At 48.0% G+C, this 144,179-nt stretch overlaps 2 protein-coding genes across 4 annotated transcripts; both read left to right on the top strand.

Moving 5' to 3' along the window:
• The first annotated feature begins 19,898 nt into the window (after window positions 1-19,898).
• Window positions 19,899-27,610, top strand: LOC147109535 (acyl-coenzyme A thioesterase 1-like). Of its 2 annotated transcripts, none has more exons than XM_086003574.1 (3): window positions 19,899-20,700; window positions 22,764-22,966; window positions 25,669-26,311. In XM_086003574.1, exons 1-3 carry the CDS (start codon window positions 20,100-20,102, stop codon window positions 26,236-26,238), a joined length of 1,374 nt encoding a protein of 457 aa, XP_085859700.1. In that variant the 5' UTR covers window positions 19,899-20,099; the 3' UTR covers window positions 26,239-26,311. The 2 variants fall into 2 exon arrangements, with proteins under 2 accessions (XP_085859700.1, XP_085859699.1); XM_086003573.1 differs by lacking the exon at window positions 25,669-26,311 and adding an exon at window positions 26,318-27,610 and having other exon boundaries at window positions 19,902-20,700.
• Window positions 27,611-31,422: 3,812 nt separating this feature from the next.
• LOC147109536 (acyl-coenzyme A amino acid N-acyltransferase 1-like) lies at window positions 31,423-81,580 on the top strand. Of its 2 annotated transcripts, none has more exons than XM_086003572.1 (3): window positions 31,423-32,242; window positions 34,778-34,980; window positions 81,179-81,580. In XM_086003572.1, exons 1-3 carry the CDS (start codon window positions 31,597-31,599, stop codon window positions 81,482-81,484), a joined length of 1,155 nt encoding a protein of 384 aa, XP_085859698.1. In that variant the 5' UTR covers window positions 31,423-31,596; the 3' UTR covers window positions 81,485-81,580. The 2 variants fall into 2 exon arrangements, with proteins under 2 accessions (XP_085859698.1, XP_085859697.1); XM_086003571.1 differs by lacking the exon at window positions 81,179-81,580 and adding an exon at window positions 44,463-46,831 and having other exon boundaries at window positions 31,498-32,242.
• Window positions 81,581-144,179: the final 62,599 nt, after the last annotated feature.

Genomic DNA, 144,179 nt, shown 5'->3' on the forward strand with positions numbered 1-144,179 from the left:
TCTTTACTATTCGAAGGTCCGGGCGAATCTGCCCCAGCAATCATGCCACAACACTTATATACTGGTGTGGTCACTATCGGTATTACAGTATACAGAAGCCAAACAAATAGTGCCACCCGAAAGTAGTCCTCTTAAAGGTGAACGGTTACATTCAATAGTTCCCTTAAAGGTAGACGGGTACATACACTACAATCCTCCCTTTTTAGCTTATTACTTACTAAGTCCATAGTGAACATACATTCTAACATATATACAGGTTTATGTAAGACAGTTCATAGATTCAGTCTTTCCGGGGGTTTCCGGATTCTGTCAGGATAACGCCGCAGTGGTGTCGTCATTTCAGGCGGGCTAGGAGGTGCTTCTGGCAAGGTCGATTCGGCTTGAAAAGCCGTGTCAGGTTCACCTGACTCCAGTATCACTAGATCGGAAGTAGGTGTTCTGGGTATCTCAGTTTCAACATTACCCGGGTAAGGTGGTGAAGTCGGTTGCCCATTTGTGGCGGACCCTATGATTTGGTCAACATAGCGCCTTATTATATTGTCTCCAATGTCCACGGTGTACATCAATGGCCCCAGCCTTTTCCCAATAGTTCCAGGCTGCCATTTCTCAGTACGGTAGTCCCGGGCCAAAACTCGTTGACCGATCTGGAAAGATCTAGTGACCCTGTCGTTCATGCCCTGGAATTGCCGGTTCTCTACGTCTCTTCTGACGTTTGGTTTTAGTAAATCCAGCCGACATCTTAGGCGTCTATTACAGAACATCATTGCGGGAGTTTCATTTGTGACCGCATGTGTCGCATTTCGGTATGCCAACAAAAAGCTATCCACCTTATGTTGCAGACTTATATTTTCATTACTCATGGCCTTTACGGCCTTCTTGAAGGTCTGGACAAACCTTTCAGCCAATCCATTGGAGGCGGGATGGTATGGGGCTGACGTGTAATGTTTAACCCCATTGCTCTTTAAGAATTTCTTGAATTCTTCGGACACAAATTGTGGTCCATTATCAGAACAGATCTGTTCCAGCAGGCCATTCCGAGCAAACATAGTCCTTAACACTGCGATGGTTTTTTCCGTCGTGGTGGTGGTCATCTTAATTACTTCCGGCCACTTGGAGTGGGCATCCACCGCTATTAGAAACATCGAGTCCATAAATGGACCAGCAAAGTCGATGTGTACTCTTTGCCAAGGCGATGAGGGCCACTCCCATGGATGCAGAGGAGCCTGGGGTGGCGCGTTCTGAACCCTCTGACATCCTAGGCAGTTCTTCGTGATCTCCTCTATGTCTCCATCAATGCCTGGCCACCACACAAACGCTCTTGCTAGATTCTTCATCTTTACTCCCCCCAGATGTCCTTCGTGCAGCTCCTTTAGCACCTTCTTTTGGAGTTTGGGTGGAATCACCACTCTAGATCCACACATCAGGGTTCCTCGACACACTGACAGTTGTTCTTTCCTCTGTGCAAATGCTTGCAGTGTTGGTTCGCTCTGTGCTGGCCATCCCTCCACCGTTACATCATAGACTCGTGAAAGAGTCGGGTCATTCCTTGTCTCATTCTCAATCATTGAGTTTGTTATCGGTAGACACTCCACTATGGATGAGTGGAACAACTCTACTGGGTCCACTATACTCGCTTCTTCTACCATCGGCAATGGCAAGCGTGACAACCCATCAGCATTTCCATGCTGTTTAGACCTTTTGTACTCAATTTCGTATTGGTGTGCCCCAAGTAACACGGACCACCTTTGTAACCTTTGTGCTGTCATGGTGGAAACGGCCTTATTTGGGTTGAATATGGACACCAACGGCAGGTGGTCTGTCAGCAATGTGAACTTTTTACATTGTAGGTAATGGTAGAATTTCTTCACGCCCCACACAAGACTGAGGGCCTCCCTATCTATTTGGGCATAATTTCGCTCCGCAGGTGTCAATGATCGGGACGCGAAAGCCACTGGCCTTTCCGAGCCATTTGGTAGCCTGTGCGAGAGTACTGCCCCAATTCCGTACGGGGAAGCATCGCAAGCTAGATGAAGGGGTAATGCTGGGTTGAAATGAGCCAACACTTCTTCAGAGGTAATCAACTCCTTGCTTCTGCGAAAAGCCTTTTTGCATTCTTCACTCCACTTCCATGGTGTTTCTTTCCGCAACAGGTCATTCAGCGGATGCAGTACCGTGGATAAATTTGGCAGAAACTTGTGATAGTAATTAATCAACCCCAAGAATGATCTTAACTGTGATACGTTTCCTGGAGCGGGGGCCTTCACGACCGCTTCTATCTTTTCGGGTGACTTATGCAGTCCCTCTCGGTCAATGACATGACCGCAGTATGAGATCCGTTTTTGGAAGAACTCACACTTCTTGCGATTAACCCGAAGGCCATACTCCTTCAACCTGGTGAGTACCAGTTTCAAATTCGTGAGGTGTTCTTCCTCATCTTTTCCCGTGATTAAAATGTCATCTAAGTAGCACTGTGTGCTTGGAATTCCTTGTAACACCTGTTCCATGGCCCTCTGCCAAATTGCTGGCACCGAAGCTACCCCAAAGACCAGTCTATTGTAGCGATACAAGCCTCTGTGAGTGTTGATGGTGAGGTACTGGCGTGACTCTTCCTCGACCTCCATCTGTAGATATGCTTGAGCCAGATCTATTTTCGTGAAATGTTTCCCTCCAGCCAACGAAGCAAAGATATCTTCAATCCGCGGAAGCGGGTATTGTACCGTGTGAAGCACCGGATTCACAGTAATCTTGAAATCTCCGCAGATACGGACCTTCCCCGGTCCCCCTGGCTTATTACTCGGTGAGGACTTCATGACGGGAACAATGGGCGTGGCCCACTCACTCCAGTCCACTTTTGACAGAACCCCTGATCGTTCAAGTTCTTCCAGTTCTGCCTCCACAGCTGGTCGTATTGCGTAAGGTACCGATCTGGCCTTAAAAAACTTTGGGCTTGCATTTTCTGCAATCTTAACCTTTGCTTTAATACCTCGCAGTGTTCCCAGTCCTTGCTGGAATACCTCCTTAGCTTCGTCCAATATTCTGGACAACCGTTCAGGTTTGACATCCTCTTTTTCGGAATCCACCGTCATGGTGTTTAGTGACTGCCAGTCCAATTTTATTTTTCGGATCCACTCCCGTCCCAGAAGTGGTGGTCCTCCCTCAGGCAATACATACAGGTCCAACCGGTGATGATCTTTATCCTTGTATCTCACCTTGACTTCTATCATTCCGATGGGGAATACTTTGTGCCCCGTGTATGTCTGTAGTACTAGTTCCGTATCCCGTAGTGGAATATGCTTGAAAAATTTCTTATAGTCATGCTTATTCATGACCGTCAACGCCGATCCAGTGTCCACTTCCATTTTTACTTGGACCTTTGCAATCTGTAGCATTATCCAGATAGTTTGTCGGTCAGCTTCATTGCCCACGTTGTGAATTCTCAGACTGTCCAGTCCTTTGCATTTGGAGTGTGAGACCGACTTCTGTTCCCTCAGACTCTTCTTAGTCACCTCTTGTACCTTTCCGTACCATTTTTGTGGTGACTTCTTATTGTTGTACGTTGCTCCTGACCGGCATACCTTAGCTATGTGCCCGATCTTGCCACATTTCCTGCATTCTTGGTTTTTAACCCAGCATTGATTCTGGTCGTGTGTTGTCTTCCCACAACGGTAGCATTTTGTTGTGCTCGAAGTAATTTGGTCCACCCCTAGTGCCGCCGCCTTTAGCTGCATTTCCGCCGTTCCTTTCGCTGCGGCTTCGTGCGATGCAGCTATGAGGACAGCCCTGTCCAGTGTGAGGTCATTTTCTTCCAGTAGTCGCTTCTGCGTTCCTTCTTTGGACAATCCGCATACGAACTTGTCCCGCAGTGCCTCTGTCAGATTCCCTCCAAACTGGCAGTATTTCGCTATCCTACGCAGTTCGATCAAGTATTCCGCATTGCTTTCGTCTTTCCTCTGCGTTCTTGCGTAGAATTTGAATCGTTCAGCCAGCATCAACGGTGTGGGGTTCAAGTGATCCTTCAGCACTGCTACAATATCATCGAAAGTCTGATCTGCCGGTTTAGCTGGTGAGAGAAGATTCTTCAACACCCCGAATGTTTTCGCACCCATCATGTTAAGTAAGGTTAAAGCTTTTTCCTCCTTAGCTATTTTGTTAGCCTTACAATGTATCTCAATACGTTCTACGTACGTGGCCCAGTCTTCTATCTCCGAATTGAACTCGTTGATGTCCGCCCGCTTAGGCATCTTTCTTTCCTTGGGTACAACACAAGTATTTCTTCAAGTATTCTTATTTATTTGTTTATTTCTAAGATGGCGGTTTTCCCGCGAAAATGGCGGTTTCCCGCTCTTTCCTTCTCGCCCCGCCCACTTCAATCGTCTTCTCCGCCTAATGGCGGCTTCCCGCGTTTCTTCCCTGGTGGAAGGGGTACGCTTTCCCCACAGCGGACAGGTTCAGCCACTGGGCTGGCTTCCGCACAGCTCCCCTTACTCGGCTCTGTCTTTTCCTCCCGCCCGCACGGTTCTACCGGCGCTGGGTACACCCCGTTAACGGAGGACAGTTCAGCCGCTGGATTGGCTCTCGCGCAGTCTCTCTCCCCTTGCTCGGCTCTGTCTCTCTCTCCCACCCGCACGGTTCCTGTTCGCCTCCCAGCCCTCTCGCAGACCGGTGTTTCCCTCCCCGGCTGCGGCTGGGTTTCTCTTCCCGCGCCTACTCCCAGTCTCAGCGCTTCATGGCTGCGGCGCTGCCCGGCTTTTCCCGCCGATCGCGGTCCGGCTGTCACCCGACGCCGTTGGACCCGACTTCTGACCGGCTCAGCTCCCCCTCGACTGAGGTCGAGTGCTCTGCCCTTATCCTCCAGATATTCTCTACACCTTCCTCTACTCACAGTCTCCGCGGCCGCCTTGTTTCCTGCTGATCGGCTCACTCCGCACCGTGGTAGAAGGGTAGTCAGTGCCTGTTGTAGATGGAAGCTTTTGTTGCTAAAGTCTTCCACCTTTCTCCTGCTGCAGCCTCGTGTTTTCTTCCAGCAGCACGACGAGGGCGGTTGCCTCTCTTCGACGCTCTTCTTGCTTTGGTAGTCTTGCCGCAGGGCACGATCGGACTCGTCGCCACTGTAAAGTCTGTGGGTTGTGCAGTTAATAAATACACAGACTTCAGAAGTAACAAACAAACAAACAGGTCTTTACTATTCGAAAGTCCGGGCGAATCTGCCCCAGCAATCATGCCACAACACTTATATACTGGTGTGGTCACTGTCGGTATTACAGTATACAGAAGCCAAACAAATAGTGCCACCCGAAAGTAGTCCTCTTAAAGGTGAACGGTTACATATACTACATAAGGAGTCACTGCAAGAAATGGCAATATCCCAGTCTGGGGATATGGAAACCACCATCAAGAAAATACTGCTAGATGTGTTTTGGAGCGTGGTTAGCAGCCTTAAACTACTCTCACCAGTAGCATCTGCAATTGCTCAGATTGAAGGAGATGACGCTGTCTTGTCAGATGTTCGCAGGCTTTTTGCTGATTTAAAAGAACAAATCAGCATTGCCCTACCCACATCCCTGCTGCTTAAAGCAGAGAAGGCAATTGTTCAATTCATACAGACGCATCAAGAATTTTGTGTCAAGCCGATTCATGCTGCAGCATACATGCTGGACCCAAAGCATGTTGGGAGACCAATACTTTCTGGAGAACAGATCAACAGCGCTTACAGTGTGATTTCTACCCTCTCACACCACCTCAATTTGGACGTGGGCAAAGTTCTGGTAAGTCTGGCAAAGTTCTCTACCAAGCAAGGTCTTTGGAATGGGGACGGGATATGGGAATCATGCAAGCATATCAGTACACATACCTGGTGGAAGGGACTTTGTGTATCGGAGGCCCTGTCACCCATTGCATCAGTGATTTTCCAAATCCCACCTTCATCAGCGGCCTCTGAACGAAACTGGTCACTTTTTGGGAATACGCATACAAAGGTGCGCAACAGGCTGACTAACAAGAGTGGAGAAACTGGTGGCTATCCGGGTGAACCTACAATTTATTGAGCCAGATACAGAAGTGTCCACCACACAGCTAGACAGTGACACAGAGGAGGAAATGGACACGTCAGAGCCAGAGTCAGAGAATCAGGAGGAGCAATGATGAGTAGAAGACACAGAAGACTCATGAGTAGAAGACTCAAAGGGACAAAATAAGGATAAAATTACAGGCTAAATAAGCTGACGCTTTTTATTTTATTTTAGATGGGTCTTTTTTGTGGGGGTTCAATAAAGTTCAAAATTATAACCTAAATAAAGTTTTGAAAGCCTGTTTTTATTTGTATGGAACAGTATGTCTATTTTGATGACAAATATAAGGGTCAGAGACAAAAACCATCAGTGTGCAAAAAAACTCAAAATTCCCATAAATTCCCAAGGAAAATTTCCTCTTTTAAAAATTCCTGGAATTTTGCAACCCTACTCTCACCTCACCTCTGGAATTCAGCTCCTTTGTCCATGTTTGGACAAAGGCTGTAATGAGATCGGGAGCCGAGTGGTCTTGGCGGAACCCAAACTGGGCATCAGTGAGCAGGTTATAGATGAGTAAGTGCCGCTTGATAGCACTGTCAATTACACCTTCCATCACTTTACTGATGATTGAGAGTAGACTGATGGGGTGGTAATTGGCCTGATTGGATTTGTCCTGCTTTTTGTGGACAGGACATACCTGGGCAGTTTTTCACATTGTCGGATAGATGCCAGTGTTGTAGCTGTACTGGAACAGCTTGGCTAGAGGCACGGATAGTTCTAGAGCACAAGTCTTCAGCACGATAGCCAGGATGTTGTCGGGGCCCATAGCCTTTGCTGCATTCAGTGCGCTCAGCCGTTTCTTGATATCACGTGGAGTGAATCGAATTGGCTGAAGACTGGCTTCTGTGATGGTGGGGACCTTGGGAGTAGGCCGATATGGATCATCGACTAGGCACTTCTGGCTGAAGATGGTTGCAAACGCTTCTGCTTTGGCTTTTGCACTCACGTATTGGGCTCCATCATCATTTGTTTTTAGTATACTTCTTTGTAGCGGTTTGGTACAACTGAGTGGCTTGCTAGGCCTTTTCAGAGGGTAGTTAAGAGTCAACCACATTGCTGTGGGTTTGGAGTCACGTAAAGGCCAGACTGGGTAAGGACAGCAGATTTCCTTCCCTAAATGATATTAGTGAACCAGATGGGTTTTTACAACAAAACGGTAGTTTCATGGTCACCATTACTGACACTAGCTTTTCTTTCCAGATTTATTTAATTAACTGAATTTAAATTCCGGATATTAGTCCAGGCCTCTGGATTACGAGTCCAGTAACATAACCACTATGCTACTGTATACAAGATAGTAAATGGTATGGAAAAGATAAAATATTACTTTATATTAAATTGTTGGAGTAGGACAAGGAGACCAGTAAAACCTAACTTTAGGACTGATATTTGGAAGTTATTCTTCATGCAGAGAGTAATCAACACTTAGGATGGAATTATCAGGAGAATGATTATGGCAAAAGTCCTAGTTAAAAAACATAGGAACAACAGTAGGCCATTCAGCCTCTTGAGCCTGTTCTGCCATTCAATTAGATCATGGCTGATCTCTATCTTAACTCCATTTACCTGTCTTGGTTTCACATCCCTTAATATCCTTGCCTAACAGAAACCTATCAATCTCAATTTTGATAAGATATAATAAACAACTAGATACAATAATGGGAGACTGTAGGGTGTTTCTAGATAGATTAACTAACATGGGCCAAATCGTCTTCCTCATCAATAATTATCTTGTGAACACTGAGCCGCACGGCAGCTCACCAAATGCTCCCCACTCACCCTGACACTACCTCTTGTTTTCTACCCTTCAGCCAGTTTCTTATCCACCCATGTTTCGCCCTGAATTCACAGAGCTCCGAGCTTAACTAATAATCTTTTGTGTGGAACTTTATTTAATGCCTTTTATAAGTCATAAGTACACAGGTTTACCAGTCAACTTGGATTGTCACTTCCTCAAAGAAATCAAATAGGTTGGTCAGGCAGGATACTCCCCGTTTAAAGCAGCGGTGACTACTGTTTACTACGCTGTTATTACTGTACAGATAATCCTTAAATTTACTCCCAATAATCAATTTCATTATTTTAATACTAATGGCTCTGTAGTTGTTTGTGTCTGTTTTCTCACCCTTTTTGAATATGTGCACCACGTTAGCATGTTGCCAATCTACTGCTACCTCACAAGTATCCATTGATTCCCTCACAATGATTGTCACTGCTTCACAGAGCCCCTCACTACTCTCTCTCAACACGCTAGGATAAATAGCATGTAACCTTACTATTGTCCTCTTCACAACTTCCTCAGTGGTCACTCAAAATTAATTGCTGTAATCTAGTGTCTGGAGTCATACGTAGCACAAAGGAAGAAGGTTGTGGTTGTTGGAGACCAATCGTCTCAGTCCCAGGCAATATTGCCTCTAATTTTTTTTGTATGCAGTCCCTTTAAATTTGCTGGTATCTTCCAGTGGAGCAGCTTGTTAGCAGCCTGCACGGAACCTCCCGATTAGTGTGCAGCCGTGCACATTGGCCCCAGGACACAGGTGCAGGAGTCACCAAGGCTTCTTCAACAGCACCTCCCAATCCTGCAACCTCTACCACCTAGAAGGACAAGGGCAGCAGGCGCATGGGAACACCACCGCCTCTCAAGTTTCCCTCCAAGTCACACACTATACTGACATGGAAATATATCGCTGGGTCAAAATCCTGGAACTCCCTGCCTAACACCTTCACCACTCGGACTGCAGCAGTTCGAGAAGGCAGCTCACCACCACCTTCTCAAGGGCAATTAGGGATGGGCAATAAATGCTGGTCTTGCCAGTGGCACCCAAATCCCGTGAATAAACTTTTAAAAAATCCTCAGGGCAGCGTCCTTGGCCCAATTATCTTCAGCTGCTTCAACAATGACCTGTCCTCCATCACAAGGTCAGAAGTGGGGATGTTCGCTGATGACTTGCACGGTGTTCAGTGCCATTCACAACTCCTCAGATAATGAAGCAGTCCATGCCCGCATGCAGCAAGGCCTGGATGATATTCAGGCTTGGGCTGATAAGTGGCAGGTAACATTCACGCCACACGAGTGCCAGGCAATGATTATCTCCAACAAGCGAGCGTCTAACCACTGCCCCATGACATTCAACGGCTATAGACAGGGCTAAGCGATCCCATAATCAATGGATCAGATCAAACTTCTGCAGTCCTGCCACATCCAGTCGTGAATGGTGGTGGACCATTAAACAACTAATGAAGGAGGAGGCTCCAGGAATATCCCCATCCTCAATGATGGTGGAGCCCAGCACGTGAGTGCAAAAGACAAGGCTGAAGCGTTTGCAGTATCTTCCTTTTTCCTCAACCAAGGAGTCCCCTCCACCGTAGTTGAGAGGGCTTTCGAGCGTGTTTGTTCCATTTCCCACACCTCTGTTCTCACCTCTTCCCCCTCCCTCCCTGAATCACGATAGGTCCTCACCTTCCACCCCACCAGCCTACACATTCAACACATCATCCTCCGCCATTTCCACCACCTCCAATGTGATCCCACCACCAAACACATCGTCTCGTCCCCTCCTCTTTCAGCATTCTGAAGGGAGCGTCCCTCCATGACACCCTGGTCCACTCCTCCATCACCCCCAACACCCACTCTCCTTCCCACGGCACCTTCCCGTGCAAGCGCAGGAGATGCAACACCTGCCCTTTTACCTCCTCCCTTCCCACCGTCCAAGGCCCCATACACTACTTCTAGGTGAAACAGCGATTTACTTTACTTCTTTCAATTTAGTTATACTGTATTCGCTGCTCACAATGCAGTCTCCTCTACATTGGGGAGACCAAATGCAGATTGGGTGACCGCTTTGCGGATCACCTCAGTCTGCAAGCGTGACCCTGAGCTTCCAGTCACCTGTCATTTAAATTCTCCGCTCCACTCCGACCTAGTCCTCTTGCACTGCTCCAATGAAGCTCAACATAAGCTCGAGGAACAGCACCTCATCTTTCTATTAGGCATTTTACAGCCTCCAGACTCAAAACTGAGTTCAATAATTTCAGATCATAACCTCTGGCCCCATTTTTTCAGGGTGGTGCTTATTTCCAACACCAGGTTTTTGATTGATCACAAGGCCTGATTTCTTATTGGTCCCCTTGGAAGACAAGACACACCCAGCAGTTTCTCAAGAATGTGTAATTAGATCCTGCCTGCCTAAGTAATCAATTACTTTGCAAAGTGTAATTCGAGCCATTCTGACTGCCAGGTTCCAGACAGAACAGAGCTCACAGAGAACAAGGCTCACCTTTGCCCAGCCCCCAAACAAGTTCCTGCCCCCGCCCCCCCCCCAACAAGTTCTTAATCATGCTCCCACCCCCGGGTTTCTGACCTTTTCCCTCTCCAAGAAGTTCCTGACCCGGAACTTCCTACACCCACCACCCCAAAGTTTCTGACCTTCTCCCCCTGCCCAAGCTCCTGACCTTTTGCCCCTCCCAGGTTTCTGACCTCCTCCCCCCCACCCAAGTTCCTGACCTTGCTCCCTGCCATGTTCCTGAGCTTCTCACCCTGCCCAAGTTCCTGACCTGCCCTGCCAGCTCCAACTCCCCGAGTTCCTGCTCTTCACCCCTGCCCAAGTTCCTGACCGCACCCCCCCCCCCACCCCAAGTTCCTGACCTTCTTCCCCACGCTCCCGGGTTCCAGAACTTCTCCCCTGCCCAAGGATCCCCCCTACCCCACCGGATTCCTGACCAGCTCCCCCTGCTCAGGTTCCTGAACTCCCCTGCCCTGACCTCCCCCGCCGAAGTTACTGACCTTCTTCATCAACTGGATCATGTTCTCGCACTCATTCCCGCCCCTTTAGACCTGGATTACGTTCTTCCCCCATCCCCACTGTGCTGTCCATGATCCTTATCCCACCACCCCCCAGTCCCCGAGTTCCTGACCTCCTCTCCCCTCCCATCCGATCCCTTCTCTCCCCTCCTCCAATCCCCTCTCTGCCCCTCCGATCCCCTCTAGCCACCCTGATTCCCTCTCCCCCTCCAATCCCCTCTTCCCCATCTCCGATCCCCTCTGTCTCCCTCGAACCTACCTCTCTCCCCTTCGATCCCCTCTCCCCCTCCAATCCCCTATCGCTCTCCCCCTCCGATCCTCTCTCGCTTCTCCTCCGATCCCCATCCTCTCTACCCCCTCTGAACCTCTCTCCCCCTCCGATCTTCTCTCTCTCCCCCTCCGATCCCCATCCACTCTCTGCCCCTTCGAACCTTTCTCTACCCCTCCGATCCTCTCCCCCTCCGATCCCCTCTCTCCACCCCCCCGATGCACCCTCTCTACCCTTCCGATCCCTTCTCTCTCCCCGCTCCGATCCTGACACCCCGCCCTGAACCCCTCTCCCCCCCGCCGATCCCCTCTCTCTGCCCCTCCGATTCCCCTCTTGTCCCCTCCGATTCCCCTCTTGTCCTCTCCGATTCCCCTCTTGTCCTCTCCGATCCCCTCTTGTCCTCTCCGATCCCTTCTCTCCCCCTCCGATCCCCTCTCTCCCCCTCCGATCCCCTCTCTCTCCCCCTCCGATCCCCTCTCTCCCCCTCCGATCCTCTCTCCCGCCCTCCGATTCCCTCTCCCATCCAATCCCCTCTCACCCCCCTCCGATCCCCACTCTCCCCCTCCAATCCGCTCTCTCCCCCCCTCTCTCCTCCAATCTACTCTCTCCCTCCGATCTTCTCTATTCCCCTCCGAACCTCTCTCTCTCCCCCTCCGACCCTCTCTCGCTCTCTCCCTCCGATCCCCTCTCTCTCCCCCTCCAATGCGCTCTCTCTCCCACTCTGATCCCTTCTCTCTCCCCCGATCCTCTCTTTCTCTCCACCTCCAATTCCCCCTTTCCCCCTCCGATCCTCTCTCTCCTCCTCCAATCGCTTCTCTCTCTCCCCCATATCCCCTCCGATCCTCTCTCTCTCTCCCCATCCAAACCCTATCTCTCCCTCTCCGATCCCCTCTGTCTCCCCCCTCCGATCCTCTCACCCCTTCGATCTCCTCTCCCCCCTCCAAACCTCTCTATCTCCCTCCTCCGACCCCCTATCTCTCCCCCTCCGACCCCCACTCTCTCCTCCTCCCATCCCCACTCTCTCCCCCTCCCATCCCCTCTCTCCCCCTCCCATCCCCACTCTCTCCCCCTCCCATCCCCACTCTCTCCCCCTCCCATCCCCACTCTCTCCCCCTCCCATCCCCACTCTCTCCCCCTCCCATCCCCACTCTCTCCCCCTCCCATCCCCACTCTCTCCCCCTCCCATCCCCACTCTCTCCCCCTCCCATCCCCCTCTCCCCCTCCCATCCCCTCTCCCCTCCCATCCCCACTCCCCCTCCGATCCCCTCTCCCCCTCCGATCCCCTCTCCCCCCTCCGATCCCCTCTCTCTCCCCTCCGATCCCCTCTCCAATCCCCTCTCTCCCCCCCTCCAATCCCCTCTCTCTCTCCCCCCTCCAATCCCCTCTCTCTCTCCCCCCCTCCAATCCCCTCTCCCCCTCCAATCCCTCTCTCTCTCCCCCCCCTCCAATCCCCTCTCTCCCCCTCCAATCCCCTCTCTCCCCCTCCAATCCCTCACTCCCCCTCCAATCCCCCTCTCTCCCCCTCCAATCCCCTCTCTCCAATCCCCTCTCTCCCCCCCTCCAATCCCCTCTCATCTCTCTCCCACCCTCCAATCCCCTCTCTCTCTCCCCCCCTCCAATCCCCTCTCTCTCTCCCACTCCAATCCCTCTCTCCCCCTCCAATCCCCTCTCTCTCCCCCTCCAATCCCCTCTCTCTCCCCCCCTCCGATCCCCTCTCTCTCCCCCCCTCCAATCCTCTCTCTCTCCCCCTCCAATCCCCTCTCTCCCCCCTCCAATCCCCTCTCTCTCCCCCCCTCCAATCCCCTCTCTCTCCCCCCCTCCAATCCCCTCTCTCTCCCCCCTCCAATCCCCTCTCTCTCCCCCCTCCAATCCCCTCTCTCCCCCCTCCAATCCCTCCAATCCCCTCTCTCTCTCCCCCCCTCCAATCCCCTCTCTCTCTCCCCCCCTCCAATCCCCTCTCTCTCCCCCCTCCAATCCCCTCTCTCTCTCCCCCCCTCCAATCCCCTCTCTCTCTCCCCCCTCCAATCCCCTCTCTCTCCCCCCCTCCAATCCCCTCTCTCTCCCCCCCTCCAAACCCCTCTCTCTCCCCCTCCAATCCCCTCTCTCTCCCCCCTCCAATCCCCTCTCTCTCTCCCCCCTCCAATCCCCTCTCTCTCTCCCCCCTCCAATCCCCTCTCTCTCCCCCCCTCCAATCCCCTCTCTCTCCCCCCGTCCAATCCCCTCTCTCTCCCTCCCTCCAATCCCCTCTCTCTCCCCCCCTCCAATCCCCTCTCTCTCTCCCCGCTCCAATCCCCTCTCTCTCTCCCCCCTCCAATCCCCTCTCTCTCTCCCCCCTCCAATCCCCTCTCTCTCTCCCCCCTCCAATCCCCTCTCTCCCCCCTCCAATCCCCTCTCTCTCTCCCCCCTCCAGTCCCCCCTCTCTCCCCCCTCCAATCCCCTCTCTCTCCCCCCTCCAATCCCGTCTCTCTCTCCCCCTCCAATCCCGTCTCTCTCTCCCCCTCCAATCCCCTCTCTCTCCCCCTCCAATCCCTCTCTCCCCCTCCAATCCCTCTCTCCCCCTCCAATCCCTCTCTCCCCCTCCAATCCCCTCTCTCTCCCCCTCCGATGCCCTCTCTCTCCCCCTCCGATCCCCTCTCTCTCTCCCCCTCCGATCCCCTCTCTCTCCCCCTCCGATCCCCTCTCTCTCTCCCCCCTCCGATCCCCTCTCTCTCTCCCCCCCCTCCCTCTCCCCCTCCAATCCCTCTCTCCCCCTCCAATCCCGTCTCTCTCTCCCCCTCCAATCCCCTCTCTCTCACCCTCCAATCCCTCTCTCCCTCTCCAATCCCTCTCTCCCCCTCCAATCCCCTCTCTCTCCCCCTCCGATCCCCTCTCTCTCTCCCCCTCCGATCCCCTCTCTCTCCCCCTCCGATCCCCTCTCTCTCTCCCCCCCTCTGATCCCCTCTCTCTCTCCCCCCCTCCGATCCCCTCTCTCTCTCCCCCTCCAATCCCTCTCTCCCCCTCCAATCCCTCTCTCCCCCTCCAATCCCTCTCTCTCCCCCTCCAATCTCTCTCCCCCTCCAATCCCTCTCTCCCCCCCTCCAATCCCTCTCCCCCCTCCAATCCCTCTCTCCCCCCCTCCAATCCCCCTCTCTCTCCCCCTCCAATCCCCCTCTCTCTCCCCCTCCAATCCCTCTCTCTCTCCCCCTCCAATCCCCTCTCCCCCTCCAATCTCCCTCTCTCTCCCCCTCCAATCCCCCTCTCTCTCTCCCCCCTCCAATCCCCCTCTCTCCCCCTCTCCAATCCCCCTCTCTCCCCCTCCAATCCCCCTCTCTCTCCCCCTCCAATCCCCCTCTCTCTCCCCCTCTCTCTCCCCCTCCAATCCCTCTCTCTCCCCCTCCAATCCCTCTCTCCCCCTCCAATCCCCACTCCCCCTCCAATCCCCTCACTCCCCCTCACTCCCCTCACCCCCCCTCCAATCCCCTCACATCCCCTCTCCCTCCAATCCCCTCTCTTCCCTCCAATCCCCTCTCTCCCTCCAATCCCCTCTCTCCAATCCCCTCTCCCCCTCCAATCCCCTCACTCCCCCACCAATCCCCTCACTCCCCCTCCAATCCCCTCACTCCCCCTCCAATCCCCTCTCCCCCTCCCCCTCCAATCCCCTCTCCCCCTTCCAATCCCCTCTCCCCCTTCCAATCCCCTCTCCCCCTTCCAATCCCCTCTCCCCCTTCCAATCCCCTCTCCCCCTCCAATCCCCTCACCCCCTTCCAATCCCCTCTCCCCCTCCAATCCCCTCACTCCCCCTCCAATCCCCTCACTCCCCCTCCAATCCCCTCACTCCCCCTCCAATCCCCTCTCCCCCTCCCCCTCCAATCCCCTCTCCCCCTCCAATCCCCTCTCCCCCCTCCAATCCCCTCTCCCCCTCCAATCCCCTCTCCCCCTCCAATCCTCTCTCCCCCCTCCAATCCCCTCTCCCCCCTCCAATCCCCTCTCCCCCCTCCAATCCCCTCTCCCCTCCAATCCCCTCTCCCCCCCTCCAATGCCCTCTCCCCCCTCCAATCCCCTCTCCCCGTCCAATCCCCTCTCCCCCCTCCAATCCCCTCTCCCCCCCTCCAATCCTCTCTCCCCCCCTCCAATCCTCTCTCCCCCCTCCAATCCTCTCTCCCCCCCTCCAATCCTCTCTCCCCCCCCTCCAATCCTCTCACCCCCCCTCCAATCCTCTCTCCCCCTCCAATCCTCTCCCCCCCTCCAACCTCTCCCCCCCTCAATCCTCTCTCCCCCTTCCAATCCTCTCTCCCCCCCTCCAATCCTCTCTCCCCCCCTCCAATCCTCTCTCCCCCTCCAATCCTCTCACCCCCTCCAATCCTCTCTCCCCCCTCCAATCCTCTCTCCCCCCTCCAATCCTCTCACCCCCCTCCAATCCTCTCACCCCCTCCAATCCTCTCCCCCTCCAATCCTCTCTCCCCCCCTCCAATCCTCTCTCCCCCTCCAATCCCTCTCCCCCACTCCAAACCTCTCTCCCCCCCTCCAATCCTCTCTCCCCCCCTCCAATCCTCTCTCCCCCCCTCCAATCCTCTCTCCCACCCCTCCAATCCTCTCTCCCCCCCTCCAATCCTCTCTCCCCCCCTCCAATCCTCTCTCCCCCTTCCAATCCTCTCTCCCCCTTCCAATCCTCTCTCCCCCTTCCAATCCTCTCTCCCCCTTCCAATCCTCTCTCCCCCTCCAATCCCCTCGCCCCCTCTCCAATCCCCTCTCCCTCCCCAATCCCCTCTCCCTCCCCTCCAATCCCCTCTCCCTCCCCTCTCCCTCCAATCCCCTCTCCCCCTCCAATCCCCTCTCCCTCCAATCCCCTCTCCCCCCAATCCCCTCTCCCCCCAATCCCCTCTCCCCCTCCAATCCCCTCTCCCTCCCCTCCAATCCCCTCTCCCTCCCCAATCCCCTCTCCCTCCCCTCTCCCTCCAATCCCCTCTCTCCCTCCAATCCCTCTCCCTCCAATCCCCTCTCCCCCCAATCCCTCTCCCCCCAATCCCCTCTCCCCCTCCAATCCCCTCTCCCCCCAATCCCCTCTCCCCATCCAATCCTCTCTCCCTCCCCAATCCCCTCTCCCTCCAATCCCCTCTCCCCTCCAATCCCCTCTCCCCCTCCAATCCCCTCTCCCCCCAATCCCCTCTCCCCCTCCAATCCCCTCTCCCCCCAATCCCCTCTCCCCCTCCAATCCCCTCTCCCCCTCCAATCCCCTCTCCCCCCAATCCCCTCTCCCCCTCCAATCCCCTCTCCCTCCAATCCCCTCTCCCTCCAATCCCCTCTCCCCCTCCAATCCCCTCTCCCCCCAATCCCCTCTCCCCCTCCAATCCCCTCTCCCCCTCCAATCCCCTCTCCCCCTCCAATCCCCTCTCCCCCCAATCCCCTCTCCCCCTCCAATCCCCTCTCCCTCCAATCCCCTCTCCCCCTCCAATCCCCTCTCCCCCAATCCCCTCTCCCCCTCCAATCCCCTCTCCCTCCAATCCCCTCTCCCCCTCCAATCCCCTCTCCCCCCAATCCCCTCTCCCCCTCCAATCCCCTCTCCCCCTCCAATCCCCTCTCCCCCCCCAATCCCCTCTCCCCCCAATCCCCTCTCCCCCTCCAATCCCCTCTCCCCCAATCCCCTCCCCCTCCAATCCCCTCTCCCCCCAATCCCCTCTCCCCCCAATCCCCTCTCCCCCCAATCCCCTCTCCCCCTCCAATCCCCTCTCCCCCTCCAATCCCCTCTCCCCCTCCAATCCCCTCTCCCTCCAATCCCCTCTCCCCCTCCAATCCCCTCTCCCCCTCCAATCCCCTCTCCCCCTCCAATCCCCTCTCCCCCCAATCCCCTCTCCCCCTCCAATCCCCTCTCCCTCCAATCCCCTCTCCCCCTCCAATCCCCTCTCCCCCTCCAATCCCCTCTCCCCCCAATCCCCTCTCCCCCCAATCCCCTCTCCCCCTCCAATCCCCTCTCCCTCCAATCCCCTCTCCCCCTCCAATCCCCTCTCCCTCCAATCCCCTCTCCCCCTCCAATCCCCTCTCCCCCTCCAATCCCCTCTCCCTCCAATCCCCTCTCCCCCTCCAATCCCCTCTCCCCCTCCCCCTCCAATCCCCTCCCCCTCCAATCCCCTCTCCCCCTCCAATCCCCTCTCCCCCCAATCCCCTCTCCCCCTCTCCCCCCAATCCCCTCTCCCCTCTCCCTCCAATCCCCTCTCCCCCTCCAATCCCCTCCCCCTCCAATCCCCTCTCCCCCTCCAATCCCCTCTCCCCCTCCAATCCCCTCTCCCCCTCCAATCCCCTCTCCCCCTCCAATCCCCTCTCCCCCCAATCCCCTCTCCCCCTCTCCCCCCAATCCCCTCTCTCCCTCCAATCCCCTCTCCCCCTCCAATCCCCTCTCCCCCTCCAATCCCCTCTCCCCCTCCAATCCCCTCTCCCTCCAATCCCCTCCCCCTCCAATCCCCTCCCCCTCCAATCCCCTCTCCCCTTCCAATCCCCTCTCTCCCCTTCCAATCCCCTCTCTCCCCTTCCAATCCCCTCTCCCACCAATCCTCTCTCCCTCCAATCCCCTCTCCCTCCAATCCCCTCTCCCTCCAATCCCCTCTCTCCCTCCAATCCCCTCTCCCTCCAATCCCCTCTCCCTCCAATCCCCTCTCTCCCTCCAATCCCCTCTCCCTCCAATCCCCTCTCTCCCTCCCTCCAATCCCCTCTCCCTCCAATCCCCTCTCCCTCCAATCCCCGCTCCCTCCAATCCCCTCTTGCTCCCTCCAATCCCCTCGCGCTCCCTCCAATCCCCGCTCCCTCCAATCCCCGCTCCCTCCAATCCCCTCTCTCCCTCCAATCCCCTCTCCCTCCAATCCCCTCTCGCTCCCTCCAATCCCCTCTCGCTCCCTCCAATCCCCTCTCGCTCCCTCCAATCCCCTCTCGCTCCCTCCAATCCCCTCTCTCGCTCCCTCCAATCCCCTCTCTCGCTCCCTCCAATCCCCTCTCTCTCCCTCCAATCCCCTCTCTCTCCCTCCAATCCCCTCTCTCTCCCTCCAATCCCCTCTCTCCCTCCAATCCCCTCTCTCTCCCTCCAATCCCCTCTCCCTCCCTCCAATCCCCTCTCCCTCCAATCCTCTCGCTCCCTCCAATCCTCTCGCTCCCTCCAATCCTCTCTCTCTCCCTCCAATCCTCTCTCTCTCTCCCTCCAATCCCCTCTCTCTCCCTCCAATCCCCTCTCGCTCCCTCCAATCCCCTCTCTCGCTCCTTCCAATCCCCTCTCGCTCCCTCCAATCCCCTCTCTCGCTCCCTCCAATCCCCTCTCTCGCTCCCTCCAATCCCCTCTCTCGCTCCCTCCAATCCCCTCTCGCTCCCTCCAATCCCCTCTCTCCCCTTCCAATCCCCTCTCCCACCAATCCTCTCTCCCTCCAATCCTCTCTCTCTCCAATCCCCTCTCTCTCCCCTTCCAATCCCCTCTCCCACCAATCCTCTCTCCCTCCAATCCCCTCTCCCTCCAATCCCCTCTCTCCCCTTCCAATCCCCTCTCCCTCCAATCCTCTCTCCCCTTCCAATCCCCTCTCCCACCAATCCTCTCTCCCTCCAATCCCCTCTCCCTCCCATCCCCTCTCTCCCTCCCATCCCCTCTCCCTCCAATCCTCTCTCCCCTTCCAATCCCCTCTCCCTCCAATCCCCTCTGCTCCCTCCAATCCCCCCTGCTCCCTCCAATCCCCCCGCTCCCTCCAATCCCTGCTCCCTCCAATCCCCTCTCCCTCCAATCCCCTCTCTCCCTCCAATCCCCTCTCTCTCTCCAATCCCCTCTCCCTCCCTCCAATCCCCTCTCCCTCCCTCCAATCCCCTCTCCCTCCAATCCCCTCTCCCTCCCTCCAATCCCCTCTCCCTCCAATCCTCTCGCTCCCTCCAATCCTCTCTCTCTCTCCCTCCAATCCTCTCTCTCTCTCCCTCCAATCCCCTCGCTCCCTCCAATCCTCTCTCTCTCCCTCCAATCCCCTCGCTCCCTCCAATCCTCTCGCTCCCTCCAATCCTCTCTCGCTCCCTCCAATCCTCTCTCTCTCCCTCCAATCCCCTCGCTCCCTCCAATCCCCTCTCCCTCCAATCCCCTCTCCCTCCAATCCCCTCTCGCTCCCTCCAATCCCCTCTCGCTCCAATCCACTCTCCCTCCAATCCTCTCTCTCCCTCCAATCCTCTCTCTCCCTCCAATCCCCTCCCTCCAATCCACTCTCCCTCCAATCCTCTCTCTCCCTCCCATATCCTCTCCCTCTCCCTCCCATCCCCCCATCCCCTCTCTCTCCAATCCTCTCTCTCCCTCCAATCCTCCCTCTCTCCAATCCTCTCTCTCCCCCCCAATCCTCCCTCTCCCCCCCCAATCCTCCCTCTCTCCAATCCTCTCTCTCCCCCCCTCCAATGCTCCCTCTCTCCCCTCCAATCCCCCTCCCACTCCAATCCTCTCTCTCTCTCTCTCCCCCCCCTCCAATCCCCACTCTTTCTCTCCCCCTCCGACTTCCCCGCCAAGCCTCCTTTCCCCTCTCTGCGGCCTAATGCCAGCCTCTCCATCAGTCTGTGTGCGGGCCGGGAATCAGTGCTTTGAAAGTGTAAAGTCTGTGGGTATATGGTGAATTAATACACAGACTACAAGAGTAACTTTAACAGGACTTTACTATTCGAAGGTCAGGGCGAATCTGCCCAATAAATCCTTACACAGCACCGGTCATCACCGGTATTACAGTATACAGTAGCCAAGATAAAGTAGTGCAACCCTTAAAATAGTTATCTTAAAGGTGGAACGTTACATACACTACAGAAAGGCTAATCAGGCCCTACGGGAAACCCGTTATCCTGGGCTGCTCTACACCTAGTTCTCCAGCCACCTGCACTCTCCGGCCACAGTTGCTGCTCCTCTCTCCACCGACGCTCTGTGAGCCGCCGCCTCCTCCTTCAGGCACTTTCTCTGGCGGTTAGGGTCGAGCGGAGGTCTCCGCGCCTGCGCACAATGCGCTGCGGGCTCTGGCCGGGTGTTGGCGATTCCTCCATGTTGGTGTCCAGCCTCCGCCAGCCGAGTGTGGCCGGGAACCTCCTGAGACGGTGTTGGAGCGGCCGTGTCCCCCTGTCTCACCGAGCCGGGATGGCCGTGAGTGTCCGGGTTCACCCCGGCCCCGACTGCCTCTTCGATGAGCCGGTCCAGGTGCGGGTGGGCGGCCTCTCCCCGCTCCAACAGGTCACCATGAAGGCTTCGCTCACCGACGAGAAGGGGGAGGCTTTTCACTCCTTGGCTTTCTACAGGGCGGACGAGCAGGGGGAGCTGGACCTGAGTCAGTGCCCGTCCCTGGGTGGCCACTACACCGGCACCAAGCCCATGGGGCTGTTCTGGTCGCTCACCCCCGGCACTCCTTTCACTCGGCTGGTGAAGAGGGACGTGGCCACTTCTCCCCTCTGTGTCCACATTGAGGTGTTTGATGGACACGGGACCTTGGAGCGGCTCCCAGAGCAGCCTTTGGCCGCCTGTATCAATCAACGGTGGTTTATGAAAAAAGGGGTGAGGAGGATCCCAGTGAGAGAGGGCAGGGTCCGCGGGGTCCTCTTCGTCCCACCTGGTAAGAGAGCAGTCCTGTGTACACTCGAGGATGAGTCCAGATCTGTCGGTGGTTATTTGCTTGCATTGATTTTTGTTTTGTTTTTGCTTTTACCTAAAACTAACTAACTTGAAGTTCTTGCTTAACGCAGAACAATATTGACATTCACTTTGGTATTGATTGTTCTGTTTGCTACACTGTAGATGGAAGAATTTTCTGAGTGGGACTTCAAATTTAGGGAGAATGATTCAGAGAAACTTACAGCATGGCACAGAAGGTGGCCATTTGGCCGGTCGAGCCTATGCTGGCTCCTTGAACGAATAGTTGTGCTTAGCCCCACATCCCTGCTTTTTGTCTGTAAACCTGTAAATTCCTCATCTTCAAGTATCGGTCCAACTCCCCTTTAAAACTATCTATGCAATCAACTTCCACCATCTTTTCAGGTAGAGCGTTTCAGATCCGAACAGCTCAGTGAAATTATAGCCGGGTCTCCCGCTTTTATCTGTTGTCCTCGCACACTGTTTCTCCTTAGGCTCGCTCTCTCTGCTCTCATGAATGAATGGCAACTAAGGCAGTTTTGTGTTGTGAACCTGTGCTCAAGAGAAACTGGACTGAGATTGCTGGATCTCGGAACAATTGCAGCTGCACGATAGGTAGAAACAGTTAACTCAACTCACTCCATCTTGCCCTTGCTTCTCTGAGCTTACATGTAACTTCTCCCTCCATATAAACTCTCCTACCCATATTCACGGCAATCTCCACTCTGAGCTAATCTTATTCATGAGATGGACATACTGCTCTTTCGACCCTATTTTTTTCTTTTGTTTCTTTCACTTCTTTTGTCCGATCGCAGCCCTGCCTTCGATCTATTTTCTTTTCTTTCCAGTTTTGAAGAAGGGTTCCACCCAAAACGTCAACTCAAATTTCTCTCCACCGATGTTGCCTGACCTGCTGAGTTTTTCCAGCATTTTCTGTTGTTATACCCAATTTTTTTGCCCGGCTCCCATGTTAACTGATATTGTAAACAGTTCCTTTTCCAAGGACATGATATCAGTTTCCACACATATGTTGACAACATCCAGCTCTACGTCACCACCACCTCTCTTGACCCATCCACTGCCTCTGTGACAGACTGCTTATCTGGCATCCAGTGCTGGATGAGCAGAAATTTCCTCCAATTAAACATTGGTCACAAACTCCTTTCAGTCCCCACCAATTCTATCCTTCTCCCTAGCCACCGTCTCAGGCTGAACCAGACTGTAACCTCGCCATCTAATTTGGCCCTAAGTTGAGCTTCCGATCACATATCTTCGCCATCAAGAAAAACGACTACGTAACATTGCCATTCTCCGCTCCTGCCTCAGCTTATCTACTGCTAATCAGCTTATCATCCAGGCTTTAGATGCCGCAAGATTCGACTATTCAGTGCTCTCCTGGCCGGCCACCTGTCTTGCACCCGACATAACTTGAGTTCATCCAGAAATCTGCTGCCCATATTCTAACCCGCACCATGTCCCGTTCACCCATCGCCCCTGTGCTCACGAACTTATTTGGCTCCTGGGCGCTGAGTGCCTCAATTTGAAAATTCTCATCCTCGTGTTCAAATCCCTCCATGGCCTTGCCCATCTCTGTGACTTCCTCCAGCCCTACAACCCTTGAGAACTCTGCCTTCCTCCAACTCTGGCCTCTTGTCCAACCCCCACTTACTTCACCCACCATTGATGGCTGTGTCTTCAACTGTCTGGGCCCTAAGCGCTGGAATTCCCTCCCAAAACCTCGCCACCCTCTCGCTCTCCTTTTTAAGACGCTCCTTAAAACCTGCCTCTTTGACCAAGCTTTTAGTTACATATCCTAATATCTCTCCTCCTTTGGTTCGGTCAAATTTTTTGTCTTGTAACACTCCTGTGAAGCAGCTTGGATCGTTATCTTGCGTTAAAGATGCTATATAAATGTAAGTTATTATTTTATTTTCCCTCGGCTTTGAATAATGTGATTTTTATAGGAATATCCAATTGCTTTACAAATAGTCTTAACTATGTGGCACATTTCGGTAAATAATCATTTGTAATGTTTGAATTTGACAGGTGATGGTCCATTTCCAGGGATTATTGACCTGTATGGGTCAGTCGGTGGAGTGGTTGAGCATCGAGCAAGTCTCTTGGCAAATCGTGGATTTCTGACGCTGGCTTTAGGATATTTTGGGTATGATGACCTTCCAAAAGATTTTACTAACCTTTATCTGGAATACTTTGAAGAAGCTGTGAACTTCTTGAGACAGCATCCAAAGGTAAGATGCTTTGCATTCCATTTAGAAAATAGTTTTACACATGGACGCATGAAAAAGTAAAGCAAAGACCACGTGGTCCATCAAGGCTGTCCCATCCAGACACGGTGGAACCTATACGCACCACTTCTTTCTTTCCTACTCCCGCCCCCCTGCACAGTCAAGCAGTCTCCTGGGAGAGGCAAAAAAAGAAAAACACCTTAGGACAATTCCCAGAACTTCCTCTCAAATCCCTGAAAGCAATCAAGCAAACTCTGGGAGACTGCAGTGATTGCTATCACTAAGCCACAGTGAACCCAGCTGGCTTCTATAACTTGCAGAAACTCCTCCCCCCTCCCTTTTGAAGGCATGTTCACCACACATGCTGGCAACCTATTGCAGAGGTTGTGGACGCTCTGTAAAAAAGAGGCACTGGAGAAGGTGCAACAAAGATTTGCTCAGATGATACCAGAACAGAAAGGTTATACCTATCAGGAAAGATTGACAAGCTGGGGCTCTTTTCTCTAGAAAAGAGAAGATTGAGCGGTGACCTGGGAGAGGTTTTCAAGATTATGAAAAGACTTGATAGGGTAGGCGTAGAGAAGATGTTTCCATTTTCAGGGGAGACCAGAACTAGGGGCAATAAATTAAGATGGTCACTAATAAATCCAATAGGGAATTCAGGAGAAACTTCTTTACTCAGAGCGTGGTTAGAATGTGGAACTCGCTACCGCAAGGAGTAGTTGAGACGACTAGCAGAGATGCATTTAAGGGGAAGCTTGATATGTACATAAGGGAGAAAGGAATAGAAGGATATGTTGATGGGGTTAGAGGAAGAGTGGTGGGAGGAGCCTCATGAGCATAAACCTGTTGGGCTGAATAACCTGTTTCTGTGCTGTAAATGTTATGTAATACTATGTAACCTAACTTGCTGCTTTGTCATTATTGTATATTTTTACCTCTTTATAAGCAGTAGGTCGTGACTTTTCAATCTACAGGTATTCTTTCCTTAATGGACAAGAGTTAGCCAGTTAATATGGTTTACTGTATATGGTAAAACTCCAAATCTGAGGCTTTTTCAAAATGATATTGAAGCACTGGAAGAGAGTTAAAGGAGGAGAGAATGAATTTAAAACTACACTGAGAGGCTTACAGAATTGAGTTTATTTTCATTGGAGAAAAGGTGATTGAGAGAGATTGAAAATGATTAATATAGATTTAAGCAGATTAAGTAACTTGCATTATGGTTGCAGATCTAGATACAGGAAACTCTTTTTTATCCGGCACCGACGGGACCGGCGTGGTGCCGGTTTATCAAAAAGTCCAGATTACAGAGAGGTATAGTAAAAGGTACGAGAGCTCCGTACACAGCAACAAATCCAGGCTTCCCTGTTGCTTAGCAACATGTGCAGGAACCCCGGCCACAGACCAAGCATCCCTGTTGCTTAGCAACATGTGCAGGAACCCCGATTGCACAGCCACAGATCGAGGAACGACCACTAATATGAAGTAAAACTTACCTGAACCTACTCCTGAATTTTGCCGGTTAACCGAGATTTCCGGTTATTTAGGTGCCGGTAAATCGAGAGTTTCCTGTAGCATGAGAATGAAATAGCAACAGATCAAGCAAGACTAAAAGAATCGAGGAGGAGGCATATTTAGCAGTCTTCTATTATTTTGGAAATTATACATTTATTTTGCTTCTCAAGAGATTACGGGTGTGTTTGCACTACAGTTGTAATGTCAGTGTGAAGCATTTTTATTTCACACCAGCGCTGCACTTATTGGGCTGGATATTCTGATCCTTGCGGGTGGGTACACACTGTGTACCCACCCGTAGGGACATTGGAAATGACATCCTCCGGCTGCCCTGGAGAAGGGCCTCTGCGGGCGGATAGTTCCACTTTTTGGAGACCCTCCGCCCGCAGAAAACCCTTACAATTCTTGTGCCTGGTAAAAGCAGGCGTAAGGCCTGCTTTTACCAGAAGAGTTGAAAAAAAAAATTTCCACTGATATATCATTTAAAAATACTTTTTAAAAAAAGGTAAGTTTATTTTTAGCCCCGTTAAAAACTTTAATTATTTTTTTCAAAAATTAAAATTTTTGTTTAAAATAGTTAATTTATGTAATTTCAAGTCACTTTAAAAATGTGATTTTTTAAAAATTTATTTGAATTTTACTATGTTTTGGGGGTGATCTCCATTCATATATTTGACAGGTCTTCCTGTCAAATGTATGAAGGGCGATTCCCTTGTGATTGGCTCCCCATGGCCCATGTGATCCCAGGGACGCAGCGAACTACCTGCGCTTCTGGGATACGTGGGCCCTGCACACCGGCAGTTTGGAGAGGCCCAGCAGTGGAACTGTGCGCCTCCCGGGAGCCCTCGGGTAAGGGCGCTGATTTTTCCAGATCGCAGCCCTCCGACCGCGGGAGGCCTGCAATTGGAATATCTGGGCCATTATGTAAATACAGCCTGAATCTGATGTCCAGATCCAACGTGACAATGGAGTAAAGCAGAGTGCAGGGAGACTCGCACTTCGTTTTGGGGTTAGTTACAGAGGAACAGGAGCAGGCTATTCAGCTCCTCAAGCCTGTTACACCATTCTTGCCCAAGGAAAGAAAATATTAAATTCAAACCAAACATTTACTCTTGCTTAATTTAGTAGAAGCATATACAGTACAGTTGATGAGTTTTTACATGTGTCTACATTAATTTTTTCTTAAGGTTAAAGGTCCTGGAGTTAGAGCAATAGGAATATCAAAGGGAGCAGATCTAGTTCCATCGATGATCACATTTTTATCACACGTGGTAGCAGCCGTTAGCAATGCAAACATTGTAGGTAATTTGCATTACAAAAACATCACTCTTCCTGGCCTGGATTTTACGGTAGTCCAAATTCTAGAATCAAAGCTGATTGATATCTCTGAGCTGTTCAATAACCCAATGGATGAAGCTAACAAAGATTGCATCATCCCAATAGAAAAGGCTGAAGGGCATTTTTTGTTTGTGGTTAGAGAAGATGACAAGTGTTGGGAAACTCCACTCTATGCTCAGCAAGCTGTTCAACTGAAAGAAAATGGCAGAGATAACTATGAAGTTATCATTTATCCTGAGGCTGGACATCTGCTGGAACCCTCATATTTTGCATTCTGCTATGCCTCTTGTCATCGGTTGGTGGGACATCCTGTGGTATGGGGAGGGCAAATGAAGCCACATTCATTAGCCCAGGTAGACCTGTGGCCAAAGATCCAGACATTTCTACAAAAACATCTCGAAAAACAGAGCAAGTTGTGAAACTGCCAAAATTAGGGGATAAATTGCATTATCTCAGATGTGCCTTAAACTAAGTTAATTTGTTATATTTATTTTTAAGGTTAAAGGTCCTGGAGTTGGAGCAATCGGAATATCAAAGGGAGCAGATCTAGTTCTATCGATGATCACATTTTTACCACACGTGGTAGCAGCCGTTAGTATTGGTGGGTGCAATGCAAACACTTTAGGTAATTTGCATTACAAAAACATCACTCTTCCTGGCCTGGGTATTTCTGTAGACCGAGTCAAAATTCTAGAATCAAACCTGATTGATATCTTTGAGGGGACAGATAACCCAATGGATGAAGCTAACAAAGATTGCATCATCCCAATAGAAAAGGCTGAGGGGCATTTTTTGTTTGTGGTTGGAGAAGATGACAAGAATTGGAAAACTCCACTCTATGCTCAGCAAGCTGTTCAACAACTGAAAGAAAATGGCAGAGAGAACTATGAACTTATCATTTACCCTGAGGCTGGACATCTGCTGGAGCCCTCATATTTTCCATTCTGCTATGCCTCTTTTCATCGGTTGGTGGGACATCCTGTGGTATGGGGAGGGCAAATGAAGCCACATTCATTAGCCCAGATAGATCTGTGGCCAAAGATCCAAACATTTCTACGAAAACACCTCGAAAAACAGAGCAAGTTGTGAAACTGCCAAAATTAGGGGCTAAATTGCATTATCTCAGATGTGCCTTAATCTAAGCTAATTTGTTATAAACTATCATGTAACAGTTTCCCCCCCCCCCCCCCCCCCATTTGTATATAATTATATTTTATTCAGAATATGATTGTGCAAAACCTCATTTTACTTTATAAATCTTGTAATTTGTTGCTTATTCTCTTCCATATCCATGTAATTTTTACCTGGCAATTACATTTTAGCATTAATGATTTGCTGTACAATATTTTAATTGGGGGGGGAAACATTTTCTTTTAAATATAATTTTTTCTACCTGAATATCTTCATTTTTGGATTGCTTCAGGATCAGTTGAAGTTCATTGTTGGTACTTGAGAATACAGGAGCTAAAGGATATGGCTTTTAGTCTATTATTAAAATGAAGGAATGGAAAATCACAAGCTAGGGAATACAGAAGCAGAAAATCTCTGCCCATGGACCTGGAAAATCCCAAATAAAAACCATTCACTGTAAACAGTTCACAATTCCAGTATACAGTCTATATTGGTTGAAGGGTATCCAATGAATCTTCCCTACCCCATCCTCCTTTCACCAATATCCATCACAATTTAAAAGTCTTATGTCTACATGTGCTTCCTGTACACTGCCTTACTTCCTGTTATGTTTTTGTCATTTTTGTGAATTTTTCCCTATTAAAACCTATAATACAAAAACTGCCTTTGTAAATATCAGTGTGTACACCCTCCCACCAGTGGTGGTGCTGTAGCATCTCAGTTTAACATTTCTGTTCCTCAACTTGTACTGCAGAGAAGCTCTGCTTCCTGAATTGCCATAAGTTTTACTACTATCCACGTTGTATTTAAACAAACAAAAACAATGATGGATCACAGTGTTCATTGTCAAAATGCATTGAATATTCCTATATCAGACTATTGTCTATGGGGAAAATCAATTTTAAATGTCAGTATTTGGATGCAGCACTAATTGCACATGTGGGATGGAGCTGTGCCGTGTTAAATGCTCACATAACATTCAGTCACAAAAGAAATGTTTCTGATTGATTAAGACAGCTTACAGTGCTATACCCAACATTTTTTTCATTTTGGCCTGAGTGTAATGTTTGAGAGTTACGAAGGAATCAGCTCAGTGTTTTAAAACCCAGCATCACTTAGGCTCCAACAGTCCCCTGTGGACTTTGGTATGTTTTCATTTTCTGGCTGATTGAGATTAAATTCTTCAATTCTTATGGAGCATCCCACAGCCCTAAAACAATTTGATATGCCTATTATCCCGTTACAACAAAGCTGACAGACTTGGATGTCTGTGTTCAGACCCTGCTAACTGTAATGTCAGTAGTCAAATGTCTGTGCTGAATGGCGTATCGCTTAAGGGAGTCTGGAAAGTATTCGTTCAATACCCCGCCAGCAAAGAAAAATGTGCTGACTATAGAATGCTGCATTCCTACCTCCCAGTGGGGCTAAAATCTGTTTGCAGGTAAGTTGATTTGTGGGGACGGCTGGAAAGAAAATGAAGTTTGATTTACCCCCAATTGGATGCTTTTTGTTAGATTTTTCAGAGCAGGTGGGTGGTGAAAACCTAAGCTTGCAGAACAAAAACGGGGTGGGCCTCCCATCCCCTTTCCTTATCCTTTCCCCCTCCTCACCACCCCTTCCCTCTTCTCTCATCCTCCTGACAAAGCCCCTCTCCTGCACCCCAATCTAAGTGCAAGCCCAACAGGGGGGGGGCAGTTCTGAATTTAGTTCCAGGGAATGAAGCTGAGCAGGTGGAAAGAGTATCAGTGGGAGAGCAATTTTGTGGTAGTGATCATAATTCAATTAGTTTTAGCATAATTATGGATAAGGACAAAGAAAAAACAAGAGTAAGGGTTCTAAATTGGGGGAAGGCCAATTTTACTAGATTGAGAAGTGATTTAGCAAAAGTGGACTGGAAACAGTTACTTGAAGGTAAATCCGTGTCAGCAGTGGGAGGCATTCAAGAGGGAGATACATGGAGTTCAGGGTGAACATGTTCCCACAAATAAAATTTAGAGCCCCCGGATGACAAGCTGCATACAGGGTAAGATAAGGCAAAAAATGGAAGCCTATATCTGATATCGTGAGCTCAATACTGCAGAAAGCCTAGAAGAGTATAGAAAGTGTAGGGGTGAAATTAAGAAAATTAGGAAAGCAAAAAGAGGGCATGAAAAAAGTACTGGCAAGTAGAATCAAAGATTTCCAAAGATCTTTTATAATTACAATAAAGAGCAAGAGGATAACTATGAAAAGAGTAGGGCCTATCGGGGACCAAAATGGTGATCTATGTGTGGAGGATGTGGGTAAGGTACTTAATGAATACTTTGCAGCTGTCTTCACAAAAGAAGGGGATGATGCCGACAATGAAGTTAAGGAGGAAGATAGTGAAATATTGTACGGGATAAACATAGTAAGAGAAGAAGTATTAAGGGGTTTAGCATCCTTGAAAGTAGATAAATCGCCAGGGCTGAATGAAATATATCCGAGGCTATTAAAAGAAGCAAGGGAGGAAATTGCGGAGGCTCTGACCATCATTTTCCATTCTTCCCTGGCTACAGAGTGGTGCCAGAGGATTGGAGAACTGCTAACGTACCATTGTTTAAAAAGGAAGGGATAAACCGAGCAATTACAGGCCAGTTAGTTTGACCTCGGTGGTGGGCAAATTACTGAAATCAATTCTGAGGGACAGTATAAACCTTCATTTAGAAGGACAGTCAGCATAGTTTTGTTAAGGGAAAGTTGTGTCTGACTAACTTGATTGAATTCTTTGAGGCGGTAACAAGGAGGGTCGATGAGGGCAGTACGTTTGATGTAGTCTACGTAGATTTTAGCAAGGCTTTTGACAAGATCCCACATGACTGGCTGATCAAAAAAGTAAAAGCCCATGGGATCCAAAGGAGAGTGGCAAATTGGATCCAAAATTGGCTCAGTGAAAGGAAGCAAAGGGTAATAGTTATGGGGAGTTTTTATGACTGGAAGGCTGTTTCCAGTGGGTTTCCACAGGGCTCAGTCCCTTACTTTTTTAATAGTATATATTAATGATTTTGACTTAAATATAGGGGGCATGATAAAGAAATTTGCAGATGATACAAAAATTGGCCGTGTGGTTGACAGGAGGAAAGCTTTAGACTGCAGGAAGATATTGATGAACTGGTCGGTTGGGCAGAATAGTGGCAAATGGAATTCAATCCAGAAGTGTCAAGTAATGCATTTGGGGAGGGGCAACAAGGCAAGGGAATACACAATTAATGGGAGGATACTGAGAGGTGTGGAGGAACAGAGGGACCTTGGAGTCTATGTCCACAGATCCTTAAAGGTAGCAGGACAGGTCGATAAAGTAGTTAAAAAGGCATACGGAATGCTTTCCTTTATTAGCCGAGGCATGGAATATAAGGGCAGGGAAGTTCCTCTTTTAATGGACCAAATAAATTAAACAAATAAACTGTAAATAAACCTCTAAAACTTTAAATAAACCTTAGCAAATCAAATTAAAATTTGGTTGTCCAGGGCAGGGAAGTTATGCTAGAACTGTATACAACACTGGTTAGGCCACAGCTTGAGTACTGCGTGCAGTTCTGGTCACATTACAGGAAGGATGTGATTGCACTGGAGAGGGTGCAAAGGAGATTTATGAGGATATTGCCAGGACTGGAAAACTTTAACAATGAGGAAAGATTGGATAGGCTGGGGTTGTTTTCCTTGGAACAATTGTAAGAAGTCACACACCAGGTTATAGTCCAACAGCTTTATTTGAAATCACAAGCTTTTGGAGCGCTGCAAGCTTGTGATTTCAAATAAAGCTGTTGGACTATAACCTGGTGTTGTGTGACTTCTTACATTTGTCCACCCCAGTCCAACTCCGGCATCTCCACACCATTCCTTGGAACAGAGGAGGCTGAGGGGAGATTTAATTGAGATGTATAAAATTATGAGGGGCCTAGATAGAGTGGATAGAAAGGACCCATTCCCCTTAGCAGAGGGGTCAAGAACCAGGGGCATAGATTTAAAATAGTTGGTAGGATTAATGGGGAGATGAGGGAAAAAAAATTCACCCAGAGGGTGGGGGTCTGAACCTTACTGCCTGAAAGGGTGCTAGAGACAGAAAACCTCATCATTTAAAAAGTACTTCGATGTGCACTTGAAGAGCCCTAACCTACAGGGCTACGGCCCTACTGCTGGAAGGTAGGATTAGGCTGGGTAGCTCTTTTCTGACCGACACGGACATGATGGGCTGAATGACCTCCTTCTGTGTTGTAATTTTTCCTGATTCTATGCAAGGTTAGAGTAGAACCATAGTAACATAAAGTAGCACTGCTATCCTTCCAGTGAGTCTGTTCTATTGATATCAACTAAGGCATATGACCTCTCCTCAAGCAGTATGGTATCAAATATCGTCCCTGAATCCCATACACCCTCTTGCACCAACCTCCATCTCTCCCTCCCCTCCCCTCATTAAAAAAAAATGCAAGTTTATTTTACTTTTTCTATTACCTTGGGTGGGAGTTGAAGTTCTGAGAAATATTTTCCTGGTGTAATCAAACCAAAAAGGATCAGTACAACAAACACAAAAAGAAATCGAACTGAAACCCTCCCCGTCACCACTTGTAGGCCTCGCCCTGGCCCAGCGATGGAGTCTGGGTTTGATTGCTCTTTGCAACTGCAGCCACATGTTTAGCAAACGTGCGGAGCAAAGGTCAGCGTGTGTGGGCTGTGCTTCAGAGCGTCTAGTTGTTGCAATGATGTTGGGGTGGGCGCCGCTCTGGCTGCCGAGGGTTCGCTACTGGCCTTTACTGGGTAAGGCCTTTTCGGTGCGCGCGGCTGGAAGCAGCAGCGGAGAGTCCCGGGTCCGGCTCTCGGTCAGCCCGTGCAAGAGCCTGGCGGACGAGAGCGTGTGCATCCGCGCGGCGGGCTTGTCCCCGCACCAGGACATCACGCTGCGAGCCCAGGTGCTGAGCGAGCACGGCCACCTCTTCCACTCGTGCGCCCAGTACCGGGCTGACGGTCAAGGGCTGCTGGACGTCAGCCGCTCGCCCTCCCTGGGCGGAGACTACCTGGGCGTGGTGCCCATGGGGCTGCTCTGGACCCTCTCGCCCGCCTGCATGGAGCCGCCCTACCAGAAGCTGACCAAGACCGACCTGACCGGCAGCCCCATGCACGTCGACTTGTGCGTCCACTCGGGGCACACGGGTTCCGGGGTTATTCTCGGCCGGCTCCTGGCCAAGCAGAGAATCGAGAGGTGGTATAGCAAGCCCGGAGTCCGCTGGATCAGGCTGAAGCAAGGCAACATTAGGGGCAGCTTGTTTCTACCTCCAGGTAAGCAGAGATCTCAGGTGTTGCAGCATTTTTAAGGGGAGATTCTATGTAAGTAAACGATCAGAGGTGGGGAAGTGTTAAAGTGATACCATTTTTATGTTAAAAAAAAGTTTGAAAAACTTATTTTTAAAAATCTTGTTGGCATAACAAAAGTGACATTTCCTCTTGCTCTTCTCTCACCTAACGAAATAGTAGTCAAGTACATTTTAAAGTTACCATAAATGTATAAATAGGAACCTGATTCCACAAAAGTGGACTGGAAACAGCTACTAGAAGGTAAATCAGTGTCAGAGCATTCAAGGAGGAGATGGTGAGGGTTCAGAGCAAATATGTTCCCACAAAGAAAAAGGGCGAGTTCCCAAATCTAGAGCCCCCTGGATGGATATGACATACAGGGTTGGATATGACAAAAAAAGGAAGCTTGTCAGATACCGAGAGCTAAATACCGCAGAAAGCCTAGAGGAGTATAGAAAGTGCAGGGGTGAAATTAAAAAGGAAATTAGGAAAGCAAAACGAGGGCATCAAAAAATATTGGCAAGTAAAATCAAGGAAAACCCAAAGATGTTTTATAATTACATAAAGAGCAAGAGGATAACTAAAGAAAGAGTAGGGCCCATTTGAAACCAAAAAGGTAACCTATGTGTGGAGGTGGAAGACGTGGGTATGGTTCTTAATAAATACTTTGCATTAATTTCAGGTAGTTCTTGGACTCATGAGTTCACTGTTGTTGGGTCTCATGTATACTTGTGTGTTAACAACAATTTACATTCATAAAGCACTCCTCATATAAAAGATTGTCTCAGAGCAGTTCATAAAGAGGAGAGAAGGAGGGCGAGGCTAATCCCATGATCAAAGAGGTAGATTTTAGGAGATATTTGAAAGCTACCAGGGGCCAAGTGGTTTAGGAAGCAAATTCCATTAGTCAGTGATATAATGGTGGAAAGACTGCTCTCTGACAGTGGAACTGTTTTTATGATTCAAAAGTACCTACAAAGTTCCTTAAAATTTTTACATGCACTATAGAAGGAATCAAGAACTACACAATACAATACAAGAAAAAGAGAATTGACTACAGAATTCTGCACGGTTAAATTGAAAAGTTACTATAAATGGAGGCAAGAGTAAGAATAGAAAGTTGGAAGAATTACTCAGTAGAAAACAGAAAATTATGTACGGGTGTTTTTTAATGTAGAATGTGGAACTCACTACCACGTTGAATAGTTGAGGCGAATAGCATAGTTGCATTTAAGGGGAAGCTAGATAGGCACATGAGAGAGAAAGGAATAGAATGATATGCTGATGGGGTTAACCATCAGATGAAGTAGGGTGGGAGGACACACATGTAGGGCATAAACACTGACATAGGACAGTTGGGCCGAATGGTCTGTTTCTGTACTGTAAATTCTATGTAAATTCACAATATTTGGAGCAGTCGCTAGAACCAAGTTTTAATTGGAGCTTAGTTGTCTGTACTGTTCTCCCAAGGAAGTGTTGTCATTTTATTCCAATACAGAACATTCCAATTAATATTACAGCATGGGGCAAATATATTACTGTCCATGTTTAAAATCACAGAAAAGCTGGACAGCTCAGGAAAAAAAATCACCAACAAAGAGTTGAACTTTATTGTGTACTGCACTTGTTAAAGTTAATTTTCAGTGCCAGAGAGGTTGTTTGGCAGTAATACTTACCAGTCCATTGAAAAGGTACTTCCACTGGAATGACTTGACTTAACTTTTTGTGGCGAGTTTAGTCTGTGTCTATGATGTCAGTACAGGGACTTCACGCCATGCCATGCCATTCAATAGATTTGAATGAGGAGGCAGACAGTGAAATGCCGTTTTCACGCAACTTACGGCGGAGCAGAGCATCTCGGACAGCAACTTCGAGATTTTCGTGTTTAACTGCGCATGTGCGGTCGCTGGAGTTTGCTGTCCGATTTGTGCATAAATAACGGTGAGCATTGTTAGCCTCGCTCATTATTTTCACATCAAAATCTGGCCCATAGAGGCACTGGAGAAGGTGCATAAAAGATTTATAAGGATGATACCAGAATTGAGGTTATACCTATCAAGAAAGCCTAAAGAGGCTGGGTCTCTTTTCTCTAGAAAAGAGAAAGCTGAGGGGTGACCTGATAGATATCTTTAAAATTGCAAAGAAGTTTGATAGGGTAGATGTAGAAAAAATAATTCCACTTGTGGGGAGTTCAAAACTAGGGGCCATAAATATAAGATAGTCACCAATAAATCCAAAAGGAATTCAGGAGAAACTGCTTTACCCACAAAGTGATTAGAAAGTAGAACTTGCTACCACAAGGAGCAGTTGAGGTGAATAGCATTGACACATTTAAGGAGAAGCTAGATCGTGAAATTATCAAAATTCTGGCTACATATATATCTGAGATCTGATCACAGTAACGATCACTGCAGGTGGCACTGTAGTGATATTTTCAGACCCATTTTTAAAACCTTTTCCTATATTTGTAAACGGCAGTTTGTTACGAATCTCTCTTGTTCTTGTTTGTTGTTTCCTAAGGGGATGGTCCCTTTCCTGGAGTGATCGACCTTTTTGGAGATGAAGGTGGTTTGACTGAGTTCCGAGCCAGTCTCCTCGCAAGCCGAGGCTTTGCTGCTCTTGCTCTCCCCTACTTTGATTTTGAGGATCTACCGATGACAATGACAGATCTTCATTTAGAATACTTTGAAGAGGCTGTAAATTATCTACAGAAATATCCAAAGGTGAGTTCCACCCACAATTGAAGCCTACAGAATTAACCACTTGCAGAAAAATTTATTTGCATAATTGACATGTTTGTAATATTTCTCCATGGAATTAATGATAAACATTTGTTCTGTTCTTGGGATTCTTTTACTGCAGCTATTTTGGCTCAGTAGTATATGTACCTTTAAGAGCCCCTGTGTACTGTAATACCGGTAGTGACCACTCGGGTATATAAGCCTGTATAGTGTCTTGTATCTTTTAGTTCACCTCCAGACTTTGTTCAGTAAACACCTGTTAAACCAACTCCTGCATTCCATGTCTCCACTAACACACTGATACAACAGTGGCGACGAATTGGAAATGGACTTACCTGCAATTCGGCAGCACCTCAAGGAGATCGATTCCTCAGACGAAGGTCGAAGAAAAAAAACGAAAAAAAACTGTGGTTTCACCAGCTAGCCGGGCTGGTGGCAGGTACTGCACTAATCCTTCCTGGGCGGCGGGCTGGGGCTCGATCGGGTGGCTCTGCAGCGGGGCCGAGCAGCGAGTCGGAAGGCGGAGGCAAACAGAGACGGAGGGTGGAGCACCCGGGAGACGGCCGGCGCTGCAAAGCAGGTCGGCGTTCGGACCAAGCAGAGGGAGGGAAAAATCCCAGAGAGTCCGGCGGGAACGAGTTTCCAACTATTAAAAATGTCTGTGTAAATAAAAACCGCGGAGAACAGCGTTGTCAGCGGCGGGAAAGCGCGGGAGGCGCCATTTTTTCTCGGCAGGGAAGAAAGGAAAGCGCGGGAGGCGCCATTTTTGATTTTCAGGATGCCTAAGACTGGCAATATTACTGCTTTCGATAGTAATATAGAGGATTGGACCACATATGTGGAAAGAGTGGAGGTATATTGCACAGCGAATGAAGTAGAGGATGATAAAAAGGCATCGATATTTCTAAATCTGATGGGCGCAAGGACATACGGGCTGTTACGAAACTTAATCACTACAGCCAAACCAATGGACAAGAATTTTAAGGAGATTGTTGATACCCTACAGGAGCACTTAAACCCAACACCGCTGCTGATAGCGGAACGATTCAAATTCTTCAGGAGGAATCAGCACAAGAATGAAAGTAACGCTGATTACCTCACCGAATTAAGAAAGCTGTCAAAGCACTGCCAATTCGGGGCAGGACTGGCAGATTCTCTACGAGACAAATTCGTCTGCGGTCTCCTAAGTGAAGGAACACAGAAAAGGCTACTTTCTGAGAAAGATTTGACACTGGACAAGGCTTTCAGTGTGGCTGTATCATACGAAGCAGCAGCAAGAGGAGCTGCAGAGATACAGCAAAAGCCACAGGACTTCGGCACCCATGAAATGACACGGGGTTTCGAGAGATGTTATCGCTGCGGCAGATCCACCCATGACCAGAGGGACTGCTGGTTCAAGGACAAAGCATGCAGGCAATGCGGAAAGATGGGACACATTGCACGTGTATGCCGATCTGGAAACAAAAAATCCACTGACAGAAAAAAAATCAATAAGGAAAAGTACAGAAAGGTACAAATGATGACGGACAGTAGCTCCAAAGACCAGAAGAGCGATAGCGACTCCGGAAACAAGAGACTAAGCTGTCTCAAATTACATAATGTAATTGCCAAAGAAGATTACCAGACCATTTGGGTTACCCTCACGATAGCGGGGTCACCAGTTAAAATGGAGCTAGATACAGGATCAGCTCTGACCATCATAAGTCGACGGGATTACGAGCGGCTATTTCCGCATATACCTTTGAAAGACACATCCATTATCTTGAAGACCTATACGGGGCAGAAAGTATACCCCAGAGGGATAATAAGGGTGCCTGTTGTATACAACGGCAAGGAAATACAGAACTTGTATTTATACGTTCTGCAAGATGGTGGTCCACCGCTGTTGGGACGTGAATGGATCAGGAAGATACGTTTAGACTGGCACTCCTTTCAGGCACTGACGGTGACCAGTAAGAAAAAAAATGATGATGACGTCCTACCTGAACGATTAAAAGACATCTTGGCCAACGCCAAAGAAGTGTTTCAACAGGAACTAGGAACCTTGAAAGGCGTCACCGCCTCAATAAAAGTGGAAGATGCGGCAATTCCCAAGTTTTTTAAGGCAAGGCCGGTGTCATACGCAATTCGTCCAGCAGTCGAGGCAGAGCTGGAGAATTTGGAAAAGGCAGGCGTGTTATCCAAGGTAGATTGGAGCGAGTGGGCAACACCCATCGTCCCGGTCATGAAGAAAACGTTGAATAATGATAAATCTGAAGAACAGAGAAAAATTTGCATCTGTGGGGACTTCAAGGTGACTGTAAACCCGGTCCTTCACACGGTACAGTATCCTCTTCCGAGGATAGAAGATATTTTCGCCTCACTATCCGGAGGGAAACGTTTCACCAAAATTGACCTGGCACAGGCATATCTACAGATGGAGGTTGAAGAGGCCTCTAAAAAGTATCTCACGATAAACACACACAAAGGCCTGTACTAGTACAATCGACTGGTTTTCGGAGTAGCGTCAGCTCCAGCTATCTGGCAAAGAGCTATGGAACAAGTCCTCCAAGGGATTCCGGGGACTCAGTGCTACCTAGACGACATCCTTGTAACAGGAGAAAACGACAACGAGCACCTTGCCAATTTGGAGCAGGTGCTCACTAGACTGAGAGAACGGGGCCTACGAGCAAATCGCCCCAGTGCGAATTTTTCCAGAAACAAATATCATATTGTGGCCATATAATTAACGAAGAAGGGTTGCATAAGTCACCTGAAAAAATTGAAGTGGTCATAAAAGCCCCAGCACCTGAAAATGTCTCCCAATTAAGGTCGTTCCTGGGATTGATAAATTACTATAATAAATTTTTACCGAACTTCTCAACTGTTCTGCACCCACTTAACGCACTGCTACAAACGGGAGTAATTTGGAAATGGAGCGAAGACTGTAAACGTGCCTTCCATAAATGCAAAGGCTTGATCATGTCCAAGGAAGTGTTGGCTCATTACAACCCATCACTGCCAATCAGACTGGCGTGCGATGCATCCCCTTACGGCGTAGGAGCGGTATTATCGCATAGATTCCCTGATGGCATGGAGCGGCCGATAGCTTTTGCGTCACGCTCATTGAACTCAGCTGAGCGTAACTACGCCCAGATCGACAGGGAAGCACTCGGCCTGGTGTGGGGAGTGAAGAAATTCAACCAATACCTACACGGACAAAAATTTACCTTGTTGACTGACCATCAACCCCTCGTCACCATATTCAACCCTAAAAAGGGCGTTCCCATTATGACAGCGCAAAGGCTACAGAGGTGGTCCCTTTTCCTAGGGGCACACCAATATGACATAGAATACAAAGGATCAAAACAGCATGGGAATGCTGACGGTTTATCGCGCCTACCGTTGCCAACGGTAGAAGAGGCACCTACAGTGGACGCAGTGAAGATGTTCCACTCAACCATAGTGGAATGTCTACCAGTAACAAATTCTACCATTGAAAAGGAAACGAGAAATGACCCGACTCTCTCACGAGTCTACGATTTAACGGTGAAGGGATGGCCAGCACATGGTGAACCACTGTTGCCAGCATTCTCGCAAAGAAGAGAACAGCTGTCAGTGTGCCGAGGAACCTTGATGTGTGGATCCAGAGTGGTGATTCCATCCAAACTCCAGGATAAAGTGCTAAAGGAGCTTCACGAGGGGCATCTGGGTGGAGTGAAAATGAAGAACCTTGCCAGAGCGTTTGTGTGGTGGCCAGGTATCGATGGAGACATCGAAGAAATGACCAAGAGCTGTCTAGGATGCCAGAAGGTCCAAAACGCCCCGCCACAAGCCCCTCTACATCCATGGGAGTGGCCCTCATCTCCATGGCAAAGGTACATATCGACTTTGCTGGTCCATTTATGGACTCAATGTTCTTAATCGCAGTTGATGCACACTCCAAGTGGCCGGAGGTAATAAAGATGTCCTTCACCACCATGGAAAAAACCATCACAGTATTAAGGACCATATTTGCCAGGAATGGGCTGCCTGAACAGATCTGTTCTGATAATGGACCGCAATTTTTGTCTGAAGAATTCAGGAAGTTCTTAAAAAACAATGGGGTTAAGCACTACACGTCCGCCCCATACCATCCCGCCACCAATGGATTAGCTGAAAGGTTTGTCCAGACCTTCAAGAAGGCCATAAAGACCATGGGTAATGAAGACATAAATCTACAACATAAGGTAGATAACTTCTTGTTTGCGTACAGGAATGCAACACGTGGTTACAAACCAAACTCCCGCCATGATGTTTTTCAATAGAAGACTAAGATGCTGGCTGGAAAGCCAAACATCAGAAGGGACGTAGAGAACCGGCAATTTCAAGGCATGAATGAAAGGCCAACTAGAACCTGCCAGATAGGTCAACAAGTTTTGGCCCGGGACTACCGTACCGAGAAATGGCAGCCTGGAACTATTTGCACACGACTAGGACCTCTGATGTATACCGTGGACATTGGAGAAAGCATAATAAGGCGCCATGCTGACCAGATCATAGTCATCCGAAAAGGGACAACCTACACCACAACTCTATACGCCTAATGATGAAGCAGAGATACCCATAGTATCTACCTCCGATCCGGTGATACTGGAACCAGATGAACCCGACACTGGCATTCAAGCCGAATCGACCTTGCCAAAAGAACCTACTACACCACCGAAAACTACTACACCACCGAGGCGTTATCCGGACCGAGTCAGGAAGCCTCCAGAGAGACTGACTTATAATTGATTAACTTCAGCAAATGTGTAGATTATTGTTCTTGTAAACATGTTAATTAATGATTACTTAAAATGTTACGTACTAATTATCTAAAAGGGGAGGAATTGTAGTGTATGTACCTTTTTAAGAGCCCCTGTGTACTGTAATACCAGTAGTGACCACTCGGGTATATAAGCCTGTATAGTGTCTTGTATCTTTTAGTTCACCTCCAGACTTTGTTCAGTAAACACCTGTTAAACCAACTCCTGCATTCCGTGTCTCCATTAATACACGGATACAACAGGCTCCTCTTGTAGGTGAGCCCAATTTCCTATGTTCTCGAGTGTTTACAGTTGTTCTGAGAGCTAGTTTAAATATTGTAACACACCTGGAATAATGGAGAGAATCCATTTTTACATAACTTCAGTAACTAGTTCAATTTCATACCTCCACAGGATCCTCTTTGTCTTCAAAAGGCACCAAAATAACACGACACTCAATCTTATTTTAGGCTTTAACTGTTAAACAAGTTGAATAAGTAGCAATAGAACAAACCAATAATAAAGCAATAACATAACATCTAAAATAGTTGTTACACTTTACTAGCTCCTCATATGTGGAAAAAATAATTTGCAAAACAATGGGGCAGTAATTCCTCCCCAAACGCGTGAGTACGGAAGGGGTACTCACGCGTCTGGCCGGAGGAAATGCCGGTTTTCAGCATGCACAGCGCATGCGCTGAAAACCAGCATTTCCTCTCCTCTCACCCAAGAGTTGAAGAGGCTAGCGCCTGCGCTGTAGGGGGCAGCGCGTGCGTCTTGGATTTCCTCTGTTTTGGGGGATTTGCGCATGTGTCTTTACGCTTGTAAAAAAAGCACACGTAAGTATTTATTTTTACAGGTAAGTGGTGTTTTAGTGCAATTTAGAATTTTTTTTCCCACAGGTTTATTATTTTAAAGAATCTACAATAAGGTAAGTTTAGTTTTAGACCATTTTTATTAAAAATTTATTTTTTTCAAAAAAAAAATTATTGTTTAAATTATTTTTTTAAACTTATTTATACTTAATTTAATGATTGGGATGTTTTTTTAAATTTTATTTAAAGTTTAAGTAGTGTTTTGGGGTGCAGTACTTCTCATGAGTTTGACAGTTCTTACTCTCAAACTTATGAATGAAGTTTCCCCTCCCCTGATTGGCTGAACAGTGCTCACCTGATCCCAGCCGGCACATCGCACTAACTACGCCGCTGGGTCAGGTTAGCACAGCGCGCCGACATCAGAACCGGGCCACTGACAGGAAATCCACTGCGGGCCAGGTTTCAGATGTCGGCGCGCAGGGTGAGTGCACATTGGGGGCTTGCACGCGCGGCAAGCCCCTGACACCAAGTTCTGGGCCAATGACTATAATTATTTTTTTATCTAGTTGTTCATTTTAATATTCTCACCAACTACAGAAGTTGCCTGCCTAATTTAATGCTCTTTAGATATTCCAATTAGACAATCAGGTTCAAAGATTTGGAAAGGAATAGGCTGATAAAACAAAAAAACAGAGCCAGACACAACTTAAATAATTGCGTGTTCACTTCAGAAAGCTGCTATTTAAACATGTCTGAACAAATCACACCGCATGTTTTTATTTGAATTGAGTGACTAGGCACTTCCTTCAAGAAAATGCCAAGAGACCAACCGACATTGTATGGAGTTAAGTTGGGATACGGTCTCTGTAATAAAAACAGAAAATGCTGGAACTACTCAGCCGGTCAGGCACCATCTGTGGAGAGAGAAACAAAGTTAACGTTTTAGGTCGATGACCTTTCATCAGAACTGGAAAAAGTTAGAGATGTAACAGGTTTTAAGCAAGTACAGAGGCGGGGAGGAAAGAACAAAAGGGAAGGTCTGTGATAGGGTGGAAGGCAGGAGGGATTAAATGACAAAAGGGATGATGGTGCAAGGCAAAAGGGGCCAGTAATGGGACAGGTAAAGAAACAAAAGATAGGTCTAGAGGAGGTGTAAATGGGAAAACAGAATCATTACCAACAGCTGCTGTCCGAAAAAATGGCAGTGGCTATGATCTGAAATAGTTGAACTCAATGTTGAGTTGCGAAGGCTGTAAAGTGCCTAATCGAAAGATGAGGTGCTGTTCCTTGAGCTTCATTGGAACAGTGTAGGAGGCCGAGGACAGTGATTTGCGTAACTGAAGCTCCCGTTTAACACTTTAATTACTGTGACAGACACCTCACATTTAAAAATCTCATCCTTGTGTTTAAACCCCCTCATCACCTCACCCCCTCACTATCTGTGTAACCTCCTCCAGCCCTATAACTGTCCGAGAACTCTGCATTCCTCCGACTCTGGCCTTTTGTGCATCTCCCACTCCATCTCACCATGGGCGTCTATGCATTCAGCCATCTTCCTTCCCTAAACTTCTTTCTCCTGCTTTAAGATCCTCCTTAAAACGCACCTCTTTAAGCAAGCTTTCAGTCACCCCTCCTAAGATCTCGTTCTATGGCTCAGTGTCAAATTTTGTCCGATTGTGCCTCTGAAGCGTCTTGGGCCACGTCATTATGGTTTGCTACCTGCTGACAGCGCTTCAATCCCCAAAGTATTTAACACAGGGAAAAATTTGATCAGCAGGTCAGGCCATCAGGTCTCGTTCTCCTCAACCAAAACTGCTCATTACTCCAGGATCATTCGGGAGAACAAAAATCACCACGCACCCCACCCTTACCCCGGCTTTTTTTCTGCATTATCAACCGGCTCTTTAAATCTCACTCCCTTCCCCTCCAACAACTGTGAGGAACTCGTGGATTAAGACAGACCATCCATCAGCTGCCTATACTGCTTCCCCACCTTTCCCACCAAGCCAAACTTCCACCAGAGTCCCCCTTATCCTAGTCCTGATCCTGCACTTGTCTCTACTTTCTTTCCTATCTCATTCAATACCCTCTCAGAGCTCATCTTATCCATCAGACCCACCTCCTGCTATCTTGAGCTAATTCCCTCTAAACTGCTACCCATCCAACTTCCCTTCCTGGCCCCCATGCTAGCTCACATTGGAAATGGTTCCCTCTCCTTAATTACTGTCTCCCTCCCTTTCAAAACTGTCATCATCGTCCACAACTAAAAAAAATACACCCTCTGTCCTTGCAAACTACTGCCCCATTTCTAACCTCCTTTTCCTTTCCGTAGTCTTTGATCATATTGTCACCTCCCAAATCTATGCCCAACTTCTGTAACTTCATGTTTGAACCTCTGGAATTAGGATTCACCCCCTAATGCAGCACTGAAATGGCCTTATCAGTCATAAATAGCATCTTCTGTGACTGTGGTGTACTATCCCTCCATATCCTTCTCAACCTCTCTAGTCTTTGGCATGGTTGACTGCACCATCCTTATGCAATGCCTCTCCTGGCTCTTGAGCTGAGTGGGACTGCCCTTGGTTGGTTCCAACCTTACCTATCCAATCAGAGACTTATCTTCCCACTCCTACACTGTTACCTCACACACCCAGTTGTCAACTTTTTCTGTGGGAATGTCACTTGCCTCCCTGTGTTTGGACCTGGATTTTATTTTGTGGCAACTTTTGAAGCTGATAAAAAAAGAAAGAACTTGCATTTGTATAGCGCCTTTCACAATGCCAAGACGTCCCAAAGCCTTTCAGTTGATGAATTATTTTGGAAGAGTAGTCAGTGTTCTAATGTAGGAATCCACAACGTTGAAACAGAATCGGTACCAAATTCTTTAGCGAATTAATTTGCCTTTACCAGCAAGGTGAGATTGGTCATCACAGGAAGTTTAACTTTTCTGACCTGCTTGTATTTGAATTAAGCAGAAGATTTCATTGGACAAAACCCATTTGGGCTGGGAATTCAAATCACGGTGATCAAATTAAGCAACAAATTTTCAATGGGAAACATTTTGCACAATTTAAATTTGAATTAACATATAATTGCACTAAGCAACTTTGAATTAAGTGTAGAGTAGAAAAAAGGCATTACAGTTATCCAAGCACACAAGGGTAAAAATTGTATGGCTGGTGTGGTGTGGCATGACTCTTCCATCAATCAACATGTCACAATTTCTTGATTATGTTATTATTTTGGGTTATTCCACCTTAAATGTGCATTGTGAAGACAATGCCGGCCTTGGTTTATCCACCAGCAAACACTTTGTTATCATGGGTAGGTTTGATGTTTTGATTTTCTTTTCCTCTGGCCTGGCATCTCACTTCCACTCGATGCTGCTTCTTAGCACTTGCTCTCTTGCAATGCCTAATTGTTAATATTGTTTGATGTTGGTATTCAAATCAGGACTTCCCCAGTCTGTGGCAGTGCACAAACATACTTCAACGCTATGTCACCACAGTATTATATATCAAAGTGTACAGTCATAGGTACATGATAACCCAAATAAACAGCAAAATTGTGTCACATTGCTAATGGTAACACAAGGAAGGACAGTTGATTCTGAGAATGAATGTTGCGTTTCATGATGCTTCTCTTAGATTCGGGAAAAATGGGGCATCTTTGAAGGTTGCTTTTGATCCTTTCTAATGTAAGGAGATGAGTGATATGGAACTAAAATTTACCATGTCACTTATTGACCAATACAGATTCCATTGTAATGAATAGATGGGAATGTTAGCTGTTTAATATAGTGATGCATACATACTGAAGGAGACTGTACAAGATTTATGTTGACTTAATGCATGTTGCTATAATAGATTTTGAATTTTTGTAGGTGAAGGGGCCTGGTATTGGAGTAGTCGGGTCTTCAAAAGGTGCGGATTTGGCTTTATCAATGGTCACATTTATACCACAAGTGATGGCATCCGTTTGTATCTCTGGCTGTAATGCAAACACCATATCTGATTTGCATTATAAAGGTATGCATCTCTCCAGCCTGTGTTATGATATAGATCGAATCATTGTTTTGGAGTCAGGAATTCTAGATGTGTCTGAAACACTTAAAAACCCCAACACAAACCAAGGCAGCATCATCCCATTAGAAAAAGCTGAGGGACACATCTTGTTTGTGGTAGGAGAGGATGACAAGATCTGGAACAGCAAGCTCTTTGCTGAAGAAGCGATAAAAAGACTGAAAGAACATGGCAAAGACAACTATGAACTCCTCAGTTACCCAGGAACTGGGCATCGTATTGAACCTCCATGTTCTCCATTTTGTTTTGCCATGATTGATCGGTTGTTTGGAATTCCAGTGCTGTTGGGAGGAGAAGCAATGAAACACTGCGCTGCTCAACAGGATTCTTGGCAAAAGATTCAAGACTTCTTACGTTTATATCTATGTTGAAATGAATTACAGATTTTAACAAGATTCCTCTTTACCTGATGTTATTTGGTGTAATAAGTTCTTCTGTAATAAATTGCACACTAATTACTGTGTATAAGGAGGACAATCCAAGATCTTCTGAAACTTGCTGTCTTGATCACCAATAACATTACTGTTGGGGGGTGCGGAGGGGATATTTTTCCAAAAAATATTTTATTAAACAGCTTCCTTAAATGAGGCAGTGGTGTCATAAAATATTTCCTCAGTAATACCCAGCACTGTAGTAGTATAGTTCACATTGCACTAAAGCTTGAAAACTATTGATTGAAATTCTAAGCCACATGGTTTGTCTTCATGATGGCACATTTATTTTTCTTTTACCAGAATTATTTTAGTCTTCCTCTTTTCTCCCCTCTGCACCTAAAGATGGTAATGTATGTTATGATTTGGTGTCATGGCTTACAAATGAACATTATTTATATGTGACCCTAGACTGTGAATGTTTGCTGCCGCCTTGATCATGGGTGGGGGTGGTGTGTAGGAAGTTCACAACTGAGCCTGTTCTTGTTATACACAGTGCATTTTCCAGCAGAGGTACTTGTTTTGTGTTTATTCTGCTCTCCCTTCCATAACCCATGGATGGTGGTGCCCCCCCCCCCCCCACCACACACACACATTTAACCCCTTTCCTTGTTGAGCTTAAGTAGAAACATAGAACAATAGGAGCAGGAGTAGGCCCTTCGAGTCTGCTCCGCCATTCAATATCATCATGGCTGATCCTCTATCTCAATACCATATTCCCGCTCTCTCCCCATATGCCTTGATGCCTTTTGTGTCTAGAAATCTATCTATCTCCTTCTTAAATATATTCAGTGACTTGGCCTCCACAGCCTTCTGTGGTAGAGAATTCCACCGGTTCACCATTCTGAGTGAAGAAATTTCTCCTCATCTCAGTCCTAAATGCCCTACCCTGTATCCTGAGATTGTGACTCCTCGTTCTAGACCCCACAGCCAGAGGAAACATCCTCCCTGCATCCAGTCTGTCTAGCCCTGTCAGAATTTTATACGTTTCAATGAGATCCCTTCTCATTCTTCTAAACTCTAGTGAATACAGGCCTAGTCGACCCAATCTCTCCTCATACGACAGTCCTGCCATCCCAGGAATCAGTCTGGTGAACTTTCGCTGCACTCCCTCCATGGCAAGTATATCCTTTCTTGGGTAAGGAGACCAAAACTGCACACAGTACTCCAGGTGTGGTCTCACCAAGGCCCTGTATAACTGCAGTAAGACATCCTTGCTCCTGTAGCTTTGTACAAACCAGGAATTGAACGTGAACTTTGCAGAACTCTACAACTCAGTACTGCACCAAGTGATGCATTGACCTACTAAGCCAGCGAGCCTCTCTGTCAAGCTGAAAAGTAATTTTAGAATATAAATACAACAGTGACTCGAAAAACATTTGTTCATCTAGACTGCAGTTCCCAGTCATAGTTATTGTAGCCTTTGAACATACACTCCCTCGAGTGGAATGAAATGGTCAATGGGCAGTGTTAGTCGGTTGGCTGATTTTCAGTATCAAGAGTACTTCACATCACTCTGATTGTTGAGTGGAAAAAAAGTGATAATTCAACTTTATCACTGTCTTTTTATTCACTAATAAATTCAAATATGCATGAGATAATGACCAGTATTGTGTCAAGGATTACTTGCTTACACTAATGTTGCCAGCATTATTCTGGCATAAAAATGGCATTTGATTGTAATAGAACAAGTTGTTTTTATATGGAATATGTATAATTAAAACCTGAATATGTTTAAATTGGATGATGGAGTTACTAATGGAAACTTTCTGTTGGAGCTCTTCCTCAGAAAAAAGATGTGTTTTTCTGTGTTGGTAGACAAAATAGGCAATTAAGGAAAACGAAATGAGTATCCCCACTTTTTCAAGCAATTAGCAAGAGTCCTTTGTTGAGTGAGAAGACATGATCAAATTAATTGTAGGTACTTAACAAACTCCTTCAGGTACTTATCCAATTCCCTTTTGAACGCCACGATTGAGTCTGCCTCCACCACCTTTTTAGGCAGTGCATTCCAGATTCTAACCACTCGCTGCATAAAAAGGTTTTTCCTCATGTCGCCTTTGGTTCTTTTGCCAATCACCTTAAATCTGTGTCCTCTGGTTCTTGACCCGTCTGCCAATGGGAACGGTTTCTCTATATCTACTCTGTCTAGACCCCTCATAATTTGAATACCTCCATCAAATCTCTCAACCTTCTCTGCTCTAAGGAGTCATGGGTAGATTTGGCGCTATGAAAATGTCTAACCAGTGCAGAGCAGCAATTAATAAAGCCAATAGAATGATGAACTATTTAGTCAAAACGCTAGCAGATTATCTCTACAGTAATAACTTAGTTAACAGGCGTTAGCATGGATTCAGAAAATTGGACCTCTCTCCCCCAAATGGTGGTTGTTGCTGGGTCAATGAAATTTCCAAGACTGAGATTGATACATTTTTGTTAGTTAAGAGTATCCAAGGGAGTAAATGGAGTTGATGTGCAGATCGGCCATGGTCAAATTGGATGGTGGAACGGACTTGAGGGCTGGGTGGCCTACTCCTGTTCCTTTAAGATCCTGCTTGACCAACCTCTGGTTTTTCTCAGGAAGTAATGTCCCAAGTCTCAGTCTTGAAAATTTCAATTGACCCAGCATCTACAACCATGTGGGGGAAGAGAGGTCCAATCTTCTGTATCCATGCTAACGCCTGTTAACTAAGTTACTACTGTATCGATAATCTGTTTACACCTGATATCGATTTCATTATGTTACATGGGATTAAAGTAAGGCTAATGGGTCTGTAGTTGCCCAAGTCTGATTTGTCACCCTTTTTGAATGTGACTACCATGTTGGCCTGTTTCCAGTCTAGTGGTGGTACTTCATTGTCCAAATTGGAGCTAGACCGTTCAAGGGTGATGTCCAGAAGTTCTTCCACACAGGGTAATGGAAATCTGGAATTCTCTTCCCTCAATCAGATGTTGAGGCTAGGTCAGTTGAAAATTTCAAAACTGAGATTGCTGGATTTTTGTTAGGCAAGGATATTAATATGGATATTAAACCAAGACCGGTAAATGGAGCTGAGTTACAGATCAGCCATGATCTAATTCAGTGGAGGAACCGGCTCGAGGGGCTAAATGGCCGATTAATGTTCCTCTGTACCAGTGATTCTCATAATGAGTGTCAGCGCTCCACAAAACTCCTCCCTAGTCTCTCAACACTAGGATAAATACCATCTATCTCTGAAGATTTATTGTTTTTAAGCCCAAGTCTTCCATCACAGTTATATCAGAATCATTAATTCTGCCTGGAACTACTCTGTTTGGGAGGGCATATTGCTCAGGTCTTCCTTTGTGAATACTTGGAGGACATAATCATTCAGAATCTTTACTATCCTGTACTCGTCCCCCATTTGCTTTTTTTTATTTGTTCATGGGATGTGGGCGTTGCTGGCAAGGCCAGCATTTCTTGCCCATCCCTAGTTGCCTTTGAGAAGGTGGTGGTGAGCCGCCATCTTGAAGCGCTGCAGTCCGTGTGGTGAAGGTACTCCCACAGTGCTGTTTGGGAGGGAGTTCCAGGATTTTGACCCAGCAACGATGAAGGAACGGCGATATACTCCCAAGTCAGGATGGTGTGTGACTTGGAGGGGAACTTGCAGGTGATGGTGTTCCCATGCGTCTGCTGCCCTTGTCCTTCAAGGTGGTAGAGGCCGCGGGTTTGGGAGGTGCTGCTGAAGAAGCCTTGGTGAGTTGCTGTAGTGCATCTTGTAGATGGTACACACTGCAGCCACGGTACACCGGTGGTGGAGGGAGTAAATGTTTAAGGTTGTGGATGGGTGCCAATCAAGCAGGCTGCTTTGTCTTGGATGGTGTTGAGCTTCTTGAGTGTTGTTGGAGCTGCATTCATCCAGGCAAGTGGAGAGTATTCCATCACACTCCTGACTTGCGCCTTGTAGGTGGTGGAAAGGCTCTGGGGAGTCAGGAGGTGAGACACTCGTTGCAGAATACCCAGCCTCTGACCTGCTCTTGTTACCACTATTTATGTGGCTGGTTCAGTTAAGTTTCTGGTCAATGGTGACCTCCTCCCCCCCCCCCCCCCCCCCCCGCAGGATATTGATGGTGGGGGATTCAGCGATGGTAATGTCATTGAATGTCATGGGGCAGGGGTGAGATGCTGACTTGGAGATAATCATTGCCTGGCACTCGTGTGGCACGAATGTTACCTGCTACTTATCAGCTCAAGCTTGAATGTCATCCAGACCTTGCTGCATGCGGGCCTGAACTGCTTCATTATCTGAGGAGTTAGAATGGCACTCAGCACTGTGCACCCATCAGCGAACATCCCCACTTCTGACCTTATGATGGAGGGAAGGTCATTGATAATGCAGCTGAAGATGGTTGGGCCTGGGACACTGCCCTGTAGAGCTCCTGCAGCGATATCCTCGGGCTGAGATGATTGACTTCCAACCACCACAACCATCTTCCTTTGTGCTAGGTATGACTTTTTCTATGGCCCTCGCTGCTTCTCTGACTGCCTTCTGCTATTGAAACAATTTCTTGCTGTGATATTTGCACCTACCCCTATGTTTCTGTAATTTCCAAATGAGAGTTTATTTTTCCATTTTGTGTAATGTTTACCTCCATGACTTTCTCTTCCTCACCACTGCTCCCTCATCTCGTTCACTCGCATGTTTACAGGCTCTCCCGATGGAGTTCAAACCCTCCTGCCCTAAATCAGTCGCGTTCACAGGTCTGCTGGCCTGAACATCCCACTCCTGTCTCTGCCTCTGCTTTTTCGGCCCACTGACATGGTCTCAGCCGCCTGTGGCTCCATTCCATGCCAGAGGCCTCTCTACCGCATTTTACAGACCATCTATTCCTGATCCTGATCCTGCCCTGCCAGTTATGTTCTGCCCCATGAGCAATTACTTACCCGGTATGGAATATATTTGAATCCACATCAACTTGATTGACTCTTAACTGCCCTCTGAAGTGACCTAGCAAGTCACTCAGTTGTATCAAATATTTCCAGGGAACTAGGAATGAGCAATATAGACTAGCCTTGCCACATTGCAAGAACGAATAAAAGAAAAACTGTGCTCTGTTTTACAGAAGCTACAAAGAATACCCCACAGAATCTGGGCAATAAATGCCAGCCTCGCTAGCTTTAAAATAAACTGTGGAAAAGCAGCTTTCATGACAGGCTGCTGGGGAATAGAGGGATCAAAGAGCCGGACAAACATAGAAACATAGAAGATAGGAGCAGGAATAGGCCACTCGGCCCCTCAAGCCTGATCCGCCATTCAATGAGATGATGGCTGATCACCCAAACTCAGTACCCTGTCCCTGCCTTCTCCCTATATCCCTTGATCCCTTTAGCCTTAAGAAATATATCTAACTCTTTCTTGAATATATTTAATGACTTGGCCTCAACTGCCTTCTGTGGTAGAGAATTCCACAGGTTCACCACTCTCTGGGTGAAGAAATTCCTCCTCATCTCTGTCCTAAATGGGTTACCCCTTATCTTTAGACTGTGACCCCTGGTTTTGGACTCCCCCGCATCGGGAACATCCTTCCTGCATCTAGTCTGTCTAGTCCTGTTACAATTTTATAAGTTTCAATGAGATCCCCTCTCATTCTTCTAAACTCCAGCGAGTATAAGCCCAATCGATCCAACCTCTCCTCATACATCATTCCTGCCATCCCAGGTATCAGTCTGATGAATCTTCGCTGCACTCCCTCCACGGCAAGAATATCCTTTCTCAGATAAGGCGACCAAAACTGCACACAATACTCAAGGTGTGGTCTCACCAAGGCCCTGTACAACTGCAGCAATCCTTGTTCCTGTACTCAAATCCTCTCGCTACGAAGGCCAACATACCATTTGCCTTCTTAACTGCCTGCTGCACCTGCATGCTTACCTTCAACGACTGGTGCACAAGGACACCCAGGTCTCATTGCACTTCCCCTTCTCCCAATCTATTGCCATTCAGATAATAATCTGCCTTCCTGTTTTTGCCACCAAAGTGGATAACCTCGCATTTATCCACATTATACTGCATCTGCCATGCATCAGCCCAATCACCCAACCTGCCAAAATCATACTGCAGTTTCTCGGCATCCTCCTCACAGCACACATGCCCACCCAGCTTTGTGTTGTCTGCAAACTTGGAGATATTACATCCAGTTCCCTCGTCTAGATCATTAATATATATTGTGAATAGCTGGGGTCCTAGGACCGATCCCTGCGGTACCCCACTAGTCACTGCCTGCCACTCGGAAAAAGACCCATTTATTCCAACTCTTTGCTTCCAGTCTGCCAACCAGTTCGCTATCCAAGTCAGTACCTTGCCCCCAATCCCATGTGCCTTAACTTTACACACTAATCTCTTCTGAAAGTCCAAATACACCACATCCACTGGTTCTCCCTTATCTATTCTACCAGTTACATCCTCAAAAAATTCCAGCAGATTAGTCAAGCACGATTTACCTTTTGTAAATCCATGTTGACTTTGTCCGATCCGGTCACTGTTTTCCAAGTGCTCTGCTATTACATCTTTTATAATGGACTCAAGCATTTTCCCCACTACCGATGTCAGGCTTACCGGTCTATAATTCTCTGTTTTCTCTCTACCACCTTTTTTGAATAGTGGGGTAACATTAGCTACCCTCCAATCCATGGGAACTGTTCCAGAGTCTATAGAATTTTGGAAGATGACCAGCAATGCATCTACTATTTCTAGGGCCACTTCCTTAAGTACCTTAGGATGTAGATTATCAGGCCCTGGGGATTTATCGGCCTTCAATCCCGTCAATTTCCCTAACACCATTTCCCTACAAATACTGATTTAATTCAGATCCTCCCTCTCATTAGATTCTATGTTCCCCGACATCTCTGGGAGGTTATTTGTGTCCTCCTTTGTGAAGACAGAACCAAAGTATGCATTTAATTGGTCTACCATTTCTTTGTTCCCCATTATAAATTCCCCTGATTCTGACTGCAAAGCACCTATGCTTGACTTCACCAATCTTTTCCTCTTCACATATCTATAAAAGCTTTTACAGTCAGTTTTTATGTTCCCTGAAAGCTTACTCTCATACTCTATTTTCCCCCTCTTAATTAATGCCTTAGTCCTCCTTTGTTGAATCCTAAACTGCTCCCAATCCTCAGGTTTGCTGCATTTTCTGGCCAATTTATATGTCCTCTCCTTGGATCTTATGCTGTCCCTAATTTCCCTTGTTAGCCATGGTTGAGTCACCGTTTTTGTTTTATTTTTATGCCAAACAGGGATGAATAAGTTCTGTAGTTCATCCATGCGATCTTTAAATGTTTGCCATTGCCTATCCACTGTCAACCCTTTGAGTAACATTCCCCAATCAATCCTACCCAACTCGTGCCTCATACCATCGTAGTTTCCTTTATTTAAATTCAGGACCCTAGTCTTCACTCTCCATCTTAATGAAGAATTCTATCATATTATGATCGCTCCGCCCCAAGGGGCCTCGCACACAAGATTGCTAATTATTCCTTTCTCATTGCATAATACCCAGTCTAAGATGGCCTGATCTCTAGTTGGTTCCTCAACATATTGGTCCAGGAAACCATCCCGTATACACTCCAGGAATTCCTCCTTCACAGTATTGTTACTAATTTGGTTAGCCCAATCTATATGTAGATTAAAGTCACCCATGATAACTGCTGCGCCCTTATTGCACGCGTCTCTACTTTCTCGGCTAATGCCATCCCCAACCTCCACATTACTGTCTGGGAGTCTGTATACAACTGCCACTAACGTTTTCTGCCCCTTGGTATTTCTCAGCTCTACCCATACAGATTCCACATCATCAGAGCTAATATCCTTCCTTACTAGGGTTGCAAAGGGGTGGAAAGTTTCCGGTAAATTCCACGGGAAGTTTAGCTTGGGAATTTTGCCCAAAAAAGCACATGCTAGCATAATATTGTTTTTTTTGTATTTCTTTTTTTTCCACAGGTCCTCTCTTAAAATTACTAACAGAGATGGAATCTTAATTATTAAGGAATTTCTTAATCAATATATGTTTATCTTCTTACTTGGCTTGTTTTAATAATTACAAGTTTTGTGTGTGACTGTGAACAAATGTGTCCTGATTGGTTGGATGAGTGGATGAGCGATTAGCTCCCTCTATTTGTAATATTTGCATATCGAATTGTGATTGGCCTGCAGGCATCTGTAAGACTGCTATAGTTTTTTTAAGATCCAGGTTAGGGGTCCTGAGGGAAGTCATTTTGTTTTCTGCTGATGTTGTGATGATGCAGTAAGTAAATCAGACTTTATACCAAATAAACCAGTTACTTGTTGAACTCTTGTCCTTCAATTTAAAATATACAAAATAATACACTATTGGTGATGTAGCGTCGTGTGTGTACAGGTCATGCTTCCATCACATGGAGCATCAGCAAAAATGTACTCACCCTGTTGTAATCGTGCTGATCGACCGCAGTTCGACACAGAGATGAATGCCCTTTATTTCTCTGCATAGAACAATGCCATGTTTACCGTCGGATGTGTGGAAGCATTTTACCCCAGGCATTAAAGATGGAAAGACTGTGTACATGTGCAAACACTGTAGAAAGCCATATGTAAAGAATGCCACAAAGATGCAGCAGCATTTATCCAAATGCAACAACTTCACTCAAAGCTCACAGCAGTCAGCCCAGAGTTCCTCTGCTTCCATTCAAGAAGATGATGGTTCTCATTCAGCATCAGGCTCCTTATCATCAGCAACTCCTGGCCCACTTGGAAGGTTCTTTGATACCAATGGATAACCATAGCCAGAAGAATGCAGATGAGTGCCTTGCTCGAGCTGTATATGCAACAGGCTCACCCCTCATGCTCACAGCCAATGTGTACTGGAAGAGATTTTTCAATGTTATTCGCCCTGCATACTGTCCTCCCACCAGACATGCTTTGTCTACTTATTTGCTGGAGGCTGAGTATAACAGAGTCCAAGGAAAGCTCAAAGAAACGATAGCAATGGCAGACTGTGTTGCAGCGGTCATCAACGATCTTGGATCACAAAAGGTCTTTGCAGTAGTTACTGACAATGCTGCGAATATGAAGGCTGCTTGGGCTCAAGTGGAGGAGGCCTACCCTCATATTACGTCTATTGGGTGCGCAGCTCATGGGCTTAACCTGCTCCTCAAGGACATCATGGGTTTGAGAACCATGGAAGCACTGTACAAGAGAGCCAAGCAAGTTGTTAAGTATGTCAGGGGAAAACAGGTAGTTGCAGCAACCTACAACTCCAAGCAAATGACAAAGAACAAGAACACCACACTGAAGCTGCCCAACAACACTAGATGTGGTGGTGTTGTCATAATGTACAACAGCCTTCTGGAGGGTAAGGAGTCGCTGCAAGAAATGGCAATATCCCAGTCTGGGGATATGGAAACCACCATCAAGAAAATACTGCTGGATGATGTGTTTTGGGAGAGAGTGGTTAGCAGCCTTAAACTACTCTCAGATTGAAGGAGATGACGCTGTCTTGTCAGATGTTCGCAAGCTTTTTACTGATTTACTGATTTAAAAGAACAAATCAGCATTGCCCTACCCACATCCCTGCTGCTCAAAGCAGAGGAGAAGGCAATTGTTCAATTCATACAGACGCGTCAAGAACTTTGTGTCAAGCCGATTCATGCTGCAGCATACATGCTGGACCCAAAGCATGTTGGGAGACCAATACTTTCTGGAGAACAGATCAACAGCGCTTACAGTGTGATTTCTACCCTCTCACACCATCTCAATCTGGATGTGGGCAAAGTTCTGGGAAGTCTGGCAAAGTTCTCTACCAAGCAAGGTCTTTGGAATGGGGATGGGATATGGGAATCATGCAAGCATATCAGTGCACATACCTGGTGGAAGGGACTTTGTGCATCTGAGGCCCTGTCACCTATTGCATCGGTGATACTCCAAATCCCACCTTCATCAGTGGCCTCTGAACGAAACTGGTCACTTTTTGGGAATACGCATACAAAGGTGCGCAACAGGCTGACTAACAAGAGAGTGGAGAAACTGGTGTCTATCCGGGCGAACCTACAACTTATTGAGCCAGATACAGAAGTGTCCACCACACAGCTAGACACTGACACAGAGGAGGAAATGGACACGTCAGAGCCAGAGTCAGAGAATCAGGAGGAGCAATGAGGAGTAGAAGACTCAGAAGACTCATGAGTAGAAGACTCAAAGGGACAAAATAAGGACAAATTACAGGCTAAATAAGCTGACGCTCTTTTTATTTTATTTTAGATGGGTCTTTTTTGTGGGGGTTCAATAAAGTTCAAAATTATAACCTAAATAAAGTTTTGAAAGCCTGTTTTTATTTGTATGGAACAGTATGTCTATTTTGACGACAAAGATAATATAAGGGTCAGAGACAAAAACCATCAGTGTGCAAAAAAACTCAAAATTCCCATAAATTCCCAAAATTCCCATAAATTCCCAAAAATTCCCATGGAAAGTTTCCTCTTTTAAAAATTCCCAGAATTTTGCAACCCTATTCCTTACAGTTGTGTTAATCTCCTCTTTAACCAGCATTGCTACCCCACCTCCTTTTCCTTTTTGCCTGTCTTTCCTGAATATTGAATACCCCTGGATGTTGAGTTCCCAGCCTTGGTCACCCTGGAGCCATGTTTCCGTAATCCCAATCATATCATATCCGTTTACATCTATTTGCGCAGCAAATTCATCCACCTCATTACGAATGCTCCTCGCATTAAGACACAAAGCCTTCAGGCTTGTTTTTTTAACACTCTTAGACCTTTTAGAATTATTATTTACTGTGGCCATGTTTCATTTAAACCCTTGATTTCTCTGACTGCCACTTTTGCTTTTCTACTTCCTGTCTTTTGCTTCTATCCTTGTTTCCCTTTCCTCTGTCTCCTTGCAAAGGTTCCCAACCCCCTGCCATTTTAGTTTAAACCCTCCCCCACAGCACTAGCAAACACTCCCCCTAGGACATCGGTCCCAGTCCTGCCCAGGTGCAAACCGTCCATTTTGTACTGGCCCCACCTCCCCCAGAACCGGTTCCAATGTCCCAGGAATTTGAATCCCTCCCCCTTGCACCATTCCTCTAGCCACGTATTCAGCTGAAATATCCTTCTATTTCTACTCTGACTAGCACGTGGCACTGGTAGCAATCCTGAGATTACTACCTTTGAGGTCCTATTTTTTTAATTTACCTCCTAACTCCCTATATTCAGCTTTTAGGACCTCACCCCAGTTTTTACCTATATCGTTGGTACATATATGCACCACGACAACTGGCTTTTCACCCACCCCTTCCAAAATGCTCTGTAGCCGCTCCGAGACATCCTTGACCCTTGCACCAGGGAGGCAACATACCATCCTGGAGTCTCATTTGCGGCCGCAGAAACACCTATCTATTCCCCTTACAATAGAATCTCCTATCACTATAGCTCTCCCACTCTTTTTCCTCCCGTCCTGTGCAGCAGAACCATCCACGGTGCCAGGGAGTTGGCTGCTGCTGCCTTCCCCTGATACGCCATGTCCCTCAACAATATGCAAAGTGGTATATCTGTTTGAGAGGGGGATTGTAACAGGGGACCCCTGCACTACCTGCCTGCACCTACTACTCTGTCTGGCGGTCACCCATTCCCTTCCTGCCTGTGCAGCCTTTACCTGCGGTGTGACCAACTGATTAAACGTGACATCCATGACGTCTTCAGCATTGCGAATGCTCCAGTATGTATCCATTCGCAGCTCCAGCGCCGCAATGCGGTCTGCCAGTAGCTGCAGCTGGATACACTTCCCGCACACATGGTCGTCAGGGACACAGGAAGTGTCCCTGATCTCCCACATAGCGCAGGAGGAGCATACCACGGCTGCGAGCTGTGCTGCCATGACTTACCCTTTAATTAATTCAAATTAAATTAAATCAAATGAATCCCAGCAATTACACTACAGTTAAATGATATACTCAAGGGCCCTTGTTTACCAGCAGTCCCCGCTACACAACAGAGACCCTAGAAACTATAAACTACAAAATTTAAGTTTGGAAAAAACAAGTAAGAGAGAAATACTCACCAACCAATCACTTAGCTGCTTTCTGGTGATGTCACACTTCGATTACTTTTTACTTCTCTCTCCCGCTCTCGGAGCTCTCAGATTGGTAAGAAAGTCCGCGAAAGTGAGTTCAAATACTCACCGGGTCTCCGCTCTCAGTGTTCCCGACACCAGCCTCGGGTCTCCGCTCTCACTGTTCCCGACACCAGCCTCGGGTCTCCGCTCTCACCGTTCCCGACACCAGCCTCGGGTCTCCGCTCTCACCGTTCCCGACACCAGCCTCGGGTCTCCGCTCTCACCATTCCCGATACCAGCCTCGGGTCTCTGCTCTCACTGTTCCCGACACCAGCCTCGGGTCTCCGCTCTCACTGTTCCCGACACCAGCCTCGGGTCTCCGCTCTCACTGTTCCCGACACCAGTCTCGGGTCTCCGCTCTCACTGTTCCTGACACCAGCCTCGGGTCTCCGCTCTCACTGTTCCCGACACCAGCCTCGGGTGTCCGCTCTCACTGTTCCCGACACCAGCCTCGGGTCTCCGCTCTCACTGTTCCCGACACCAGCCTCGGGTCTCCGCTCTCACTGTTCCCGACACCAGCCTCGGGTCTCCGCTCTCACCGTTCCCGATACCAGCCTCGGGTCTCTGCTCTCACTGTTCCCGACACCAGCCTCAGGTCTCCGCTCTCACTGTTCCCGACACCAGTCTCGGGTCTCCGCTCTCACTGTTCCTGACACCAGCCTCGGGTCTCCGCTCTCACTGTTCCCGACACCAGCCTCGGGTGTCCGCTCTCACTGTTCCTGACACCAGCCTCGGGTCTCCGCTCTCACTGTTCCCGACACCAGCCTCGGGTCTCCGCTCTCACTGTTCCCGACACCAGCCTCGGGTCTCCGCTCTCACTGTTCCTGACACCAGCCTCGGGTCTCCGCTCTCACTGTTCCCGACACCAGCCTCTGCAAGGAAAGTCCACGAAAGTGAATTCAAATATTCACCGGGTCTCCGCTCTCACTGTTCCCGACATCAGCCTCGGGTCTCCGCTCTCACTGTTCCCGACACCAGCCTCAGGTCTCCGCTCTCACTGTTCCCGACACCAGCCTCGGGTCTCCGCTCTCACTGTTCCCGACACCAGCCTCGGGTCCCCGCTCTCACTGTTCCCGAGATCAGCCTCGGGTCTCCGCTCTCACTGTTCCCGACACCGGCTTCTGCAAGGAAAGCCCGCGAAAGTGAGTTCCAATACTCACCGGGTCTCCACTCTCACTGTTCCCGACACCAGCCTAACAGTAAAGTAACCAAAGTAACAGAGCAGATAGGACCTGAGTGATCAGAGGCGGTGGGATCGGGCCATGTACAGGAACTGTAAGCGTTGGAGCAGGCCCCAAGGATTTGTATGATGGTTACTGCTGTTTGACCAGCAGCCTGTTTGGCCCAGTGGTAGGGGCGTGGTGCAGTTGGACCTAGAAGCACAGACACACCTGTGAGTTTCAATTTAACTATGGAAAAGACATTTGCTTTTGACGATGAGCGTCTCGATAGGTGATTTAACTGTGAATAGGTGATTTAACGTTGGACAATGAGACTTCGTGTTTTAATGGGTTTCGATTGATCTTCAATTGGATAAGACCATGATGCCAGTTTCGCTGGAACAATAGACTTCCTGGCCTCAAAGAAAAACACTTTCAAAAGACATCAGCAGTAAGACTAATTCACATCAAATATGTACCACAGGGAGGGGGAGACAAGAGTTTTGAAGAAGGGTCCAACCCGAAACATCAACTCAAATTTCTCTCCACGGACGTTGCCTGACCTGCTGAGTTTTTCCAGCATTTTCTGTTGTTATTTCGGATTTCCAACATCTGCAGTATTTTGCTATCGTACAAGATAAGGAATTGTCTTCCATCCCCCAGCCCTGTACATGTCCTGTGGTTTGGATTACTGGGTGTGTATTGGAATACAAGAGTTGGGGGAATGCCCAGACTCGAAAAGGCAGGAACCAGACAAAGAAGGGTGATTTAAAAGACATCACTGCAATACACAGACCTGGAAGGAACTTTTAGGGTATACAGAGAAGGCAGCTTTGGCTTTTCTCTCTCTTTCTCGCTTGCTCTAAACCACCATGGGTGACAAGAGCCTTGCCTTGCTCTTCGACTGTAGGAACGAACCTCGAAACAAATAGAAAGCAAAGAGTTGGATTAAACGGGTCTTTTTCCGAGTGGCAGGCAGTGACTAGTGGGGTACCGCAGGGATCGGTCCTTGGACCCCAGCTATTCACAATATATATTAATGATCTAGAAAAGGGAACTAGATGTACTATCTCCAAATTTGCAGATGACACAAAGCTGGGTGGGCATGTGTGCTGTGAGGAGGATGCCGAGAAACTACAGGATGATTTGGACAGGTTGGGTGATTGGGCAGAAGCATGGCAGATGCAACATAACGTGGATAAATGTGAGGTTACCCACTTTGGTGTCAAAAACAGGAAGGCAGATTATTATCTGAATGGCAATAGATTGGGAGAAGGGGAAGTGCAACGAGACCTGGGTGTCCTTGTGCACCAGTCGCTAAAGGTAAGCATGCAGGTGCAGCAGGCGGTTAAGAAGGCAAATGGTATGTTGGCCTTCCTAGCGAGAGGGTTTGAGTACAGGAACAAGGATGTCTTGCTGCAGTTGTACAGGGCCTTGGTGAGACCACATCTTGAGTATTGTGTGCAGTTTTGGTCGCCTTATCTGAGGAAGGATGTTCTTGCCATGGAAGGAGTTCAGCGAAGATTTACCAGGTTGATACCTGGGATGGCAGGAATGACATATGAGGAGAGATTGGGTCGATTGGGCTTGTACTCGCTGGAGTTTAGAAGAATGAGAGGGAATCTCATTGAAACATATAAAATTCTGGCAGGACTGGACAGACTAGATGCAGGGAGGATGTTCCTGATGGTCGGGGAATCCAGAACCAGGGGTCACAGTCTAAAGATAAGGGGTAGGCCTTTTAGGACAGAAATGAGGAGGAATTTCTTCACCCAGAGAGTGGTGAACCTGTGGAATTCTCTAACACAGAAGGCAGTAGAGGCCAATTCATTAAATATATTCAAGAAGGAGTTGGATATATTTCTTAAGGCTAAAGGGATCAAGGGATATGGGGAGAAAGCAGGGACCGGGTACTGAACTTGGATGATCAGCCATGATCACATTGAATGGCGGAGCAGGCTCAAGGGGCCGAATGGCCTACTCCTGCTTCTATCTTCTATGCTTCTATGTTAACTGGGACTTGGATACTGCATCGACGATACGGAACCAGGAGACACGCACTACACAGGGAAGCAGCGAGCAAGAAAACGGACAATCGGGGTGAGCATTGTCCAAGCCCACGCATCCTTAAGACCACCGGTACTGTGTCTTCTTCTTCTTCTTCTTCTTCTTAGGCAGTCCCTCGGAACCGAGGATGACTTGCTTCCACATTAAAAATGAGTTCGCAGGTGACTGATGAGTCCAATGCGGGACCTACAGTCTCTGTCACAGGTGGGGCAGACGGTGGTTGAAGGGGTGGGTGGGTGGGGTGCTTGGGTTGACGTGCGCTCCTTGCGCTGCCTGCACTTGGCTTCCGCTTGCTCCCAGCGAAGAGACTCGAGGTGTTCGGCGCCTTCCCGGATGCTTCTCCTCCACTTTGTGCGGTCTTGGGCCGGGGATTCCCAGGTGTCGGTGGGGATGTTACACTTTTTCAAGGAGGCTTTGAGGGTGTCCTTGAAGCGTTTCCTCTGCCCACCTGGGGCTCTATTGCTGTGCCGGAGCTCTGAGGGTGTGTTGTGTGTCCCAACCAAGCCAGAGGGGTTTAGTGGGGAGGTTCTGTGTGTATTATATAGTGTATGTTCCGGGGTTTGTGGGACAAGTCCATGTTATACTCTGCATTGCAACACAGTGTGATTTTAGGCATCTTAATACGAGACAGGGGCCTGTTCGATGGGCCAAGTTGTATTGTACTGTTTGTTTTACGCCACCAGGCATTTTACATACTGGAGGCAGGTGTGTGTGTTAACCTTATTAAACACTGTATGGTTGAGTCCAAAAAGCTTGTCTGTGTTCCAATCCTGTTCACTGTAATTCCTGGCATATAGAACTAAGTAGGAGGGGTGATTCGAACCAACAAAGCAAACCACCTACAGAACTGAGGAAGGAAATGTAACATAAGGCTGAATTAGAACTGAGGTAGAAGTCAACCTGTTGGGGGTAGTTGCAAGTGGAACAGAAAAATGTGGCAGTGAGGAAGTGGTGGAATTCATGTGAATAGAACAACTAAGAGAGGTAGGGAATGAATGGAATTGGGGAGTGTCAATGCAACATCAAGGGGATAATACAGCGGTTCAAAAAGTGACCAAAAAGCAGATCACTGGCAAAGGCAATGGCACTGAGTGAGCACTTGGAAACAGAAAAAGTAGAGGATGAGAGATTCATTCACTTTGCCTCCAATTTCCAAACTTCCCTCACCTTCACATGGTCCATCTCCGACTCTTCCCTTCGCTTCCTAGACTTCTCCATCTCCATCTCTGGGGATATGTTATTGATCAACATTCACTACAAGCCCACTGACTCCCACAGCTACCTGGACTACACTTCCTCCCACCCCGCCTCCTGTAAGGGCTCTATTCCATTCTCCCAGTTTCTCCGTCTCCACCGCATCTGCTCTGACGATGCCACCTTCCACACCAGTGCTTCCGACATGTCTTCCTTTTTCCTCAACCGAGGATTCCCCTCTACCGTGGTTGACACGGCCCTCGACCGGGTCCGTTCTATCTCCCGCACTTTAGCCCTCACCCCTGCCCCTCCCTCCCAGAACCACGATAGGGTTCCCCTTGTCCTCACCTTTCACCGCACCAGCCTTCACATTCAATGGATCATCCTCCGCCATTTCTGCCACCTCCAACGTGATCCCACCACCAAAGGCATTTTCCACTCCCCTTTCAGCATTCCGTAGGGACCGCTCCCTCCAAGACATCCTAGTCCACTCCTCGATCACCCCCAGCACCCCTTCCCCTTTGCCCGGCACCTTCCGGGATCAGTGTGTGAACTCACACTCGGGCCGGTCACAGGGATCAGTGTGTAAGCTCACACTTGGGCCAGTCACAGTGCTCAGTGTGTGAGCTCACACTCGGGCCGGTCATAGGGATCAGAGTGTGAACTCACACTCGGGCCGGTCACAGGGATCAGTGTGTGAGCTCACACTCGGGCCGTTCACAGGGATCAGAGTGTGAACTCACACTCGGGCCGGTCACAGGGATCAGTGTGTGAACTCACACTCGGGCTGGTCACAGTGATCAGTGTATGAGCTCACACTCGGGCCAGTCACAGTGATCAGTGTGTGAGCTCACACTCGGGCCGGTGACAGTGATCAGTGTGTGAGCTCAAACTCGGGCCGGTCACAGTGATCAGTGTGTGAGCTCACACTCGGGCCGGTCACAGGGATCAGTGTGTGACTCACACTCGTGCCCTTCACAGTGATCAGCGTGTGAACTCACACTCGGGCGGTCACAGGGATCAGTGTGTGAATTCACACTCGGGCTGGTCACAGGGATCAGTGTGTGAGCTCACACTCAGGCAGGTCACAGGGAACAGATTGTGAACTCACACTCGGGCTGGTCACATGGATCAGTGCGTGAACTCAAACTCAGGCTGGTCACAGGTATCAGTGTGTGAACTCACACTCGGGCAGGTCATTGGGGATCAGTGTGTGAACTCACACTTGGGCCAATGACAGGGATCAGAATGTGAACTCACACTCGGGCTGGTCTCAGGGATCAGTTTGTGAGAAACATAGAAGATAGGAGCAGGAGTAGGCCATTCGGCCCTTCGAGCCTGCTCCGCCATTCAATGAGATCATGGCTGATCATCCAAATTCAGTACCCTGTCCCTGCCTTCTCCCCATATCCCTTGATCCCTTTAGCCTCAAGAAATATATCCAACTCTTTCTTGAATATATTTAATGAATTGGCCTCCACCGCCCTCTGTGGCAGAGAATTCCACAGGTTCACCACTCTCTGGGTGAAGAAATTCCTCCTCATTTCAGTCCTAAATGGCTTACCCCTTATCCTTAGACTATGACCCCTGGTTCTGGATCCCCGGCCATCAGAAACATCCTTCCTGCATCTAGTCTGTCCAGACCTGACAGAATTTTATAGGTTTCGATGAGATCCCCTCTCAATCTACTAAACTCCAGTGAGTATAAGCCCAATCGACACAATCTCTCCTCATACGTCATGCCTGCCATCCCAGGTATCAGCCTGGTGAATCTTCGCTGCACTCCCTCCATGGCAAGAACATCCTTCCTCAGGTAAGGTGACCAAAACTGCACACAATACTCAAGGTGTGGTCTCACCAAGGCCCTGTACAACTAGCAAGACATCCTTGTTCCTGTATTCGAACCCTCTTGTTACGAAGGCCAACATACCATTTGCCTTCTTAACCGCCTGCTGCACCTGCATGCTTACCTTTAGCGACTGATGCACAAGGACACCCAGGTCTCTTTGCACTTCCCATTCTCCCAATCTATTGCCATTCAAATAATAATCTGCCTTCCTGTTTTTGCCACCAAAGTGGATAACCTCACATTTATCCACATTATAGTGCATTTGCCATGTTTCTGCCCAATCACCCAACCTGTCCAAATCGTACTGGAGTTTCACGACATCCTCCTCACAGCTTACCCTCCCACCCATCTTTGTGTCGTCTGCAAATTTGGAGATATTACATCCAATTCCCTCGTCCAGATCATTGATATATATTGGGCCAGAAATTGGTGAACGGGGCTTGCAGCCCCATTTCTGCACTTACCCCGCGCTACTGCCGATCAGCTCCAGGGACGCCTGGAATTGGTGTTTCCAGAAGAAGAATCCCGGGCAGCGTATGACGTCACGCCGCCCAGGAGTGCAGCCAGCGCGAAGCCAGGAGCGTGCAGTGCAAGTGAGACACGCCCCTTGAGGTCTCAGTTTCACTGGACACGCCCCCAATGTTTCTGTCAAGCTGCTAAGCATTTTTACATGCAAAGCAGCAGTTTAAATAGGTTTTTGGAAGTTTTTGGAAGATTTTGGTAACTTTTATAAACTTTTTAAAATGTTTACATTATTTTGAGTAATCTGAAGTAGTTTTAAACAGAATTAAAGCAATTTAAAGACTTTTAAAAGCCCTAAAAGAATTTTTTTAATTCCATTTATTTATTTAGCAATGTCGTCGTCATACGTGTCTTCACACTGTTCCCTTTGGGGAACTGTATGAAGTGGTGGAAGGATTTATGGCCATGGTTAACGCTCATTCCGTGACCGTAACCATCTTTGAACCAGGCATTAGGGCGGTTAGTCCTATGGCGGGAGGGTTTTACGAGCTCCCACAAGCTATACAAGGAGGGAAGGGGCCACCCACACCCACGGACGCAAATATCCCACTGGATGTCAACCCAGAATTTAGAGCCGGAGCTCCGACTCCACTTGCCGGGACTGTCTGGAGCGGGGTTCGAAACCCTACCCTGATCTGGCCCAGCGGCGGGGATCCTACCGCTATGACAAAGGCCCAATCCGATTAGCAACGTGAAATGGCAGCATAGGGCTCCAGTCACGGGGAGGGAAAAGGCACAGGAAACATATGGGTGTCACCTTTTGTGCGGAGTGGGCCTTTTGCGTAGCAGTAAGCATCCCCGCCGCTGGGCCAGAAGGAGTAGGGTTTTGAACCCCACTCCAGACAGTCCCGGCAAGTGGAGTCGGAGTTCCAACTTTAAATTCTGGGTGGACATCCAGCGGGATACTTGCGTCCGTGGGTGTTGGTGGCCCCCCCCCCTCAGATGGGTTGTGGGAGCCCGTAAAACCCTCCCGCCATAGGACTAACCACCCTAATGGCTGGTTCAAAGATGGTTACGGTCACGGAATGAGCGTTAATCACGGCCATAAATCCTTCCACCACTTCATACAGTTCCCCAAAGGGAACAGTGTGAGGATACGTATGATGATGACCTCTTGCGCAATGCACCTCCTTGGACCCTCAGTCGCAGATGCGAGGGGGCAAGTCGTGCAATTGTTAAATTTTTCATTTTATTGACATGTAAAATGTTGGCCCAGTAATTCCCTTCCAACTGCGCGAGTACGGTCGGGGTACTTACGCATCTGGCCGGATGAAATGCCGGTTTTCAGCATGCACAGTGCTTTTGGGGAAAACCGGCATTTCCTGTCCTCTGAACGAAGGGGTTCAGAGGCAGAACGCGTGCGACTGCACAGGCAGCGCGTGCGCAGTATAATTCGCCGCTTTCATTACTGCTTTCAGTGAGGTCAAGTCCTTACAACTTACACATGAAAAAAGCATGGGTACAGTTGCTCCAGAGGCTGCGGAGGAAGATATTTCTTATCGTGGAGATTCTGAAAGTATGTATGTCTGTATATATTCCTTTGCGTGTTATGTATATATTCCTTTACTTATGTGTATGAATGTATTATTTAATTATGACTTTCAGAGAAAGTAACTTATTGGAAAATCATAATTAAAAACATACATTCATACACATTAGTAAAGGAATATAAAACATACATACATATACGTAAAGGAATATATGTGGACATACATACATAACTCATTCTCACATTCCATTCACACAGCCACAATTGCTCCTTCTACCTACCGTTCTGAAAACCCTTTTAAAAAAAAAAAATTTTAACTTTAAAACTTACTTAAAATTTCTTAAAATAACTTCCCTCCCTTTCCCAAACAAAAATATTGCATTTCAGAAGCTCCACGATAAAATGTTTCTTCCTCCGCAGCCAATGAACCACTTTACACTTGCTTTTTTCAAGTGTAACTTCTGAGGACTTACCCTCACGGATTTCATGAATGAAATCTACGAAGTTCACTGCGCAAGCGCTACCTGTGCAGTCGCACGCGCTCGAGGTCTGGAAATGCCGGCGTTCCCCGCATGCGCTGTTCATGCTGAACGCCGGCATTTCCAACGGCCAGATGCGTGAGTACCCCGAGCGCACTCACGCCTTTGGCCGCGAATTTCTGGCCCATTGTGAACAGCTGGGGTCCTAGGACCGATCCTTGCGGTACCCCACTAGTCACTGCCTGCCACTCGGAAAATGACCTGTTTATTCCAACTCTTTGCTTTCTGTCCGCCAACCAGTTCTCTATCCAAGTCAATACCTTGCCCCCAATCCCATGTGCCTTAATTTTGCACGCTAATCTCTTATGTGGGACCTTGTTGAAAGCCTTCTGAAAGTCCAAATACACCACATCCACTGGTTCTCCCTTATCTATTTTACCAGTTACATCCTCAAAAAATCCCAGTAGGTTAGTCAAGCATGATTTACCTTTTCTAAATCCATGTTGACTTTGTCCGATCCTGTCACTGCTTTCCAAGTGCTCTGCTATTACATCTTTTATAATAGGCTCTAGCATTTTCCCCACTACCGATGTCAGGCTTGCCGGTCTATAATTCCCCGCTTTTTCTCTACCTCCTTTTTTGAATAGTGGGGTAACATTAGCTACCCTCCAATCCATGGGTACTGTTCCAGAGTCTATCGAGTTCTGGAAGATGACCAGCAATGCATCTACTATCTCTAGGGCCACTTCCTTAAGTACCCTGGGATGTAGACCATCAGGCCCTGGGGATTTATCGACCTTCAGCCCCATCAATTTTCCTAACACCATTTCCCTACAAATACTGATTTCTTTCAGTTCCTCCCTTTCATCAGACCCTATGTTCCCCGGCATCTCTGGGAGGTTATTTGTGTCCTCCTTTGTGAAGACAGAACCAAAGTATGTATTTAGTTGGTCTGCCATTTCTTTGTTTCCCATTATAAATTCCCCTGATTCTGACTGTAAGGGACCTATGCTTGACTTCACCAATCTTTTTCTCTTCACATATCTATAAAAGCTTTTACAGTCAGTTTTTATGTTCCCTGCAAGCTTACTCTCATATTCTATTTTCCCTTTCTTAATTTATCCCTTTGTCCTCCTTTGTTGACTCCTAAACTGCTCCCAATCCTCAGGATTATTGCTTTTTCTAGCCAATTTATATGTCCTCGCCTTGGATCTTATGCTATCCCTAATTTCCCTTGTTAGCCATGGTTGAGTCACCCTTTTTGTTTTATTTGTATGCCAAACTGGGATGAACAAATTCTGTAGCTCATCCATTCGGTCTTTGAATGTTTGCCATTGCCTATCCACCGTCAACCCTTTGAGTGCCTTTCCCCAATCAATCCTACCCAACTCGCTCCTCAGACAATCGTAGTTTCTTTTATTTAAATTCAGGACCCTTGTCTCTGAGTCAACTGCTTCATTCTCCATCTTAATGAAGAATTCGATCATATTATGATTGCTCCGACCCAAGGGGCCTCGTACAACAAGCTCACACTCGGGCCGGTCACAGGGATCAGTGTGTGAGCTCACACTCGGGCCGGTCACACTGATCAGTATGTGAGCTCACACTTGGGCTGGTCACAGGGATGAGTTTGTGATCTCACACTTGGGCCGGTCACAGGGATCAGTGTGTGAGCTCACACTAGGGCCTGCTCCAGTGATCAGTGTGTGAACTCACACTCAGGCCGGTAACAATGATGAGTGTGTGATCTCACACTCGGGCCGTTCACAGGGATCAGTGTGTGAACTCACACTCGAGCTGGTCACAGCGATCAGTGTGTGAACTCACACTCGGGCCAGTCATGGTGATGAGTGTGTGAACTCAAACTCGGGCCGGTCAAAGTGATCAGAGTGTGAGCTCACACTCGGTCCGGTCACAGGGATCAGTGTGTGAACTCACACTCGATCCGGCCACAGGGATCAGTGTGTGAGATCACACTCGGGCGGTCACAGGGATCAGAGTGTGAACTCACACTCGATCTGGTCACAGGGATCAGTGTGTGAGCTCACACTTGGGCCGTTCACAGTGATCAGTGTGTGATCTCACACTCGGGCGGTCAAAGGCATCAGTGTGTGAACTCACACTTGGGTGGTCAAATGGATCAGTGTGTGAACTCACACTCGGGCTGGTCACAGTGATCAGATTGTGAGCTCACACTCGGGCCGGTCACAGTGATCAGTGTGTGATCTCACACTCGGGCTGGTCACAGTGATCAGAGTGTGAGCTCACACTCGGGCCGGTCACAGTGATCAGTGTGTGAACTCACACTCGGGCCGGTCACAGGGATCAGTATTTTAGCTCACACTCGGGCCGATCACAGTGGTCAGAATGTGAGATCACACTCGGTCCGGTCACAGGGATCAGTGTGTGAACTCACACTCGGGCCGGTCACAGGGATCAGAGTGTGAACTCACACTCGGGCCGGTCACAGGGATCATAGTGTGAACTCACACTCGGGCCGGTCACAGGGATCAGAGTGTGAACTCACACTTGGGCTGTCACAGTGATCAGAGTGTGAGCTCACGCTTGGGCTGATCACATTGATCAGTGTGTGAACTCACACACGGCCGGTCACAGTGATCAGTGTGTGATCTCACACTCGGGCCGGTCACAGGGATCAGTGTGTGAACTCACACTCACGCCGGTCACAGTGATTATTGTGTGAACTCACACTCGGGCCGGTCATATGGATCAGAGTGTGAACTCACACTTGGGCTGGTCACAGTGATCAGTGTGTGAACTCACACTCGGCCCGGTCACACTGATCCGTGTGTGAGCTCACACTAGGGCCTGTCACCGTGATCAGTGTGTGTACTCACACTCGGGCCGGTAACAGTGATCAGTGTGTGATCTCACACTCGGGCCGGTCACAGTGATCAGTATGTGAACTCACACTCAGGCCGGTCACAGGGATCAGTGTGTGAACTCACACTCGGGCCAGTCACAGGGATGAGTTTGTGAATTCACACTTGAGCCAGTCACGGGGATCAGAGTGTGAGCTCACACTCGGGCTGGTCACAGGGATCATAGTGTGAAATCACACTCGGGCCGATCACAGTGATCAGTTTGTGAGCTCACACTCGGTCTGGTCTCAGGGATCAGAGTCTGAACTCACACTTGGGCCGATCACAGTGATCAGTTTGTGAACTCACACTCGGGCCGGTCACAGGGATCAGTGTGTGAATTCACACTTGGGCCAGTCACGGGGATCCGTGTGTGAACTCACACTCGGGCTGGTTGACGTAATAAAACTCACTACGCACTTGGTTTGAGTATAAAGCAAGGCTTTAATCAAGTTGTTTCAGAACATGGAGGACTAGTTGTACTTCACTAGTTCCTGTCTTACAAAATGTCCCTGGACAAGCTGGGCCCACGCCTGAGTATTTATACTCCTTGGACAGCGCCACCAGCTGGCCGTCCAGTGTTATTGCATGAGTAGTTTCTTTATGATGAGATTTATAACATTCTTCCTGCCTAAAAGATTTGGAAGTCCGATGACTTCCTGTTAACGGATTAGGCGGACCACGAATAGCCACAGTCTTTTAGATCTTTGTTTATGGCTAGAAGGCACGTCTCCCCGGACCGTGTCTTGGTGATTGGGCCGATTGATTCGTACCGGTGGATCGACAGGGCCCGTGTTGCCCTGATCAACCCGAGGGAGGCTGGGGAGATCATGACTCCGGGTGCGGGTCCCCACAGGCGCAGAGCTGGCTTCATCCTGTTTGCTAGCCGGGGATTGACCGGCGTCCTGGCCTCGGGTGGCCATCCCACAGGGAGCGCTCGGCTCCCCAAGTGGATCTGGTGGGGCAGCCGGCAGATCTCTCGATGTCCCAGGTAGGGCATGATCTTCGAGGGAGCGCAGAGTGTCGGCATCATCACCGTGGCTCCCTCTATCAGTTGGGTCCGTGGAACTGGCTGGACAGGGAGCCAGTTCCCGGAGCGAAACGGTGGACTCCCGGCCATCAGGGTACTGCACGTGCGCGTACATGGGATTGACATCCATGAGTTCTACCTCGTCGACAAGGGGATCGTTTTTAGAAGATCGGACGAATCTTCGGAGCAGCACGGGGCCGGGAGCTGCCAACTATGACGGTAGGGACGTCCCATGAGTGGAGCGACGCTGGAACCTGAAGAATCGCTCATGAGGCGTGACATTGGTGGACATAGAAAGAAGAGACCTGATGGAATGCAACACATCAGGGAGCATAGTTTCCCACTGCTGGTCTGGTAGGTTGCGTGACCTTAGTGCAAGACGAACAGCATTCCAAATGATAGCGTTGTATCTCTCAACCTGTCTGTTACTGATGTGATGGTACGGTGTCGTTTTACTTGTGGCGATTCCCCGTTGGGAAAGATAACTTTTGAGTTTGCTTGACATGAAGGAGGGACCCCGATCAGAGTGGATGAAATTGGCCATACCGCAAAGGGAAAAGACTTGATCAAGGCATTTGATCACTGTGGAAGTAAACATATTGGGACAGGGGAAAGCAAAGGGATAGCGTGAATATTCGTCCACCATAGTAAGTAAGTAGGTGTTTCGCGTTGAGGAAGGCAATGGCCCTTTAAAGTCAATGCTGAGTCACTGCATAGGCTGCATAGCGTGTATGAGCGAGCCATTCGATGGATGGAAGAATTGCGGTTTTGATTCCGCACAAATTCTACAGGAGGAGCATGTTCATTTCACATCTTTCGTAGAAAATGGGAGATTTTTAGATCGCACAAAGTGCAACATACGGGTAACGCCAGGATGGCATAAGTCAGTATGAAGATCCGCAAGAGTCGAAGTTGACATAGAAGAGCAGAATGCCCACGTGAGGGTATCCGGGGCCACATTCTCTTTGTCGGGTCGATAATGTATGGTGTATCCAAAGGCGGCCAATTCCATCCTCCAGAGTTGTATTTTGTTATTCTTGATCTTAGTGCATTTCCGGTTATCCAGCATAAAGGCCACGGAGCGCTGATCGGTTATAAGTGTGAAATGGCGACGAGCGAGAAAATGACTCCATTTACGTACAGCTTCGATGATGGCCGTAGCCTCCTTCTCGACAGGAGGATAATGGAGCTCGCTACCCTGCAAAGTTCTGGACAGAAATGCAATGGGTCGACCACCTTGATTCAAGGTAGCAGAGATCGCCACATCCAATGCATCGCACTCGACCACGAAAGGAAGATTTTCATCAATGGAACGAAGCGTGGCTTTTTCCAGTTGTCACTTGAGGAGGTTGAAAGCTGAAATAGCCGTTGCCTCTAATGGAAATGACTTTGCGTGAAGCAGGGGCTGGATCTTGTTGGAGAAGTGGGGTATCCATTTTGCATAATAGGCGAACATGCCGAGTGCCCGACGAAGAGAGCTGAGATTCATAGGGGGGAGGGAGCTCCTGAAGTGGACGAAGTCGCTCCGGATCCGGTTTGATGACACTGTTGCCCACCCAGTAGCCAAGGATGTTGACTGATGGTACTGATTTCACAGATTTGGACTCATTTAAGGTTAAGTTGCAATGACGGAGAACGTCAAAAAATTTCTGGAGATTGGCATCATGCTTCTTCTGGTCATGACCAGCAATAGTGATATTATCCAGATATGGAAAAGTGTCCATTAAGTTCTCCTGTTTGACTAGGCTATCCATTGCCCGTTGAAAGACGGCCACCCCATTGGTGACCCCAAATGGAAGGCGACAAAACTGGTAAAGCCGACCATTGGCCTCAAAGGCCAAATACTTTTTGTCAGAGTCCTTTAACGGTACTTGATGATATGCGCTCTTTAAATCAAAAGTTGAAAATACCTTGTAGTTGGCAAGGTTATTGACCATGTCATCGATGAGTGGTAGTGGGTAGGCATCCAGGTCGGTATACTGGTTAATAGTTTGCGAGTAATCGATGCAAAGACGTTTCTTGTGTTGCTTCAGAGGATTTTTAACAATGACGACTTAAGCCCGCCAGGAAGATGAACATGGCTCAATGATACCGTCAGCTAGAAGGTGAGAGATTTCTGCCTCGATAAAGGATCGATCATCTTGGCTGAAACGTCATGATTTAGTGACTATGGGCTTACATCGGGGGGGGGAAAGATTGGTAAACAAGGAGGGCTCGTCGAGCGAAGCCGCCGAAAGCGCACGAAACGGTACTTTGGAAATAGTAAGCTCCAGCTTTGACCCTCCAAACTCGAAAGTGAGTCTTTTGTGTTGTTTCTGGAAATCCTGTCCCAGGAGCACATCACTGCATAGGTTTTTGAGCACCCCGAGCCGGGTGGAGAAATAAGTGCGGCCATTGAGAATAAGGTCGACAAGACAAAAGCCAGAAGAAATGGTGGCCAGTGTCGTCAGAGCCATTGCAATTTCCCTGTCTGAGGGGTAAATACGCAGTTTTAACTTACTGACAGCCCGCTCACTAATGAAGCTGTCAGAGCTGCATGAGTCGATTAGTGCGCTCAAAATGTGTCCATTTACCGAAACCTTCATGGCTGCATGGGACAGACTTTGGGGAAAAACAGCTGTGATGGGAGGAGGGGCAGTTTTACCTTTGACAGCTGTAAACTTAGTAATGGTTCTTGGGGGAGGAGCAGTTTCATTGATAGCAGCTGTAACCTTAGTAGTGGCTCTTGGGGGAGGAGCAGTTTTATAGATAGTAGCTGCAAAACTAACAGGAGCTCTCGACCAGTATACCTTAGAAAAGTGGCCTTTCTTACTAACAGAGGCTCTTGACTGGCATACCTTAGAAAAGTGACCTTTCTTGCTGCAATGATTGCAGGTTGTGTTACGAGCAGGACAAAATTTCTTATAATGGAACGCACCTCCACAGAAGAAATACTTCCTTCCAGATTGCCAAGATGCCGCTAGGGCGGGGTCGTCATCAGCGAAGGCTTCTAGGGTAGGGTTGTCATCCGCTAGGTTAGATTCATCATCAGTGAGGGTTTCGCCCGAGATCTATCGAAGGAGTCATTAAAAGTGATAGCAACAGCCCGTGCATGAGGTAAAAGTTAAGTATCTGCATTCCTCTTTGCTAAGTCCCGGGAACATGCCTGATCATAGGCAGCCTGTAACTCGAGGGTTTTACTCTCCAACAGATGCTGGCATATGAAGGGAGACGCAATCCCATTAATAAAGGAATCATGCATTAACTCCTCCTGGTACTGCTCAGCTGTGACAGCTTTAAGATTACAATCCTTGCTGAGCCTGCGAAGTTTCTGAAGGAATTCGTCAAGTGATTCCCCAGGTTGTTGTCGAGTTGTGGCCAGTAGATGCCGAGCAAAAATTTCATTTGGGGCCTTAACATATAGTCGCTGTAATATTAGGATAGCGGAGTCATAGTCTACACAGTCTTCGATATAGTCAAACACATGAGGAGATACATAATTGGCAAGTAGCTCCAAGTTATCAGGAACATTCTCACCACATACCCTGAGGAAGTTACTGAAGGTACGATACCAGTGTTTCCATACCTTAGCAGTTGTAGGTGAATTTGGGTCCAGGTCAAGACAGGCAGGTCTGAGTAGTTTGTCCATGAGGGATTGATTATTACTACGCCGGAGTTCCCTTCTGCAGTTGAAGTCATAGCTGGCTATTCCCAAATCACTCAGAGCATGGAGTCGATATCAAGTTGATTAAACTGATGTAATAAAACTCAGTACGCACTTGGTTTGAGTATAAAGCAAGGCTTTAATCAACTTGTTTCAGAACATGGATGTCTAGTTGTACTTCACTAGTTCCTGTCTTACAAAATGTCCCTGGGCAAGCTGGGCCCATGCCCGAGTATTTATACTCCTTGGACGGCGCCACCAGCTGGCCATCCAGTGTTATTTCATGAGTCGTTTCTTCATGATGATGAGATTTATAACACTGGTCACAGGGATCAGTGTGTGACCTCACACTCGGGCCGGTCACAGGGATCAGTGTGTGAGCTCACACTCGGGCCGGTCACAGGGATCAGTGTGTGAACTCACACTCGGGCCGGTCACAGTGATCAGTGCTTGAGCTCACACTCAGGCCGGTCACAGGGATCAGTTCGTGAGCTCACACTCGGGCCGGTCACAGGGATCAGTTCGTGAGCTCACACTTGGGCTGGTCACAGGGATCAGTGTGTGAGCTCACACTTGGGCCGGTCACAGTGATCAGTGTGTGAGCTCACACTTGGGCCGGTCACAGGGATCAGTGTGTGAGCTCACCCGCGGGCCGGTCACAGTGATCAGTGTGTGTGCTCACACTCGGGCCTGTCACAGGGATCAGTGTATGAGCTCATACTCACACCGGTCACAGGGATCAGTTCGTGAGCTCACACTCGGGCTGGTCACAGTGATCAGTGTGTGAGCTCACACTTGGGCCGGTCACAGGGATCAGTGTGTGAGCTCACACTCGGGCCGGTCACAGGGATCAGTTCATGAGCTCACACTTGGGCCGATCACAGGGATCAGTGTGTGAGCTCACACTCGGGCCGGTCACAGGGATCAGTTCGTGAGCTCACACTTGGGCCGATCACAGGGATCAGTTCCTGAGATCACACTTGGGCCGGTCACAGGGATCAGTGTGTGAGCTCACACTCAGGCCGGTCACAACTAAAACAACAATTTGCATTTATACAGCACCTTTAACGTAGTAATGCGTCCCAAGATGCCTCACAAGAGCGTTATCTGACAAAATTTGACACCGAGCCACATAAGGGGATATTAGGGCAGATGAGCAAAAGCTTGGTCAAAGAGGTAGGTGGTTTGGGTGAAATTGCAGCAGACCCAGTATTGTGTCGATGCAGATGGGGAGTAATAGCAAGGAGCTCCAGGCTTCGCTGAAGAAAAGGAGCGAGGCCTATTCTTAGAAGCGGAGAGGTTTAGGGAGGGATTGCCAGAGCTTAGCGCCTCGGCCGCTGAAGGCACGGCCGCCAATTGTGGAGCGATTAAAACCTGGGATGCGCAAGAGGCCAGTGTTGGGGGCAGTATTCCCTCTAAGCTGCATGGCCATGCAGCTTTCTGATGGTCCCGTGCAGCCTCTTAACGGGGACCCGCACCCAAAAAAAATGAGAGGGAATGTTGATTGGAGGAGCACAGATATCGCGGAGGACTGTAGGGCTGGGGGAGGTTACAGAGATAGGGAGTAGGGAGTGGTGAGGCCATCGAGGGATTTGAACACAACAATGAGAACTTTAAAGTCGAGGAGCAGTGTGTGAGCTCACACTCAAAGCTGGTCACAGTGAGTAGTATGTGAGCTCACAATTAGGCTCGAAGAGGGAACCGTGTGTGAGCTCACACTCGGGCTAATCACAAGGAGTTTCTTGTACACTTAACATCCAGCTCGATCACACGGAGAGAAGTTTAGTTGAGCGTCAAAGCTGACGTATCGATGCAGAGGGGGAGTAATCGTGAGGAGCTCCAGGCCTCATAGGAAATAAGGAGCGAGGCCTATTCGTAGAGAGCAAATGGAACTGTGAATCAACACCCACTGTGTGTTGTAGTAAATCTCGCTGGCCATCGCCGGGCCTGAACGTATAAAGACATCACGTGAGGCTATTTGAACCCAGGTGAGATGACTCCTAATGACAAGTAAGCCGCTGATATTGATGTCACTGAGAGCCTGTTTAGACCTGATCCAAATTCCAAGATATAGAAGTGACTCATTCTTCAATAAGAGAGTCTTGTGCAATACTTGTAGCTTTGCCAATTGGCACATATACAGGAAAGTGGGGGATATTATAGGCTCGATATTGCCAGGCCCGAGGAGGCGAGATTGGAGGCGTGTGAGGTGGTAAAATCGCAAAAGATGGTGGGCGGGCCCGATCCTGCCTCTGTCCCACCTCCGAGCAATTTTCCCAAATGCGTGTTTTCTGACCCTGTTTCCATCCCGCCTCCAAGAAGCGGGATAGACCCTTAAGGTCCTTAACAACCACTTAATTGCCTCTATAATCCCATTTTGAGAGGTCTTTCTGATTTTACCACTTTTCCCACGTCCTGCACATCTCCTCAGGAACACGCCAGTGAATCCTGGCGGCCTCACAAGTGGACTGCTTACTAACAGCTGCAGCTCCACCATGAAAAAGGAGTTTTCAGCAATCATTTACAGGTGGCAGAACTTTGTTGTCTCAGGTCTGGGGGATCTTTTAACAGGCATAGCCATTGCTGTTGAAGTTTGGAGCCTGACACCTGTTACGTCCGTGTATAATCAGACACAGACTGCGGAGAATGGTACAAACGGTGTTTACTCAACGTGGCTCAGACTGCAACTGATCTGTACAGATTACTACTCAATGTTATATACAGGTGTGGTCACTGCCGGTACTACAGTATACATGAGCTGTAAAAAGTACTTCCCCCCCTTAAAGGTACATACATTACAATTCCTCCCCTTTTAGATTAACAGTACCATAACACTCATTTAACAATTAAATATCAAACTAATTACAATTAACACTTTTAACATGCAACATTAGCTGAAAATAGTCTATTTATAAATTCAGTCTTTGGGGAGGCTTCCTGATCCTTTCTGGATAGTGCCTTTCCCGAGTGTCTTGCTCTTGGTGCGGAGGCGATTCTGGCCCCCTGTCGTCGGTTGGTTCATCAGCTTCCGATGCTACTGTTTCTGGGGTAGATGCTACCTGTACGTCGGGTTCATCACCAGGTACGTATGGGCGAGGCATGGGGTTGACTCGTTCCTGTGACTCTAGGATCTGGTCAGCATGGCGTCTCACGATGCTCTCCCCAACGTCCACTGTGTACATTAGTGGGCCCTGCTGTGTGCATATCCTTCCTGGCTGCCATTTTTCTGTTCGGTAGTCGTGGGCCAAGACTGGTTGCCCTACATTGAAGCTCCTTGTTGCCTTCTCATGGATGGGCTGGAATTGCTTACTCTGAACATCTCTTCGTACGTTTGGCCTGAGCAAATCCAGGCGAGATCTTAACCTTCGGTTAAAGAACATCATGGCTGGGGCCTGGCTGGTGACTGCATGTGTCACATTCCGGTAGGCGAACAGGAAATTGTCCACCTTGTGCTGCAGCGGAATGTTGTCATTGTACATAGCCTTTATTGCCTTCTTAAAGGTTTGTATGAACCTCTCAGCAAATCCATTTGTGGCTGGATGATACGGGGCGGATGTGTAATGCCTTACCCCATTCTTTTTCAAGAACCTCCGGAACTCTTCGGACACAAACTGTGGTCCATTGTCGGAGCAAATCTGTTCTGTCAAGCCATTCCTGGCAAAAATGGTCCGTAGGACTGCAGTAGTTTTCTCCGTGGTGGTGGAGGACATTTTGATGACCTCAGGCCATTTCGAGTGCGCATCCATGGCTATTAAAAACATTGAGTCCATGAATGGACCAGCAAAGTCAATATGCACCCGTTGCCATGGAGATGAGGGCCACTCCCATGGGTGTAGAAGGGCCTGTGGTGGTGCATTTTGGACTTTCTGGCATCCTGAGCAGCTCTTGGTCAGGTCCTCAATTTGTTTATCGATTCCCGGCCACCACACATAAGCCCTGGCTAGGCTTTTCATTTTTACCCCTCCCAGATGACCCTCATGAAGCTCATTGAGCACTCTATCCCTTAACTTGGGTGGAATTACCACTCGGGATCCATACATCAAGGTCCCCTGGCACACTGACAGCTGTTCTCTCCTTGTCGAGAATGCTGGCAACAGTGAGTCGCCATGTGCCGAGACAGTGTCAGGTCATTTCGGGTTTCCTTTTCAATACAAGCGTTAGTTACCGGTAGGTATTCAACTATAGTCGAATGGAATATTTCGACAGGATCCACTGCTGGTGCTTCCTCCGCAGTAGGCAGTGGCAGGCGTGATAGCCCATCAGCATTTCCATGCTGTTTCGTGCCCTTATATTCAATCTCATAGTGGTGCGCCCCTAGAAAAAGTGACCATCTTTGTAGTCGTTGCGCAGTCATCACCGGAACGCCCTTCTTTGGATTAAAAATGGAGACAAGAGGCTGGTGATCAGTCAGCAAGGTGAATTTCTGCCCGTGCAGATAGTGATTGAACTTTTTCACTCCCCACACTAGGCTGAGGGCCTCCCTGTCAATCTGGGCATAGTTACGCTGGGCTGAGGTTAGTGATCGTGACGCAAAGGCTATTGGCCTCTCTGAGCCGTCCGAGAATTCGTGCGACAGCACCGCTCCAATGCCGTAGGGTGACGTATCACATGCCAACCGAATTGGTAATGCTGGGTTGTAATGGGCCAATACCTCTTTCGATGTGATTAGTGTTTTGCTCTTCTGGAAAGCTCGTCTACATTCGTCACTCCACTTCCATGGCACCCCAGTTTGCAGTAGGGTGTTCAGTGGGTGTAGTATTGTAGACAAATTTGGCAAGAACTTATGGTAGTAGTTTACCAGCCCGAGGAACGACCTCAATTGTGACACATTTTCCGGTGCTGGAGCCTTGACTACTGCCTCAATCTTCTCTGGGGACTTATGTAACCTCTCTTTATCGATAACGTGGCCACAATACGAGATCTGTTTTCTAAAAAACTCGCATTTGGGGCGGTTAGCTCGGAGCCCATATTCCTGCAATCTAGTGAGCACCTGCTCCAGGTTGGCAAGGTGGTCACTGTCATTTTCGCCCGTGACCAGGATGTCGTCCAAATAACACTGGGTCCCTGGGATCCCTTGCAGGACTTGTTCCATTGCCCTCTGCCAAATAGCCGGAGCTGATGCTACCCCGAATACCAGCCAGTTGTATTGGTAGAGACCTTTATGGGTGTTGATTGTGAAGTATTTTTTTGATGCTTCTTCTACCTCCATTTGCAGATACCCCTGGGCCAGAGCAATCTTAGTGAAGCGTTTCCCTCCAGATAGCGAGGCGAAAATATCTTCAATCCGCGGAAGTGGATATTGTACGGTGTGAAGGACCGGGTTCACTGTTACCTTAAAGTCCCCACAGATGCGAACCTTCCTTGGTTTCCCAGGCGTGCTGCTCAACGATTTTTTCATCACAGGGACGACGGGTGTAGCCCACTCGCTCCAGTCTACCTTGGACAGTACACCTGAACATTCCAGACTCTCCAGCTCTGCTTTGATGGCTGGGCGGATCGCATAAGGTACCGGTCTGGCCTTAAAACATTTTGGACTTGCGTTTTCTTCAATTTTAATCGTCGCTGTCATGCCTTTTAGTGTTCCGAGTCCTTGCTGGAACACTTCTTTCGTGTCAGTTAGGATCTTTGACAGTCGCCCAGGTGTGACGTCGTCATCCTTTTTGTCAGCCACAGTCAGTGCCTGTATGGAATGCCAATCCAGTTGTATTTTCCGGATCTATTCACGTCCCAGTAATGGTGGTCCTCCATCTTGCAATACATACAGGTCTAGTTTTGGTGTTTCCTTACCGTTATATATAACATTCACCCTTATTTTTCCTTTGGGGTAGACTTTTTGCCCGTGTACGTCTTCAAAATAATTTTTGTGTCTCTCAAGGATATGTGTGAGAATAGCCGCTCGTAGTCCCGTCGGTTTATGACTGTTAGGGCTGATCCTGTGTCCAATTCCATCTTTACCTGGACTCCTGCTATCTTGAGAGTGACCCAAATGGTTCGGTGATCCTCTGTTGTGATCACATTATGTAGTTTCAGACAACTCAGTTCCTTGCTTTCGGAGTTGTTATCACTCTTTTGTTCATCTGAACTATTTTCCGTTATCTTATGTACCTTCTTGTACTTTCCTTTGGTCGGTTTCTTATTGCTGGTTTTCTTTCCCGACCTGCAGACTCGTGCTATGTGTCCTACTTTTCCACACTGTCTGCACACTTTGTCTTTGAACCAGCAATCATTCTGGTCGTGTGTTGTTCTGCCGCAGCGATAGCACTTCTCTGTTCCATATGACATTTTGTTTGTGCCATATTCTTGCGGTCTCTGTTGTATCTCTGCAGCGCCCCGTGCTGCTGCTTCATATGATACCGCAATGCTGAAAGCCTTTTCCAGCGTAAGGTCCTTTTCAGATAAAAGCCGTTTCTGGGTTCCTTCACTTTGAAGCCCACACACAAACTTGTCCCTTAAGGTATCTGCCAGTCCCACTCCAAACTGGCAGTGTTTCGATAGTTTGCGCAGTTCTGTTAAATAATCAGCATTGCTTTCATCCTTATGCTGGTTCTGTTTGTGAAACTTGAGTCTTTCTGCTATCAACAGCGGTGTGGGGTTTAAATGTTCCTTTAGTATCATTACTATGTCTTCAAAACTCTTTTCCATTGGCTTCGTTGGGGTTACTAGATTTCGCAATAACCCATACGTCTTTGCACCCATTAAATTCAACAATCCCAACGCTTTCTTGTCATCTGACACCTCATTTGCCTTGCAGTACACCTCTATTCGTTCGACATACTTAGTCCAATCTTCGACTTCATTGTCAAATGTGGTGATACTGCCACTCTTTGGCATTTTGGGTGTGGTTTAAAATGGCGTCTCCCAATGGCTTAAAATGGCGTCTCCCGCGCTTTCCTTCCTCCCCCGCTGCTGCCGATGCCGCTCCCGGCGGTCCTCGTGGCAATGGCGGCGCCTCGTGGGTTTCTGTGCATCTCTCTCTCCCTCTCTCCGACGCTGCTCGGCCCCTGAACACTGGCTGCACCCTGTGCGCTCTGCCCTCTCTCTCTCTCCCCCGTCGACGCTGCTCGGCCCTTTGCTGTGCCGCTCGGTCGGGCTCTAGCCCGCCGCTGTCCGGGAACGGTCTGCGCACTACCTGTTGCCAGCCCGTTTCGCTGGACCACCTCGACTGGAAAGCCAAGCCTGGCTCTCGACAGCCTCCCCCGCAATTCTCGAGTCTCTGCTGGATGACTGGGCGATTGCCCATGGTCGACACCTGAGTCTCTGGCCTTGACCTCCAATCCACTGATCTCCAGGAATGAATCCCCAGGAGGTGATGCAGAGTTGCAGGTAGGTTCAAACCTGCCTCGTCGCCAATGTTACGTCCGTGTATAATCAGACACAGACTGCGGAGAACGGTACAAACGGTGTTTACTCAACGTGGCTCAGACTGCAACTGATCTGTACAGATTACTACTCAACGTTATATACAGGTGAGGTCACTGCCGGTACTACAGTATACATGAGCTGTAAAAAGTAGTTCCCCCCCTTAAAGGTACATACATTACAACACCCATCTCCAGTGTGACCTCCTGGGAAACCCCTCTCACCACCTTAACTGAGCGCTTCCTCAACTGAGGCATATACCAGAAGCATGGGAATGATATATTTCTTTTCCTCCTGGACATCAGATTCGGACAAAGACCAGCTGTGGCAGCAGCAGAGCTATGCAGAACAGCAGCACCAACAGCAGCAGCAACAACAGGAGCGCCAAGCTGCTGCTCACCCATCTGGAGCTGCACAGGCCAGAAGGCACCAGTGCGCGACCACATTGCTGCCCGGGATGCAAGGGACGCACTCACCTTGGCCAGATTTGCTTAGCCTGCTCAATCAAACACTTTTTCCATGTACCTTCTTATCAGATGATCGACAATGGCCAAGAACCTGCAGATTCCTATCACTCTGACCACCGTACTGACAATTGCAAGTCGCCCTAAGCCCTCAATGTGGAAGTCCCATTAGCAAAATGACACAGGCCACAACTGCAACAGTTTGCCATCAGAATTTTTTATGACAATAAGCAACTGATGGCTTTTCAAAATTAAACACATTACACCCAAGTGACTACCCTTGTGACTACTTGTGCATTATCTTCCTCTCACTCTTGGGTGAGTCAGGGAGTCTGGTGAGGAGTGGAAGGAGGGGCTCCCTTGCTTCGCCTTTGTTTTTCCTAACTTTTCACCCTGTAGGAATTGGTTCTTACTTTATACCAAGGAAAGAGTCCGAGAACGGGAGCAGTCATACAACAACAACTGCAAAACCGCTAAAGTGACGTCACAACCAGGGAAGGAGCTGATTGGTAAGTAGGACCTGGTATTTTTACAGTCCAGTCGTTAAAGTGAAAGTAAGGTCTCTAGTTTAGAGTAAGTAGTGTTTAAAAAGGAAGTAAGGTCCTTAGTGTATTTAATATTCTTTAATTTAAAGGAAGTAAAGGGAGTAAATTAAGGGTAGGATATGGCAGGGCAGCTCGGCACCGTGGAGTGCTCCTCCTGTGCTATGTGGGAAGTCAGGGACACTTTCGGTGTCCAGGGTGAACACATGTGCAGGAAGTGTCTCCAGCTGCAGCTAATCGAAATCCGCGTTTCGGAGCTGGAGTTGCGGCTGGAGTCACTGTGGAGCATCCGCGAAGCTGAGATCTTCGTGGATAGCACATTTAACGAGGTGGTCACACCGCAGCTAAAGAGTGCACAGGCAGACAGGAAATGGGTGACCGTCAGACAGAGTAAAAGAACTAGGAAGGTAGTGCAGGAGCCCCCTGGGTCCATCTCCTTCTCTGACAGATTTTCCATTTTGGATACTGCTGGGGGAGATGGTTTCTCAGGGGAATGCAGCAAGAGCCAAGTCCGTAGCACTACGAGTGGCTCAGCTACACAGGAAGGGAGGAAAAAGAGTGGGAGAGCAATAGTGATAGGGGATTCTATCGTAAGGGGAACAGATAGAAGTTTCTGTGGCCGCAGACGTGACTCCAGGATGGCATGTTGCCTCTCTGGTGCCAGGGTCAAGGATGTCACTGAACGGCTGCAGGGCATTCTGAAGGGGGAGGGCAAACAGTCAGAGGTCATGGTTCACATTGGTACCAACGACATGAGTAGAAAGAGGGATGAGGTCCTGCAACAAGAATTTAGGGAGCTAGGTAGCAGATTAAAAAGCAGGACCTCAAAGGTTGTAATCTCTGGATTACTCCCAGTGCCATGTGCTAGTGAGTATAGGAATAGGAGGATAGAGCAGATGAATGCGTGGCTAAAGAGTTGGTGCAGGAGAGAGGGCTTTAGTTTCCTGGATCACTGGGTCTGCTTCTGGGGAAGGTGGGACCTGTACAAGTCAGGCGGGTTGCACCTGAACCGGAACAGAACCAACATCCTTGTGGGGAGGTTTGCTAGTACTGTTGGTGGAGGGGGGGGTTTAAACTAACTTGGCAGGGGGATGGGATACAGAGTGGAGCTATAGTAGGGGGTGATGCACAGCCAAATATAGAGGAAAAAACAAGTCAGCCTGGAAGGCAGAACAAAAATGTAATGGCACAAGGGAGTATGGCAAGGCTGGATGGCATTTATTTTAATGCAAGGAGTCTTGCGAGTAAGGCAGATGAATTGAAGGTGTTACTATCACAAAGACATGGTTGAGGGAGGGGCAGGACTGGCAGCTCAATATTCTGGGGTATAGAATCTTCAGGTGAGACAGAGGGGGGTGTAAAAGAGGACGGGGTGTCGCAATATTAATCAAGGAGTCAATTACTGCTGTAAGGAGGGATGATATCTTAGCAGGTTCCTCTAATGAGGCCATATGGGTAGAACTTATAAACAAAAAGGGGGCAAGCACTTTGCTGGGAGTGTACTATAGACCCCCAAACAGTCAGGGGGAGATGGAAGAACAGATCGGCAAATCTCAGAGAAGTGTAGAAATAATAGGGTAATAATAGTAGAGGATTTCAACTTCCCCAATATTTACTGGGATAGAGTGTGAAAGGCTTAGAGGGTGCGGAATTCTTAAAGTGCATCCAGGAGAGCTTTTTGAGACAGCATGTAGAAAGTCCTACAAGAGAGGGGGCGGTACTGGACCTAATTCTGGGGAATGTAGCCGGGCAAGTGGTAGAAGTAGGAGAGCATTTTGGTGACAGTGACCATAATTTGGTGAGATTTAAGGTAGTCATGGAAAAGGACAAAGATGGACCGGAAATAAAGGTTCTAAATTGGGGCAAGGCCGATTTTAATATAATAAGGCAGGATCTGGCCAAAGTGGACTGGGATCAGCAACTTGTAGGAAAATCCACATCAGAGCAGTGGGAGTCTTTCAGAAAGGAAATAGAGAGAGTACAATGCCAACATATTCCCGTAAAGGTCAAGGGTGGGACCAACAAGCCCAGGGAACCCTGGATGTCAAGGGATATACAAGAATGGATTAGGAAAAAAAGGGAGGCTTTTGGCAGATACAAAGGACTAAAAACAGTGGAAGCCCTGGAGGAGTATAGAAAGTGCAGGGGGTACTTAAAAAAGAAATTAGGAGAGTGAAGAGGGGGCATGAAAAAACACTGGCAGGCAAAATAAAGGAAAATCCCAAGGTGTTTTATAAGTATATTAAGGGCAAGAGGATAACCAGGGAAAGAGTAGGGCCCATTAGGGACCAAAGTGGCAATCTGTGTGTAGAGCCGGAAGATGTGGGTGAGGTTTTAAATTAATATTTTGCATCTGTGTTCACTATGGAGAAGGACGATGTAGGCATAGAAATCAGGCAGGGGGATTGTGATATACTTGAACAAATTAGTATTGAGAGGGAGGAGGTACTAGCAGTTTTAGCGGGCTTAAAAGTGGATAAACCCCAGGCCCAGACGAGATGTATCCCAGGCTGCTGCGTTTGGCAAGGGAGGAGATTGGAAAACATTCTGAGGGACAGAATTAGTCTCCACTTGGAGATCAAGGATTAATCAAGGATAGTCAGCATGGCTTTGTCAGGGGGAGATCATGTCTAACCAACTTGATTGAATTTTTCGAGGGGGTGACTAGGTGTGTGGATGAGGTAGTGCAGTTGATGTAGTCTACATGGACTTCAGTAAGGCTTTTGACAAAGTCCCACATGGGAGACTGGTCAAGAAGGTAAGAGCCCATGGGATCCAGGGCAATTTGGCACATTGGATCCAAAATTGGCTTAGTGGCAGGAGGCAGAGGGTGATGGTCGAAGGTTGTTTTTGTGACTGGAAGCCTGTGTCCAGTGGTGTACCACAGGGATCGGTGCTGGGTCCTTTGCTGTTTGTAGTGTACATTAATGATTTAGATATGAATGTAGGAGGTATGATCAGTAAGTTCGCAGATGACACGATAATTTGTGGAGTGGTAAATACTGAGGAAGGACGCCTCAGGCTACAGGACGATATAGATGGGTTGGTTAGATGGGCAGAACAGTGGCAAATGGAATTTAACCCTGAAAAGTGTGAGGTGATGCATTTTGGGAGGATTAACAAGGCAAGGGAATACACAATGAATGGTAGGACCCTAGGAAGGACAGAGGATCAGAGGGACCTTGGTGTGCATGTACATAGATCCCTGAAGGCAGCAGGACAGGTAGATAAGGTGGTTAAAAAGGCATATGGGATACTTGCCTTTATTAGCCGAGGCATAGAATATAAAAGCAGGGAGGTTATGATGGAGCTGTACAAAACGTTAGTTAGGCCACAGTTAGAATACTGTGTGCAGTTCTGGTCGCCCCACTATAGGAGGGATGTGATTGCATTGGAGAGGGTGCAGAGGAGATTTATCAGGATGTTACCTGGGCTGGAGTGCTTCAGCTATGAAGAGAGACTGGACAGGCTGGGGTTGTTTTCCTTAGAGCAGAGAAGGCTGAGGGGGGACCTGATTGAGGTGTACAAAATTATGAGGGGCATAGATAGGGTAGATAGAAAGGAACTTTTCCCCTTAGTAGAGGGGTCAATAACCAGGGGGCATAGTTTGAAGGTAAGGGGCAGGATGTTTAGAGGGGATTTGAGGAAAAACTTTTTCACCCAGAGGGTGGTTGGAATCTGGAACTCACTGCCTGAAAGGGTGGTAGAGGACAGGTACCCTCACAACATTCAAGAAGCATTTAGATGAGCACGTGAAACGCCATAGCATACAAGGCTACGGACCTAAGGGGGTGGTGAGCGGGGTGGGTGAGGGGGGTTGAGCAGGGGCAGTGAGGGGGTGGTGAGGAGGGCGGTGAGGGGGGGCAGTGAGGGGCAGTGAGGGGGGGCGGTGAGCGGGTGTGTGGGGGGGTTGAGCGGGGGCGGTGAGTGGGGGGGTGAGGGGGGCAGTGAGGGGGCGGTGAGCGGGGGGGGATGAGGGGGGGTTGAGTGGGGGCAGTGAACGGGGGCAGTGAGGGGGCGGTGAGCGGGGGTTGGTGAGGGGGGTCCGTCCTGACAAAGGGTCACAGGCCTGAAACGTTAACTCTGTTTCTCTCTCCACGGATTCTGCCTGACCTGCTGAGTGTTTCCAGCATTTTCTGAGGCTATTTTAGAGCTAGTATTGTGCAATGAGAAAGAGTTAATTAATAATCTTTTAGTAAAGAGGCCTTTAGGGAAGAGTGACCATAATATGACAGAATTTTACATTGAGTTTAAAAATGATTTGGTTAAATCCGAATCTAGGGTCTTAAATCTAAACAAAGCAAACTACGTAGGCGAGTTGGCTAAGATAGATTGGGAAACTACATTAAAAGGAATGACGATTGACAAGCGACGGCTAGTATTTAAAGAATCAGAGGGGGGGGGAAAGAGAGGGAATCGGAGGGGGTATGAGAGAGAGAGGGATTCAGAGGGGGAGAGAGGGGGGATGGCGGGAGAGAGAGAGAGGGAATCAGGGGAGAGAGAGAGGGAATCAGAGGGGGAGAGAAGTAATCGGAGAATGGAGAGAGAGAGAGGCGATCAGAGGATGGCGAGAGAGGGAATCAGAGGGGAGAGAAAGACCCTAGTAAATCTCCTCTGCAACTTGGCAATACCACCTCAAGAAGACTATGGACACATACCTATCTACCTCTTTGACCAAGCTTTCAATCACTCCTCATAATATCGCCTCCTTTTTCTGATTACACTTCTGTGAAGTGCTTTGGGACATTTTCCTGCATTAAAGGCGCTATATAAATGCAAGTTGTTGTAAATGCAAGATTCAGTTGTTATCAGACATGCTGTTGAGTGGAGAGGTGCACCGGTCATAGCTCGTTCAGTCAGTATTTGCTGTGATCATCTACCTGTTCCCCTGTTAATCTTGCTGTGCAATCTTGGTGCGAGAGCGAAACATTAGGCGGTTTGGGATGTTTTGCCATGTTAAAGGCGTTACGTAAATGCAAGTTGTTGTTGTTAGCATTCCAGTGGTGTGATGCCGGTCTGGTGACCCTGAGTTTGTCTGGCTTGACTCCAGCAGATGGTGCTATAGCATCAGTTGTGCACAATCTCAAATTTCCTCAGGCTTTCAGATACAGGGGTACAGGCTTCTGGAATTTTTGCAGGGGTTCATGTATTCCAGTCTGACACTCCCAGTGCCAGTACTGAGCGAGTGCTGCACTGGCGGAGGTGCCGTCATTCGGATGAGACGTTAAACCGAGGCCCCGTCTGCCCTCGAAGTTGGACATATATGATCCCGCAGCACTATTTTGAAGAAGAGCAGGGGCGTTCTCCTGGGTCCTGGCCGATTCTTATCCACCAACATCGTTAAAACAGATGATCTTGTCATAAGTTGAGTTTGCTGTGCCCATTCACTTTATTTGTATGATTTTTAACTCGGTTTAAAATATGGCAATGTGGCAGCAATGGATGTATTGTTTTCTTCTTTGCATGTGTATCATGCTAATGTTTAACACATGAGGTAGAAGTTATGTTACTTAACGAGATAGGCATTAAAGGGGAAGCTAGATAAGTACATGAGGGAGAAAGGAATAGAAGGATATGTCGATAGGGTGAGATCAAGTAAGGTGGGAGGAGGCTCATGTGGAACATAAACACCGGCATAGACATGTTGGACCGAATGGCCTAGTTCTGTGCTAAATAATTCTATGTGAATATCTCATTGCTGTTTCTGGGAGCTTGCTGTACACAATTGGCTGCCATGTTTCTCTACATTGCAACAGTGACTACACTTCAAAAGTACTTCATTGCCTGTAAAGTGCTTTGGGACCTCCTGAGATCATGAAAGGCGCTATATAAATGTAATTATTTCTTTCTTCCTTTTCTATTGATCATGGTTTCCCCACTGGAAATGTGGAATTGTGGTATTATATCCTCTTATTCCTTAATCCCTGCTCTCTCCAGATACATATCCAATCACCTTTCGAACACATCCGTTTATACTGTACCCATCATGGTGTTCCTTGGTAACTTACTTCACAACTCTACTACACTCCGTCTGACTTGGACTATTTTCCTTGGTTCCCTACATAATCCAGAAACTCCACTTAAATCATCTTAAACTTTCCTTAACCTGTCCTCGTAACTTTCATTTGGTTGGTTGACTCCTCACTCACTGGGCAGGATTTTCATTGGGCCGTGGAGGCGGGATTGGAGGCGTGTGGGGGGGTTAAAATTGCAAAAACTGGCGTGCGGGCCCAACCCTGCCTCCATCCCGCCTCCAAGCAATTTTCATTAATTCGGGTCTAATGGTCCCGTTGTAGGAACGCGGGTTCCTAACTAAAAGACTGAGTTCGACTCAGGCAATCAAACAAAACGAACTTTAATGAAACAAACAGGTTTTAACAAGAAACTGCAGGATGACATCGAATGTAGGTCTGCTCTCTTCAGAGGCTCCATGAGGACTGCCTAGGGCGGTCCCGGGCTGACATCATGATGTCATCACGTTCTTCCCGCCAGTGGGGGATCACGTGATGAACGGCGTGACGTCATCACGTTGTAACCGCGCTGTTAAAGTAACCACGTTCTGTAAAGTTAAACAGCATAAATACAGATACAGACTCAGGCTGTAGCTAACATGTTGTTAAAGGAATTATATACAAACGATCTGAGTCCTTTGGTGGCTCCGCCACATGCGCCCCCCCAGAATTGTCTTTAACAACAAAAGTGAGGCGTCGAGGAGGCCTGACAAGTCTGTCCGAGCAACTTTGGTAACCCTGCAGAGGAAGCTGATGGACGGTGGTCGAGCTGGCGGGCGGCTGTGGTTGAGCTGGAGCGGCGGGTGTGGTTGAGCTGGCAGGTGGCTGTGGTTGAGCTGGCACGGTGGCTGCGGGCGGTCATCCACGTTTTGGCGGTTGAGCGATGACGACTGGGCGGTCCAGGTCCAAGTGAGCCGGCTTCAACCAGTCTACCGAAATGTGATCCGGCTTCCCTCCGATGTCGACTGAAAAAGATTTGTCTCCCGATTCGATGACACGGAAAGGACCAGTGTAAGGGGGCTTGAGCGGATCCCGGTGAGCGTCGTGGCGGATAAATACGTACTCGGCGCTCTTCAGCTCAGCCGGCACGTGGGAGTTCTGTAGGCCGTGATTTGATGTAGGCACCGGAGCGAAGCATCTGGCCGCTTCCTGGTGGCTGACGAGTTGCTGGGAGGCAGACCATGGCTCTGTGGGAGAAGGGAGGAAATCCCCAGGTACTCGGAGCGGCTGGCCATAAACGAGTTCCGCCGAGGACTATTGCAGGTCTTCCTTGGGTGCCGTACGAAGACCCAAAAGGACCCATGGGAGTCTGTCCACCCATCCTGCACCTTGAAGACTGGCCCGTAGTGCGGCTTTAAGCGACCTGTGGAATCGCTCGCACAGGCCGTTCGCCTGTGGATGATAGGCGGTGGTGCGATGAAGTTTGGTGCCGAGCCCCTGAGCTACAGCGTTCCAGAGCTCCGAGGAAAATTGTGGCCCACGATCGGAAGAGATGTCGGCCGGTACCCCGAAACGAGCAACCCAACAGGAGATGAAAGCTCTAGCGACATCTGCCGAAGTGGTGGACACCAAAGGAATTGCCTCTGGCCACCTAGTGGTGCGGTCCAACATGGTGAGGAGATGCGTATAACCATGGGAAGGTGGAAGTGGCCCCACAAGGTCCACATGCACGTGGTCGAAACGGCGCTCTGGAACAGCGAACGTAGCCACTGGAGCTTTTACATGACGCTGGACCTTGGCCTTCTGGCAGACCACGCAGGTGTTGGCCCAGTCACGGACATCCAGGTGCATACCCTTCCAGACGAATTTCGCCGACATTAGCCGTTGTGAAGCCTTCATACCAGGGTGTGACAACCCGTGTATGGCGTCGAACACTTTCCGGCACCATGCGACTGGCACGATAGGTCGGGGAACTCCCATGGAGACGTCGCAAAAGAGCGTGGTGCCTGCGGCCTTTGGGAAATCTTGCGGGTGCACGGGAACCTGGTGGTACCCATGGACGAGGTCGACTTTAGAAAAGATGGAATTCCCGCCAAGTGAGCCGAGAAATCCTGAATATGCGGGATCGGGTACCGGTCAGGAGTAGTGGCGTCGTTCAGGCGTCGGTAGTCGCCACAGGGCCACCAGCCACCGCCCAGTTTTGGAACAATGTGGAGAGGCGAAGACCAGGGACTATTCGACCGGCGAATAATCCCCAGCCGCTCCATCGTGTCGAACTCTGCTTTCGCAGCTGCGAGCTTGCCGGGTTCAAGCCTTCGAGCCCGTGCATAAACCGGGGAGCCAGTGGTGGTGATATGATGTTCCACACCATGCTTCATGGCCGAGGAGGAGAAAATGGGCCTGGTCAGCTCCGGGAACTCTCCGAGGAGCCGAGTGACGTCGTCCGGAGATGGGAACGCACAGGAGACAGTGCGCGTGGCACGGCGTTACCGTGGTGGCATGGGATGGAGTGGAAGGTGGCCGTGTTGATCAACCGGCGGTACCGGACATCGACAAGGAGGCCGTTGGCACACAGAAAATCCGCCCCTAGGATGGCCTGCGAGACTTTGGCCGTGACGAATTCCCAATGGAAACGCTGACCGCCGAAACACACTTGGACCCGCCGCTTTCCGAAAGTTCGAATGGCTGCGCCATTAGCCGCCTCGAGGGAAAGGCCGTGTCCCCCAGCTTGAATGTCGAGATTCGATGCAGGTAGGATGCTACACTGTGCCCCAGTGTCGCAAAGGAAATGTCGACCCAATAGGGAGTCGGTGATGAAAAGAAGTTTCCCTGAAGACCTGATGGCCATCGCAGCTGCGGAGCGCCCTAGACCCGATCCTCCTTTGCCAGGAACGCTGCAGGAGCTTTGTTTTTTTGGGGGCGAAAAACTGCAGGGAGAGCGGCAGCGTCGTGCTTTCACGCCAAAACGGGCGTGGTAGGAGCACCAGCCCACTGCAAAAGGAGCTGGAGCCGCGTCTGTGGGGGATGGGCGTCTCGTGGTGGCGCAGCACTGCTGGGTTACAGTGAAAATCTTATCTGCTTCGGCAGCGAGCTCTGCGCAGTCTGTAACCTCGGACATGGCTAGGGCAGCCTACACCTGCTCCGGCAGTTGGCAGAGGAATAGCTCTCGGAAGAGGAAGCATTCCGGTTCGGCACCCAAGAGCGTGAGCATTTGGCTCATGAGCTCGGACGGTTTGGAGTCCCCGAGGCCGGGCATAGCGAGGAGCCGGCGAGCGCATTCTGACTTTGAGAGGCCAAAGGCTTGTAGCAACCGCGCCTTTAACGTATCATACTTGCAGTCAGTAGGTGGACTACCGAGAAGGCTGATGATCCGCGAGGCAGTGGCGCTATCGAGGGCAGAGACCACGTAGTAATAACGGGTCTGATCCGTGACGATGTTCCGGATGGCGAACTGGGCTTCAGCCTGGATGAACCACGCGGCTGGTTGTTGCTCCCAGAACTGTGGCAGTTTCAGAGTCACGGCGTTCGTTTCCATGCTGAAGATCTTCCACGAAAACCGTTCACGAAAGTTGGGGTCACCAATGTAGGAACGCAGGTTCCTAACTAAAAGACTGAGTTCGACTCAGGCAATCAAACAAAACGAACTTTAATGAAACAAACAGGTTTTAACAAGAAACTGCAGGATAACATCGAATGTAGGTCTGCTCTCTTCAGAGGCTCCACGAGGACTGCCTAGGGCGGTCCCGGGCGGACGTCATGACGTCATCACGTTCTTCCCGCCAGTGGGGGATCACGTGATGAACGGCATGATGTCATCACGTTTTAACCGTGCTGTTAAAGTAACCACGCTCTGTATGGTTAAACAGCATAAATACAGATACAGACTCAGGCTGTAGCTAACATGTTGTTAAAGGAATTATATACAAACGATCTGAGTCCTTTGGTGGCTCCGCCACACCGTCTCCGTACCGCCTCCAAGAGGCGGGATAGGCCGTTAAGGCCCTTAACAAGCACTAAATTGCCTCTATAATGCCATTTTGAAAGGCCTTTGCGATTTTAACCCTTTTCCCACGTGAAATACGCCTGTTCTGAAACACGACGGTGAAACCTGGCAGGAGCACAATTGGATTGCTGACTATCAGCTGCAGGTCAACCATTAAAGAGGAGATTTGATCAGCCATCATTTGCAGGTGGCAGGACTTTGTAGTCTAAGTTCTGGGGGAACTTTCAGAAGGCATAACCACAGCTGTGGAAGTTTGGAGCCTGATACCCAACTCCAGTGTGACCTCCTGGGAAACCCCTCTCGCCACCTTCACTGAGCGCTTCCTCAACTGAGGCATATACCAGAAGCATGGGTGCCATTTATTTCCTTCCCTTCTGGACATTAGATGAGGACGAAGACCAGCCGCGGCACCAGCAGAACCAGGAATAACAGCAGCACCAACAGCAGCAGTACCAACAGGAGCGCCAAGCTGCTGCTCACCCACCTGAAGCTGCACAGGCCAGAAGGGGCCAGCGCATGGATGCCCGTTGGCGCAGGTGATACCCCCCAAACAGGGTCTACAGACACGGGGTCATCTACCTCAACATGTCTGAGCAGCAGTACCAAAGGCGGCTCCGACTTTCGCGAGAGGTAGTGGGTGACATCTGCGCAATACTGCAACAAGACCTGCAGGCCAGAGGACCAGGTGGACAACCCTTACCGTCAAAGTCACCACCGCACTCAACTTTTTTGCCTCAGGCTCATTCCAGGGATCAGCAGCAGACATCAGCGGCATCTCCCAGACGGCCGCACACACTTGCATCATGCAGGTAACTGATGCCCTCTTTGCCATCGCGCACAATCACATCCATTTCACCAAGGATCAAGCAAGTGTCACGGCGCGTGCGGTTAGATTAGCTAATCTGGCAGGCTTTCCAAGGGTGCAGGGTGTCGTTGACTGCACACATGTGGCCCTTAAGGCACCCCATCGCAATCCAGGTATTTTTTTCAACCACAAGGGCTTCCACTCCCTTAACATTCAGCTGGTGTGTGACCACAAGAAGGAAATTTTGCATGTTTGTGCCAAGTACCCTGGCAGTTGCCATGACTCCTTCATACGGTGCCAGTCTACTGTGCCACCGCTATTCAGTCTGCCAGACCAACTTAACGGATGGCTACTTGGAGACAAGGGCTCTCCCCTGAAGACGTGGCTAATGACGCCGTTGAGGAGACCATCCAACGAAGCTGAGGAGAGCTACAACTCCAGCCACATGTCCACCAGAGCCATAATCGAGCAAACCATCAGTTTGCTGAAGATGCGCTTCAGATGCCTGGATAGATCAGGTGGAGCCCTGCAGTACTCAGCAGCCAGGGTCTCCAGAATCGTCATGGTTTGCTGTGCACTTCACAACATGGCACAGCGTCGTGGCTTGCAGATTCCTGAGGACCAAGTGGCTCATCACATATCCTCCTCAGATGAGGAGGAGGAGGAGGAGGAGGAGAAGAGCGAAAACGAACACCTTGCAGAGGCCCATCAACCAGCGGCAGCAGTAAACCAGAACATTGCTGCCCGGTATGCAAGGAACACACTCATCTTGGCCAGATTTGCTTAGCCTAGCTAATCAAGCACTTTCGCCTCGCAGCTCCTTACCTGAGCATCGACAATGGCCAAGGACCAGCAGATTCCTAGCAATTTGACCACCATACTAACAATTGCAAGTAATTCTAAGCCCTCAATGTGAAAATCCCATTCGTGAAATGACACACGCCACAACTACAGCAGTAGCCATCAGATTTTTTATTTACATTATTCATCTGCTGGCTTTTTCACAAAAAACATCAAATTTCACCCAAGTGTCTACCCTTGTGACTATTTGTGCAGTATCTTTCTCTTATGCGTGCTCCTACATTGTGCTTCCCCCGTGGCTTCAGCAGATGTGGAGGCCCCTTGCTCACTTTCCTGCTGCTCCTGTCTCGACACCTTTGGCGGGCGTCCTCTGGGGTTGCGAACCTGTGAGGGCTCGGCAACAGTCTGCTGCTCCTGCGGCTGTGCAGGGGTTGAGACACCGATCTCAGATGGGTGTGGACTCTGGTGGGTCTCTGACCAAGGGCTTTGCAGTGGCATGGAAGTGTGAGCGCTTGGAGAGGAGCCCCCACTTCCTTGATGTCTGCCACCAACTTCCCTCTCATGGGACAGGTCCCTCTCAGCGCTTGCAAGTGGCTTGAGAGCATCTTGCTGCATATCAGGGGGGCCATGGGGACCCGTATCTGCACTGGCAGTCCTACTCAGAAGGACTTCCATGAAGGTCTGGTTTCTCTGTTCAATAGATGACCATCGCTCCTCCAGAGATGTCATTCTATTCTGAACACTCACCATGTTTTCTGCACTCTGGCGACTTATCACATCCATGGAGGTTGCCATCCTTTCCATGGTGATGCGTTCATGCGCCAATGACTCCACAACGGGTCTGCTCGTGTTCGCTATGGACTCCTCCATTCACACCACACTCACAGCGACCCTGGAGACAAAACCTGCCAGAGACTCCTGCATCTGTTCCTGGAGTTCCAGCACCGCTGTTCTTCTGGATGGACCCAGAGGCAGATGGTCGACATGCAGCTGAGCCGAGCTAGCAGAGGCTTGCGCCCTCCGACTAGGACTCTCCACTGCTGTCCCTGTCTCCACAATCTGCTGATGCTCACTTGTGAGCTGTGATACACCAGGTGACACTACTCTATGTCCCGAAGGTCACACCGAGGTGTGAGTGTCTGCGCTGGTGCTGGGTGCGCTGAATTCTGGTGACATTGCGCCCTCAGAGGTTGCAGCTTCCTCTGAGGAGTCTTGAGGCTCATGCTGTTCCTCCTGGCTAGTAGGGACAGATGCTTGCGATGGTCCTGTGGGGGAGTAAAGGAAAGAGTCAGAGATGTGATGCCAAGGTTACATGCACATTGCATATTGCAGATGATCATTAGTCCATCTGTTAGTGCTTCAGAATCGTTGTCAGCGACTCATGCAATGTCAATGAGAGAGATGGAAAACTATTCTGTCACCAGCTTGCTGTGATGCACCCCTCTTGTCCATCCCCCACTTGTGCATCTTCCTCCACTCCTACGATCTCCAGGACCGCCTCCTCCCAGGGGGTGAGGTGGGCTACTGAGGGTGGCCCTCCTCCTGTCCTCGCTCTTTCTCGCTTATTGTGAGTTCTCTTTTCCTGCAATGAGGGAGACAAGTGGAGGTTGAGTGAGAATGAAGGAGTGAGTGTAGAGATTCCATAGCATAGATACTTCGAAGGAGACAAAGATGGAGTGAGGTGGCAAGACCAAGGGCCCTCCCTGTGTGTTGTCAGTTGTTTTCATAGCATCACAGTGATGGGGAGTGTGAGGGCTGCATAGTCAAATAGTTAGGTGAATGTGACCATAGAGAGAGAGGGAATGGGTAAGTGTGCATGGATGTCAGTGTCAAGTGGGATGTGGAGGAAGAGATTGCTAAAGCTGAGTGCTGGTGAGGAAGGCAATGGGAATCAGACTGAGGGTGATGGGAAATTCATACTCACTTTTCCAGTGCACAGAAGGTCATCAAATCTCTTCCTGCATTGAATCCAGGTTCTGCAGGTTACTGATAATGAGTTGACTTCCTCTGCCACCTGGATCCACACAGCCTTGGTCTGCTGGGGAGGCTTCTTCCTCCCTGAAGATGGGCAGAGCACCTCTTTATGTGCTCTTGCTCCCTCTACTAAAGCCTGCAGGGCAACGTCATCGAACCTCGGAGCAGCCCTGTCTGGATGGCCATTCTTCCTCCAGGTCCCTGTAGCATGAAAGGCCAAAAGGTTGGCAGTCTGCAGAAGAAGCAAGGCTTGTTGCAGACCTTAAATGCAGCAGCAATGATGACGTCATCGGAGGCGACTTTCAGACTGGAAAAACTCATTTGCCATGGGTTCCCACACGTTGGAACTCAATTGGCCAATTAAGTTAAAATCGCATCAATCTCCCACATCGATTTAGATTCGGGTGGATAACACGAAATGCGGATTACACGACCCCAGCCCGCCCCTGAATTAAAATGCAGCCCACTGTCTCTCTGTCTCTCTCTCTCGTCCAATAATACCCTTCTTTTGCTAAAACATTTTTTTGTTCTCAGGATGTAGGCATCGCTGGTAAGGCCGCCATTTATTGCCCATCCCTAGTTGCACTGCAAAGGTGGTGGTGGGCCTTCTCTTTGAACGCTGGTAGCGGGCTTGAGGGGCTTACTAGGCCACATCGGAGGGTATTTGAGTCAATTGTGGGACTGGAATCACATTTGGCCGAGACTGGGTAAGGATGGCAGGTTTCCTTCGCTGAATGGACATTAGTGAATCAGTTGGGTGTTTACAACAATCTGACAGCTTCATGGTCACTTTTACTGATACCAGCTTTTTATTGCCAGATTTTTTGAACTGAATTCAAATTCTAAAACTGCCATGGTGGGATTTTACACAGAATATCCAGCACAGAAATAGGCCATTCGGCCCAACTGGCCCAACTCCACACAAGCCTCCTCCCAACCCTCTTCATCTAACCCTATTAGCATATTCCTTTATTCCTCATGTGTTTATCCAGCTTCCCCTTAAATGCATCTATGCTCTTCGCCTCAATTACCCCTTGTGGTAGTGAGTTCCACATTCTTACCACTCGAAGTTCCTCCTGAATTTCTTATTGGGTTTATTAGTGGCTATCTTATATATATGGCCCCTAGTTTCACTCTCCCCTACAAGTGTAAACAACTTTTCTATGTCGACCCTATCAAACCCTTTCATAATCTTAACAACCTCTATCAGGTCACCCCTCAGCCTTCTCTTTTTTAGAGAAAAGAGCCCCAGCCTGTTCAGTATTTCCTGACAAGTATATCCTCTGAGCTCTGGTATCATCCATGTAAATCTTTTTTGCACTTGCAAACCAAATATCCTTTTTCTAATATGAAGACCAATATGTGCACAGTACTCCAAATAAGGGAATGGTAGCATAGTGGTTATATTACTGGACTACTAATCCAGAAGCCTCGACTAATGAGTTCAAATCCCACACAGCAGCTGGGGAATTTAAATTCAGTTAATTAAATAAATCTGGAATATAAAGCTAGTATTAGTAATGGTGACCATGAAACTATCGGATTGTCGTAAAAACCCTTCTGGTTCACTAATGTACTTTAGGGGAAGGCGATCTGCTGCCCTTACCTGCAATGGTGTAGCAAGCCACTCAGTTGTACAAAACTGCTACGAGAAACAATATTATGAATAAAACTGGATGGACCACCTGTCGCAGGTGCTTCTGTCAGCGTAGCAGCTACCACTGCAAAGTCCTTGTGGCGACGAAGTGCCGTCTTCCCACTGAGTTGTGTGGCACTACCACCGTGCTAAATGGGATAGATTCAGAACAGATCTAGCAGCTCAAAACGGGACTTCCATAAGGCGCTGTGGGCCATCAGCAGCAGCAGAATTGTATTCCACCACAATCTGCAACCTCATGGCCTGGCATATCCCTCACTCTACCATCAGCAGCACCAGGCGTACCTAAAAATTAGGTGCCAACCTGGAGAAGCTGCAACACAGGACTACATGCATGCTAAACGGCAGAAGCAGCATGCTATTGACAGAGCTAAGCAATCCCACAATCAATGGATCAGATTAAGGCTCTGCAGTCCTGCCACATCCAGGTGTGAATGGTGGTAGACAATTAAACAAGGGGAGGAGGAGGCTCCATGAATATCCCCATCCTCCATGATGGCGGAGCCCAGCACACGAGTGCAAAAGACAAGGCTGAAGTGTTTGCAACCATCTTCAGCCAGAAGTGCTGAGTGGATGATCCATAACAGCCTCCTCCTGAGGTCCCCCATGATAACAGAAGCCAGTCTTCAGCCAATTCGATTCAATCCACGTGATATCAAGAAACGGCTGAGCGCACTGGGTATGACAAAGGCTATGGGCTCGACAACATCCCGGCTATCGTGCTGAAGACTTGTGCTCCAGAGCTAGCTGTGCCTCCAGCAAAGCAGTTCTAGTACAGCTGCAAAGCTGGCATCTACCATCTACCCGACAATTGGAAAACTGCCCAGGCATGTACTGTCCACAAAAATCAGGACAAATCCAAGCCGGCTGATTATTGCCCAATCAGTCTACTCTCAATCATCAACAAAGTGATGGAAGGTGTCGTTGACAGTGCTATCAAGCGGCACTTAGTCATCAATAAGCTGCTCACCAAAGTTCAGTTTGGGTTCTGCCAGGACCACTCGGCTCCAGACCTCATTACAGCCTTGGTCCAACCATGGACAAAAGAGCTGAATTCCAGAGGTGACGTGAGAGTGACTGCCCTTGACATTTGACCAAGTGTGGCATCAAGGAGCCCGAGTGAAATTGAAGTCAATGAGAATCGGGGAAAACTCTCCACTGGCTGGAGTCATACCTAGCACAAAGGAAGATGGTTGTGGTGGTTGAAGGTCAATCATCACAGTCCCAGTACATCGCTGCAAGAGTTACTCAGGGCAGTGTCCTAGGCCCAACCATCTTCAGCTACTTCGTCAATGACCTTCCCTCCAACATAAGGTCAGAAGTGGGGAAGTTTGCTGATAATTGCACAGTGTTCAGTTCCATTCACAACTCCTCAAATAATGAAGCAATCCATGCCCGCATGCAGCAAGACCTGGACGACATTCAGGTTTGGGCTGATAAGTGGCAAGTAACATTTGCGCCACACAAGTGCCAGGCAATGACTATCTCCAACAAGTGAGATTCTAACCACCGCCCCTTGACATTCAACGGCATTACCATTGCCGAATCCCACGCCATCAACATCCTGGGGTTTACCATTGAGCAGAAACTTAACTGGACCAGCCACATAAATACTGTGGCAACAAGAGCCAGTCAGTGGCTGGGTATTCTGCAGTGAGTGTCTCACCTTCTGTCTCCCCAAAGCCTTTCCACCATCTACAAAGCACAAGTCAGGAGTGTGATGGAATACTTTCCACTTGCCTGGATGAGTGCAGCTCCAACAACACTCAAGAAGCTTGACACCATCCAGGACAAACCAGCCTGCTTGATTGGCACCCCATCCACCACCTTAAACATTCACACCCTTCACCACCAGCGCAATGTGGCTGCAATGTGTACCATCTACAAGATGCACTGCAGTAACTCATCACGGCTTCTTTGGCAGCACCTCCCAGACCCGCAACCTCTACCACCTAGAAGGACAAGGGCAGCAGGTGCATGGGAACACCATCAGCTGCAAGTTCCCCTCCAAGTTACACACCATCCTGACTTGGAAATATATCGCCTTCATCATCGCTGGGTCAAAATCCTGGAACTCCCTCCCTAACAGCACTGTGGGAGTACCTTCACCACACAGACTGCAGCGGTTCAAGAAGGTGGCTCACCATCACCTTCTCAAGGGCAACTAGGGATGGGCAATAAATGCTGGCCTTGCCAGCGACGTCCACATCCCAGGAATGAAAAAAAAAAGTACTATTCCTCTAGAAATGAACCCCGTGCTTGGCTTGCTTTTTTATGGCCTTATTAACCTCCATCGATACTTTCAGTGATTTGTGAATGTGTACCCTTAGATCCGTTTGCTCCTCTACTCCATTTAGACTCTTATTATCCAAGCAGTATGTGGCCTCTTTATTTTTCCTCCCAAAATGCACCACCTCACACTTACCTGTATTGAGATTAATTTGCCAATTACACACCCATTCTGCAAGTTCATTAATGTCTTATTGAATTTTGTTGCATTCTCCCTTTGTGTTAACTGCAGCCCCCAATTTGGTATCAACTAGAAATTTTGAAATTGTACTTCCAGTTCCTGAGTCCAAACCGTTAATGTAAATTATGAACAACAGTGGTCCTGTACCGATCCACGTGGGCACTACATCCCATATTTTGCCAATCTGAGTAGCTACCCATAACCCCCTATTCCCTGTTTTGAGTTTGTAGCCAGTTTACTATCATTCTGCTACCTGTCCCCTGACTCCACATGCTCTAACCTTAGTCTTGAGTCTACTACATAGTGTGTTGATTTCTTTGTGGGTTCAATGATGAGACATTTCTTGAAAGAGAATAACTTTTAATCTATGGTTTGTTCAAGAATTCATACAGCTTTTTACAGGAGACCTTGCTTCAGCTCCAGCTAAAGTGAAACTAAAAGCTCAGCCTGCTTGTCTGGTCACATGACCTCTGCTGGTCAGGCACAAGCAATCAATACCTGCAATCATGCTATTAAGGCATCATAATCGAACAAGCAAATAACATCACTATTTGCTGATATCATTACACATGGTACCTTATCAAAGGCTTTACATTACATCTACTACATGACCCTTGTCTACACTTCCTGTTACTTCTTCAAAGAACTCAATAAAGTTGGTCAAGCATGACTTTCCGTTTTGAAAACCGTGCTGACTACTCTTTATTATATTTTCGGTTTCTAGATGTTTTTCAGTTACAGCTGTGAGTAAAGATTCCATTATCTCTGGTCTATAATTCCCTGGACTTGTTCTATCTCCCTTTTTAAATATAGGAATCATATTTGCTGTCTGCCAGTCCTCTGGCACTATTCTCTTTTCTAATTAATTTTTATATATATGTAATGGTGCCTCCACTATCTCTTCTCTAACTACTTCTAGCTACTTTTAGCCCCTAGAAAAAACACTCTCCCAATTCACTTACAACTGTACTTTCAAAATCCCATCTGTCTAGCCTTTGACCCTGCATTCACCACGACATTTCTGCAGCTACCAATCTGCTCAACCACACCTTCATCATCACCATTGATGCCCTAATCCCTATTAAAACCATTACTCTCTCTCACCCTGGCCATTCCACCTGGTACGGCCCTCATCTTCACTCCCTTAAGTCCAAGGAACACAGACTTGAACGGATATGGCGGACAATTGGTTTAGCCATTCACCGTTAGATCTGGCTGGACCACTTAAAGCATTATCGGGTCCTGTTCTCGTCTGCCAAAACTGCTCACTATTCCAGGATCATTCTGGAATGCAAAAGTAACACCCAACTTCTTTTCTCTACTGTAAACTGTCTTCTTAAACCTGTCTCCCCTGTCTGCTCCACCCTCACCTCCAACAACAAGTGCGAGGAGCTCATGGACTTCTTTGTCTCTAAGATTGAGACCATCCGATCAGCTGCCTCTGCCACCTCCCTCCCTGCCCCTAGCCCACCAGGCCAAACTTCCTCCACGTTCCCCCCTGCCCTAGCCCTGAACTCACAGCTTCCTCCAGTTTCTCTCTGATCTCCCCACATGCCCTCTCTGAGCTCATCTTGTCCATGAGACCCACTTCCTGCTCCCTCGACCCTATTCCCACTAAACTGTTGACCGCCCAACTTCCTTTTCTGGCTCCCATGTTAGCTGATATTGTTAATGGTTCCCTCTCCTCAGGTACTGGCCCCCTCTCCCTCAAATCTGCCATCATCACCCCTCTCCTCAAAAGACCAACCCTTGACCCCCTCCATCCTTGCAAACTACCGCCCCATCTCCAACCTCCCTTTCGTCGCCAAAGTCCTTGAACGTGTTGTGTCTATCTTTCCCGGAACTCCACGTTTGAATCCCTCCAATCTGGTTTCCGCCCCACCACAATACCGAAACGACTCTTATCAAAGTCACAAATGACACAGAGTGACCTTAAATGGAGTGTACTTAAACAGAGTGTTAAACGTGGGAATTTGGAGAGAGTGGGGATTTGGAGCAATGGGGGAAGGAGGTGCTGCTTTTTTGCCTCCAATGCTTGGAGTGCTTTGTGTTACAGGTAAACATTTAATTTAATCTACCTAGAGCTTAAACTCGATCTGGAAATTAGCTAAAAATGAAACTATAAGCTAAGTGAATTAAATACATAAATTTTAATTAAATAAATAGATAAAACTAGGTTATAAAGGGATGGCAGTGCAGGTGGTGTGCCGCAACTGCAGCATGTGGGAGTTTGTGGAGAGCGTTGCGATCCCGGACAACCACGTCTGCAGTAAGTGCCTGCATCTTGAGGAGCTTCAGCTCATAGTTGTTGAGCTGGAGTCTGAGGTGCAGACATTGCGGGGCATCAGGGAGGGGGAGAGTTACCTGGACACTTTGATCCAGGAGGCAGTCACACCCCTTAGGTTAGGTAGTGGTACAGGTCTGGTTAGTGGTCAGGGACAGGAGGGTGTGACTGCAACTCAGGCAGGTAAGGGGACCCCAGGTGCAGTGCTGGAGGAGCCTCGGCCTTTGCCCTTGTCCAACAGGTATAAGGTTCTTGCTGCCTGTGTGGATGAGGGCAAAGTCTGCAAGGTGGATGAGCAAACTGACCATGGCACCATGGTGCAGGAGGCCATTCAAGTGGGGGGAGTGAAAAGGAATGTTGTAGTGGTAGGGGACGGTATAGTCCGGGGGACAGATACCGTTCTCTGCAGTCGTGACCAGGAGTTCCGAAGGCTGTGTTGCCTGCCTGATACCAGGGTTAAGGATATCTGCTGGAGAAGAATTTGGAGTGGGAGGGGGAGGATCCAGTTTTTATGGTCCATGTAGGAACCAACGACATCGGTAGAACTAGGAATGAGATTCTGCTGAAAGAGTTTGAAGAGCTAGGGTCCAAATTAAAAAGCAGAACCTCGAAGGTATTAATCTCTGGTTTGTTACCTGAGCCACGCACAAATTGGCATAGGGACAAGCAGATCAGAGAGTTCAGTGCGTGGCTCAAAGAGTGGTGTGGGTTTCAATTCATGGGGCACTGGCACCAGTACTGGGGAATGAGGGAGCTGTTCCATTGGGACGATCTCCACTTAAACCAGGCTTGGACCAGTGTCCTGGCGAATCGAATAACTAGGGCGGTAGCCAGGGCTTTAAAACAAAAAGAGGGGAGGAGTCAGGTGAGGGGAAATTTAGAAATCTAAAGAGAAAAGTCAAGGCAATAGAGCAGTGTAGTGATTTGGGTAAAGATAAGCAGAGTGTGACAGGAAGGGACAGAGAGTTTAACGGTAATAGTGCATCAGTGAATAAGGTGAAAGAAGGGAGGTAAGAGATTAAAATTAAAGGCTCTTTATCTGAATGCATGAAGCATTCATAACAAGATCGATGAATTAGTGGCACAAATAGAGATAAATGGCTTTGCTCCAATAGCCATTACAGAGATGCGGTTACTCGGTGACCAAGGCTGGGAACTAAATATTCCAGGGTACTTGACGTTTCGAAAAGACAGGCAGAATGGAAAAGGGCGGTGGCGGGGGGGTTAGCCCTGATAATAAAGGATGACATAAGGACTGTAGTAAAAAAGGATCTTGGCTTGGAAGATCAGGAAGTAGAATCAGTATGGGTGGAGAAACCAAATAACAAGGGGCAGAAACACTGGTGGGAATAGTTTATAGGCCCCAAAACAATAGCTATAGTATTGGACAGAGTATTAATCAACAAATAACAGGAGCTTGTAACAAAGGTAATACAGTAATCATGGGGACTTTAATTTTCATATTGACTGGGCAAATCAAATTGGCAAAGGTAGTCTGGAGGACGAATTCATGGAATGCATTTGAGACAGTTTCCCAGAACAATACACCATGAAACAAACCACGGAACAGGCTATTTTAGATCTTGTATTGTATAATGAGACAGGGTTAATTAGTAATCTCATAGTAAAGGATCCTCTGGGGAAGAGTGATAAAATTTCACGTTGTGTTTGAGAGTGAAATATTTCAGTCGCAAACGAGAGTCTTAAACTTAAATAAAGCCAATTACATAGGTATGAGATGCGAGTTAGCTAAGGTAGATTGGGAAATTACATTAAAAGGTATGACAGTCAATAAGCAGTGGCAAACATTGAAAGAAATAGTCCAAAATTCACAAAAAATATACATTCCATTGAAAAATAAAAACTCAGTGGGAAAAGTGATCCATCTGTGGCTAACTAAAGAAGTTAAGGATACTATGGCCCTGAATTTGTGGTTGGAGGCTTCCCGTGGGGAAATGCCTCTGATCCGCAAATAAAATGTTCACATACCTGGGGGCCTCGGGATCCATGGAAGCCCCCAGGTATGTGAACAAGGTATCCATGGAAGCCCCCAGGTATCTGCCAAAAGAATTCTTGACAGATTGCAAGTTCCAGATTTTAGTGCATGCGCAGAGCATGCCTAAACCTGGAACTTGTATGGCCCTTACGGGCACGTACACACCTCATAGCCGCAAATTACGGTCCTATTAAATTAAAAGAAGAGGCTTATAATGTTGCGAAGAATAGTAGTAAGCCTGAGGATTGGGAGAGCTTTAGAAAACAGCATAGGATGACCAAAACATTTATAAAAAGGAAGAACATGAGAGTAAACTAGCAAGAAATATAAAAACAGATTGTAATAGCTTCTACAAGTATGTAAAAAAGAAGAGAGTAGCAAAAGTAAACATTGGTCCCTTAGAGGCTGAAACAGGTGAAATTATAATGGGGAATAAGGAAATGGCAGAAAACAGGGAAATACAGGCCAGTTAGCCTGACATCAGTAGTCAAGAAAATGCTGGAATCCATTATTAAGGAAGTGGTAACAGGGCACTTAGAAAATCATAATATGATTAGGCAGAGTCAACATGGTTGTAGCTCCTTGTGTTTTCTCTCCCTCCTTTCTTGACTAGAAATTTGCGACCTTCCAATCCGGTGGGACCATTCTAGAATTTAGGAAATTTTGGAAGATCAAAACCAATGCATCCACTATCACTTCAGCCACCTCTTTTAGAACCCTAGGATGTAGGCCGTCAGGTCCAGGGATTTGTCGGCTTTTAGTCCCATTAGTTTCTCTAGTACTTTTTCTCTACTTATATTAATTATGTTAAGTTCCTCACCCTCATTAGACCCTTGGTTCCCCACCATTTTTAGTATGCTTTTTGTGTCTTCTACTGTGAAGACAGATACAAAATATTTGTTTAACGTTTCAGCCATTTCCTTACTCCCCATAATAATTTCTCCTGTCTCAATCTCTAAGGGACCAATGTTTACTTTTGCTACTCTCTTCCTTTTTACATACTTGTAGAAGCTCTTACAATCTGGTTTTATATTTCTTGTTAGTTTTTTCTCATTCTATTTTTTCCCTTTTTATCAATTTTTTGATCAACCTTTGCTGGTTTCTGAAACTCTCCCAATCCTCAGGCTTACTATTATTCTTTGCAACATTATAAGCGTCTTCTTTCAATCTAATGCTATGCTTAACTTCGTTAGTTAGCCACGGTTGGATTACTTTTCCCATGGAGTTTTTGTTTCTCAATGGAATGTATTTTTGTTGAGAATTATGAAATATTTCTTTAAATGCTAACACTGCTTATCTACTGCCATACCTTTTAATCTATTTTTCCAATATCCTTAGCCAACTCGCCCCTCATACCTCTGTAATTGCCTTTATTTAAATTTATTAAGACTCTAGTTTCGGACTTAGGCAAGTCACTCTCAAAACTAATGTGAAATTCTATCATATTATGATCACTCTGCCCCAGAGGATCCTTTACTATGAGATTGCTAATTAACCCTGTCGCATTACACAGTACAAGATCTAAAATAGCCTGTTCCCTGGCTGGTTCCATGACATATTGTTCGAGGAAACTGTCCCGAATGCATTCCATGAACTCGTCCTCCAGACTAACTTTACCAATTTGATTTGTCCAGTCTATATGAAGATTAAAGTCCCCCAAGATTATTGCATTACCTTTGTTGCATGCTCCTACTATTTCTTGATTAATATGCTGTCCAACAGTACAGCTACTGTTAGGGGGCCTATATACTACACCTACCAGTGTTTTCTGCCCTTTGTTATTCCATATCTCCACCCATACTGATTCTAATTCCTAATCTCCCGAGCCGAGATCCATTCTCGCAACTGCCCTTATGTCATCCTTTATTATCAGAGCTACTCCCACTCCTTTTCCATTCTGCCTGTCTTTTCAAAACATCAAGTACCCTGGAACAGTTAGTTCCCAACCTTGGCCACCTTGCAACCATGTCTCTGTAATGGCTATTAGATCAAACCCATTTATCTCTATTTGTGCCACTAGTTCATGTATCTTGTTACAAATGCTTAGTGCATTCAGTTAAAGCGCTGCATAAGGCCCCTCCCCTTTAAGAAGGGGAGGAAGGCCTGCAGTACCACGGTGCGACGTCCCGCAGCGCATGGCACTGCGGCACGTAGCGCCACGATATTGGCTCGCAGCGCCCCATGAAGGAGGCGGGGCGCTTCCAGTAGCACCCTACTTCCCTCTTGGGATGCTACCAGTGAATTTAAACTGCGGGGGCACTCGTTAGTGCCCCGAAGGGGGCATGACCCAATTCCGCCCCCCCCGGTCCCTTCCTGTCACACTCTGCTTATGTTTACCCAAATTGCTACACTGCTCTATTGCCCTGACCTTTCTCTTTAGATTTCTAAATTTCCCCTCACCTGACTCCTCCCTCCACTTTTTGATTGATCCCTAAGATGAGAAGGTTGTCCTATGAGGAGAAATTGAGTAGACTGGGCCTATACGCCCTGGAGTTTAGAAGAATGAGAGGTGATCCCATTGAAACATATAGGGGGAGAGATTCCCCTCCTTTGAGCCTCCCGTAGGGGGTGCTAATGGGGCGCAAAGGCCTTGTCGCCCGGGCGCGGCGCTGACCTCGCTTCCCGCCAAATTCGGCGGGAGGTTAGCGGCGGTGCTATGGGTTGTGCCCGATCTCCTGCGTCCGAAGATCATGATGTCATCTCTGGGCGTATCGCCCTGGTAGCGCCCCGGCACAAAAATTCCTCTTCACACCCTGCAGCAGAGCCGAGTGATGGCAGCGACTGCTGCAGGGGACGCGAGCGGGGCGGCTGGTCGTGAGCGGGGCACCATGTAAAGGTGTCGTGCCTCTAGAAATGGGCTGATCGTGCTGCACCCCCGCTCCATGGTGCTCCAGGTAAGTTTAAAAAACCTGCAGAGTTTGCAGCGTGGGGCTATTCCCTTTAATTCAGGGAAGAACCCATACAACGTGGCAGCTCTACGCGTCCCCAGTGTGTGGCGCTGCTGCTTGGTTTAGTGCTCCACTTCCCTCTTGGAGCAAAAAATGGGAATTTCAGAGAAGCTGGAAGAGGTTAGAGTCTGGCGCTAACTTTTCCAGCTTTTCTGATTTAGTGCCCCAAATGGGGCTCGAGCAGAATTTCTAGCCCTTTAAAGATTCTGAGGGGGATTGACAGGGTAGATGTTGAGAGGATGTTTCCCCCTGGCTGGAGTGTCTAGAACTAGGGGGCATCGTTTCAGGATAAAGGGTCGGCCATTTAAGACTGAGATGAGGAGGAATTTCTTCACTCAGAGGGTTGTGAATCTTTGGAATTCTCTGCCCCAGAGGGCTGTGAATGCTGCGTCTTTGAGTATATTCAAGGCTGAGATAGATAGATTTTTGGACTCTAGGGGAATCAAGAGATATGGGTGTAATGATCAGTAACCTGTCATTCTGGAATGGTACACTAGGTGGTGCTGTATGTATATAAGAGTGGGCTACCCACGATGCACTAGGCTACCCACAAGGCAGCAGTCAAGATGGAGGCCTCTACAGATACTGTACCTAGTCCACATGTGCTCAATAAAGTGTCTAGCAAAAGCTAGCTGTTCTTAATAAAAATGACTAATTATTAATGAACATAACATGGTACCAGGATTGGCAAGATCTGCTGAACATTGTGTAACGCGACATGGAGAATTTGAAGCCACCAGAGCATTTGAAACTCACAGGAAATGTCGACGACAATTGGCAGACTTTTAAACAACAATTCAAACTCTACATTGCTGCCATTGCGTACGGTACGAAGCCAGATGCAAGGAAAATAGCATTGCTGCTCACGGTTGCAGGCCCACAGGCGATAGAGGTATTTAATACATTTGTATTTAATCCAGAGGAGAACAGAGAAAAATTAGACGATGTGCTAAAGAAGTTTGATACACATTGTTCTCCCAAAAAGAATGAAACCTATGAGAGGTACATCTTCCGTTCTCGGACACAGCAGCAAAATGAGACTTTTGATAGCTTTTTGACTGATCTGAAACTGAAAGCACAGACATGTAATTTCTCTGAGCTGAAAGCATCCATGATTCGTGACCAGATTGTGTTTGGTATTCATGATAAAAAAGTCAGGGAACGTCTGTTGAGAGAAACCGAACTAACATTGGAAATTGCTGTGAAAATATGCCAAGCTAGCGAGCTAGCTCAAAAGCATGCCAAGACTTTCAGTGAAATCAATGATGATGCGATTGCAGTAAGTGTTGCTGTCGGTGCTGTGTCCTACAAGGGGAAGAAACATGGGCAGAACAGAAGTGAAAAGCAATCGGAGGAAGGAATTTTTAATTGTAAATGCTGTGGTTACAAACACCAGTTAAAACAATGTCCAGCGTTTGGAAAAATGTGCACAAAATGTCATGGAAAGAATCACTTTGCCAAACAATGCTTTTCAAAAGTAAAAACTAAGAAAGGGCAACAAGTTAATGTAATTGAGGACACTGATTTAAGTGAGAAATGTTTTGTAGGAATTGTTGAGTCTGTGTGTCCCAGTTATGCTTAGGATCAATCACTGGACACAGACAACAAGAATAACTTTTAACAGGTCTTTACTATTCGGAGGTCAGGGCTGAACTGCCCAGCAAATCCCTACACAACACTTATATACCGGTGTGGTCACCACCGGTATTACAGTATACAGCAGCCAAGAGAAAGTAGTACATCTCTTAAGGTAGTTCTCTTAAGGTGGAACAGGTTACATACACCACAATCCTCCCTTTTTAGCTTAACAGTTATATCCCCATTTAACATAACATAATAACATATATATAGATACAACTTCATGCAAAACAGTTCAAAGATTCAATCTCTGAGGAGGCCTCCTGATTCGAGTTGGATAACGCCTTTCAGGGGTCTCTGATTCTCGTTGCTGGGGTGACTCATCTAGTTGGTCTCTTATGGATTGGACATCATCATCAGGTACATTCACTTCTGAGGTAGATGCTTCAGGTTCACTAACTTCTTCCACGGTTGTCTCTGCCGTAACCATGGGTTCGACCCTTGTTCTCGATTCTACCAGTTGGTCAGCATGATGCCGTATTACATTTTCACCAATATCTACCATGTACATCAGGGGTCCTTGTCTGGCCCAAATTGTTCCAGATTGCCATTTCTCGTTTTTATAGTCCCGGGCTAACACTGGTTGTCCTATTTCGAAACTCCAAGTGGTCTTGTTATTTATATGCTGGAACTGTTTGTTTTCAACTTCCCTCCGCACATTTGGTTTTAACAAGTCCAACCTGGACCACAACCTCCTGTTATAGAACATCATGGCAGGACTTTGGTTTGTCACTGCATGAGTGGCGTTTCGATATGCCAGTAGGAATTTGTCCACCTTGTGTTGTAGTGGAATCTAATCTTCGCTCATGGCCTTTATTGCTTTTTTGAACGTTTGTTCAAATCTCTCGGCCAACCCGTTTGTAGCCGGATGATATGGGGCAGAGGTATAATGTTTCACCCCATTCTTCTTCATGAATTTCTGGAATTCTTCTGACACGAACTGCGGTCCGTTGTCTGGCAATCCATTTCTTGCAAATATCGTTCTTAGCACCGCGATCGTCTTTTCCGAGGTAGTGGTAGTCATCTTAATCACTTCTGGCCATTTAGAAAGTGCATCCACCGCAATTAAAACATGGAGTCCATGAATGGACCAGCAAAGTCAATATGTACACGTTGCCATGGGGTTGAAGGCCATTCCCATGGATGCAGCGGTGCAATCGGAGGTGCATTTTGCACTTTTTGGCACACTGAGCAGCTTTTCGTCAGATCCTCTATCTGTTGGTCGATACCCGGCCACCACACATAAGCCCTAGCAAGGCTTTTCATCTTGACTCCCCCCAGATGATCTTCATGCAGTTCCTTTAGAACTCTCTCTCTTAACTTAGGAGGAATAATCACCCTTGTTCCATACATCAATGTTCCTTGACAGACGGACAGCTGTTCTCGTCTTGCTGAGAATGCCGGTAACAGTGGATTACCATGTGCTGGCCATCCCTTCACTGTCACTTCGTAGACCCGGGACAGTGTCGGGTCATTCCTGGTTTCTCTTTCAATACTTGCATTGGTGACTGGTAAACATTCGATGATGGTCAAGTGAAATAACTTAACAGGGTCAACCGTCGGTGCCTCCTCCTCTGCAGGTAGTGGCAGGCGCGACAGCCCATCAGCATTACCATGCTGCTTTGTACCTTTGAATTCAATCTGATATTGATGTGCCCCTAGGAAAAGGGACCATCTCTGGAGTCTCTGTGCTGTCATCACCGAAACACCCTTCTTAGGGTTAAAAATGGATACCAACGGCTGGTGGTCTGTCAGAAGCGTAAACTTTTGGCCCTGCAGGTAATGATTAAACTTCTTTACTCCCCAAACAAGGCTGAGAGCCTCCCTATCTATCTGAGCATAGTTGCGCTCCGCGGAGGTCATTGATCTGGATGCGAACGCGACTGGCCTCTCCAGGCCATTTGGCAACTTGTGTGAGAGTACTGCCCCAATACCATATGGAGAAGCATCACAAGCCAAATGAATAGGCAGCGTTGGGTTGAAGTGAGCCAACACTTCCTCTGAGGTGATCAATGCCTTGCTTTTGCGAAAGGCCCTCTTACAGTCCTCGCTCCACTTCCATGGTACTCCCTTCTGCAAAAGAGCGTTCAGCGGGTGCAGCACCGTGGATAAATTTGGCAGAAACTTATGGTAATAGTTAATCAACCCTAGGAACGACCTCAACTGGGATACATTATCCGGAGCGGGAGCCTTCACAACAGCTTTGATCTTGTCAGGAGACTTATGAAGCCCCTCCTGGTCAATGACATGACCACAGTACGAGATCCGCTTCTGAAAGAACTCACATTTCTGGCGATTAACTCGAAGTCCATATTCTTTCAATCTGGTGAGCACCAGTTCCAAATTTGCAAGGTGTTCCTCGTCATCATCTCCTGTAATCAGAATATCGTCCAGGTAACATTGTGTGCCTGGAATTCCCTGTAATACCTGCTCCATGGCCCTCTGCCAAATTGCTGGAGCCGATGCCACTCCAAAAACCAGTCTATTATACTGGTACAAGCCTCTATGCGTGTTGATCGTGAGATACTGGCGTGACTCTTCCTCAACTTCCATCTGTAAGTACGCCTGCGCCAGGTCTATCTTGGTGAAGTGTTTCCCGCCAGACAACGAAGCGAAGATATCCTCAATCCACGGAAGCGGATACTGCACCGTGTGAAGCACCGGATTAACGGTGATCTTGAAATCTCCACAGATGCGAACCTTCCCCGGTTCCCCCGGCTTGTTGCTCGATGAACGCTTCATGACGGGAACAATGGGCGTAGCCCACTCACTCCAGTCTACCTTAGACAGTAGTCCTGAATGTTCTAGCCCTTCCAGCTCTGCTTCCACAGCAGGTCGTATCGCATAAGGTAACGGTCTGGCTTTGAAAAATTTCGGGTTTGCATGTTCTTCAACCTTGATGTTTGCCGTAATTCCTCTCAGTGTTCCCAGTCCCTGTTGGAACACCTCTTTAGCATCGTCCAATATTCTGGACAATCGCTTAGGTTTGACATCGTCCTTTTTACCGGAATCTACAGTTAGTGCTTTTAAGGAATGCCAGTCCATATTTATTTTCCTAATCCACTCCCATCCCAGTAGTGGTGGACCTCCCTCAGGTAGCACATATAAGTCCATTCCTCGGCTTTCTTTGCCCTTGTGGACCACCTTTACCTCTATCTTCCCGATGGGGTATACTCTTTGCCCCGTGTATGTTTTCAATACAATCTCCGTATCCCGTAGGGGAATATGTGGGAATAACCTTTTGTAATCTTGCTTATTCATGACCGTCAATGCCGATCCAGTGTCCAATTCCATCTTCACTTGGACTCCTGCTATCTGAAGTGTGACCCAAATTGTTTGGAGGTCTGCTTCCTTACCAACATTGTGTACTCTTAGACTACCCAGTTCATTACTGCTGGAGTCTGAATCTGACTTCTGTTCGTTCGAACTGTTCTCTGTCACCTTGTGTACCTTTCTGTACTTTTCCTGCGGTGACTTTTTGTTGCTGGTCTTCTTTCCTGACCGGCATACTTTAGCTATGTGACCAAGCCTGCCACATTTTCTGCATTCCTGATTTTTGAACCAGCACTGGTTCTGATCGTGCGTTGTCTTTCCACAACGATAAAATTTTACTGTACCTAAGACCATTTGATTGGTGCTGAGTTCCGGTGACCATAGCTGCATTTCCGCCGTGCCTCTCGCTGCGGCTTCTTGCGATGCTGCAATAGTGACAGCTTTATCAAGCGTAAGATCATTCTCCTCAAGCAGTCGCTTTTTTGTCCCTTCTTTTAACAATCCACACACAAATTTATCTCTCAGCGCATCTGCTAGTCCTGTTCCAAACTGACAGTACTTCGATAGCTTACACAGTTCAATTAAAAATTCAGCGTTGCTTTCGTCTTTCAGCTGCGTCCTTCTGTAAAATTTAAATCATTCCGCTATCATCAGCGGCATGGGGTTTAAATGATTTTTCAGGACAGTAACAATATTCGCGAAAGTCTGATCCACCGGTTTATTTGGTGATAGAAGGTGCTTCAATAGCCCGTATGTCTTCGCACCCATTGAGCTTAATAAGGTTAGTGCTTTCTCATCATCTGGTACCTTATTTGCTTTACAATAAACTTCCATGCGTTCTACATACGTGGTCCAATCTTCGATATCGCTATCAAAGGTATTAATGTTCCCATGTTTAGGCATCCTTGCAAGTTTTTAAATTTTTCTTTTTCTCAGAATGGCGGCTTCCCGCGCTTGTCTTCTTCCCCCGCCTACTAAAATGGCGGCTTCCCGCGCTTGGCGGTCTTTCCCGCACTCGTCTTCTTCCCCCGCCGACTACAATGGCGGATTCCCACGTTTGCCTTCTTCCCCCGCTGGCTGCAATGGCAATTGCCGTGCTGCTGCCGTTCTCGCCTCCCCAGCGGTTCTCAATTCCCCGACGCTGCTTTGCCTCGCAGCCCCGCTTGCAGCCCGGTCCTTTACACCGGCTGCGTTTGAGTTCTCCGCGGCTCTCGTGCCTTAAGCTGCCCCAGTCGCTGCGCCTCTCGGCCTCGATTGCAGCCCGGCCCTTTTTACCGGCCGTGGTCGAGTTCTCCGCCCTTATTCCTCCGTTTTCCCTCCCCTACTCCACAGCCAATGCGGCCGACTTTCTGCTCGTGTCGCTGATCGGCTTACCCACCACCGTGGTAGAAAGGATGATCAGTGCCTGTCGCTGATGGAGGGCTTCGTGGTCAGAATTTTTCTTTTTAACCCGGGTTCTCGATGCCTCCCGTGCGATGGTGCTCAGCAGGATGATGAGGGCGGATGCCTCTTCTCGACGCCCGTTCTGAGGACGAAGCTGCCTTGGATGTAAAACTGCCGCAGGGTAAGATCGGACTCGTCGCCACTGTTGAGTCTGTGTGTCCCAGTTATGCTTAGGATCAATCACTGGACACAGACAACAAGAATAACTTTTAACAGGTCTTTACTATTCGGAGGTCAGGGCTGAACTGCCCAGCAAATCCCTACACAACACTTATATACCGGTGTGGTCACCACCGGTATTACAGTATACAGCAGCCAAGAGAAAGTAGTACATCTCTTAAGGTAGTTCTCTTAAGGTGGAACAGGTTACATACACCACAGGAATGGTGTCATGTGACAATATCAAAAAGGATACAGAAAATGTGCAGCCCTCAGGAATTAACAATGCTGAACATAAAGTTAATGCAGTAAAAGAGGACAAATGGATGATCCCACTGCAGGTAAATGGAGCATTAGTTACATTGAAACTAGACACTGGGGCAAAAGCAAACTTAATCAGTATGAGTGACATTAACAATATGAAAGAAAAGCCCAAAATACAGAAAAAGTCAGTACTACTAAAGGATTATAATGGCAAGAAAATAGATAGCTTAGGTGTATGCAGACTTAAAGTGACAGTCAAAGACAAAGTGCATCATCTCATGTTTTCTGTTGTGGCTGAAGGACTTGATTCACTACTGGGTGACAAAGCTTGTGAGGACTTAGAACTGGTCAAGAGAGTCTACCGTATAAACTGTGCCATAAGCAGACCAGATGACTTGGTGGATTCTGTACTGAATAATTTCCAGGATGTGTTCAAAGGATTTGGAGTTCTACCATTCACTTACAAGATCCAGCTAAAGGAGAATGCTCAGCCAGTGGTACATGCTCCACGAAGAGTTCCAGCACCCCTGCGTGACCGGCTCAAGAATGAACTGGACAGAATGACCACACTAGGAGTCATCAGGAAAGTCGAAGAGCCAACAGACTGGGTTAACTCCATGGTATGTGTAAAGAAAAAGAACAATGATCTAAGAATATGCATGGATCCAAAGGACTTAAATGCAAACATAAAACGTGAACACTACCAGATTCCCAAGCGAGAAGAAATCACCAGTGAAATGTCAGGTGCCAGATACTTTACAAAGCTCGATGCCTCACAAGGATTTTGGCAACTAAAACTGGATGAAGAGAGCACCAAATACTGTACCTTCAACACACCATTTGGCAGGTATTGTTTCCTCAGAATGCCTTTTGGGATAATATCTGCATCTGAAATCTTTCATAGAGCGATGGAACACATAATTGAAGGTGTGGAAGGAGTTCGGGTCTATGTTGATGACATCATCATCTGGGGCTCCACACTGAAAGAACACAATGAGAGACTGACTAAAGTGCTACAGAGCATACACCGGAATGGACTGAAGCTCAACAAAGCCAAGTGTCAGTTTGGCGTCCACGAAGTCACTTTCCTAGGAGATAATCTATCTGGTAAAGGAATAGAGCCAGATATGGAAAAAGTAAACGCCATACTCAAAATGCCCCGACCCACTGACAAAAAAGGAGTGCTATGCATCATGGGGATGATAAACTTCATTGGAAATCTCATTCCTAACTTGTCAGCCAAGACAGCCTGTCTGCGAGACCTGCTACGTAAAACAAATGAGTTTGCATGGACAGAAAGACATGAACAAGAGTGGATAAACCTCAAAACAGTGCTGACAACCACACCTGTACTCACCTTCTTTGACCCAACAAAAAGAATCAAAGTGTCAACGGATGCATCAAGAAATGGCCTAGGTGCGGTCTTGCTACAAGCAGAGGGTGAAGATTGGAAGCCTGTTGCCTATGCCTCCAGGTCTATGACTGATACTGAGTGTCGATACGCCCAGATCGAAAAGGAATGTCTAGGCTTGGTAGTTGGACTAGAAAAGTTTCATGGCTACATATATGGACTTCCCACCTTCACAGTTGAGACAGACCACAGCCCACTGGTTGCCATCATAAAAAAGAACCTGAATGAGATGTCTCCAAGGATTCAACGACTCATGATGAAGCTGCAAAGATATGACTTTGAACTGATCTACACACCAGGCAAATACATAGTGTTAGCAGATGCACTATCCCGAGCACCCACAATGAGTCATGTGAGCTCTACTGAAGAAGACGTGGATGTTCATGTGAGTATGGTCACTGCTGCGCTGCCCGTGTCAGACACAAAATCAAAGCAAATAGCAGAAGAAACAGTAAAAGATACAGTATTACAAACAGTAATAGAGAACATTCATCATGGTTGGCCAAAAGGTTCCTGTCCAAAATATTTTCACATAAGGTCAGAATTGAGTGTCGCAAGTGGACTATTACTAAAACAGAACAGAATAGTCACTCCACAGGCTCTACGTCAAGACATGCTCAAAAGGATTCATGAGGGACACCTCGGAATTGAAAAATGCAAAAGGAGAGCAAAAGACACTGGCCTAGAAATTCAGTAGGCCTAGCGCCCCATTTGGGGCGCTGGAGGGCCTAGCGCCGGAGTTATGGCCAGTTTAAAAATTCCCTGGGGCCCTGGAATCGGCGGTAGACCGGTAGCGCTGCGCCGGCACCGATGACGTCATCGGTGTGCGCAGCGTCCCGGTTGCCATGCCGACGGGCCCCAGCGCCGAAATTCAGTTGCGGCCGCCTCGCCCGTGGCAGCCGCAACTAAGACTCTGGCAACAGAGTCTTACACGACTTTGCGCCGGCGCATAAAGGTGGAGCGGCGGCCGGCCGCTTTCCCGCCGGCCGCCTGCCCGCACCTCCCTCCCCGGACTCCCCCACCACAGATGCTTCTCGGCTGCGAGCCCGGCACTTCCCCGAGGTGCCGGGCTCATTTTTGTGGCGATTTTACCGGCCAGCGGGCGGGTGCAGGCAGCTCCTCCTTAACTGAAGGAGGAGGCCTGCACTTCCCGAGCCTGCCGCACCGCATCGGGCGCCGGAATAGCGCCGCAATGCGGCGCGTAGCGCCAGTTTTCAGGCGCAAACACCCTTCAGTAGTGCCGGCAGCCGTTTGGGCGCGGCGCTACTGAATTTTTGGCGCGCGCAGGGGGACTTAGCGCTGGCGCTAACTTTCCGGCGCTAAAGCCCTGGCGCGGCGCCAACTGAATTTCTAGGCCACTGTTTATTGGCCTGGCATAAATAAGGACATTGAGAACATGATAGGCAAATGTGAGACATGTCAGAAACACCAAAACAAACAAGCAAAGGAACCAATGATAGTAGCTGACATACCAACAGCACCATGGCAAAAGGTTGGTATGGACCTTTTTCATTTAAATGGTAAAGACTATCTAATAGTGATTGACTACTATTCTAACTATCCTGAGATGGCGCTGCTCTCAAGCACCACAGCAAGCAGTGTCATAATGCATGTGAAATCCATCTTCGCCAGACATGGAATTCCCAGGATTGCCGTTAGCGACAATGGTCCGTGCTTCAACTGTAAAGAGTGGCAACAGTTTGCAGCACATTATGACTTTCAGCACATCACATCCAGTCCTTTGTATGCTCAGTCGAATGGTAAGGCAGAGAAAGGTGTTCAAGTTCTCAAGCAGCTACTGAAGAAAGCAACAGAAAGCAAGTCTGATCCTTATCTCGCCCTGCTGAGCTACCGAGCCTCACCTTTAGACTCTGGTTCTTCACCTGCTGATCTCCTAATGGGTCGCAAGTTGCGTACCACGCTACCCTGCTGTGCAAAAGAAAAGCAGAGTAAGGAACTGAGACAGAGACTTCAACTGTTAACGCTGAAACAGAAATCATACTATGACAAGTCATCCAAAACTCTGAAACCATTGACAAGGGATGATGTTGTCAGGATTGAGGATCCAGATGCATGGAACAGGAAAGCTACAGTTCTTGAGGAAGTAGGACCAAGGTCATACACTGTTAGAACTGAGGAAGGACAGATTCTCAGGAGGAACCGCCGTTCCCTCCTAAAAACACAAGAGACTATCGAAGAGCAAATCAATGACAATGCTGCAACTGAATCTTGTCACTCACCACCAGAACAATCTAACACAAATACACATACAGGCTCTCATGAAAACACATCAGACTCACCTGTGCTGAGAAGATCCACACGTGAAGTAAAAAAGCCTGATAGACTTAATCTTTGAGTACAAAGAAAACTACATTGAAAATGTATTGACTGTTGAAGATATTTATGTTGTTATTGATTGATATTGATTTTGTTTAACCTCAAAGAAAGGGGGATGTAATGATCAGTAACCTGTCATTCTGGAATGGTACACTAGGTGGTGCTGTATGTATATATGAGTGGGCTACCCACGATGCACTAGGCTACCCACAAGGCAGCAGTCAAGATGGAGGCCTCTAAAGATACTGTACCTAGTCCACATGTGCTCAATAAAGTGTCTAGCAAAAGCTAGCTGTTCTTAATAAAAACGACTAGTTATTAATGAACATAACAATGGGGATCAGGCGGGAAAGTGGAGTTGAGGTCGAAGATCAGCCTTGATCTTATTGAATGGCGGAGCAGGCTCGAGGGGCCATATGGCCTACTCCTGCTCCTATTTCTTATGTTCTTATGTTCTTATCCTATGTTACTGTGACAAATGTCCTAACGCGATCCTCCCTCGTCCTTCTCAACCAGTCTGCTGCCTTTGACATGGTTGATCACTCCATCCTCCTCCAATGCTTCTCCAATGTCATTCAGCTGGTGATTGCACTCACCTGTTTCCATTCTTATCTATCTCATCACAGCCAGAGAATCACCTGCAATGCCTTCTCTTCCCACTCTTGTATAGTTACCTCTGGTGTCCCTCAAGGATCTATCCTTGGATATTCTATCTATTCTCATCTACAAGATGCCCCTCGGCGACATCAGTTTTCACATGTACGCTGACAAAACCCAGTTCTACCTCATCATCACTTCTCTCGACCTCTCCACTGTCTCTAAATTTTCAGACTGCTTGTCCAACATCCAGTTCTGGATGGGCAGAAATTTCCTCCAACTAAATATTGGGAAGACTGAAGCCATTGTCTTTGGTCCCCATCACAAACTCCGTTCCCTAGCCACTGACCCCACCTCTCACCCTAGCATCTGTCTGAGGCTAAACCAGACTTTTCACAACCTTGGTGTCATATTTCACCCTGAAATGAACTTTTGACTACAAATCCACACTATAACTAAGACCGCCTATTTCCACCTCTGTAACATCGCCCGACTCCGCCCCTGACTCAGCTCATCTGCTGCTGAAACCCTCACCCATGCCTTTGTTACCTCTAGACTTGACTGTTCCAACGCACTCCTGGTTGGCCTCCCACGTTCTACCCTATGTAAACTTGAGGTCATCCAAAACTCGGCTGCCCATGTCCTAACTCACACCAAGTCTCGTTCACCCATCACCCCTGTGCTCGCTGACCTACATTAGCTCCCGGTTAAGCAACGCCTTGATTTTAAAATTCTCATCCTTGTTTTCAAATCCCTCCATGACCTCGCCCCTCCCTATCTCTGTAATCACCTCCAGCCCCACAAACCCCCGAGATATCTGTGCTCCTCTAATTCTGCCCTCTTCAGCATCACTGATTTTAATCGCTGAACCATTGGCGGCCGTGCCTTCAGCTGTCAAGGCCATAAGCTCTGAAGTTCCCTCCCTAAACCTCTCTGCCTGTCTACCTCTCTCTCCTCCTTTAAGGCGCTCCTTAAAACCTATCTCTTTGACCAAGCTTTTGGTTACCTGCCCTAATTTCTCCATCGGTGGCTCGGAGTCAAATTTTGTTTTATAACACTCCTGTGAAGTGCCTTGGGACATTTTACTATTTAAAGGCGCTATTTAAATACAAGTTGTTGTTGTTTTAATATGTGTGGATACAAACCATCTGAACCAGGGGTCTTATCCTCTCTAAGTTTAACCAGTTTATTAATTATCTTCCCCCTTTCTATTTTAAATGTTTTAGTATCATTTTTGATCTCTTGTAATGTCCTGTGCACCCCAGTTGTCTCCCTGGTAAACACTGAAGCAAAGTAACTTCAATATTTCTGCCATTTCGTTGTCATTACCAGTGAGTTTACCTTATGCATCCCTTAGTGGCCCTGCCCCTATCCTGATTTTTCTTTTGTTATTTATGTGTCTGTGGAATACTTTGATATTTTTATATTCCTTGATAATTTACTTTTGTAGTTGCTCTTTGCTTTTCTAATTTTTTTGATTTCTTTCCTAACCTCTGCATATTCCCCTTTGTCATCCTCTCCTTTATTGTCTAGTGTGTTTAGTGTATGCATTATTCTTCAGTTTCAATTTCACCCTTATTTCTTTATTCATCCATGGAATTTCATTATTAGCTAGTTTGTTCCTTTTTTTGATCAGAATATTTCTCTTGAACTCTATTGGTTATCATTTTAAATATTTCCTACAGCTGTTCTATCTCTTGGTCCATTTTTTCCCAGTTTACCTTCCCTATTTCCATTCTCATCCTCTCAAAATTAACAGTTTTCCAATCTACTACTTTCCTCTTTTTACTTATGTCTTTCTCAATCGTTATTTTAAACTTTATTATGTTACAATTGCTATTGCCTAGATGTACCCCTACACTTACTCCTCTTATCTGCTCTAGTTCAGTCCCCATTTCTAGATCCAGTAGTGATTCCTCTCTGGTTAAGCTTCTTACGCACTGTGTAAGGAAGGAGTCCTGAACACTCTGTAAAAACTTCATTCACTTTTTCTCTTTCTCTACCTTTTCTTGACAGTTTATTTGGGGGCAGTTGAAATCTCCCATGACTATTATTCTGTGTCTTTTATTCATTTCATAGATTTGCTTACATATTTCTTCCTCCACTTCCCTTCCACTATTAGGAGGCCTGGAGAATTTCTTATCCTTAGTCTCAACCCATATGGATTCTATTTCTATCTTAATGTTAGTTATGTCTCTTTTCTCTACTGCCATTTCGTTGTCTCTAATTAGTACAGCTACCTCACCCTTCTTTCTTCCCTATTGTAAGGCTCGCAAAATTCTACAGACTCCCACAAACCAAGAAAAGAAGAGATATTGGACTGTTTGAAGGAAATATTGGGCCAAAAGGGACTTAAAGTCAAAACCCCAGGTTTTTTGGCCATTTTAAAAGGCATGTTCAGTCCTGTGGAATAGCTGCAAAAGAAGAAATGGCTTGGACACTGTGGGACAGACAGTTTGAGTATTGGAAAGGCCAGATTGTCTGAGAATGTTCTGGACTGTCCCAGTCATTCTAGATAAAGACAATGGGGGAGAAATTCAGTATCGCCCCATTTGTGCCTCCCTCCCATCTTGGTGCTGCTGCTCCTCCTCCTCCTCCTCCTCCTCTGCTGGTGCTCCAATGTCTGGTGGCAGTGGCTGAGTCCTGAGGATTGCCAGTTTATGCAGCATGCAGCACACAACAACGAAATGGGAGACTCGCTCAGGTGAGTACTGAAGGGCTCCTCCGGAATGGTCCAGACAGCGGAACCGTTGCTTGAGCATGCCGATTGTGTGCTCAATGATGTTCCTGGTAGCTTGATGGCTCTCATTGTATCGTTCTTCAGCAGGGGTGCTGGGCGCACGGAGTGGGGTCATCAGCCAGGTGCACAGAGGATAGCCCTTGTCCCCGAGAAGCCAGTCTCCTGGGTGAGCCGGGGCCTCGAAAAGGTCCGCCACAGAAGTCTGGCGCAGGATGAAGGCGTCGTGGCTGCTGCCTGGAAAGCGGGCATTGACAGCGACTATCAGCTGTCTGTGGTCACAGACCAACTGGACATTCAACGAATGGAACCCCTTCCGGTTGCGGTAATCCTTGGCATTCTCTTGTGGTGCCCGCAAAGCCACATGAGTGCAGTCAATGGTGCCCTGCACCATGGGGAAGCCCGCTATTCTTGCAAAGCCCATTGCATGCTCTTGCTGCTTGTCCGGGGTCATGGGGAAGGAGATGTACTGACGTCTCCTTTTAAAGAGGGCATTCGTGATTTGACGGATGCAGCAATGCACCGCGAACTGGGAGATATTGGCAATGTCCCCAGTAGCGGATTGAAAGGAGCCGGTGGCATAGAAGCTGAGAGCCACTGTGACCTTCACTGCCACCGACAGAGACGTCCTGCTCCTCAGTTGAGGCTGCAGATCTGGCTGAAGCAGGTGGCAGAGCTCAGTGACCACCTCCTTGCTGAATTGCAGCCTCCGAAAACACTGCTCCTCAGACATACTGAGGTATGAGAACTGTTGGCAGAAAACCCTGGGACGGTAAGGTCTCATGTGCCGACGCCTGTTGGCCCTCCTCCGTCTGGCCATGATTGGCACTCTCTCTCTGCGTCTCTGTGCCCTCTCAATGTAATGGGGAAGCCCAACGTTCCCACCCATTGCAGCCCCCATACTATGTGGCCACTCAAGGTTATGCCGGTGAAAAAGCAAACCAACTACAAAGTTCTGGTCAGAAGCCAAAAGTACCTCAGTGAGCGCTGACTCAATGCAAAAAGCTCTCTCCCTTTGTCTCTCTGCAAATCTCTCTCTCTCTCTCAGAAGGAGTGGTCCAAAAATGGCTACCACAAAGAAGCCAGGAAGAGCCCCCTTTAAATAACGCCTCCCCCAGCCCCACAGCGACTGGGAACCGTTGCAGTCAACCAGTCGCTGGGAGTAACAGGCGGAAAGGAGGGGGGCGCCTCTGAATTTCCGGTTCAGGGCGCCCCAACGGCGTTGCACTCTGAAATGACGTCAGGATCTGCATGCGCAGCTGAGCGGGCATTGCGGTTTAGCGCCGCCGCTAAATGTCTGCTCAATTTCGTGAGAGGCGCAGCTCCCTAGGGAAGGTATCTATAGGACACACCGGGAGGGTAGAGGGACCATGGCAGTCGATCCAGATTGATTACATTGGGCCCCTACCTGTAGTGTATGTAACCTGAAGAAGGAACTATATTCTGCAGCCCCTGTATACTGCAGTACCAGTAGTGACCACCCCTGTATATAAGCCTGTGTAGTAACCTTGCATAGTAGTTCCAGTTTTGTCTCCATTCAGTAAACACCTGTTATAACCAACTCCTGCAGTCCGTGTCTCAATTACACACGGACGTTACACTGGCGACGAACAGACCCGAACTTACCTACAGTTCTGCACCACCTCACGGGGATCCATCCCTGAAGCGAAGTTGTTAGAGGTCGAGGCCAGAAGGAAGAAATCCAAAAAGAAAAAGAAAAAAACAAACAGAAGAAATGGGTGTCGACCGTGGGCAACCGCCCTCTGATTCATCGAATTCGAAGATTTGCAGGAGAGGCTGTCAAGAGCTGGGCTTGGTTATCCAGTCTATGGTGTTCCAGCTAATCGGGCTGGTGGCAGGTAGTACACTGAACCTTCCTGGGCTGCGGCGGGCTAGAGCTCGATCGGGTGGCTTTTCAACGGGGCCGAGCAGCGTTGTCGGGAAGAGGAGAGAGAGAGAGAGGGTGGAGCACACAGGGCCCGGTGCTACGAAGCCGGGCAGCGTACAGACCCGAGAAGAGGGAGGAAAGTGTCCCATAGGGTCTGCTCTGACGACGGGAACAGTAATTAAAATAAAGAAATTAGAAGCGCAGAAAGCCGCGAGGAGCTGCAGTTTGCCACGGGGACCGCGGAGAGCAGCGTTGGCAGCAGCGCGGGGGGAAGTGCGCGAAGACCATAGGGCGTCGCCATCAAGGCATAAAAATGCCAGCAACAGCGCTAGCAGCAGCGGAAAAGACAGAAAGCGCAGGAGGCGCCATCTTAATCCAGCGGGGAAGAAGGCAAAGCGCGGGAGGCACCATTTTGTTCAATCGGGGAAGAAGGCAAAGCGCGGGAGGCGCCATCTTAGATCTCCAAGATGCCGAAGACTGGCAATATCACTGCCTTCGATAATGCAATAGAAGACTGGACCACGTATGTGGAAAGAGTCGAAGTATATTGCAAGGCAAATGAAGTAGCCGATGAGAAAAAGGCATCGGTACTACTAAACTTAATGGGCGCAAGAACGTACGGCCTATTGCGGAACCTGATCACTCCAGTCAAACCGATGGCGAAGAGTTTTAACGAAATTGTTGATATCCTACAGGAACACCTAAATCCTACACCGCTGCTGATAGCAGAAAGATTTAAATTCCACAAGAGAAAACAGCATAAAGATGAGAGCAATGCTGATTACCTTACGGAACTACGCGGGCTATCGAAGCACTGCCAGTTCAGAGCAGGACTGGCAGATACCCTACGGGACAAATTTGTCTGTGGACTCCTGAGTGAAGTAACCCAGAAGAGGTTACTCTCAGAGAAAGAGCTGACGCTAGATAAGGCTTTCAGCGTGGCAGTATCGTACGAAGCAGCAGCAAGGGGAGCTGCGGAAATACAGCAAAAGCCACAGGAATATGGCACCCATGAAATGACACGGGGATTTGAAAAATGTTATCGCTGCGGCAGAACAAACCATGACCAGAAGGACTGCTGGTCCAAGGACAAAACATGCAGGCATTGCAGAAAGATGGGACACATTGCACGAGTTTGCAGGTCCGGGAAGAAGACTAACGACAACAAAAAGGCTACTAAGGAACAGTACAGGAAAGTACAAAAGATGACGGACAGTAGTTCCAAAGACCAGAAGAGCGATAGTGAATCCGGGAACAAGAGACTAAGCTGTCTCAAACTACACAACGTAATCGCAAAAGAGGATCACGAACCATTTGGGTCACCCTCACGATAGCAGGGTCCCAAGTCAAAATGGAATTGGATACAGGATCAGCCCTGACCGTCATGAATCGACGAGACTATGAGCGGCTATTCTCACACCCTTGAAAGACGCATCCATTGTCTTGAAGACGTATACAGGGGCCTTTCAGAAGTGTAAAGACCTGATCACTTCAAGAGAAGTATTGGCTCACTACAACCCATCACTACCGATAAGACTGGCGTGTGATGCGCCTCCCTACGGCATTGGAGCGGTACTGTCACATAAATTCCTTGATGGTTCAGAGGGGCCGATAGCTTTTGCGTCACGCTCGTTAACTTCAGTCGAGCGTAACTACGCCCAGATTGACAGAGAGGCCCTCAGCTTGGTGTGGGGGGTGAAGAAGTTCAACCACTATCTCAGAGAAATGTGCAAATAATAGGGTAATAATAATGGGGGATTTCAACTTCCCCAATATTAACTGGGATAGTCAGAGTGTGAAAGGCTCAGAGGGTGTAGAATTCTTAAAGTGCATCCAGGAGAGCTTTTTGAGCCAGCATGTAGAAAGTCCTACAAGAGAGGGGGCAGTACTGGACCTAATTCTAGGGAATGTGGCCGGCCAAGTGGAAAAAGTGCTAGTAGGTGAGCACTTTGGTGATAGTGACCATAATATGGTAAGATTTAAGGTGGTCATGGAAAAGGACAGGGATGGGCCGGAAATAAAGGTTCTAAATTGGGGGAAGGCCGATTTTAATAGGATAAGGCAGGATCTGGCCAAAATGGACTGGGATCAGCTACTTGTAGGAAAATCCGCATCGGAGCAATGGGAGGCTTTCAGAAGGGAGATTGAGATCATACAATGGCAACATGTTCCCATAAAGGTCAAGAGTGGTTCCAAAAACCACAGGGAACCTTGGATGTCAGGGGATATACGAGAATGGATTAGGAAAAAAAGGAGGGCTTTTGGTAGATACAAAAGGCTAAAGACGGAGGAAGCCCTAGAGGAGTACAAAAAGTGCAGGGGGATACTTAAAAAAGAAATTAGGAGATCAAGGACGGGCCATGAAATAACACTGGCGAGCAAAATAAAGGAAAATCCGAAGATGTTTTATAAGTATATTAAGGGTAAGAGGATAACTAGGGAAAAAATAGGGCCCATTAGGGACAAAAGTGGCAATCTGTGTGTGGAGCCGGAAGATGTAGGAGGGGTTCTAAATGAATTTTTTGCATCTGTTTTCACTATGGAGAAGGACGATGTAGACATAGAAATAGGGCGGGGGGACTGTGATATGCTCGAACATATTAACATCGAGAGGGAGGAGGTATTGGCGGTTTTAGCTGGCCTAAAAGTGGATAAATCCCCAGGCCCGGATGAAATGTATCCCAGGCTGCTGTGTGAGGCAAAGGAAGAGATTGCAGGGGCTCTAACACATATATTCAGGACCTCTCTGGCCACAGGGGATGTGCCAGAGGACTGGAGAACCGCTAATGTAGTACCATTATTCAAGAAGGGTAGTAGGGAAAAACCGGGGAACTACAGGCCAGTGAGCCTAACATCAGTGGTAGGAAAATTATTGGAAAAAATTCTGAGGGACAAAATTTGTCTCCACTTGGAGAGGCAAGGATTAATCAGGGATAGTCAACATGGCTTTGTCAAGGGAAGATCATGTCTGACTAATTTGATTGAATTTTTTGAGGGGGTGACTAGGTGTGTGGATGAGGGTAACGCAGTGGATGTGGTATACATGGATTTCAGTAAGGCCTTCGATAAAGTCCCGCACAGGAGACTGGTCAAGAAGGTAAGAGCCCATGGAATCCAGGGTGCCTTGGCACATTGGATACAAAACTGGCTTAGTGGCAGAAGGCAGAGGGTGATGGTCGAAGGTTGTTTTTGTGACTGGAAGCCTGTGGCCAGTGGGGTACCACAGAGATCGGTGCTGGGTCCCTTGCTGTTTGTGGTCTACATTAATGACTTGGATATGAATGTAAAAGGTATGATCAGTAAGTTCGCGGATGATACAAAAATTGGTAGGGTGGTAAATAGCGAGGAGGGTAGCCTCAGTCTGCAGGACGATATAGATGGGTTGGTCAGATGGGCGGAACAGTGGCAAATGGAATTTAACCCGGAAAAGTGCGAGGTGATGCACTTTGGGGGGACTAACAAGGCAAGGGAATACACAATGAATGGAAAGACCCTAGGCAAGACGGAGGGTCAGAGGGATCTGGGTGTGCAAGTACACAGATCCCTGAAGGCGGCGGAACAGGTGGATAAGGTGGTAAAAAAGGCATATGGGATACTTGCCTTCATTAGCCGAGGCATTGAATATAAGAGCAAGGAGGTTATGATGGAGCTGTATAAAACACTGGTTAGGCCACAGCTGGAATACTGTGTGCAGTTCTGGTCACCACACTACAGGAAAGATGTGATCGCGTTAGAGAGGGTGCAGAGGAGGTTCACCAGGATGTTACTGGGGCTGGAGCGCTTCAGCTATGAAGAGAGACTGGGCAGATTGGGTTTGTTTTCCTTGGAGCAGAGGAGGCTGAGGGGGGACATGATTGAGGTGTACAAAATTATGAGGGGCATAGATAGGATGGATGCTGAGGAGCTTGTTCCCTTAGTAGAGGGGTCAATAACTAGGGGGCATAGATTCAAGGTAAAGGGCGGGAGGTTTAGAGGGGATTTGAGAAAGAACTTTTTCACCCAGAGGGTGGTTGGAGTCTGGAACTCACTGCCTGAAAGGGTTGTGGAGGCAGAAACCCTCACAACATTTAAGAAGCATTTGGATGAGCACTTGAAATGCCATAGCATACAAGGCTACGGGCCAAATGCTGGAATATGGGATTAGATTAGACAGGGCTTGATGGCCGGCGCGGACACGATGGGCCGAAGGGCCTCTATCCGTGCTGTATTACTCTATGACTCTACGACTCTATGACTACCTGCACGGACAGAAATTTACTCTACTAACTGATCATCAACCTCTTGTCTCCATTTTCAACCCTCAGAAGGGCGTCCCGATAATGACAGCACAACGGCTACAGAGGTGGTCCCTTTTCCTAGGGGCACACCAATATGACATCGAGTACAAAGGAACTAAACAGCATGGGAATGCTGATGGATTGTCGCGCCTACCGTTGCCGACGGTGGAAGAAGCACCTGCAGTGGATCCTGTGGAGATAATCCACTCGACCATAGTCGAATGTCTACCTGTGACGAATGCAAACATAGAAAAGGAAACACGAAATGACCCGACACTCTCCAGGGTCTATGATTTAACAGTGAAGGGTTGGCCAGCACAGGGCGAACCACTGTTGCCAGCATTCTCGCCGAGAAGAGAACAGCTGTCAGTGTGCCAAGGAACCTTGATGTGTGGATCCAGAGTAGTAATTCCACCCAAACTGAAGGATAGAGTGCTCAATGAGCTTCATGAGGGTCATCTGGGAGGGGTAAAAATGAAGAACTTAGCCAGAGCGTTTGTGTGGTGGCCGGGAATCGATAGAGAAATCGAAGAGATGACCAAGAGCTGTACAGGATGCCAGAAGGTCCAAAACGCCCCACCACAAGCCCCTTTACATCCATGGGAGTGGCCCTCATCTCCATGGCAAAGGGTGCACATTGATTTTGCTGGTCCATTTATGGACTCAATGTTTTTAATTGCGGTGGATGCACATTCAAAGTGGCCAGAGGTAATAAAAATGTCCTCAACCACCACAGAAAAAACTATCACAGTCTTACGAACCATATTCGCCAGAAATGGGCTGCCTGAACAGATTTGCTCCGACAATGGGCCACAGTTTGTGTCTGAAGAGTTCCAGAGGTTCTTAAAGAACAATGGTGTTAAGCATTACACATCCGCCCCATATCATCCAGCCACCAATGGATTGGCTGAGAGGTTCGTTCAAACATTCAAGAAGGCTATCAAGGCAATGTGTAATGAAGACATACCCCTACAACACAAGGTGGATAACTTCTTGTTTGCCTACCGGAATGCGACACATGCGGTTACCAACCAAACTCCAGCCATGATGTTCTTCAATCGAAGACTAAGATGCCGCTTGGATTTGGTTAAGCCAAACATCAGAAGAGATGTAGAGAACAGGCAGTTTCAGAATATGAATGAAAGGCCAACCAGGAGTTTCAAGGTAGGTCAACCAGTTTTGGCCCGGGACTACCGCACAGAGAAATGGCAGCCAGGAATGATCTGCACACGGCAAGGACCTCTAATGTATACCGTGGATGTTGGAGAGAGCATTGTAAGACGCCATGCTGACCAGATTCTAGAGTCACTGGAAAACGTCAAATCTACACCGCGATCCTATACACCTGGTGATGAAACCGAAGTACCAATTGCATCTACCTCAGAATCGGTGATATTGGAAGCAGACGAACCAAACAACGACGTTGATCCCGAATCAACTTTGCCAGAAGAACCTGATACCCCAAAGAGGCGTTATCCGGACTGTTGTGTATGTAATATGTGTGCTACTTTGAACCTATGGACAGGACTGCACTACTTGGAGGGCGTAGTGATACGCAGTACCACTCCTGGCCATAGGGGTATAAATAGTACTGTGGGTACTGATCTCCCCTCAGTTCCCGCCTGTGGGCATGAAGTAAAGACCTACGTATCGTCCCTACCTCCAACCAGTAAAGACCTGTTTTATTGTTACTGATTAAGTCTGAGTATTAATTACTTGAACAACTCACAGATTTAACACGGACATAATCAGGAAGCCTCCTCAAAGACTGAATTTATAATTGATTAACTTCAGCTAATGTATATAGCAACTGTAATTGTAAATATGTTATTTAATTATTAATCGAATGTTATGTACTGTTTAGCTAAAAGGGGAGTAATTGTAGTGTATGTAACCTGAAGAAGGAACTATATTCTGCAGCCCCTGTATACTGCAGTACCAGTAGTGACCACCCCTGTATATAAGCCTGTGTAGTAACCTTGCATAGTAGTTCCAGTTTTGTCTCCATTCAGTAAACACCTGTTATAACCAACTCCTGCAGTCCGTGTCTCAATTACACACGGACGTTACACTACCCACTGCCCAGGGAGGCTACAATTACTGCCTAGTCCTGGTGGATGTATTCTCAAAGTGGGTAGAAGCTTTTCCCTGCCGCATAGCTACCACATTGGGTACAGCTAAGATCCTGGTCAGGGAAGTGTTCTCACAATGGGGACTACCACAGTATGTGGAGTCTGACCAAGGGAGGCACTTTACCGGACAGGTCATGCAAGAGACCCTCATGGTACTTGGCATTGAAGGGAAATGGCACATCGCCTACAACCAACAGTCATCGGGTCCTGTTGAGCGTTTAAACCGCGCTATAAAAGAAAAGCTGCGCAAGGAGACGGGAAACTCACCCACGAAGTGGGTAGAAGTCTTACCGTTGGTCCTAATGGGGATCCGAGCCAGCCAGTCAAAGAGCACGGTGTATTCCCCACACGAGCTGATGACTGGTAGGGTTATGCGGACCCCCACCCATGTGCTAGCCCCGGTGCTCACGGAAGGTCAGCTCAGAGAGGTGAACCGGGACAGTTTTGTCAGGAATCTGCTTGAACACCTTAAACAGATTCACTGGCAGGCTGCTAGCAACATGGGAAAACAGCATCGGAGTAACCGAATGCTGTTAGAACCCAACAGGCACCACGAGTGTGAGATAGGGGATCAGGTCATGGTAAGGAACTTTGCCCGGTTGGGAAGATTCGAGCCATTGTATATGGGGCCGTACAGTATTGTGGACAGAGAGTGGAGAATGGCCGGCAAGGACGAACTGTGTTAAAGTTAGAGAGCAGCAGCCTGCAGCTGTGACAGACTCACAGACCACAAAGGTGGGGGCAGTGACTGGAGAGGCCCTCCCACCAATTAAGTGGGATTCAGGTACACCCCCAGTAGCCAGAGCCTTAAGAAGGTCTCCTCGCATACCACAGCCTAAACTACCGTGGTCATCCGAGTATAATTTAAACGGTCCAGCCCCAGGAGAGCCCTTAACAGAAAGGGAAAAACCAAGGTCAGGGCCCAGTCTAAGGACACAGATCCCCAGCCTGCCGCCTCCAAAGGTGAGAGACTCACAGGAGAGGTAGCGTTGGGCAGAGAGAGAGAGAAGGGTCCCCAGCCTGCGGCATCAGGCTGCGGGGAACCCACAGGACAGGATAGGGACTCGGCAGCCACACCGAAAGGGGTAGTGTGCTGCAGCACAGGAGGGCATACTCCCCCGATTAACTGGGAGTCAGGGAAACTCCCAGGTATTTTAAGGAGGACTCTCCAGGTCCGGTGGCACAGGTCACCTTACGCCCAGGCGTACAAGCTGCCCAGATTCCATAAAAGGCAGAGGCCTAACAGGGATTAGCCTGGCCGTCCGGAGACGGGCGGCGGATGTATATACAGTAGCTTTTAGTTTAAGAGTGTTTAATTTAGTTTAGGATAAGTTTAAGTTTGGAAAATTTTGATAACTGCGTCAGGCCAGAGAACCTTCTCGGGGCATGGCTATTTTGTTTGTGTGTCACTACAGAAAGGAAATCGGCATGAGAAAGGTTCTGCTCCTGCTCGCCCTGGTAGGGGTGAGCATCGGTGACTGAGGAGACGTGGAGGACTCCCACATCTATGGGTGCTCAGGAGAGAGAGCACCGATCGTTACCGCAGGGGGTGACGAATGGGGTGTGGAGGAGCTCGCCACTTACTTCCACGAGGGAATGTGGCCAGGGTGGCTGGGGTCTAACTCGACTCAGTACTCCAGCCAGACTGGGTTCACGTACGGGGAGGCCTCCATCCCGTGCCCCAGGGTACAGGTCGTTGCCACAAGGGTCAGCGTCACCGAGGGGAAATGTGTGTGTTTGCAGTGGCCTCAGTGATCCTGAACCTGACCGAGGTACACTTACCTGAATGGTGCCCTAAGGAGACAGAACAGTTATACCAGGCCCTGCTGAAGGAAATGTTTAAGAAGTTTTATGAATTCGACTTTGCCAGTGTAGACAAAGCGAATCTGTACAGTTTACACCCTGAGCATAATATGGGCGCGGGGAGACAAAGAAGGGGGACCTGGAATTATATTTTCACTGCTTATAGTACAGGATCCTCAGTAATAAACAGCCTGGACGATATAGAGCTACAAACCCAGATAAATGGTTTAAAGACCCAGTTAAGAAAAATCTTAACAGAGGAGAACAAAGTTGTAGGCTCAGAGCTACACGAGGACCAGGCCATGACGGTCCATTTAAAAGAGATAATAGCTGAGCTGGAAAGACACGCCAAAATAGTAAATGCACTCATACGGGAGGACAGGAATGCTTCGGATCAAGCTGCACAGAATGAGGTGTGCGTGCTATACGGGGCATGGTTGCTGGGTGAGGGCCACAGCAACCTGGAGGATTCAAAACAAGGTTTTAGTCCCCTCCTGGATTAGCAACAAGCACCTCGCAGCCCTCCACCCATTTAGTAATTCGCTGAGCCCGTGTCAGCTCCGCCTAGCCTCTGAAGCCTACCCTGTCCCAGTGGATTGTGGACGTTCCAATCACACTATCATGGGGATAGTAGTGAGGATGCCGGTCATGGGTGGGACAGCCCAACCCGCACCGGTATACAGGGTGGAGAACATTGGGATCATTCAAGGGGGTGCACACATCCGTTTCGCAGAGGTCCCACCTTATGTCATAAAGTGGGAGCACGCTATGGCAGGTACAGACCTCTCTGGGTGCCGGAGCCGGGGAGCACACATAATACTGTGTCCCCAGCACTTGAATGACTATTCGAGACCACAGTGCGGGTTTAAATCTGCTGGCGCACAACCTGTGAACTGTACCATGGAGGTAATGGCACAAGGCCATGTTTCCCCACAGGTAGCATTCATAGGAGGTGGGACATATTGTATCACCACAAGTGCGCCCCACTACCGGCATGGACAGCACATCTGGTGTCCGGTGAGTGACAGCAGTTTCTGCTTTAAACCCGAGGCAGAAGTTCAAGTGGCCCAGGAACGGATTGTACCCATCCCTGAACCCTCAACTGTTCACCTCACTGTCAGGGAAAACATTACCAACCTGCAAAATTACGCAACACATCTCGGCTGTGAAATTCCCCCTCTACCAGAACATCTTACCACCCTATTAAAAGCAGTGGTCATCTCACAGAAACATTTTTATACATTACAGCAGAAGACAGTTGAGATAGGGGCCAAGATCTTGGATATTGTAGTTCCACCCTGGTGGGACATTTTTGAAAATATGGAGGTCCCTTCTTGGATTAGACTGGCTTCACACATTTTAGTGGTTTGCCAGCTCGGCATAGTTTTCTACTTGTTGTACACAAATTGCAAGGGAAGGGACAGGATGCTCCACTTCCAACATGAGGGAGCATGGGACAAACATAAAAATAAAGTCTATGACCAGGTATAAAACCAACCTTGACCGTTATTAAAAATGAACATAAGAACGTAAGAAATAGGAGCAGGAGTAGGCCAATCGGCCCCTTGAGCCTGCTCCGCCATTCAATAAGATCATGGCTGATCTGATCCTAACCGTCAATCTACTATCACAGAACCATCTCCTGAATCTAACAGAATTAGACACACGAAATAGGAGCAGGATCAGGCTACACGGCCCCTGGGCCCGATCCGCTACCCACAGGGCCATGACCGATCCGTGAAGTTTGGTGAGTGTGTGTGTCATTATTTTTACTATGTGTGTGTAACTTTTCCAAGTGGTGCAGGGGTGTTGGACCCCCTCCGTGCTTGGATGTGAATGTAATTGAATTTTTCGTACCTTGTATATCTGTTAAACACTACACCTAAAGGGGAATGGGAGAGTGTTTTGTTTTTGGGTTTTAGTTTAGATAATACAGGTTTTAGTTTAGATAATACAGGTTTTAGTTTAGATAATACAGGTTTTAGTTTAGATAATACAGGGTTCCAATAATAATTGGCTCCCAGGGATCAGAAAATTGAGCTTACTCAGCATGATACTATAGTCTTTAAAGTATCACAGGGGGTGTGCAAGGCTCGCAAAATTCTACAGACTCCCCCAAACCAAGAAAAGAAGAGATATTGGACTGTTTGAAGGAAATATTGGGCCAAAAGGGACTTAAAGTCAAAACCCCAGGGGCTAGATTTTCAGTATAGACAGTTTTGGGGCGCTAACCTTAGCGCCCGCCCCAAAGTAGCGCCCCGTTGCCAGAAATTCAGTGGCTTCGCCCTAAGAGGTTGGTGGAGCGCTAAAAGAGGCGTTCCACTACTATCTTTAGGCGCTAAGCCGGCGGTGCAGAGCGCAACGCCCGATCTCGGGCGCAGCGCACGGCAGACACTCTGGTGCCACTGAGCTCTTAAAGGGGAAGGGTGCATGTGTTCTTTTCAAAAGCAGAGTGTGGGGGGGGGGAGAGAGAGAGAGAGAGAGAGAGAGGGGAGGAGGAGGGAGGAGGAGGAGGAAGAGGAAGAGGAAGAGGAAGAGGAGGAGGAGGAGGAGGAGGAGGAGGAGGAGGAGGAGGAGGAGGAGGAGGAGGAGGAGGAGGAGGAGGAGGAGGAGGAAAACATAAATACACCGTTCACAACAACACACTGGATCCTTCCACACAACACATGCAGACTGCCGTTTATAGTGCATGAGGAGTGCCCTTTAATTTGCGCTCCCCAGGGTCTGTTGCGTTCCATTTTACAAACGCTCTGGACGCCAGCCGCACAATGGGGCGGTCCGACTGAAGTTTGGATTCGGGGCGGCCAAAGGGCGTTGCACGAGGATGTGATGTCATTTTCTGCGCGCGCATCCGGGCGGCCGCTAAACTTTGCACCGGCGCTAACGGGCAACTTAATTTGGGGCGGGGCGCAAACTGCGCTGCGCCCGGGCGCTACACGCATAGCGCCCGAAAATCACTTCTCTTAAGGCGCTAACTGCTGGCGCAAGCAACTGAAAATCTAGCCCCATGATTTTTGGCTATTTTAAAAGGCATGTTCAGGCCTGTGGAAAAGCTGCAACAAAAGAAATGGGTTGGACACTGTGGGACAGACAGTTTGAGTATTGGAAAGGCCAGATTGTCTGAGAATGTTCTGGACTGTCCCAGTCATTCTACATAAAGACAATAGGCCCACGGAAGGACAGTTCCCGCCAGGGCCATCATTACATGAATAATACAACACATGCCGACAACCAACAAAAGAGACCCTGGCCCCAGCAGGACAAGACAATACAACCAACAAAAGAGACCCTGGCCCCAGCAGGACAAGACAATCAAACAACAGATTAACCACTCAGAGAGACATCCAAAAACGTTTTGCACATTTAAACTGATTTCGAAGCAATCCCGAAACCAGTTAAAAAAATACAATTAAAAATAGATGGGACCAGCCCCAAATCTCGATAAGAATTTAAACCTATTAAAATTAACGAGCCCGCCAAAATTAACGATGGACCAGAGGAGATTTGGCGGTCAGATAAGCCAGGCCTCAACACAGTATAATTGTGGCCTGCTTGTTCAGTAAGAGGGGTTCGAGTTGAGTCAGTCAGTTGAGGACACAGCTCAAGTGAAGGTTCAAGTTCAGTACAGGAGAGAGAAAGTACGGTTCAGAAAGAGTACTACTCATCATCATCACCGCACACAGTTGGAGAAATGGAGACTCGAGGAAAGAAGAACGAAATGAAAGGAAGAAGGAATCGCGGCAACCAAAGGCCTCAAGAAACCAACAACTAACAATATTACCACCAACTAGGTAATATTGGGCCACCACGACCAACAAGAAACCAACTGAAAATTTGCAAATTTGTTTCCACTCTACAAGCTAGCCTGACTTACCCCTGGGTAAGATTTAACACAAAAGACTCTAAAAACTATACCTAACCAAAGGAAATTGGGTACTTACCCGATAAATCCAAATACGCACTTGACCGCATCAGTGGACTCGCGAAGACTGAAAACCCAACGCAGGTGCAGTCTTCCACCACGTCCGGGGTACGGCAGGCCCCAACTGCCACAACTAGAGAGAACCCCGAAATCGCAAACCTCTACAACTGTCAAGAAAGTCATTTGGTGAGCATTTCCTGGTCCTCTGGAATTCAACCTAGTTAGTATAGTGGGATTGGGAGGGGTAAGGTATTTTGTCTATTGTTATTCTCCCTCTCATATTCTGAAATGTTCCCCCTTTTAGAGTATAAGATTATTGTATTGTATATTTTCCTGTCTCAAAATAAAATCTCAATTCTTTTGACCAACTCAGTTGTCCTTTGCAATTTCATTACAACCCCCAAATAAGTCCAAAGTCCAGAACCAAGGGAGTGGGAGCGATTTGAACCACTCAGGGAGTCAGAGGCAAAGCTGACCACACACACCACCCCTTACACTATCCTTTCTAAATATGTTATATCCTGCGGTATTTAACTGCCAGTCCTATTCTTACAGAATCATAGAATCATAGAATGGTTACAGCACAGAAGGAGGGCATTCGGCCCGTCGAGCCCATGCTGGTTCTCTGCAAGAGCATTTCAGCTAGTCCCACTCCCCCGCCCTTTCCCGTAGCAGAGTCAATTCTTTTCCTTCAGGTACTTATCCAATTCTCTTTTGAAAGCCACGATTGAATCTGCCTCCACCACCCTTTCAGGCAGTGCATTCCAGATCCTAACCACTCGCTGCATAAAAAAGATTTTCCTCATGTCGCCTTTGGTTCTTCTGCCAATCACCTTAAATCTGTGTCCTCTGGTTCTCGATCCTTCCACCAATGGGAACAGTTTCTCTCTATCTACCCTGTATAGCCCCTTCATGATTTGGAACACCTCTATCAAATCTCCTCTCAACCTTCTCTGCTCTAAGGAGAACAACCCCAGCTTCTCCAGTCTATCCACGTAACTGAAGTCCCTCATTCCTGGAACCATTCTTGTAAATCTTTTCTGCACCCTCTCAAAGGCCTTCACATCCTTCCTAAAGTGCAGTGTCCAGAATTGGACACAATACTCCAGTTGAGGTCGGACCAGTGTTTTATAAAGGTTAAGCATAACTTCCTTGCCCAGGATCTAATATGCTTTTTTAATTGCTTTCTCAACCTGCCCTGCCACCTTCAACAATTTGTTTACATATATCCCCAGGTCTCTCTGTTCATGCACCCCCTGTAGAATTGTACCATTTAGTTTATGTTGCCTCTCCTCGTTCTTCCTACCAAAATATATCACTTCGCACTTTTCTGCTTTAAATTTCATCTGCCATGTGTCCACCCATGCCACTAGCCTGTCTATGTCCTCTTGAAGTCTATCACTATCCTTGTCACTGTTCATACTTCCAAGTTTTGTGTCATCTGCAAATTTTGAAATAGTGCCTTGTACACCCAAGTCCAAGTCATTGATATATATCAAGAAAAGCAGTGGTGCTAGTACGACCCCTGGGGAACACTACTGTGTACCTTCCTTATGTCTGAAAAACAGTCATTCACCGCTACTCTCTGTTTCCTGTCACTTAGCCAATTTCATATCCATGCTGCCATTGTCCCATTATTCCATGGACTTCAACTTTGCTGGTAAGCCTATTATGTGGCACATTATCAAATGCCTTTTGGAAGTCCATGTACACTACGGCAACCGAATTGCCCTCATCAACCCTCTCTGTCATCTCATCAAAAACACAATCAAGTTAGTTAAACACAATTTGCCTTTAACAAATCCGTGCTGCCTTTCCTTAAATAATCCACACTTGTCCAAGTGACTGCTAATTTTGTCCCGGATTATTGTTTCTAAAAGCTTCCCCACTACTAGGAGTGAGGAAGCATAGACATAGAAGATAGGAGCAGGAGTAGGCCATTCGGCCCCTCGAGCCTGCTCCGCCATTCAAAGCAATCATGGCTGATCATCCAAATTCAGTACCCGGTCCCTGCTTTCTCCCCATACCCCTTGATCCCTTTAGCCTTAAGAAATATATCCAACTCCTTCTTGAATATATTTAATGTATTGGCCTCTACTGCCTTCTGTGGTAGAGAATTCCACAGGTTCACCACTCTCTGGGTGAAGAAATTCCTCCTCATTTCTGTCCTAAATGGCCTACCCCTTATCCTTAGACTGTGACCCCTGGTTCTGGACTCCCCGACCATCGGGAACATCCTTCCTGCATCTAGTCTGTCCAGTCCTGTCAGAATTTTATAAGTTTCAATGAGATCCCCTCTCATTCTTCTAAACTCCAGTGAGTACAAGCCCAATCAACCCAATCTCTCCTCATACATCATTCCTGCCATCCCAGGTATCAGCCTGGTGAATCTTCGCTGAGCTCCTTCCATGGCAAGAACATCCTTCCTCAGATAAGGCAACCAAAACTGCACACAATACTCAAGATGTGGTCTCACCAAGGCCCTGTATAACTGCAGCAAGACATCCTTGTTCCTGTACTCAAACCCTCTCGCTACGAAGACCAACATGCCATTTGCCTTCTTAACCGCCTGCTGCACCTGCTTGCTTACCTTCAGCGACTGGTGCACAAGGACACCCAGGTCTTGTTGCACTTCCCCTTCTCCCAATCTATTGCCATTCAGATAATAACCTGCCTTCCTGTTTTTGCCACCAAAGTGGATAACCTCGCATTTATTCACGTTATATTGCATCTGCCATGCTTTTGCCCAATCACCCAACCTGTCCAAATCATCATGGAGTTTCTCGGCATCCTCCTCACAGCACACACGCCCACCCAGCTTTGTGTCGTCTGCAAATTTGGAGATATTACATCTAGTTCCCTTGTCTAGATCATTAATATATATTGTGAATAGCTGGGGCCCAAGGACCGATCCCTGCGGTACCCCACTAGTCACTGCCTACCACTCGGAAAAAGACCCGTTTATTCCAACTCTTTGCTTTTTGTCTGCCAACCAGTTTTCTATCCAAGTCAATACCTTGCCACCAATCCCATGTGCCTTAACTTTACACACTAATCTCTTATGTGGGACCGTATCGAAAGCCTTCTGAAAGTCCAAATACACCACATCCACTGGTTCTCCCTTATCTATTTTACCAGTTACATCCTCAAAAAATTCCAGTAGATTAGTCAAGCACGATTTACCTTTTGTAAATCCATGTTGACTTTGTTCGATCCTGTCACTGTTTTCCAAGTGCTCTGCTATTACATCTTTTATAATGGACTCTAGCATTTTCCCCACTACCGATGTCAGGCTTACCAGTCTGTAATTCCCCGTTTTCTCTCTACCACCTTTTTTGAATAGTCGGGTAACATTAGCTACCCTCCAATCCATGGGTACTGTTCCAGATTCCATCGAAAGCTGGAATATGATCAGCAAAGCATCAACTATTTCTAGGGCCACTTCCTTAAGTACCCTAGGATGTAGATTATCAAGCCCTGGGGATTTATCGGCCTTCAATCCCATCAATTTCCCTGACACCAGGAGAGGCAGGGGAGTTATCCCCAGTGTCCTGGCCAATATTTATCCCTCAACCAACATAACAAAAACAGATTATCTGGTCATTATCACATTGCTGCTTGTGGGACCTTGCTGAGCGCATATTGGCTGCCACATTTCCCACATTACAACAGAAACTACACTTCAAAAAGTATTTCATTAGCTGTAAAGAGCTTTAAGACATCTGGTGGTCACGAAAGTCGCTATATAAATGCAAGTCTTTCTTTCTTACCGAGGTTAAACTGACTGGCCTGTAGTTGCTGGGTTTATTCTTTACACCCTTTGTTGAACAAGGGTGTAACATTTGCAATTCTCCAGTCCTCTGGCACCACCCCCGTATCTAAGGAGAATTGGAAGATTGTGGCCGTACATCCGCAATTTCCACCTTTACTTCCCTCTGCATTATAGGCTGCATCCCATCCGGTCCTGGTGACCTATTTACTTTACGTACAATTAGCCTTTCTTGCACCTCCTCTTTATCAATTTTTATCCCATCCAGTATCTCCACTACCTCCTCTTTCACTATGTCTTTGGGAGCATCATCTTCCTTGGTAAAGACAGATGCAAAGTACTCATTTAGTACCGCAGCCATGCCCTCTGCATCCATACGTAGGTTTCCATTTTTGTCCCTACTCCCTTTATATAGCCAAGTTTCAGTTATCGCTACTACATCTGTCTCCTCGCTGTGAATTAGTGCCTCCAGTTCCCCATTTTGTTTTGGATACTGTGCACATTGCTGTACAGGCAATTTAATTTGTTTTTATTAATTGTACCTTTCACTTTATTTTTAACAGTCATTTTAATAATTAAGTATTTGTTTTCTCACCATTTATATTACCCTTATTCATTTTCTCAATCTAACCTTTACTCTCATCTTTTTGTATCTTCAGACATGCTATTTTCACCAGATCCCAACCCCCTACATAACTTCTCTGCTTTTCAATTCTATCCTTCTAGATGTGAGCCCCAGTGCTTTGTTTGCTTTTTTTTAAGGCCTTTTTGGCCTGTGTCGCTATTTTAGTGATTTGTGTATCTGGAACCCCAGATCCCTTTGCTCCTCCACCTCATTTAGACTTTAAATAGTGCATTTCACACTTAATCCAGAGCCGTCTTTTGTCTCCACTAGTCCTATCACCATCTCGTCTCGTTTTGAATACCTCTTAATGTCTCTTATTCTTTTTTATTCTCACCCAGCCTGGCCTCTTAATCTATTTCATTTCCTGTGCTTCTTTAGTCTTGACAAAGGGTTTTCACCCGAAACGTTGACTCTGTTTTCTCTCCACGGATGTTGCCTGGCCTGCTGAGTTTTTCCAGCAATTTCTGTTGTTATTTTGGATTTCCAGCATCTGCAGTATTTTGCTATCGTCGTAGACTTTAAATAGATTTGAACTATTTGTTCTTTGCACTATTGTTCCGGTGCTCTGGATTATTAGTGCTGTAACATAACCACTACACTACTGCCCCCAGGCCCAGCACAGTCGCCAAAGCGGAGCCTGGCAACAACTTTTGCGGTGACGGCACAACCTGTTTAGATTTGACTTTCAAAGCACGATACCCTGAAGATGCCGCACCCCTCCCCCCTTCAGCAGACGTGAAGTGCTCCTCCAGGTCTGTAAGGGGGTGCAGGTCCGCCTCACCTCCTCCCGCTCCCTTCTGTTATGAGCAAGCTTGGCCTGCAAGAAAAAGGAAAACGTGTGAGTGAGTGTGCAGCTATGTGTTTGGCAGATGTGCCTACCATAGAAGAATGGCTGTTAATGTATGCAAGGCGTGAGATGTGGATGTCACTTTTAGTAGATGGGGCATAGTTGGTGGGTGAGTGTTGGGGATTTGGCGGTTTATACCGACTGTGCACAGAGTGAGGTTGAGATAGTGGGATGTAGAGGTTTTTGAAGCATTTACTCACCCTGACCACCCGAGTGAGGTCGTTGAATTTCTTCCAGCACTGGGTGAGAGTCTGGGGACCACACTTCTGGCCGACACGTGCTGGGCCACCTCCCACCACATCCCCCTAAAGGCCTGTAGCAATGGCCTCCTGCCAGTGTCCGGGAAGAGCGCTGCTCGTCGGCGTTCCACGGCCGCGACCAGAGTCTCCAAGGCATGGTCGCTGAACCAGTGAACTCTCTCCCAGGGCCTCTGATCAGCCATTTGGTGCTTGGATGAAGGCTTGCAGCTCCTTGTAGGCTCAGTTCACAAGCAGCAATGATCAGAGTGAGGCTGTGCAGCATGATTGAACCTCCCCTTTAAGAACTGGAAGGCGCCAATCTGTCTGAGGACTCTCTAATTGACAATGCCGGAACTTGATTAGCGCTCTGCGAAGTTAGCGTCCTAAGAGAAGTGTGTAGTGTTTGATTTAGTGCTCTACCTCCCTCTTGGAGCGCTAAAACTCAATTTTGCGTTCGCCGGGGCTAATTAGCACCTGGTGCTAAAGTTAGCGCCCAGGTGATGTAACCACCCCAAAATGACCGATACCAAATTTTTCCTCCAATAGATTCAAGTCCCACTCCAGAGACTTGAGCACAAAATCTGGTCTGACACTCCAGTCTTTTGGATGAGACGTCAAACCGAGGCCCTGACTACTCTCTCAGGTGGACGTAAAAGATTCTATGGCATTGTTTCTTAGAAGAGCAAGGGAGTTATCCCCAGTGTCCTGGCCAATATTTATCCCTCAGTCAACATCACTAAAACAGATTATCTGGTCATTATCACATTACTGTTTGTGGGAGCTTGCTGTGTGCAATTTGGCTGCTGTGTTTCCTCCATTGCAACAATGACAACACTTCAAAAAGCTGTAAAGCGCTTTGGGACGTCCGGTGGTCATGAAAGGTGCTATATAAATGTAAGTCTTTCTTTCTTTCTCGTCTGCGACCACCACCAGCAGCTCATCATGCAGGTGTATGCCTCCTATCAAGGGAGCTGCCACAATGTGTTTATAATCAGACAGTCATCGTCCCACAGATCTTTGAGCCCCAACACAATGTGCATTCTACCAGGTGACAATGGATACCCTCTGCTGCCATGGCTCATGACTCCCCTGAGAAACCCCCAGATACCAGCCACTCAGCCACCAGGAATATCATTGAATAGGCCGAGAAGGTGTCCAGATGTATGGTGATTTGTCGCTTACTCCACAGTCTGGCGATCATCAGAGACCAACCATTACCACCAGCAATTGAGCTAGATGGGAAGGCTGAGGAGCCACAAGAGGAGGAAGAGGAGAAGGAGGAAGAGGAAGAGGAGAAGGAAGAGGAGGGAGATGGTGGGAGCACCAGAGGCTTCCAGGTAGACAGTCCATACCTGGGAGGGACGCTCGCTGCCATCTAATTGAAGAGCGCTTTTGAGAGACGTGTTCCACCATCAAACTCTGGAGCACTGTTGCCACATGATGTACTTTCCATGACTTAAGATCCATCAGGCAGACCATCATCTGCACTCAATCCTTTCAATCCCTTCCCCATGAAGATCACATTAACAAAGACCACCGATTCTGCCACTACCCAGTCGCCATCATCACTCTACCTACATCAAAAACAAACAGTGCAAACGTGACACAACCAACAGCACTTACAAATATTAAACTATTCATCCTGTTGCTTGCCCTTAGTGGCTATCTGTAAGTGTTCTTGCGTAATCTAGTGCTTCTACAAAGTGCAACCCCAGTGCCAGCAGCAGACTAGGTGGGTGGCTGCCGAGAATCTGAAGGGGCAGTTCAGATGTCCTCCTGGGAGGCCCTTGAGAGACTGTGGGCCATGATGGCGCCACCTCAGACTGCACCATCTCAGCATGGGCTTCAGCAGTCTGGGCCGCCTGGCTGACAGGCAACGGCGAGGACAATGGTGCATTGGCGGGGGAGGGAGAAGCAAAGCTGGCATCCGGAGAGAGGCCAGTAGCTTCCTGCTACATGAGTCCCACACCACTACCTCAGTTCAGCCCACCCAGTGATCTGGTGGAGGACAGATCTCTGACCATCGGAGACACGCTGCAAGCCCCTTTCAATCGAGGAGCCCAGACCCACCATGGCAACTGCCTTAGCTTCCATTGCAGCACTTTGACATTCCATGGGAGACACAAGTAGTGCAATGGAACCTGATTGGGCTTCCATTGCAGCACTTTGTCTTTCCATGCAAGCTGCAGTGACTGCATTGGAAGCTGTGACCTCAGTCATCAGATGCTGCATGATTTTGGGCTCCACAGGTCGCTGACTGGAATTGGCCAGCCTCTCCACGCTGGAGAGGATGGGTTTCCGGTTTTGCATCAAACTACAGACCAAGGCGGAGGCGGACTCCTCCACCTCCCCCTAGCCAAGGCCGTAAGCTTTCAGGGAGGCTCTCCATTGCACCAAGCATTTGGTTTGTCAAACCCATCAGCCTTCTTCCGAAGTTTGGCCAGCACTGCCTCCTCAAGGGGAATGATGTCACGTAGGCATGGTTGACCTCCCCTGGTCAGGTCCTGCTGCTGCCTGTTATGTGCTATCTTGTCCTGGAAGAGAAAGAGTGGTGATTGTGAATGAGTGTATTGACAGGTATGTTTGTGTGTATGATGCCTCACATGGTTGAAGAGCTGTGAGATCTGTCTGAGGTGTGAGCAGTGCCTGTGAAGGATGCAATAGTGTAGGTGTGTGACTGTCAGTGTCTAGTTAGATGGTAGATGAAGTGTGTTGCAGTTGTGATGCTGGTGGTGGTGGTGCATATATTGAGAAGTGTGTTTGTGAGATGGGAACTTACCTTGACCACTTGTGTCAAGTCATTACACTTTTTGTGGCACTGGAGCCATGTCCTGGCACCAAGGCTCCTGGCTGTCACCTCCCGGGTGATCTCCTCCCACATGCGCCGCATTAGATACCTCTGTGGCCTGCGGGTAGTGGACTTCCCTCCTCCTCTCTACCTCCTCCACCAGGACCTCCAGTGCCACATTGGAGAACCTGGGTGTCCTCTCTCTCGGTCCCTGAGCCATCCTTCCACGCTGGCTTCTTTTCCAGCCAGCGCACTCCACACCTTCAGTGGAAGTATGAAGAGATCGCAAAGTCTCTGAAGAATGGATTCAGTCAAGAATATTTTTTTGTGGACTTTATGGGATTTTTCTGAGGGTATTTTCCCTGTTATGGGATTGCCCTGTGCAGATACGTGAAAGACTGGTTTGTTAAAACTTCAGAGAATGCATGGCAAATGGCTGTGAGAAAAGAACTCACCCAGTATGTATGGGTCCGCCCGACAGTCCTGGAAAAAGGAAGGGGGCCATTGAAATTGATTAGAAAAGCCATTCTAATATGCAAAATCACTTCTCACCTCCATCTCAGAAGAGAAGCAGAACAATGAACCCACTAGCTCACCCAGCCAGAAGGAAGCCAGTTTTCCCAACACAAAGACCGAAAGATATGTCCCAGACTTAGGGCCATTAATCCAATACGCATGGGTTCGACGATGACCCATCACTGGTTAAGCACCAGAGTGCTTAGAATTTCTCCCAACACAAAGACCAAAAGATATGTCCCAGACTTAGGGCCATTAATCCAATACGCATGGGTCCGAGGATGACTCATCACAGATTAAGCACCGGAGTGCTCAGAAGCAAATGGATTTTTAAGATTGGTGGGAAAAAGGGGCAGGCAGACTATCTATAAAGACAGATTCTTTTTCACCATCCTCTCTCTCTCTCACTCCTGCTCCAACAAGACAAGAAGTACCAGAAAGCCGCCGAGCAGAGCGATCGAAACCGGGGTAAGCATGGTCTCTCAGAAGTGAAGTTTTTGGGCTATTCCGAGGGGGGGAGCTTCGTTTGGTTCAGCCAGGTGAAAGGGGTTTATGCGACTGGGTAATTCATTGGTAGGAGTGGAATTAGCGTCCACCATAGCAACAAGGGAATTACTGCTTGTTATAGGCCCCAGTTTTGTACTGTATGTATGTTGATTGTAATCTGGATTTTATTCTCCACAGGGACAGTGATTTCGTTTAGTAGTGCGTGTTTTAGCCAGTGTATGTTAGACCAAATAAATACA

Source organism: Somniosus microcephalus, chromosome 12 (genome assembly GCF_052327205.1).
Source record: "Somniosus microcephalus isolate GS21.2 chromosome 12, FLI_Smic_1.0, whole genome shotgun sequence".
NCBI classification, from domain to species: Eukaryota; Metazoa; Chordata; class Chondrichthyes; order Squaliformes; family Somniosidae; genus Somniosus; species Somniosus microcephalus.

Coding starts and splice junctions, on each gene's coding strand:
- LOC147109535 (XM_086003573.1), top strand. CDS start 20,100: ATGCGCTGCGGGCTCTGGCCGGGTGTTGGCGATTCCTCCATGTTGGTG. Junction 20,701..22,763: donor GGTCCTCTTCGTCCCACCTG/GTAAGAGAGCAG, acceptor TGAATTTGACAG/GTGATGGTCCATTTCCAGGG. Junction 22,967..26,317: donor TCTTGAGACAGCATCCAAAG/GTAAGATGCTTT, acceptor TTTATTTTTAAG/GTTAAAGGTCCTGGAGTTGG.
- LOC147109536 (XM_086003571.1), top strand. CDS start 31,597: ATGTTTAGCAAACGTGCGGAGCAAAGGTCAGCGTGTGTGGGCTGTGCT. Junction 32,243..34,777: donor CAGCTTGTTTCTACCTCCAG/GTAAGCAGAGAT, acceptor TTGTTTCCTAAG/GGGATGGTCCCTTTCCTGGA. Junction 34,981..44,462: donor ATCTACAGAAATATCCAAAG/GTGAGTTCCACC, acceptor GAATTTTTGTAG/GTGAAGGGGCCTGGTATTGG.